Genomic DNA, 144179 nt, shown 5'->3' with positions numbered 1-144179 from the left:
ACATCCGGACGTCCGGTTATAGTGATATTTTTGTAGGTTTTATCACTACATCCGGACGTCCGGTTATAGTGATATTTTTGTAGGTTTTATCACTACATCCGGACGTCCGGTTATAGTGATATTTTTGTAGGTTTTATTACTACGTCCGGCCAATCGCTTGTAGTTGTAGTGATATCTTCAAAGCTTTTATTGCTACATGCGGCGGCACATTTGGTAAACTAGCCTCAAGGCAGTAACAAGGTGATTTTGGAACCACTATTGATTTCGTTTTGTGACGTTTCTTCTGTCGTCTTTGTCAGGCTTGCAAATGTCCTGTGTTAACCTACCCCCGTCCTGGCAGTTCAACAGCCGGTGTGTGTGTGTGTGTGCGTGCGTGCGTGCGTGTGTGTGTTTTAGAGAGAGAGAGAGAGAGAGAGAGAAGGGCCACTTAGAAATAAGGGTTAAATGAAAAATTGTCAGATTTTTTAGGAATGAAATGTAGTCTTTAATCAGTAACAAATGAAACCAATCCAACAGTGCACTGTCTACTTTCGGTTCCCCAGGGCATCTCTCGCACTTCCTCTTCGCACTCGTCTCACCACTATAAAACTTCTGCTTTAATTGTTCACCATTTTTCACAATAGCGCATACTGTTGACTGTGCAACCTTGTACTTCTTTGCAATTTCCGTCTGTGTACCTTGTTTTCTTTTAATGTCTCTCAAGAGATCAATTTTCCGCTTCAGGGTAAGCACAGTGCGTGGCTGGCTTTTGCTCGCCATTTTGGTAAAGGGAGATTACTCTCGAACATTATCACTACAGCCGGACTTTAGCTTCCCCGGGACTTGAAAATAGTATCACTACAAGCGGACTATCACTATATCCGGACTGAAAAATATCACTACAACCGGACTAAGTTAACAAAGAACATGAACAACTGGGACCGGGACCCAGAAATTCTATTACTACAGCCGGACTATCACTATATGGGTCTATCACTACAGCCGGACTTCACTGTAGTATCATTGATAACTATGCTATTTATTAAACAGTTTCTTATTTTGAAACTTCTTTTATCCTATTGATTGATTGGTCACATGGGAAAAGTACAGGGTAAAACAACACTAAAAACTCCAGATACTGAACGCACACGATTTGTCAGATGCTAAACTTTGTATTCCTCGTGCAGGTGTTCTAGTACTACAGAGTGAAATCCAAGCTGTCATAATCATTGTAGTCATTAAGGATGGGCAATTTGCCAGCTGAACACGGACAAGTTATTAAGAAATGAAGTATTTATATTAACATGAGATGTTTATAATTTGTTTCATTGCTGACAGCTGGGGACGGAAGATGAGTGCTCTGTCCTGAGGTTGAGAATGACCAAAGGCTCTGTGGCCAACAACAAACCGGTCCCGGTCAGAGTGTTTGACCTGTACAGGCCAGGTAAGGGTGTCATATTTGATTCTTCTTCACTGGAACTGGTTACCTTATAGATCTACTCTTATGCTAAAACATGCCTAACAACCCTTTGACTGCCACAATACGTATCAGGTTGGCACTTTGCTATGTAGAAAAAAACAATACTCTTACAAGGGAAACAACCGCTGTACATATACCCTTTGCATTTACAGCACAATGATTGCCTCCCCTGCCTACCAATTTCTCCGCTTTGGTATAACTGTCATACTTTGCATGTTATATATTTAGTTTTATTGGACTTTTCAACTAAATTCTTTCGGTAGTCAAGAAGTAATAAAAAAAAAACGTTCACGCTAGTAACTTTACCTTTGATATAAAAAACAAAAAAACAAAAATTGTTGCAAATTATATGGTATTAAACAAAGCACTTGTCTATCTTCAACAACTTATGACCTTCTGTGCCATATGCTTGCTTTGAGTAAATCAATTTCTCGTATAAAAAAACCCCAGCTAAGGAACACAAGGGGCTTACACCGTATCAGGCCATACATTTGTCTAAAATTGCTGTTAAATCATTTGCATAGTTCAAATGTATCGATGTTGTAAACGTGATGATTGTTATTATTCATGAATAACACATGCCTTTAAGAGTACCTTCTAGCTGCTTCATGACATATCTAGCTGGATGACAACACAATAATGTTCCTTTACCATCGGCTCACTTTCATGTATCCATGTAATTTAGAAAAGTCACTCTCGGGTCTAGTAGGGCTGGATGAGTAAAATCTGATTGTATACCATTACCTCGGAAATAAAGATTTGTCTTGTCATCTCTTGTCTTGTCTTGTCATCTCTCGTCTCGTCTCGTCTCGTCTCGTCTCGTCTCGTCTCGTCTCGTCTCGTCTCTTCTCTTCTCTTACCATTACCTCGGAAATAAATAGTTAGCTTTTCTCCTCTCCTCTCGTTTCTTCTATTGTGCTGTGCTTTGCAGTGCTCTTCTCTTCTCTTGTCTTGTCTTGTCTTGTCTTGTCTTGTCTTGTCTTGTCTTTTCTCTTGTCTTGTCTTGTCTTGTCTTGTCTTGTCTTGTCTCTTCTCTTCTCTTCTCTTCCCTTCTCTTCTCATATCCTATCACATCCTACCCTACCCTATCCTATCCTATCCTATCGTACCTATCTTATCTTATCTGATCTTATTTTATCTTATAACATCTTATCTTATCGTATCTTATATGTTGCAGATGACGAGTACACCACCATGTACAGCATCAAACAGTTCGGAGTGTGCGAAGTCGAGCCCAACTACATGGGCTGTCAGTAATCCCAGAATGCAACGGAAAGGAGATGAAAAACTTGGCGATTTGAACAAGATCGACGTACACAAAATATGGGTCCGACATTTCGTGAACCGCTGCCAAAAGTTGTTTTTGTGTCATAAAGCCAAGTATAAATAAAGAGCATTAACTATATGAATCATTATGTTGCTTCGAGTAAACGGCGAGTTTGCTTATTGTGTGATTGATAACACTCTTTCAACTCATCTACTTGTCTCGTCTAACACGCACAAATCCAAATCCAAACGCATGAAATAATATCATACTTCTGCGGACAGTCATGTTTCTACCACACATTATTTGCGCGTAATAACGTATGAATGTCTCACTTAATGCCACTTTGGGTGAGCTATAGATTTTTCTTAAAGAAAAGACACTGCTTATAGATCAATAACAATGTTTTCAGAAGCACAGATCCGGGCAAGCGGATGGTGGCATTTGGACTACAGTCGAACTCGCTTAAGACGAATCACTGGGGATCGGAAAAAAAGTTCGTCTTAACCAAAATTCGTATTAAGAAAATTGATCGATTTTTTATTTTTTTTATTTTTTTTAAGTCTTGTACATTTTATGGTGTTTCAATTTGTTTCTTTCGCAACTTTCATGCTGCTTCACGTTTAGACAATAAAGTGACATATTCAGGTACATGTTCATGTGTGTCTCATGTTGAGTGATGATTGTTGAGTTTGAGTGAGAGTGAGCACACAGATGTTTCATCCAGTTGTTACGTTTTTGGTCACACACACGCGCACACACTGACACTGTCCACATTCGCGGTGTTCCTATCATTTGTCCGGAATCACTTACCTTGGCGACGGGTAGCAAACCTTGGCCAATTTAGTTTTTGTTTTGTTTTGTTGCAACATGATGTTCAAATCCAAATCGAAAGCACTGACTGACTGATAAACTATCGCGAACCGGCGAACGCAAACGTTGAGAGTGTGGTTTCCCGTGTCCAAGGGAAACCACTCTGGCATCTATATTTTTTGGAAATGGCTTCCGTTCGATGTTTCGTTTTTGGTATTCGCGAAGGAAATAAACGTCAGTCAGTCATTCATGTTCAGTGTCTGAGCTATCAATCACTTTGATTCTAAATTTGAAATTGTTTTGTGAGTACAGTGTAATCAGTTTAACTTTATTCAGTGATCGGTTGAGCAATGGTTCAAGCAGTCGACGCAAGGGAAGACTTTGACACACGTGTATTCAAACTTCTCAAATTCCCATGATATGTCGATCTCGGGACGAGTTTAAAGATTTCGTCATAAGCGTGAGTAAATTACAGACATTATGCATGCTTGGGAATCCAAAAAGTGCTCGTTATAAGCGTAAATTCGTTATAAAGAATTCGTTTTAAGCATTTTTTTTAAGCATGAAGAAAGAGGTATTCAGTTGGGAACTTAAAACTAATTCGTTATAAGTCAAAATTCGTAACTAGCGTGTTCGTTTTAAGTGGGTTCGACTGTACCTTGTGGGAATGGCAAAATCACAGTTCTATGGCCACTAGTGTATATTCTTCATGTACAATTGCCAAGTACAATTGTTAATATGATTATTTCATTCAAAGCAACCAACCGAATGTGTTGTCGTAAACACACACATACACACACGCGGGCACTAACACATATGCAAACGTGCACGCACAGATAAGTACACATGCAAACAAGCGCACACACATACGCAGCACGCACGCACATACACAAGCACACACACAGACGCTCACACACATACAAACATATACACACATTACAGACTGAAGACACAGACATGCGTACTGGAGCCAGGTCTGCGTATAATGATCCGATTCTCTGAGGCTCTTAATTCAAATAAAAGGAAACCACTTCCCGTGCTTCTATCAATAGCCTGTTTCGCAATTTTCACACACAAACACACACACATACATTCACACACACACACACACACATACATATTTATATACACACACATTCCGCCCTCGTTAAATCATTCAGTCAAATAATATAAACAAAAATATTCTTCTGTTTTTCCGCCACTCAATAAAATAATTCACCCATGTAAAATTCCTTTTTTGGAAATCGTTCATCGACGCTGCCATTATGAGATAAATGAACATCAGATTCATTAAACGTCAGTATTTGATCATAGGAAGGTACAAGTTTTATTTTAGGGATGGGATCGTTACCTTATAAGCTGTTCAATGATCGAGTACCATGAAATGTTACTAATTCCGTCCAGAATTTTTCAACGCACCGAAATGAACCTCATTTGAAGTTCAGGGTTTATTAATTTCATGTGATAGATTATCTCAATGACTTTGCCAGTTGATAATGTGATTCTTCCAGTTTATTCTTTTACTTCCGATTTCACACCCACGCGCACCTGACAACACATTCTCTTCGTAGTCATTTTTCAAGCAAGCCGTGGGAAAGACTCCGCTGACGCATCTGCGCGCTGAGTAACTTTAATAAGCAACTGATTGTTCCTTTAAAAGCCAGAACCATCAGGGAATACCCAACAATCACGGTGCACGACCGTGACAAGAACTACTGCACAGTATTTTGTACTGTAAAACACGATTTCTCAAAGTGTAAATATTGCTGGGCAAGATAGGCTGCAGCTCGAACTCACGTTCTCACACTAGTAAATCAGTCGTTGACTGCGAAGTGGTCTGTTGACAAGCTGTGTCCGTTATCTGCCAAAGGATAGAGCGTGTAGCTGTTATTGTCTTTAATTGCGTGTGTAGCATAGGTGCGAGTAGGTATATCATTCTCCTTTAAAGTGTCATCTAGACATACATTCGAACACCTTTGACAAATATTCGCTAACTAATACAAGACCCGCCACATTAGAAAGAAAAAACGCAAATACAACAGCCAAAGAAAAGGCAAATTCTGTCGCTGTATTTTTTATTACGAATGACTTGTAGGTTAATACATACTGCATTGTCTGCAATGCCTGGTCCCAGTTCTAGGAAATAAGGTGCTCAGTCAGTCTGAGGAATAAGTTCATACTCATCTCACCTTGATATTCTGTCTTGCCTTTGTCTAACAGAATGCAATATTTACGTTCTTCTCGTTTCTGTAAATTGCCGTTGATGAACCAGCAGGGTTCGAACTCCACCTTATCTACTGTCAACAGCATGTTTCGAATTAAAGATAACGTCCTTCCCACATGAACGATCGTGGTTTCTGTCTCAGTCTACCAAGAGGGTCCCGGGACCCCCAATTTAAATTTGTAGGAGGTCAAATGACCCCTTCAGCAGAACTTTACAGGGCCCCAAGACCAGGACTTTGGGGAGTTCCGTGAGACCTTTACAAAGGCGTTGTGTGTCATATAATTTGCCTCAGTACAGATCTGCCAGAAACACGTCGGGTCGTCTTGGAACTCTGGCCACGTGTTCGTTCGTGTCCATTCTGTATGGGGATAAGCAGACGATTGCATTCTGAAATTCAGTACCGGTGGATACAAATCGGCATTCTGTTTCATACACTTATTTGTACATCTTTTTGTTTGTCCGCAGTTGCTTTCACGGAGCAGTTCTCAATGGATCTGGTGAAAGTGGGCCAGCAGGCGACGCTTAAAGGGCAGCTGTCGGGTTGTGGCTCTCAAAATCTGTTCCTTAGAATGAGTTATCATGTAACTGAAACTATACTTAAAAGTTACTTGGTGATTTTGACAGCTTGATAACACAAGTCCGAAGACTTTAGACATGCTACAATGTCTTTAATCGAAGAAAGTTTGCATTCTTGGCCGAGTCAATGCAGCCCGCTCGAAAATTACTTCCCTTGGACGCGTGACGTCAGCCGCGGAATCGGCCGGGTTGAACGGTGCTCTCTTTATGCCGTGTAATGGGCGCAATCGGGTTGTCTAGTCAAGCCCTCAAGCATACTTCACGGGTAGGTGAAGAGAAACTTAGGATGGGGTGACTTCTCCCAGGCCAAAATTTCGCAGTAATAACATGTCGTCCGTCCCCCTCCTGCTTTTGTTCCACTTGAACCCTGTTTTTGTTCAACTTATTGGCAGATATTGTCACGCGTCGAGGAACACAAACACACACACACAAACACACTCACACACAGACACACACAGACACACACAGACACACACACACACGTGTTATCACACATATATACACACACACACACACACATACATGTTATAACACACACACACACACACACACACACACACACGATAACCATCACAAACACAGTTTGACAAATTCATCTTTGATTTTTTGCGGCCGAACCCCCCTCCCCCATTTTCCACACTAGATCCACTGTTTCATCTTTGTCTCCGTCTCTCTTCCCTTTATCTTATCTCGTCTATCTACTTGAGTGAGTAACTGAAGATGTATTATCATCATCTCTTTCCTAGATTTTCCCACCGACAGAGTTGGCTTTTGTCTTGAATTCAGTACCTCACACGTACACGGTAATTGGTGTGACACCTCAAGCGGACCTTCTTCATAAGTGTGCAGTGTCTGCTGACAAGGGACACGAGGGTCAATCAATCAATCAATGAAGCTTATATCGCGCATATTCCGTGGGTACAGTTCTAGGCGCTCTGCAGTGATGCCGTGTGAGATGAAATTTTATACGGCCAGTAGATTGCAGCCATGTCGGCGCATATTTACCTTTCACGGCCTTATTCCAAGTCACACGGGTATGGTAGACAATTATTAACTGTGCCTAAGCAATTTTGCCAGGAAAGACCCTTTTGTCAATCGTGGGATCTTTAACGTGCACACCCAATGTAGTATACACGGGGGGTGGTTCGGACACCGAAGAGAGTCTGCACACAAAGTTGACTCTGTGAAATAAATTTCCGCCGAACCTGGGATCGAACTCGCGCTGACAGCGGCCAACTGAATACAAATCCAGCGCGCTACCAACTGAGCTATATCCCCGGCCGAGTAGCAACAGCATGTGAACCACTTTAGAAATGACTTGTAAAGGTTGCAGTCGGTCAGATCAAAGAAGAGAAAATGTGAACGTGGGTCTTGAGAAGATATTACCATCCTAATACTTTACTTTGTGCAAGAATCAATCACGCGTACAGCATTACAGATGTCCAGCTGTAGTCTACATTGTACTGTAAACTTCACAGCGGCCTTATCGGCTTCCTCGAGTGACGTCACAGCAAGGCTAACGCTGCGGCGTCTTTCTTGTGCTGACAGAGTTGTCGGTCGCGGATTTTGAGTCGTTTCGGCCTGCCAACTGCTTCGTTTTTTTGCGGATTGTGAGAACTAGCAGAAAGTTTCACGCATTTTAATGGTTTCAAACTAATGATGAAAGTGTCTTCTTCTGGACCAAATCAACAGTCTTTAGTTGAATCAACTCGGAAAACTCTTAAACGCGTTTTTGCACGCGACTCCGCGCATTTTTGAGACCAGGCAACCCGACAGCTGCCCTTTAAACTTGATCATTTTGTCACCAACATTCGGAGGCGGCTACAATCCACTGACGGGGATTTTCACCGCGCCAGTCTCGGGAGTCTACGCCTTCTTTCTCACCATCATGAGCGACAACACCAAATGGATCGAGGTGACTCTGAAAAATGACGGCTTTCACTTAGATATTGTTCACGCAGACGGAACTCCGGACCAGAGCATCCTGGATCAGGGAAGTCTACTCGTAACGGTCCACCTACACCAGGGAAGCAAGGTGTGGAACCAACAGCAGGGTGGGGCATCGAGTCTAGGTGCGAGGACCGTTGTTTCTGGTTTTCTGATCAGAGCTGATCGAGTCGAGTCTCAAACAGACATACATTTGTCAAAAGTAAGGATTTGGGGGTTAGAACAGGGAGTGTATGCAGTTTTCGCCCCTAAAAAGCACGAAACGACACTTCACTCCTCCTTTGGCTAAATAGCCTTATTTAAGGACTTGCAAACAATGTGGACAGCAATGACTTTTCATTGTTTGGTGTTCTCGGACATGTAAGTACAATGCAGACAGCAGACACATACCGGTATTGCAATGACATTTGAATTGGGTTGTTTCTACATTATTTTCTTCTTAATAATAATAATAATAATAATAAATGAGCATTTATATAGCGCAACATCATAACTTTACAATTATGCTCTTTGCGCTTGTTGTTGTTCTTTCTTTTTGACTATTGTCTTCAGTGATTAAATGTCCATTTTAAAGGCGCTTCTGTTGAGGTTCTAGAGAAATTTCGTTCTGTCAAACGTTGCACAAAACGCACTGACTTATATCTTCGCTGATCAATGCCAAGGTTTTGTGAAAAAGGGACACAAGGCTTAACGTTAACATTCTGCAATTCAAGTTGAATGTATACGAGCGGTTACACGGCGTTTTCTAAAGCTTTTAATCAGTTTTTTGTTTTGTTTTGTTGGTAGGGGGAGGGCTAGTGTTGTGTAATTTGTGTGGGCTTCTTGTCATTATTTCTTCGTTTTCGTTCGACGCCATATAGTTGCTGTGCAGTAATCAAGAAAATGCCTGCTAATGAGCTGATGAGTTGCAATTTGTATTGGTACGAGTATTAGTTATCGTTAGATTTGACCGTGATATCAACATTTATCAGGCTGAATGTCGAGAAAGCTGAAATCATATCAGATCGAGGCGGGAGCCGAGATCTGATATGATTCAGCCTTTCGAGACATTCAGACTGATAAATGTTGATATCACGGTCACATCTAACGATAACGATTTTATCGCATTCGACTTCGGAACAGTAGGAACCATTAACATGTGTCTCAAGAAGTCGGACAAACGCAAGGGAGGCTACTACCATGCTGGAAAGGTTGGATTTGTCTTTTTCCGCTTTCGCACTGAACTTCGTTACTCTTACTTTTATTTTTCAGTAACAGTTTCTTTTTCTCAGACAAAAATAACGCATTTAAAATACAAACAGAAAAAAATATACGGTCTAAACAGATCACAAGCAAAGGCTAACAAGTTCAGTGGAGTTGGAAGGAACAGCGAAGTACGAAAGTCCCAGTTACTTCATTGGGAGCATCTCGTTACTCCCCCGTATCGTTACTCCCCCGGCTCGTTACTCCCCCGGCGTGTTACTAACCCTAACCCTAACCCTAAGGGGGAGTAACGAGCCGGGGGAGTAACGAGCCGGGGGAGTAACGAGCTGATCCCACTTCATTAGTCCGGCGTAGACTTTTTGACTGTGCGAGCTGGCAATTCTGAACGATGGCAGGTACTGAAGTGAGCCAGACTGTATCAGTGAAGTCCTCTGGCTCATTTTTTTGTGTCCAAGACAGCTTCCAGGTATTTGTCGGTGTCGACGGACTGCATAATAATGTTGTCGAAGCTCAGTGCAGACGACACATCCAAAATGGCGTCCTCCGAAGGCGCTGTAACTGTGTGAAACTGAAAGATGCCTGGGGTTGATGTTGTATGGCTACGACTAAGAAGGGTGAAGAATGGTTCATGCAGGTGCGAACTGTTTAAATCGTCTGCTTATTTCCTGCCTGTTTGTGAGTGATGTGCGCTGAAACACTGAAAGAGATTTCACAGTTTTCTGAGTACTGGTACTTTCAAGGTCAGCCTTGTTTAAGGCTGTTCCAACCACCTCAGTCGGTAAGATTGTAACATTCTTTTCTACTGCTTCTCTGTTAAAGCTGGGTGGGAGAAGTTGTTTTTTCGTCATTGCACAGCTTAATCTTTCTGATGCAGTTACTTTCCTTTTATAAATTTGTGATTTATAAAGAAGGGAGACATTTGTTTCCTTCAGGTGAGATTTTTTTCTTCAAAACTAAACTTCATAAACTACTTCCTGCACGATATCAAATTCACTAGGCACTTCCTGCACGATATCAATTGATATACAGTTCCTAGTTGACCAATGGCAACAGCTGCTTTTGTCATGTGATCAGTAAAAATGCGATAATACCTAATTTATCCTTGCAATCGCTTGAAGGACGCACACGTTAATAGAGTACATATATTGGTTTTAACAAATAGCCGTATCTGATGTAGCAGCCAGTAGTTACACATTGCCTTCTGTTGACATGTAATTTGTTTTGCGTGTGTTTGTTTCATTGTCGCAATCAGTATCACATGCAGTATAAAATGTTATCGTGAGGACATAAAATGATGATCTTGATAAACTCTTGTTTTCATGATGAAGTGTGCAAAGAAGAATTGGAAGAAAACCCAAAACACACTACTATGAATCCTAACATCAAGTCACACACAACAACTATGATAAGCCTGAACGAGTAACACACACACACACACACACACACACACACACACACACACACACATATAACAACTATCTTCAGACATAAAATCAGAAGATAGCTTACCTGTGCCCAGGTAAATTAATAAGCATAAGAGTAGTTGAATATGATATAAGGGAGACAACCCCATCTACGTTGCAGGATCACAATTCTACATTCTTAACACTGCGGCTAACGTACAACGGGATAACTAACAACTCGAGAACGCGAGCATAGACAAAACCCACCTGTGTCATCCATTCAAACACACAGCCAACACAGAAAAAGTAACTTTGGAAGGTACATTACTTTCTGTTAAAAGCGCTTGAAGTGGAAAAGGGGCACATTTTGTAGAATAAGGAATGTCAAACATCCTCACTGTGCATGTGCGCTGCTCATGACAGAACATGGTATGTTTAACGTCTGCACTGTTCTCGTGCATGTGCATACACAATTGGTGGTTTGTACCGTACTGTGCTTACGACTGTGTATTTATCATAACTTTTCTCTCTTCTAACACGTGTTGACCTCTTCCACCAAGATATCCTATTGCCCTAGACTGCTTCTCTTTGTTGATCACACGGGCTTTGGCTTCTATGGCACTGCTATCGTTGCAAAAGAACAAAGTTACTTGTGCGAACACTTGGTTACTGGCCACACGCTGAGTAAATCAGTGTTGGCAACTCAAGACATCTACATCTATCCCATGACCTGTCTCTTTGTCTCTGTTAGCTAAGGGGGTTAATATGCTGCGTATTCCATGGTTACCAGAGCATATTCGATGGTTACCGGAGCAATTGTTTTGTTGATTTCCAAGTTCGGTCGCAAACATAATAATATATATATTCATCTGCAAACACGATTCGTCCCCTTTCTAAAACGCATTGATTATAAACACCGTACTTATTGTTCTTAATATAAGTGACGAAATGCCATTTAAACGATAAATGTGCACTTCCTCAACGAGGAAAACAATGTCACATTATGTGTTACCAAATAATTACAAAACAAAACTCAAACACATAATATTTTTGAAAAAAATAAAGAAAACCAATGAAGGGGGAAAACTCTGGTTGTCGAAACCCCTATATATCGTACGTTTACAGTCACGCATTCAGCTCATTTTAATTCCTTCTAAGACAATCTCGTTTGTTTAAAGGTCCACTTCGCTTACCGTAAACCATCAGTTTTTGGCCTATACGAAGGCCAGATGATGTATCTCTCAAGGCACGATTAGGTCACGATGCAGGTCAGGTCAGGGGAAAAGTACTTATTCTTTTCGTCACAATTATACCAGACAGAAAAATGGAGAGTGCAGTGCACCTAAGGTTAACAAACACTGTGTTGGTGCTTACACTGTGATGGAAACCGTCGCAGAGAGGAGTTAATATTCACTCCCTAAACTGGATAAGTGTTCCAAACAAAACAAGAAAACGTTTACGAAACAGCTTTCACAGTTTACAAATAGATAGATAGATAGATAAATAGATAGATAGATAGATAAATAAACAAATATATAAATCGATATATAGATTGATACGCTTGAGATTTACTGGCCGATGTGAATGCGTGATATATTGTGTAAAAAAAATTCCATCTCACACGGCATATTGTAAACGCCATGAGCCTCCCCTCTGGGAGGGTATGTGCGTAGAAATACTCACTATAATAATAATAATACATACACGCACACATAAAAACGTATAGAAATACACACACACACATACATAAGTAAATGTATAAATCAATATGAAATGAAATACCAGAGCGTCATTACCAACATCTATGTACGTATGAAATTGCATTATAGGGCCTCCACGACATTGACTTTGCGGCAGATGGATCAGTAATGTACGATTTCAATGAGGAAACGCGTCGTCACCCTGTCCCTTCGAATTAAGATGAAAAATTAACCGCATGCGTGGACAATAACCAAAACTTAACAATGACTTTGGTAATTATAGCATAATTATGATGAAATCAAATGCGGGAAGAAAATCATAGTTAATCAAAGTGCGCACAAGGGGAAAATATCTGTCACGTTGCCAAATCAGCTGAAATTAAAAGTTCAATGGTTTTTTTTGTGTGCATTATTACTGTAACGCTGGGCCAAAAAGAAATGCTATAAATGTATTTTATGCAGACGAAAAAAGCTTTCCTTGTGTTACTTATAATAGTAAACGTAATCACGCTGTATTCGGCACTAGTAATTTGAAAAACAATTACCTTCTTGCCTGATGCAATGCTTCTGGAACAAGTCAATATAGCCACTGAAATCAAGATATCATCACATTTTAAGCATGGGTTCAGCCAAAAGTACACCGTTCTGTTAAAAAAAAAAGCCCTGTGTACATGTTCAGCAGTAACAATGTTTGTTCCTTCCCATGAATTCTCCTCACATAAAACAAACCGGAGCAAAACAACAAAAAACAGTGGTTAGCGCATCGGGCTGCGGGCCGGGAGGTCGTGTGTTCGAATCCCATCAAGGTCATGTGGGTTTTTCGGGCTACGGTCGGATCCTACCCAGAGTGGAAGTGCTATGGTTCCTATGGGAAGGCTGGGATCACACAGCCGAGTGTCATTCATTTCTCGAATGCGACTTTGAGGATGGTCATGTTCTGTTTACCTGACCAACACCGCATGTGCAGCAGTTCTCGGGCCTGGTTGACGCCAGGATATACTATGACGGTAAGCGTAGAGTGCTGCCCTGTCACGTAGTCTCAAACCAATTGGAAATTCATAGCATCATCATTATAATCATCCTCATCTCATTAATCATAAAAAATTATAAATTGTCCTTGCTCTTGTGGCCTTCATGCCCGGAGCTCTCATCGTGACCTTGGTCTCATTGTTCCTATTCCATCCTTCCCTGAGTAGTATATTTCTGCTGTTAGTCTTCAACGTGTGACGTTCTGGGGGGTCGGCGGAGGGACGTAGTGGCGTTCTGCTCTCTGGAGGGGACGCTCACTCAGTCTGGCTCCGCGACTTAGCAGTCAATGTCGTTAGTATGGGGCATAGTAGGTAGTGGGCTGCGTCCGTTAGCTCGGGACAGACCTACTACTGAACACCGTCGAAGTGACTCAGCAGAAGTGCAGTGTCATCTTCCGAGGGTAGCCTACCTACCGCAACGACCCGACATCCCTCCCTGAAGCGTCTGTAAAATCGACAAGTCTGGCAGCGGAACGAAATTCAGATGTGGATGGTGCAGTGAGTACAGGGACGAGGCGGCTTGAGTGCACACCGAAACAAGGAACAGGTGTAAGGACAACAACAACAACAAAACAAGTCGCGTGAAGCGATATAAAAACATTTAGTCAAGATCAACACCACAAACCAATTATCACCGAGACTATATTCAGATAGTCTCGGCTAACCATACCAAAGACCGAGTCGGGTCACTCTCGCCGCCGCGAAGCACGCGTCCGTATCTATTTACTGAACCTATTTGTTTATTTGTTTGCTTAACGCCCAGCCGACCACGAAGGGCCATATCAGGGCGGTGCTGCTTTGACATATAACGTGCGCCACACACAAGACAGAAGTCGCAGCACAGGCTTCATGTCTCACCCAGTCACATTATTCTGACACCGGACCAACCAGTCCTAGCACTAACCCCATAATGCCAGACGCCAGGCGGTGCAGCCACTAGATTGCCAATTTTAAAGTCTTAGGTATGACCCGGCCGGGGTTCGAACCCACGACCTCCCGATCACGGGGCGGACGCCTTACCACTAGGCCAACCGTGCCGGTACTGAACCTATTCTCTTTCCGATTCTGAGCACATTTTTAGAGTAAACATGACACATCTACATATTTTTGAATTCAGGAGAACATAAGGAATACAATGCGATCAATCTTAAATCTGTTTGCGAAAAAATTGATTTTAATGACAACTTCAATTAGCAAACTCAGTAATTCGTTTTTAAGCTTCCAAGCTTAAATGCAATCCCATAGTCTGGCCTACGTCGAAGATTGCTTGACCAAACTTTCAATCATTTTGTTTAAAACATGGGAGCGTGACAATGCCGCCTTAACTTTCACAAAAATACGGATATGATGTCATCAAATACATTTATAAAAAAAAACAAAAAAAAAACGTCTGAGGATATTATACTCAGAAACTCATGTGTGAAGTTTCATGAAGATCGGTCCAGTAGTTTTCTCGGAATCACTTTATACATTCACATACACACCACTACCCTCATCTCAATTCCCCCTCTATGTTAAAACATTTAGTCAAACCTTGACTAAATGTAAAAAAAACACAGAAAAAACACATAATTAAAACAAAGTAAAATACGCCTCAACGTGTGCATATATATCTATTTAAATACACTGTGTTACACGACACTTGAGATTGACGAAGTTCTCAAATGTCGTATACATGTGGTTGTGTTCTTTTATTCTACGTGGCCCGTCCATATCAAAGTTCTGCAAGTACATCACCCACCTCATGATACGATTATTTACAAACTTTGCAGAGTTCAGGTAGGTGAGGGGTTTGTGATCAGTCTGAAGCACGAATTTCACCCCTTGGAGGTAGAGTTCAAATTTCTTGATTCCCCACACGATGGCTAAACACTCTTTCTCCATGGTCGAGTAGTTCTTCTCGGCTCCTGACAGCGTCTTGCTGGCATAGCTGACCGGAAACGGTTTACCTCCATGCTCTTGCATCAGCATGGCGCCGATCCCTTCGTCCGATGCGTCTGTTCGCAAGATGAACTCTTTGGCAGTATCAGGAAGGCGTAGCACCGGGTCTCGTGACATCAGGTCGCGCACGGTTTGGTATGCCTTCTCCTGAGCTGGTCCCCAGAGTTTTCGGTTGGGGCATCCTTTTCAGGTCATGTCCGACAAAGGCGCCGTTATGGCGGCGAAGTTTGGAATGAACTCTCTGTAGTACCCAGCCAATCCAAGGAAGGATCGCACCTGCTTCTTGGTTTCAGGACGTGGCGCATTGAGGATCTTGGTGACGTTTTCCAACAAAAGCCCCTTTTGACCTTCCTTCAGTGAATGACCTATGAAGTCAACGTTGTCGGTCCCCAAAATGCACTTGCTGGGTCTCACGGTCAGATTAGCTTTTGTCAGGCGGGAAAACAGTTCCCTCAAAGTCTCCAGATGCTCCGCAAAGGTCTCCGTGTGGACTAGCAGATCATCCCAGTAGTACACAACATTCTTCATTCCTTTGAGCATTTTTCGCATTCCCCTCTTCAGGGTAGCACCACTGTTCACCATGCCAAAAGGCATCCGCAGGCACTCATACGTTCCGTCTGGAGTTGCAAAGGCGGTCTTTGGTATGTCCTCTTCGCGCACAGGAATTTGCCAATATCCCTTGCTGAGATCGATCTTTGAGAAGATCTTACTGCCAGATAACTGTCGGAATAGATCAATTGCCGTCGGCATTGGTTCAGGGTCAAACACGGTGATCTTATTGACTTTCCTGAAGTCAATGCATACCCTGTTTGTGCCGTCTTTCTTCTTGACAACAACAACGGGAGATGAGTAAGGGGATGATGATTCACGGATGACCCCCATCTTCAACATGTTGTCGATGTCCTTCTTCAAGGATTCCCGAGCCTGAAACGGGATAGGGTATGGTTTTGAGCGAACAGGAACGTCAGATGTGAGGTGGACTTCATGTTCGACCAAGGACGTAGAGCCTGGAACATCACAGAACCTATGGGTGAAGTCGCCCATAAAATCATGCAGCTCCTTCTGCTGATCTTCTGTCAGGTCAGGTCCTAGCTTGACGTCATCCACTCCCTCTTTCTTGTGGAGGTCTCCCAACTCCAGTAGTTCCTCACCGTCGAACTCGTCTAGTTCGGCTGGTTCTTCCACAATTGCTGCGACCTGTACTGCTTCCGGAGGTCTCTCCACATACAGTTTCAGGAGGTTAGCGTGGTAGATCTTGGACTTCTTGCCGACATTCACCTTGTAGTCGTTGATCCCTACCACGGCCTCAACCTCGTATGGGCCTTTCCACTGCATCAGTAGTTTGTTGTGATCAGTGGAAAGCAGTATCAGCACTTTGTTACCTGGTGTAAACTTCCTGTTTACGGCTTTGCGGTCGTAGTAGTGCTTTCCACTATCCTGAGACTTTCTCAAGTTTTCTCTAGCAATCTCGAGAGTCTCCTCCAGTTTCTCTCGCAACTCAAACACGTACTGGTAACTGTTCTTCACTTCAGGTGTGTCCACATCTTTCGTCCACAATTCCTTTAGTATTTGCATCGGGCCTCTCACGGTCCGCCCGTACATCAGCTCGAACGGGGAGAATCCAGTGGACTCTTGTGGCACCTCCCTGTATGCAAATAGCAAGGCATTGATGTAGCGATGCCACTGCCTTGGCTGCTCACTGCATAGTTTCTTAAGCGTGGACTTCAGCGTCGCATTGAATTTTTCGACCAGCCCATTGCACATCGGGTGATAGGCTGTCGTAGTCAAGTGACGAATGCTCAGCAGCCTGTTGACCTCTTCCATGCATTCAGAGACAAACTGTGTCCCCAGGTCTGTGAGGATCTCTTCAGGAACCCCAATTCTGCTGAAAATGTCCACAAGTGCCTCGGCAACAGTCTCGGTGTCAATTTTCTTCAGAGGCACGGCTTCTGGGTACCTGGTTGCATAGTCTACCAGGGTCAGTACCCAACGATGACCCTCTTCACTTGGCGGTTTGATCTCGCCGATGAGGTCAATGGCCACCCTCTTGAAAGGTCGGTCGATCAAAGGCATCTTCTGCAACGGCACTTTCGGGACCCTTCCTCGAGGTATGGTTTTCTGGCAAATATCGCACGATCGGCAGAATCGAGTCACATCTGCATGCAGTCCTGGCCAGTAAAACGCAGCCTGGATTCTGTCCGATGTCTTCTTGACACCCAGTTGACCTCCCATAATAGAGTCGTGTGACACCTCCATCACCTGACGCCTAAGTGGTTGAGGCACCATAACTTGACGTAATGGCTTCCCACCATTGACTCTCGCGTGCTGGAACACTCTGTACAGGATCTTGGCCTTCGTTGCTGGGTTTTGAAACCTCAAAGTGCACAGTGCCTTTGCCCTTAGTCATCTCCTTGACAGGACGACTCCTGTACTTTGTTAAGGTCGAATCAGCTTCCTGTAGCTGAATCACCCGATCCCTGTCCACGACAGCAGTTGCAGTACTGTTGGTGACCCTAAGCGGCGTAGTCGTTTTGTTCTTCTTCGCCTGGGCTCTGGTCGTCACAGCGCTTACAACCTGCGGCTGGTCGCGGCGATGCACAGTTGCTCTGTCATCTCGTAACAGTTCGCTGATATCTTCATTCGCGAATGGCAGTGGATCTTCCTCCTCAGCAGCAGGCTGAGCTGAGCCCATTCTCCATTCGAAATCAGGGTCATCAGGACGTCTCGCACCCCCAATGTTCCCAATTAATAGATCGTACAAGGGCTTCTTCAGGCAGACGGCCTCAACTTCTCCGGTGAAGTATGGAGTATCGATATGGATCTTTGCCACTGGTGTCTTCACGCATTTGCTGTCAGCCATGAGCGTCCACTTGAAGTCACCAGTGAACTTCTCTGTTGGCACCAGATCCTCTTTGACGATGACCCCATTGCAGCCCGAATCTCTGAGAACAGTCACTTCCTGCTTCTCAACAAATCCCTTCGACACGGGCATGTTCGACACTGACACAGCTGCGCTGGCAACGACAGAGATTGACTTGCCATTGGCGAGTAGAAGCTGGCCATCAGATATACATCCTTCCACGTCAGATGGTGTAGCCACTTGCTCGGCAGCCCTTGTAGTTGGTTCGAGCCACTCGTTTGCCTCTTGTTGTCGTAATATCTCCGTCGATGTTCTTGCGCTTTGTCATTGTCATGTCCGTTATTTTTCTTTTGGGGACAGTTGGCAATTCGGTGGCCCTTGGCCTTGCAATGAAAACACGTTATGTTCTGCCCTTCATTGGATGATGGTGCGGACTCCGTTTGTCCCTTGACAGGTTGGTTTCCCTGGTTTCCGCTCTTCTGGAAAGGTTTCGATGACTTTGACGTCCCCAGGGTCCTTCCATGAGCAATGAGATAACGCTCAGCAGCATCAGTTATGTCCTTCAAACCCCGCAGTTTTTGCTCTTCCAAGCGGGTCGCCAGGTCCTTCGGGCAGGCATTAAGGAACTGCTCCTTCACGATCAAGTCCCGCAGACTCTCGTATGACTGCTCTTCACCTGATAACTCCACCCACTTCTGCAGGTATGACGACAGGCGCTCCACAAACTGGCTCGGTGTCTCTCCAGACAATGGCTGGCATTCGCGGAAGCGTTGACGGTAGCCCCTTTCAGTGAAGTTGTAGCAACGCAACAGAGCTTCCTTCAGTACATCATAGTCTCTGGCGTCATCGTTTGAGAGTCTAGTGTAGACCTCAAGTGCTGCCCCAGTCAAATGTGCGCTGAGTTGAATCGCCCAGTCGTCGCGCTGCCATCTAGCACTCTCAGCGAACCTCTCGAATCTTGCAAGGTAGCAGTCGATCTGGTCCTTCCCGTCAGCGAATGCTGGAAGTTTCGGTGCCCTGTGTAGCATTTGCTGCTGGTTATCTCTTTGGCGTGGTGCCTCGTGCTCATTTTGAACACGCACCATTTCTGTCTGAAGCTCTAAGCGCTTCATCTCCATTTCTATGTTGAGCTCTAAGCGTTTCAGCTCCATTTGCCTTTCTTCACGCTGTGCTTCTCTTTCTTCACGCTGCGCTTGTCTTTCTTCACGCTCACGCTGCGCTTGTCTTTCTTCACGCTCACGCTGCGCTTGTCTTTCTTCACGCTCACGCTGCGCTTGTCTTTCTTCACGCTGCGCTAGCAGTCGTGTCTGGGACTCGACGAACTCCGTCAGCTGCTTGCCTTTCAGTCCCAGTTCAACTCCTTTTGCCCAGAACTCAGCCATTCTGGTCTTTTTCCGGTGCGTTCGTCTGTATTTTTTCACAGCCCCGAACGTAGACGAATGTGCTCTTCTAAAATAACACAGTCTCTACTACACCTCCGGTGCTTCTCTCGTCGCTGGTCACCCTCGTAGACGCAGGCTGCCACCCTCCTCGTCTAACATGACGGCGCATTCCACTCACGATGCGTACACGACGTACCACAGTCGTAGTTCGTTGTATTAATGCTTCAGCTCCGCGACGAAGTCCTCGTCCAAACGGCAGCTAACCTCTGTAATCCCGATACACTCGGGCGTCGCTCACGACCGAGCTGCGGCGATTACCAAACTCTTCACACAGTCACACCGAATCCACGGTCCTGTAGTCCCAATACTGATCCCTCAGGATACACCCGATTGATGGCTACCTCCTGTGACTGTCTTGACACTGGTCTTTGTTGCTGGAAAACCCTTGGCGTTAAACGTAGATCTCGGCTTTGGCCCCCAATTGTTACACGACACTTGAGATTGACGAAGTTCTCAAATGTCGTATAGTTGTGTTCTTTTATTCTACGTGGCCCGTCTTCACAGCAGCAGACAAAAACTCGTCAAATTGAGTTCGAGGATTTATTTAGCATTCCATACATACAACTGCACATCGTAGCAGAACTCAAAGTAGAAGCCCTTTTTAACATACAAATCGCGCTGGCCTATATAGTAAATACTCAATCTCGAGAATATTCCAGACCGAACATGATACAACTAAAATTAGATGAACTGTCCATGGACTAGAATAGTGACATTCTCTGTGACGTACATCAAAAGTGCCGACGCACTTAATCCGAGCGAACGCCACGAACCCACGACTCAAAACAACGTGGTAAACAACTTGTTTTGACAGGACTAGAAAGTTCACCTGCATTCTCGTCCAAACATAAATATTGTGTTTACAAAATATAATATCGGTACTTTCCCACAAAGTACAAATAAGTCAACTACATGCAACACACAAAACTGAACCAAAGTTCAGCAACGGCAGCGTTTCCTAACACACTGTGTCTCTGAATAGCAAGCTGTAGCCGCCATTATAGCGTCAAAACAACCGTTATCATAGTGATCTTAATGTATGTATTTGTGCATCTAATGTTGAGCATCAGCTGTAACAGTTATTGGCTTTTTTATTTTTTCTCTCCCTTTTTTTTTGGGGGGGGGGGGAGGGGGGGAGCGTCAGACATTTCGACCTCTATTTGATCGACTGGTGCTTTCCGTTCAAATTTGGTGTGGTTCGCGAACACTTAGAACAGTGATTCGTTTCTTGGTCAAGTTCATAACCGCGTACACCTAGAGCTATGGATTGTACAGCTTTAACTGGTAATGACTACTATACTGCCACGAAGCAATATTCACTTTGGCTCACTATATCTTTTTAAGGTGTTATTTGTTGAACGTATCGTAGCGAATACTGAAATGGAAAATGACTACTTAAACTGTCAGAACAAAATTAATGACCGGTATCGTTCATAACTGACAGCTAGCCACTAAAGATTGTATTAATCGATTTTGTTATTAAAAAGGTCATCAGTGTTCTTCTCCTAAAGTAATGATCTATCTTGGAGTGCAGGTGATTCAGCAACATAACACTTAAAAACCTGATTTGTGTCACACTGGCAGATACCATAGGTATGATTTATTGTGGAGACAACTACATGAGGGTGGTAAATATGTTTAAATGAAGCAAGCAATGAACACGTGGACTTCTTATGTGGGAGGGTATGCAAGCGCACTCACACACACACACGCACACACACACACACACACACACACACACACACACACACACACACACACGCAATGTATCTTGTCTTTTCTGTTTGGAAATGTTCCAGCAATTGTTCTCCTCTTCGTCTGTTGGTATGAATAACTTATTCAAAAAAGGAAAAAAAATAATCGGTTGTTTTTGTTAATGTTTGAATAACATAGGTCGTGTAACACGAAAAATATTTTACACTGAAAATAGTGGACGTGACTATAAAAAGCAAAAAATGTACACATTGTAGGACAACAATTACAACAATGTTTTACATAACGTAATTTAAACAATAAACTTGTGTTGGTGGCAAATATGATTAAAATGGCAAAAAAATACTTTTGTGTTTAGTATGTAGGACAGAATATTGGTATTTATGTATTTCATGAATTGTTGATTGCACTCAAATCTGACTATTTCTTATTCCATTAAACGAATCATAACATAGTTCATGGAGTAGATAATACAGTCCGCACACATCATTGCGCACACACGAATGGAAATGTGAAAATACTCTCAACATTCAGTAAAAAAGTGTACTTTCCATTTGGGTCTTGGCAAAAACAAGAACAAGAACAACAACAACAACAGCAACAACAACAACAACAACAACAACAACAAAACACAAAAACAAGTCGCGTAAGGCGAAAATACAATATTTAGTCAAGTAGCTGTCGAACTCACAGAATGAAACTGAACGCAATGCCATTTTACTCGTAGCATCGTCAGGCCACCGCTCATGGCAAAGGCAGTGAAATTGACAAGAAGAGCGGGGTAGTAGTTGCGCTAAGAAGGATAGCACGCTTTTCTGTACCTCTCTTTGTTTTAACTTTCTGAGCGTGTTTTTAATCCAAACATATCATATCTATATGTTTTTGGAATCAGGAACCGACAAGGAATAAGATGAAAGTGTTTTTAAATTGATTTGGACAATTTAATTTTGATAATAATTTTTATATATTTAATTTTCAGAGCTTGTTTTTAATCCGAATATAACATATTTATATGTTTTTGGAATCAGCAAATGATGGAGAATAAGATAAACGTAAATTTGGATCGTTTTATAAATTTTTATTTTTTTTTACAATTTTCAGATTTTGAATGACCAAAGTCATTAATTAATTTTTAAGCCACCAAGCTGAAATGCAATACCGAAGTCCGGGCTTCGTCGAAGATTACTTGACCAAAATTTCAACCAATTTGGTTGAAAAATGAGGGCGTGACAGTGCCGCCTCAACTTTCACGAAAAGCCGGATATGACGTCATCAAAGACATTTATAAAAAAAATGACAAAAACGTTCGGGGATTTCATACCCAGGAACTCTCATGTCAAATTTCATAAAGATCGGTCCAGTAGTTTAGTCTGAATCGCTCTACACACACACACACACACACACACACACGCACACACGCACACACGCACACACGCACATACACCACGACCCTCGTTTCGATTCCCCCTCGATGTTAAAATATTTAGTCAAAACTTGACTAAATATAAAAACCAGGTTATCACATCCTCTACGCCTTGCACTCTCATGAAAATTACACTTTTGTGCAGACTGTAAGAGCATTTCTTCTTTTTACATTTAGTCAAGTTTTGACTAAATGTTTTAACATAGAGGGGGAATCGAAACGAGGGTCGTGGTGTATGTGTGTGTGTGTGTGTGTGTGTGTGTGTGTGTGTGTGTGTGTGTGTGTGTGCGTGTGTGTAGAGCGATTCAGACCAAACTACTGGACCGATCTTTATGAAATTTGACATGAGAGTTCCTGGGTATGATATCCCCGAACGTTTTTTTCATTTTTTTGATAAATGTCTTTGATGACGTCATATCCGGCTTTTCGTGAAAGTTGAGGCGGCACTGTCACGCCCTCATTTTTCAACCAAATTGGTTGAAATTTTGGTCAAGTAATCTTCGACGAAGCCCGGACTTCGGTATTGCATTTCAGCTTGGTGGCTTAAAAATTAATTAATGACTTTGGTCATTAAAAATCTGAAAATTGTAAAAAAAATAAAAAATTTATAAAACGATCCAAATTTACGTTCATCTTATTCTCCATCATTTGCTGATTCCAAAAACATATAAATATGTTATATTTGGATTAAAAACAAGCTCTGAAAATTAAATATATAAAAATTATTATCAAAATTAAATTTTCCAAATCAATTTAAAAACACTTTCATCTTATTCCTTGTCGGTTCCTGATTCCAAAAACATATAGATATGCTATGTTTGGATTAAAAACACGCTCAGAAAGTTAAAACGAAGAGAGGTACAGAAAAGCGTGCTATCCTTCTCAGCGCAAGTACTACCCCGCTCTTCTTGTCAATTTCACTGCCTTTGCCGTGCGCGGTGGACTGACGATGCTACGAGTATACGGTCTTGCTGCGTTGCATTGCGTTCAGTTTCATTCTGTGAGTTCGACAGCTACTTGACTAAATGTTGTATTTTCGCCTTACGCGACTTGTTTGTTTATTCACTTTGAGTCCTTAATGTATGTTAACACTGTCTTATTTACCCCGTTTACTATGTCATAAGTGCTATCTTGAAATATGGAATACACGCTTTCACAGCTGCTTTGTGCGAATCCATGTGGGCGTGTGTGTGTTGTCGTGCACGCGTGCGTGAGATATGTTTTCTTGTTATAGTCGACCGTACGACAGCACGCGCCTTCGTCAAAGCGTAGAGCTTCAAAAATATAATAACAAGAACAATAACTATAACAATAACAACTCATTGAATATATTAAAACGGAAAATTGCCTTCGACACGTCTAACCTGCCTGTCAACTATTATAAAATACACACCGAAATAAAATTACAAGAACAAGAACATTCAAAAGAGGTACATAAAACACATATGGTTATTGTATTAAGAATATTGCGCTATATTTTTACATAGTTATAATTATCATAATTATATTGTGTTTGTTCTCCTGAATAATTTGATCAAATATATTTGTTGTGGCTGATATTCGTACACGCAGAAAATATATATTTTGAAACGTGATGTGACAAAGAATCACTCATTGCAAGGCAGTTTTGATACGCCATCTGGCGTTAGAGCTCAGACTCGCGCGTCATAACTTGCTTTTTGGTCTTTTTTGCAATACATGCTCTTTAGAAAACTATTGCGTAGTGAAATATTTATCCTGGATATTCATGAGTTATAAATCATACTAGATGACAAACGAATGAAGTCAGAACAGGTGCAGCCTCCCTCAAAAAAAGTTGTTTGTTTCTCCATTTTACTGATACATCTGCTGTTGTCGTTTCTGTCTGAATCTGGTTGGTTTGGTAAGCATATAAATTGGAGTACACTACTGAAGCTACCTCACACATTGGCGTCGACACGAAAGGTGAGTTATTCTTGCAGAACGGATAAACATATGCCTGCCTTGTCCGGGTTTTTTATTTTACAATAAATCACAGCTCTGCTACGACTAACACGGTAACGGTAGCTTTAAGAGCCCATTTGAAATAAACATATTTGTCCAAATGTAGGTCTGTACTTAAAATATATCACAGTAGTCCTGTAACTTACATAGTTGCTAAGAGCTAATTTGGAAACTTCTCTCATTATTGACATTATATAACTAACCCGGCAACTGTAGCTAGGAGCTCATCTGGAAACGTCCTGGCTCGGTACTTTGAAATATATCACAGTAATTGTGATGTGAGTACAATTTGGTTACTGTAGATAAGACATTAGGCCTACTTGGAAACTTCTCTGACCGATCGTGACTCTGTACTTTAAAGTATATGACAACTTTGTTCTAACTAACCTGGTTAATGTAGGTAGAAGATCACTGGTGTACTTTCCTGTTCCGTTGTGACTTTAGAACTGTGAAATATATTATAGCTTTCCTTTACCTAACCTGCTTTGTGTTACATCATGTTGGTTCGTTTGTGCTCCATTGTAACTCTGAACTAAGATACTATAGTTTTGCTAAATCTAACTGATGCCTTTTTGAAACGTTCCTGCCTTGTCGTGACTTTGAAGTTACAATACATAACAAATTTCCTATAACGTATATGGCCACTGCAGTAAAGCGATGGTTTGGAAACGTCTCGTCGGGACTTTGGGCATCAACATATATCAGAGCTTTGCTGCGACTTTATCACCCAATGGCGGTAGCTTAGGGCTAATCAGGAAACGTATGTTCTCATGCTGCGATTGTATCACACATTGGCAAACGTATGTGTCTATTATATCACTCAATAAATGTAGTTTAGAGCCAATAAGAAACGCATGGGTTAATGCTGCGACTTTATCACTTAACAACTCTAGCTTAGCGCACAATGTGAAACGTATGTGTTCATGCTACGACTGTATCACCCAATGACTGTAGCTTTGAGCTTATAAAAAAAACATCTGTGTCCTATCGTGACAAAACATCACCAACATTTGCTGTTACCAACGTTCGTGTCATTGCAGGAAGAGGCCAGCTATCTTTAGTGATCAACATAAAAGAATCAGGTTCAGTAGTGGACCTTCATCACTGAGGAATGATGGCAGGCAACGTCTGGACATGGGTCCTGTCCTGCTTTCTTCTGGTCACTCTGACCCAGGGCGCATCGCCGTGAGTTTATCTTGATGATGACGATGACGATGATGATGACGATGACGATGACAATGATGATGATGATGATGATGATGATGATGATGATGATACTAAAGAGTATGGAAATAACATGCCGTCGCGACTTTAATGTTCTGGTAAAAACAGTGCCACAAAAATGACTTATTGCAGACCCAAACCAGCGCATGACATGACCTACTGGTTGTCATTCTCCGAATATTTACGACCTGGGCAAACTATGGAGATGAAGGTGTGGGTTTCCAATGCCACTGGGCCTGTCACCTTAAGCTTAGAGCTCATGGACTTCTATGGACGAAACATTCAGGATGGTCAAAACTTCACATTGCAGGCCAGCGGTAAGGAACGTTTTTGTTTGAAGTTTCGAGTTTTAGGTTTTATTGTCATGACTACCCAGCTCCGCCCGGCTCTCACTCTCACTAACCACATACGTACAGGGCTCCCCAAACTGTCCGTCCCTGCGTCCTATACGCACTAGAAGACAAAAAACACGTACTATATAGAAATTCATGGATGGGGTCTAACGACGCACTAAAAGTAAAAAGAGGGGGTCCCGAGACGCACTACGTATTCGTTATTATGAGTACCATCTGTACTGTTTTCAGCAAATGCTCTGCCAGATCTGTGCTATGGTAAACGTCGTACCCACATTCTTATTTGTATAAGTGGCTCAGAGTTTAACAAAAGTCGGTATTACTTTGACATGAGCGCTCCAGGGGTGGCGGGGGTTTGTGTTGACGAGGGGTGTGCCTTCCAAAATAAAGTATATGAAACTCTTTGTTTTTGGATCCCCCTTGAGGTTCATTAAAGTTGGGGGTCCAGGGACCCTCTAAGTTAAGCGTCAGTGGGGAGCACCCATTTACACAAAAAAGTAAAGGTAGTCAGAACAGATTTCCCGGTCGGATTCAACCAAATACAGTAATTACCCACTTACATTAAAAGTGTGAGACGCACACACAAACAACACTATTAAAAAAATAATAATAATAAAACCTCTCCGAGACCGAGCCTCCCGTTCAGATACAAACAGAAACCTACTTGGACATGAAGATCGTAAATCAAATACATCAGGCAAACATTGCTTGGACAGATAAATATAACAAAGTGGAGTATTTTAGTACTGAATTTAAGACATTCAAACATAAAATCAAATATACATCACCTAATGCATTCATGACGCCTTCACGGTCAACCCAATTTCATGTTTCCCATTACATATTATATTTGTGACAGCTACATCCCAATGTCATAATCATTCACACGCAGCAGTAATATGACAATCAAGAGAAAATATCAGACCCAAAGCGCGAGGAAAGTAGTTGATCGGAAGGATAAATACTAATCGAATGAACATGTCATGATTGCATTTGTTAGATTTACTCTGCCGAATGTTAACGTAACCACAATGAAAAACGGCACAATTTTCACCCATCTAATTATGCCCCAATTTTTTTTTTCAAACAAAAATTGCTTGTTTGCACGGCATTTGCTCTATGATTGACCTATTTCATACTCATTTGGAGTAAAACTTTGAAATTAGTGATTTAGAAGACAAAACATTACCGTCCCATATATGGGACAGTGGGCACGAGAGGGTAGGGGTTTTCTTTCTTTCTCACATTACATAGAAAAGCAAAAATTACAGATGATCTGAACTTTTATTGAAATAAAATCATTCAAGATAACATAAACAAGTCACACAACTGAATTTTGAGCAATTGTTGCCTTTGATAAATGGGAAATAAACTGTTCATTCTAACATTTTGTACAGAATGAAACAAACTGTGAACACAATTCGACATTTTGTTTCTGACTCTGGAAACAGTCGGTGGCTTTTGTCATTTTGACTTCAATTCAACTGAAGAATAGAGTGTTACAGTCGTGGTTCACATACGTTGAAGAATCATTGGTCATGAACCCCGACCTTGCATTTTGAGCAACGGTGCTTGGTCTTCTTGCCGCAAGCTCCGCATCTCAGTTGTGTTGGCCATAATTCCACCAGATGGTCCAGTCGGTCAAACCTGATCTCTTCCAAGACCCGCTTGTCCACAGAAACGTGGCCTCTTGGACGGCCAGGTGCTGCATGGTGTGAAGCGCGGCCAAGGTAGACCCTGACAACTCGCCTGCGGATGGCGAGAAGATCCAGCGGGTTGTTCTTTGCAGCCTCAGTTGCTCGGTACAGATGCCTCACCTGTTGGATACAGACGTCTAGGCAGTAGGCAAAGATGGCCCACCACCACTTCTTTGAGCGTATGGCAACCCTGTACTTGCCAACGTTCTGATCAGTGCGATCAACACCTCCCATGGTTTGGTTGTAGTGGCGAATCAGGAAGGGCTGTGGGAGTTGAACTTGCCTGGACTCTGACCTTGACCACCTCTTTGCCACCCGAAGTGGATGTACCCCAACCTTGTTTGAGACGACGTTCACAATGAGACCTGACTTTGTGTCTGTGGCATAGTCGCAGGTTCCTCTTGGCGTCTTCTGCATGTCTTTTACATCTCTCAGTGGGCAGTCTTTGCGACGATTTGCTCGGATTGTGCCTGTGCACGCGATGTTCTTTTCCGACAGCCGATCCACCAGTTTCAAACTCGTGAAAAGATTGTCAAACGTCAGGTGGAACGAGCATCCCTCCACTTCCTGCAGCTCGGCTATGAGATCAAGAACCACCTCCCCTCCCATGCCAATGCCCGGGTACGCTGTCGGTCGTCCTGTGGCTCCTTGGTAGGGCTCGCACTGAACGATGTATCCCAGAGGAGTGGTCAGACCCCACATTTTGAACCCAAACCTGATTGGTTTACCATGAATGAATTGTTTAGCGCCATGCCTGCCGTAATACGGCACCATTGACTCGTCGATGCTGAGATTCTGCGTCTGAGTGGCCTTTACACAAGCTTATGTCCAATCTTACTCTTTTTTCATCTGAAGACCTGTCATTCTTGGGTTCATAAAGTGGCTGGCGTTGACCATTCCTGACAACTGTGGCAGAAGCAGGCGCCCGCAGCTGACGGCCATTGAGGTTGGAGACTGTCCCTTCCCCGTCTTCTTCTCCGCTGTCTTCATCAGTGTCCTCAGTCACAGGAGGTGGCTCAATGAAGACAGAGGCTTCCTGGATACTGCTGTCATCTTAGCTTCCAGCATTGATAAAACTTCGTTGACATTATAGAGTCTGGAAGACAAGAGAAGCAAATCCTTCTTTGTATGTGTTAAAAACCCCACCCCTCTCGTGCCCACGGTCCCATATATGGGACGGCACTTCAAACACTCACAGATGCAAGCAAAACTTTTTTTTTAAACAATCCGCGAAATCCATATTCAGATAACATCAGTATCTCTATTATTTATTCTTTGTTTGATATATAAAAGTCCTTGGTAAAGAAAATAACAACTTACCTTTTACTGCTTGCCATTCTGCTCATCAATTCAGACCAAAAAATGCAAATGGCTGCACCTGTGTGAAACGGCAAGGGAGATACATCCCGTTCAACACGAAAACTGGACACACGTAACCTCCCTTGATATGTCTGGGGAATGATAACCACTTTATTGGGTTCAGTTAATTTATAATCTCCACTAAAATATAGCGTCCCATATTTGGGACGGTGGGCACTGATTCGCAGAACAACGTCTCTCAGTTGAAGTAGCAAGAGCTTACAGTTATTGCAGCTACTGAAACAAGCGGGGGGAGGGGGGTGCTTCTTGACTCAAAAACCTAAGGCTTTCATTAGCAGCAGAGTTGAACCGATGTCATGGCCGCCATCATATCGAGTTTGAAGATTAATCATTGCTTACTACAGTTTATCGTTATAATACAACAATCGAGAGAGAGAGAGAGAGAGAGAGAGAGAGAGAGAGAGAGAGAGAGAGAGAGAGAGAGAGAGAGAGAGAGAGAGAGAGAGAGAGAGAGAGAGAGAGAGAGAGAGAGAGAGAGAGAGACTCGATGATCGGGCCTCATTGTCGTTGGGCTGTTGGGCCTCATTTGTTGTTCAGGACAGACTGTCGATATCATCCCCAGATTATAATCAAGGTATACTCCTGAATGTACGTCATCTGCACGAATAACCCTGGATGTTCACGAACAATCATTCGTTCTACAGAATCATCTGAAAACAGTGTACATATAACAAATGAATAGATAAAATGTAATATACCATTTTACCCATAAGACAATTTGTATCAAACATGTATGGTTAATTTTGTCATTTCTGCATGTTTCAGATGATGTCCAGACAGTACAGTTCAAGGTAAGTGGAAACGTGTTATCTAGCAGCATAAACACCACGGACTAGGAAAAACCCCACAGAGATAGAGAACCAAAACAAAGTGATTGTCTGATAGAAGAAAGGCAGATAGATCGGTGAACGGGAAGAAAGAAACGAAGACTGAAAAAGAGAAGAGAGAGAGAGAGAGAGAGAGAGAGAGAGAGAGAGAGAGAGAGAGAGAGAGAGAGATAGAGAGAGAGAGAGAGAGAGAGAGAGAGAGAGAGAGAGAGAGAGAGAGAGAGAGAATAAAAAATATATATTATGAAAGTTAAGTGTTGAAGTTATCACTTGTTCGCCATGTTTTGTTATCGGAATGTGTATTGATTATCATTTTTAGAACGTGTCCATAAGCAGTCTGCTTGTTAACGTTCTTAATGTTGTTATTGTTTGAAACGTGTATCAAAGAAAAATGAATAAAACACGCTTAAACCGAGAGAGAGAGAGAGAGAGAGAGAGAGAGAGAGAGAGAGAGAGAGAGAGAGAGAGACAGACAGACAGACAGACAGACAGACAGAGACAGAGAGAAAGACAGATAGACAGAGAGAGAGAGCGAGAGAGAGATCAAATCAAATCAAATTTTATTTTACGAGGGTTGTGGCATAAGCAATATAAACGAGCTTCTTTTCAACCAGCCCTCGCCCGGAGAGGGACTATTCTAATCTTATATACATATATATACAAACGTAAAACAATTACAAAGGATACACATAAAAGTAAAAAAAATAAAAAATAAAAAAATAGAAAAACTATTCACAGGACTATGTCACGTTTCATAGATCAAAGAAGATGATTATGAACGGTCAATTACTGCTAACTGACTAACCATACCACGATCCACTCTCGCAGTCACACAAAAAGATAGAATCAACAACAAATATGAATTTCAGACGCCTGTTTATATACGATCTCGCCACCTCCCTCAATACTTCACTTCAAAAGTTGTCCAAGACGTAAAAAAGGGTAACTGACAAAAGTGCCAGTTAAAGTTTATTAAATAATAACAACACGCTGATCTCGTGTAAAGACAGGGAAACTAACTGTTCTGCACAAAAGCACTTGTTTTAGCAGGTGTCACACCCCCACGTTGTCACCACTCAAATATGTGACCCTCCACCACGGAATGAGTCGCATGTCACCTTTGCATGATTTTTATATTTTTACATTTTCATAACGAGATTGTTATGCTCTATTCAGTGGTGAAAACCGTTTAAAAAAAGAGCAAAAACTGTTTGAGTTATAAGCCTGTGACTAAGGTGACCCACACACTGTTACCAGACACTCCTCGGACTTATATTAAGCCTAGCGCAGAACCGCGCGAGGTGACATGCGACTCATTTCGTGGTGGAGGGTCACATATAATCATCGATAGGCAAGATGACTTAGTGGTGAAAGGCGCAATGTGATACGTGGAAATGTGATATTATTTATTTGCATGTATGATACAGGTACAAATGTGATAATTGTAGGCTTATACTAGTGATTACTGTGTGTGATACATGAAATGTGATATGAATGCCGTTTTTATATGTTATACTCTTACTTTCTCCCAAGCGCAAGACAAATTCTTCTATGAAAATTGAAGCCAATAAAATTTGAGTTGAGTTGAGTTGAGTTGACATGGTGCACTTAGCTTTCTGCCACGAAGTGGCCGACCCGTAAATAGTTTATCCCCACAACTGCTCCGCTGACTGTAGTGCCGGTTGGCGTGGAGCGAAGCAGCGAACCGTGGGGAAATCAGGCGCCTCGACACTCAGCTATGGTCAGCCGCTGAAGGTAACGGGTGGTCCTGTAGGTGACGTCACTGCCTGCTGGTAGATCCCTGCAGACGGTAACAGCCTCTCCGGTTACCCCAGCACTCCCCAAGAATTACCATAAATGGTAAGATGAAATAGGGAGAAACAGAAAGCTGCAACAGAAAGCATCGGTGCACTAAACATGCCACGCAACCCTTCACACTCCACCTTTAAACATGTCACCTTTACATATTTAATAGAGTACGTGGACCTGCACAAACGAACTTTTAAAACAACAAATCAGCTATTTTCCCTCCTCTCCATATCTGCAAAAACCATATACAGATTATACTTTTAGCGTCACTAAGAGCATATTATGCGCTATCGTGGAGAGAACAACAGAGAGTATTCCATCCCACAAACATTGACTCGTCAACAACGTTTAATAATGATTTATTACCTGAACAGCCTATGAATGTGTAGCTCTCCTTATGCGAAACCGCTTCAGTGTATGGCTTATCGTCCGTCGGCGAATTTGTAGCCAAACCCCTCGACCAAGCCTTTTTCGTACTGCACTGATGAAAGAAGCGCGTCCACCTAATCAGTCTTCCAACGCGTTGAAATCCTTCAAATCTCAGTCGAGTAAAACTTGACGACATCGTCGTCAAAAATCTTGTGCTGAAAAGGCAGTCATTTCTCCGTTGTTTTAAGAGCCCTCCTGTACACGGCAGAGCAGGCACGTTGACATAAAATATCACTACGTGTTGAAAACCATCAACTCCTAGACGAGAACCCACGACCTTGTCGCGTCAAAGTATATGCCTGATGGGCAGTCACAACGTGTCTCCCCTAGCTGGTAAAAAACATCACTTGACTCCAGCAACCAATCAGCTATCGTCAAAAGTATAGCGCAATTTACCTTGACTTGCCAAGCCAGCAGAATTTATCAGGTGAAAACCCTGTACACAATATTACACCTCACACCCAGCCCAGGCGTGGAGTTAAAACGAGATTCTCGTGCTTTCCTAGTCAGCACAAAAACATTTAACAGTTGCGATAAGCACAGGCGCTTTGCATCGCAATTTCGGAAAGGCACCCTACAGAGAGTTTTTCCTCACAAAACCGTAACAGACTATATACACGTTGCAGGCTATACACAAATTCTTACGTTATGATCAAAATTGGGAATTACCAGAACATGTTTAATGAAACAATGATGCTATATGGACAGATATGATCAATATGAAAATAATCAGAACGAAGTCTTCCATCACTGTGACTTTTCGTAATTTGACATTAAATGTAATGAGAGGTGTTTTTTTGAAAGTATTGAGACTCGTTGGGACTCGAACTGATTCCGGGAGAGAATTCCACAAAACGCTGCCAGAATAAGCTAAACTTGATTTTAAGATTCCGTGGAATGCTGACATTGAATTTTCGGTTTGTTTGGCTTTAAATTTTGTAATGAAAGCACGTGGTGCATGGCCGGAAAGGATTTTGTGAAGGAGCACGCCTTTATTTGATTTAAATCTTTCTTTTAAGGGCAAAATCTTAAGTTTCTTATAATCGTCGAAAACGAGACTGGATTGTTTTAATAGAATTGATTTCAGTGCTCGTCTGTGTAGACTATACAGTGGTTTTAAAATATTTGCACTGGCAGAGTCCCAGATGGTCGAACAATAATCCGTGATGGTTTGTATGTATGCATTAAAAAATAATAACCTTGAGTGTGGATCAAGAAAGTGTTTTATTCTGTTCAAAAGATATATTTTCCTCGACATGGTTTTACACAACGACCTAACATAAATTGTTATCGATATCAATTACTCCCAAAACTTTGTGATCTCCTACTTCCGCTATTGCGTCGTTGCCAATTAATATGGAATGAGGATTATTCTTGATGTTTTGTCTTTTTTGCCTTGTTGAAACGAACATGTATTTGGTCTTTTGGGGGTGAAGACTCATGTGGTTATACTCTGTCCAATTGATGAGATCATCTACACTGTTCTGCAATGATGAATAAACTTTGTCTAATTTTTTGTATCAGAAGTGTGTATGGTCGTATCATCAGCAAAGAGTTCACAATCATCATTGATACTAAAAGGAAGATCGTTAATATACAGGGAGAAGAGAAGTGGCCCAAGGACAGAACCCTGGGGGACTCCATATAACACAGGTATTTTACTTGACATAGTCGAATTCACGCAGACGGACTGCTCTCGCACGGCTAAGAAAGAGGAGAGGAGGCATAGGGTTTGGGGTGACAATCTATACTCAGCTAATTTTCTTAAAAGTAACTCATGATTAATGACGTCGAAGAGAGAGAGCGAGAGAGAGAGAGAGAGAGAGAGAGAGAGAGAGGGGTGTTTTTTTCGTCTGTCATTTTCCGACCTCTATCGTGTGCATCCGTCCAACTTGTACCACTGAACGGTATTGTTTATTTTCAGGTTAGTGAAACTTTCACGAGGATATATACCTACTCCTCGTATATTCGTGCTCGAGGCTTCGGAGGAAAAGTGTTTGACGGCTTTGAGACGGTCTACATAGGAACCTATCATCGCTGGACAGTCTTCATTCAAACGGACAAGTCGGTATATACACCTGGACAGAAAGGTGAGTTCAAAATTCAATTACAAGTGTGATGGAATTAAGAAAAAAAGATGTGTGTCCGTTATTTGTTTTTATTGTTTCCCCCATATGCCATGTGTACTTCACATGCGTGTGGGTATATCTATCTATAATTTCTCTTTTCTTTCTCCCTTTAGACTTTTTTTATTTTTTTAAATTTTTTTAATGTTTTTGACCTCAGTTGCATGGCATATTTTTGCCTGTGTGGCAGATTAGATGAAGACCGGGGGCTGCCCTGGGGGAGTGTGCAGAATGTTTCTCTGTCTCTTTGATCTTATTAGTGGCCTCGCGTTGTGTTTTGTATGTATGTGAGAATATTTTTCTGTTTCCCCCTCTTATCCCCGATGAAATCAGTGTCTTTCGTTCAAATAATATAGCCCACACCGTAGTTGAACATTTTGTCACATCCTTTTTATTACATTACTTCATCGTGGAACAATATCGCCGTCGCTCTCTCACGCTAGCTCTCTCTCTTTCTCTCTCTGTTACTTTTCGTCCATGTTTTAGTCTGTCTCCGTACCGTCGCTAATTAATTCTTACTGGGGTTTTCCCATGCTCCCGTTTAATCAAGGAGTGATTATCACTGAAGATCTAAGAAAATCCTTACGATTGAAAAGAAAGGCTGGCTCCCGTTTATTCAAGGAGTGGTTATTATCAGATTCCCGTTTAATCAAGGAATTTATTCAGAGTTTATAACAAATTTCCCGATTGACAAGGAACTATTTAGAGTTTAAAACAAGGTTCCCGATTAGCAAGGAACTGATTTAAAATTAATGACTCCCGATTGACAAGGAATCTTGAGCCCGCGAATTCCGAAACGTTGTAATTATAGACCTCAAATCTTTGGACTATTTCGCATACTCATGCGCTACGGTGAACTCTGGGTGGCCGAGTGGTAACGCACTTGCGCTCGGAAGCGAGAGGTTGCGAGTTCGACCCTGGGTCAGGGCTTTAGCAATTTTCTCCCCCCTTTCCTAACCTAGGTGGTGGGTTCAAGGGCTAGTCTTTCGGATGAGACGAAAAACCGAGGTCCCTTCGAGTATACTACATTGGGGTGTGCACGTTAAAGATCCCACGATTGACAAAAGGGTCTTTCCTGGCAAAATTGTATAGGCATAGATAAAAATGTCCACCAAAATACCCGTGTGACTTGGAATAATAGGCCGTGAAAAGTAGGATATGCGCCGAAATGGCTGCGATCTGCTGGCCGATGTGAATGCGTGATGTATTGTGTAAAAAAAAATTCCATCTCACACGGCATAAATAAATCCCTGCGCCTTGAATATGTGCGCGATATAAATTGCATAAAAATTAAAATAAAAAAATTAAAATAAAAAAACAAAATCCCTGCGCTTAGAACTGTACCCACGGAATACGCGCGATATAAGCCTCATATTGATTGATTGATTGAACTCTGACCCTGAATCACTAACTTCCGGCAAATAATCCGATTCTTTCTTGAATTACATAACCCTATTTTCCGCTAACCGTCGTTAAACAACTAAGTCCGTAAGTGACTATTGACATGAAGAGACTTATCATTTTATCAAACAACTCCCGCGCATCGATATTAACAAGTTAGCGACTGGTCGTCTGCGATCAAGTCACGTCTGCTCGAAGCGTCGGTTCTACGCCGTCCTACAGACTAGTATCGTGCGTCGTAAACTACGTCACATCAAAATTCGTGTCAAGCTACGAAAGTGCACGCGTACCAATGATCGGTAGCGAAGTCACTCCAGCACACGCATGCATTCAAAACATTGTTACGTGGTCTGTAAGGCTATTCCCTCACAATCCCCACCACTCAAATTCAATGTCATTTTTTTAACAACAATTAATTGAATAACATTTCAAGAGATCATCTCGAACACATACTAAATACTCTTTGCTAATGCCCTCAAAATGTCCTCGGGCAAACTTATTCCACGTAATGTACGTGCCACATTGCGATCATTATTGTCTCTTTGGCATCACGCGACTAACGCGATGTCGTTACACGGAATAACTTTGGTTAAACCGATTTCGTCCACAGGCTAGCTAACCTGACCAGCGCTAAAGATAAATGCCTTATTGTCCGTGCTGGCCGGTTAAGAGTATCGAAACTCATAAATGTTATAGCTTCGCGGAAGCGTAGATCGCCGAATGCATGGCGACGTCGATGACCCACAGAAGGTTAGAGGTGAGTGATGAGGGCAGCACTGCAGACCCACAGAAGGTTAGAGGTGAGTGATGAGAGTAGCATCGCAGACCCACAGAAGGTTAGAGGTGAGTGATGAGAGTAGCATCGCAGACCCACAGAAGGTTAGAGGTGTGTGATGACGGCGGCATTGCTGACCCACAGAAGGTTAGAGGTGAGTGATGAGAGTAGCATCGCAGACCCACAGAAGGTTAGAGGTGTGTGATGACGGCGGCATTGCTGACCCACAGAAGGTTAGAGGTGAGTGATGAAGGCAGCATTGATGACCCACAGAAGGTTAGAGGTGTGTGATGACGGCGGCATTGATGACCCACAGAAGGTTAGAGGTGAGTGATGATGGTAGCATTGCAGACCCACAGAAGGTTAGAGGTGAGTGATGATGGTAGCACTGCAGACCCACAGAAGGTTAGAGGTGTGTGGTGATGGTAGCACTGCAGACCCACAGAAGGTTAGAGGTGAGTGATGAGAGCAGCGTCGCAGACCCACAGAAGGTTAGAGGTGTGTGATGATGGTAGCACTGCAGACCCACAGAAGGTTAGAGGTGTGTGGTGATGGTAGCACTGCAGACCCACAGAAGGTTAGAGGTGAGTGATGAGAGCAGCGTCGCAGACCCACAGAAGGTTAGAGGTGTGTGATGATGGTAGCACTGCAGACCCACAGACGGTTAGAGGTGAGTGATGATGGTGGCTTTGCTGACCCACAGAAGGTTACGGACTTGCTGTGACACCGGTGTTGCAGGGGAGGGTGTCGCATTACCCATCCACCGGGAGCCAATGACGTTATGCGACAATGTTCTTTTGGAGTTAAACAGCGGGGTGGTTAGCAGGCATCTTCTTCTTCTTTCAACCAGTTGGCAAGGTATCAGGTTACCGGGTTAGCAGGTCACATGAAATCCGCCCCCTTACCCTTTTCTTTACTGAGCTTTAGGCCTTCTCTACCCCTTTATATTGTTTAAGGTCATCTTTGTGCACCCACACAGTAGGACACCCCTCTTTATACTGCAAGAGCACGGAACTGTAGCCCTTTAATGCCATAACCTGGTAGGGACCCGTCCACCCGGTGCCTAATGTTTGATTGGCCTTGGGGAGGCACCACCTCCACACCAGGGACCCTACGTCGTAGCTTCTTCGCTTACAGTTCCTGTCATAGGACTTTTTCTGCCTACTGGCGCTACTTTTGACGTTCTCCCGAACGAACTCGAAAGCCCGCTCCAACCCATCCCGTAACCACTCTACATATTGGCTAGGGCAATCCCTCTTCATTTCCCCCGGGGCCGGACCCACGACCATCCCGATAAGAAGAGTGACCTCACGCCCAAACATTAGCAGGTTAGAGGAACACTTAGTGGACTGTTGCTGGGAAGCTCTATACGCCATAAGGACGAAAGGTATGTGATCGTCCCAGTCACTCCGTTGCTCGTTAACCAAGATGGCTAACAGCTGGTGTAACGTCTGGTTAAACCTTTCTACGAGTCCGTCGCTTTGCGGTTGGTAAGGCGTAGTCCTTGTCTTGTTAATGTCCAGTAAGTCACACATACATCCAAACAGCACACTCTCAAATTCCCTCCCCTGGTCTGTATGGATAGAGTTAGGAACGCCGAACCGGCTTATGAACTCTGTGACCAGCTTATCGGCCACCGTCTGGGCCGTGTGATTCTCTAGGGGGTAGGCCTCCACCCACTTAGTAAAATAGTCTGTCACTACCATGATATACTCGTTACCGTGATTGCTCATCGGCAAAGGGCCTACAATATCAATGGCTATTTTGTCCATAGGGGACCCCACGTTCACGTGTTGTAATGGTTCTTTCCCCCTCCCAGGACCAGGTTTCTTTCTCGCGCAAGGAATGCATTCCGCACACCATCTCGCCACGTCACTGTTCAACCCTGGCCAATAGGCCACTTGTTTGACTCGAGACAACGTTTTGTCACGTCCAAAATGACTAGACGATCTAACGTCATGCGTCATTTTCATGCTGCGGTAACGCACTGCTGAAGGTGCCACAAGTACCGTGCGAGGTTCACCAGTACCCACGGCCGCAATCCGTCGGTAAAGTATCCCCTCTATCACCCTCAAGCCATCCCACAAGTTCAACAACGACTTGACCGCCTGACTATACTGAGATGCTTCGTTCCCGCGTGGCCTCTCAACTCCGCTATTGATCAACTCGATGATCACCCGCGTCACCGGGTCCTCTATTTGCCACTGTCTTATCTCCTCCGTCGTCCAGCTATCCGACCAATCGCTCCGCAGCCCCTCTAAACATTCCAAATGTTCGGACTCACTTCTCTCGGCTGCCCCGTCCGCCGCAGCGGAGTAGGCGCCCTCCCCGGACTCAATCTCTCTTACGAGATCATGTGTGCCAGGTACCTCACTATGGGCGCGGGACCCCTCAGGTTGTCCGATCGCACCCGTAGCTACCCCCGTTCCTGCTTCCCCTTCCGAGTGAGCAGAAACGTCCCCCTGTGGACAAGAACCTTCCCCTAGACCCTCTTCAGAGATTCCCTTGTGCCCACAAAGTACCCAGGTGGAAGGCAAAACTCGCTAGGTGCCAAAACAAACTCATCCTCGTTGAACCACGAAGCAGATTTACTCTGAGAGCTTCCCTGACCATCCCGCTTATCTTTTCCTTCCCCCGTTCTATGCTGAGAGCGAGTAACCATTTGGTGTCCAACGGGAGGCGATTCCTCACGTCCCTTTTCTGCGACGGATACCCCAGTTACGTCCCTTGCTTCATGCTGGGCAGATTCACTCTGAGTAACCTGATTTCCGTCTATGCCTGTTGTCTCTAGGTGTTGCGTTCCTGTTTCGGTGCTAACCTGTGATTCCGCCTGCGCTATTCCTTGATCAACCTCGGCAGGGGTTGCGGTCTTTGACCCGCCTTCTCCCTCCTTTGTATCTTGGTTCACTACGTGCACATGCGTGCTCTCGCCTACGCACTCTGAACAGTTGTCTCGCTTGCATGCACGATAAGGCTTGCGTGACATTGCGTCTGAATTGCCACGTAGCGTGCCTTTGCGATATTCCATGTCAAAATTATATGAGTCTAGCGTAGCTATCCATCTGGCGACCATACCCTCTGGGTTCTTAAAATTCCTAAGCCACCGTAATGAACTGTGGTCAGTTCGTACGAGGAATTTCCTCCCTACCAAGTAATGGCGAAAGTGTTTCACGAACTTTGACCACTGCGTATAGCTCGCGTTACGTGACGCAGTACCTACGCCTGCTGGGACATAGAGTTTTGCTCGCATAGGCAATCACCTTCTCTTCCCCGTCCTGTACCTGGCTAAGCACTGCTCCCACTGACCATCCCGATGCGTCGGTGTCTAACACGAACGTTCCCTCTCTACGAAGATAAGCCAACACTGGGGCCATGATCAACGCTTCCTTAAGCTGCTCGAATGCCCTCTGGCAGTCGTCACCCCATACAAAGATAGCTCCCTTTTTGGTCAAACTCGTGAGAGGCACTGCCTTGTCGGCAAAGTCTCTAATGAACTTCCTGTAATATGAGGCTAGCCCCAAGAAACTTCTAACCTCCGTCACCGTGGTGGGAGTAGGCCAATCTCTGACTGCCTCTATCTTTACTTCATCACACTTTATTCCTTCTTCAGAGATCACGTGCCCGAGAAAGGACACTTCCTTCTGATACAACTGACACTTAGCAGCCTTCAACCTCAAGTTCGCCCCCTGGAACCTCTGAAATACCCTCCTCAGATTTTCCAGGTGGTCTTCCTTGCTCTTTTCCATAACCACTATGTCATCCACGTACACCAACACCCTGTCGAAACCCACTCCTTGGAGCGTCAACTCCACGAGTCTCTGGAAGGTCGAACAGCTGTTGCACAAGCCAAAAGGCAACACCTTGAATTGGTAATTCCTCCGAAAACGGCGTATGGCTGCCTAAATGGCGGGGTAAAAAACGGTCATACACGTAAAATTCCATTCGTGCAAAAAACACGAGTGTACGTGGGAGTTTCAGCCCACGAACGCAGAAGAAGAAGAAGAAGAATTGGTAATGACCCACATGCGTACTGAAAGCTGTCTTTTCCTTGTCGCTATCCTTCATTTCAACTTGGAAATAGCCCTGTGCCATATCTAAGGTAGAAAACCATTTGCTACCCGCCAAGAGATCGAGTGACTCGTCTATTCTAGGCAGAGGATAAGCGTCCTTCTTTGTCAACGCATTGAGCTTTCTGAAATCAACACAGAAACGTACGCTACCGTCTTTCTTCTTCACTAAAACCACGGGGGCAGCCCAAGGGCTGTCACTTGGCTATATCACATCCGCTTCACGCATTTTCCTCACCTCTTCCTCGATCACCTCTCTCTGCGCTATGGGGGGTCTACGCGGGGGGGATTTTGACTGGTCTGTTTCCTTCCACGTTGATTTCGTGCTTGGTCCTTCCGGACCGTCCTAACTGCCCTGTGGTCTCGTAAAAGACTTCTCGAAACTCACTCACTAAACCCAGTAACTTCTCTTTGGGTGGGGCGCTCACTCCCCTGTCTGCCTTTTCCATCATGTCTGTCAATGGTGCTGGTAGCCCCACGCCATTTTTCTCTCCCCGACTATCGTGACCCTTTTCGGTCGTTTCCTCAATTTTCCCGTTTTCCACCTGCTCTACTGTTTTAATAGAAGCTATCATCATTCCCCCTTCTTGACGTATCTCATGTTCAGAAAAGTTCGAAACCGGAACGTAAATTCCCTCGCTCCCGACAGATACCATCGCTCTAGGCACCTCCATACCCGGGTGTTTGTTAGCCTGACGTAGGGGTTCTATGAGTCCCTCCCGTTTTCCTTTCCAATCTCCCGTTACCATAGCCCTGACCAACCTTTCACTATTGGGGGGTATGTGCACCGATTCCGTGACCTTAACCCTAGCGCACGTCTGACTCGCCTCACTGATCATCTGCACCGCCCGGCCGTGAATATGCAAAATACCCTTACTAAAATCAAGAGAGGTAGCATTCTTTTTCAGAAAATCCATCCCCAGTATGCCCTGAGCCCCTTTGATCTCTCCCACTACCATCTGGGTTCTGAACTTTTGCCCATTGATGCTCATAGAGAATCGGCCTTTTCCCTGAACTTCCAAAGGATCGCCGTTTGCTATGCTCAAACGATTGCTAACTGGGTTAAGCTTGGGTTTCCTATCTCCCATTGCTTCGAAAACTTCCGCCGAGAGAATAGTCATGCCTGCCCCCGTATCGACCAACATCTCTATCTTGTGCATGCCCACTTCGACCGGTATTAGCCAACAGGCGCCTGCAGCTATGCTTATTCTCACGGTTGGTTGTTCCTTCCTACCTTGATTGGCCTTTGCATTTCCACGGTGGGCTGTGTTCTTGGCCTCGAACGCAACCCCATCTAGTTTAACGGCGCTGACTTAGCGTTCCCCCTTGGTTGTACCCATCCCCCTTGTCTTTCCTTCTTTCTAGGACACTGACGAGCGAAATGTTGGGGATCACCGCAAATGAAACAGCTACCCGCCTCGGACTTCCCTGTCCTGCCTCTCGACAACTCCTCTATCTTCTTTTTTAGCATGTCCACTTTTCTACTCATGTCTTCTTTGTTTGCGTTTCTCTCTTTCTTTCCATCCCCTTCTCCCACGTACCGGATCGCTGACCCAGTGTCCTCGGGCTTTTTCAACGTCTTTTCGGGAAACCCGTTATTCTTGAAAGCTACGTATTCCCCGGCTAGCGACACTGCTTCGTCTAGGGTATTGGGGTGTCCGAACTGCACCCTCTCTCTGAGAGCCTCTTCCGATAACCCACCAATAAACTGTTCTATCAGTATGAGTTCCCTTGCCCCAGTTTCCATGTCCCTATAAGCCCTGGTAGCCAAGCGACAGAGTGCAAACCCATACTCCTCAACTGTTTCCTGCTTTCTACGTTTTCTGTTGCGAAAATCGCATCTGTACGACATCACTCTCTCTTTAGGACTGAACCTCTTTGCCAGCGCGGTGGTCAACGCAACGAAATCTCTATTTTCTTCCTGTTGCAAATACCCCCAACACCTGCTGAGCAGCCCCTCTAAGACTCAACGACAATTGAATCCCCTTTTCTTCTCCTGTCCACTCATTCCACGTCGACACCCCATCGAAATGTTCTAGGTAATCATTCAAATCAAGTGAAGTACCATCGTACTTATCGGCCTGAATCGATTTCCTGCTGGTATGTTGGTAGGGTTTTTCCCTCCCTATAAATGGACCTGGGCGACGTGCTCCCTCATCTACCCTATGATTGGCTGACCCTTGACCCCGATCTGCATAAGCGCGCACGTGACCGTTCTCGGCATCAACTGCCTGGTCGCGCTCAACTTCGTACCCTGAGTCAAAAGACATGTGCGTTTCGCCTTTCTGTTCATTCTCTGAATATTGTGATGGATACTTATATCTGCGTGGCGTTTCCAACCACCTAGTCTGCTCTTCCATTTCTATTTCTCTTTCTTCTCTCCTGGCTATCGAACCCTAAGCCGTAAGAAAGCTTGGTGAGAGAGCGCTCACGACTTGTCCTAGTCTTGACAAAATACCCATCTTTCTTTCGTCCAAAACAATTCAATCTTTGCGAAACCTTCGCCGAACTTCCACTAGATCTAACATGAACTATACTAACTTCAAAGAGACTACGGTGAACTCTGACCCTGAATCACTAACTTCCGGCAAATAATCCGATTATTTCTTGAATTACATAACCCTAACATAATTCCGCTAACCGTCGTTAAACAACTAAGTCCGTAAGTGACTATTGACATGAAGAGACTTATCATTTTATCAAACAACTCCCGATATTAACAAGTTAGCGACTGGTCGTCTGCGATCAAGTCACGTCTGCTCGAAGGGTCGGTTCTAAGCCGTCCAACAGACTAGTATCGTGCCTCGTAAACTACGTCACATCAAAATTGGTGTCAAGCTACGAAAGTGCATGCGTACCAATGATCGGTAGCGAAGTCACTCCAAGAGTCCAACACACGCATGCACTCTAAACATTGTTACGTGGTATGTAAGGCTATTCCCTCACACCTGATTTCTTTTTTTTCTTCTTTTTTTATAATGTAGGCGGGGAGCATATCCTTCTTCCTTGGTCTTTTTCTTTATAACATAATCAACTTTATATTATACAAAACATAAACTTCTTTCTAATATTTAACTCTAATTCCAATAAAATACCCAAATCTAACTTCTTTCCATGAAATTTTCCAATGGTCATTTTTGCTATCAAAATACACTAATTTATCAAATAAGTTTGATCATTTTTAAAATTTTCATTCCAATAACCAAATAATATATATATCTGTTCCACTCAAAATTGTATCATGATAAATTTGCTTATAGGCCTAAACAAAATCTTTACATGGTTTCCAAACATTCCTCACCTCTTAGACTTAATTTCATGCACATTCCTTTTTACCTGTGCGCATAGTTTCTCGTGCTATGAGGGAAGCGCTATATGAATGTATATCAACATACAGGGCTCCCCAAACGGTGCGTGCCTGCGTCCTATACGCGCTTGAATCAGAGACTCTGCTTGAATCCGACTGAGTTTTGGCAAACAATATTCCTTTCACTAGTCTTGTGTCGGTGAATTTGTTTTTCTCCCGCTTTCAGTCAAATTCCGTCCTCTCGCCATATATAGTGTGATCTTACGGTGTCAGTCTGAAACAGTTTTTTGGTGCAGCTACATTCCTTTAACTAGTGTTGGTGAATCTACATTTTCTGTTTTTAGTCAAATTCCGTGCTCTTGTCATGATGCCTGATCTTACCGTGTCAAACAAACTTGTGGACATTTCCATTTACGTAAGTATAATCATGGCCTTGATAGCTAGCTCCTTCTGTGTTCATTATAATAATTGTTTCTCCTGTATAATGTTTTTTAATGAATATTCCAGGCTACGAACAAAGGCTGAAGAGGCTTACTTGAGAAAAAAGAAAGTTTTTTTTTCTAATGCACTAATTTTGGAGGAAAAGTGTATGTATTTTATTCCTTGTATAAATGTAGTCGAGTGTAATAATATCACTAGAATATTTATGGAATTGTGCATGTATGTTCCATCCAAATGTTGTCTCTATCGTTTGTGTTCATGTTCAGCTAGTACAGACTAGCACATGAAGCTAATGTATTTAATGTATTATACATGTTTTTGTAAAGATTGCAACTTGTACATTCTTCTTCTTCCACTTTGTCCTTTCTTTTTTGATTTCTCCTCGTCATCCATAATGTCCATCTTCTCTCTTTTGCTTCCTTTTTCTCTTCCTCGTCTTCCTCCCTCTCACATTAGGTCAATATTTTACTGAATGCATTCCGGTAAACTGGGATTGAACAGGGGCCAAGGGTATTTTTATTTTGTCGTTTTCGTTGTTGTTCTGGTATCACACAGCAAGCTTTGTGGTATTCTTAATTTCTCCATCGCTGGTAATTTGAAGAAAATGGTGTGTAAAGATCAGTGCCAGTGTCTTCTTCTATGGGTTTACAGGACCCAAGCAACACCAAGGTTGCCGAGTGGCATAACTTGACCAGTGGGGATGACTCTGGGGTTGTGCACGGAGAAATGATGACGTCCAACGATCCTCCCCTGGGATTATGGGCGATTCGGGCCACTGTTGACGTAAGATTGTACATCTCTCTCCCTATCTCTGTGTGACTGTGTGTCTGTCTGTCTCTCTTTCTCTCTGTCTCTTTCTTTGTCCTTTGCTGATGTTGCTAAAATGTATTGTAGTGGCAATTCGTTATGTGCGGGATTTATCAGTCACATGTTTTCGTTATTCCCATCATGATATCACCATTATACATGTAATGGAGGGGCGCTGGTTCTGTGCGACGTTTATTTCTTGAGATAGTTGTGACCACATGACTTCATTTCAGCAATCGTCATCCTAGATCTGTTCGTATTCCAATCAGTGTAATTTCCCAGTTCTGTTGTTCTGCGTTCGTTCTGACTTGACAAGTTGATAAAAAGCAATGACATTTTATTTCTGCGAAGCAACTGAATATAAAAAGAAAAAAAAGCGTGAACAACGAATTCTCCCCTGGGAGAAAATGAAGATGTTTGCTTTTCGTCTCCTTTGTAGGTAGGGAGATTGTACAGCACACAAGTCGTACTGGACAAGCATGTTGTTATCCTTTTTTTTCGAAGTACCGTAAATTTGTGCGTGGCCATATTTTCGAGCTGTGCATTGTTAGTTTATAGGAAAAATACATTAGAAGCTCGCAAAGAAATTTGGATCGTTTGCTCCGGAACTGCTACGTCAATATGCCAAAACAAAAACATTCTGGCTCAAAATAAAGAAACAGGCTGTTTATAATTTACATAGCATTCCAGTCTTGTTCTTCTTTTCGTCACACCCCCCCCCCCCCCCCCCCCCTGTTAACCGTTATTTCTGCCGACGCAGCAGTATTGGTTGTTTTTGTGTCTGTCTATCTGTTTGTGTTATGTACATTTAATATGTAATAACTATGAAATTGAAGTATATAATCATATTTTGTACTTTAGATGTAGTAAGAACAGGTTGTAAGACAAGTTAACCTTTGTATTAATTATCAATCAATCGCGGATCAATCCATCCATCCATCAATCCATTCATCAGTCCATCCATCCATCAATCAATCTCTCTCTATCTCTCTCTCTCTCTCTTTATCTTGCTCTCTTTCTCTTTGTTCATAAATATTCCATTTGCTTAAAATATCTGCTTAAATTATTTTGGAGTAAATCTGACATCAATTCTGGAGCAATGTTTTTGTCTTTTTTTTGTTAAAACTCTTTTTTCATATTTACAGGGTGTGACAGAAACTAAGAAGTTCAACATTTTAGAAGTTAGTGAGTATTTTTTTTACATTTTTATATTTAATTCAAAGTTAACATTTTTTTTATTAACCTAACATACATCGTACAAGAAAAATACATCATCATTTCTACGTAATAACAAATGCCTTCTTCCAAGTATGTGGAACAAGGTATCAGGCACAAGAATAGTACGAAGGCGGAGGTTGAAAGTAAGGACAAAAAGAGAGCAGAAGAGAGAGCGAGAGAACTCGAACTCGAACTCGAACTCGAACTCGAACTCAAAAACTTTATTACCGAGGGATGATAGCATTAGGTCCATATGGTCCTTTCTTACAGCTAGTCCCTACTATAATACACACATGAAACGAAGAACAAGTATGAAGAATAAAAAAAGAAATCAAATAAAACACAATCATGTAGGGAAAAGTATAACAAACATTAGTGTGCCTGTGGAAGCATATTATACATTTTCTCTTTTACGCACCCTCACACACACTCGCACAAATTGTACACCGACTTAGTCGTTAGAGAGGTGCTTTCGGAGCTGTCTTTTAAAAGAAGATAATGACAGACATGACCTAATATTTACAGGTAGAGAGAGAGAGAGAGAGAGAGAGAGAGAGAGAGAGAGAGAGAGAGAGAGAGAGAGAGAGAGAGAAGGTGGAGAAAAAGAGTGAGAGAGAGTGAGAGAGAGAAAAATGGTTATAGAAAGGGGTGAAGAAAGAAGGGAAAAAGAGAGAAGTGGGGAAGAGAGAGCGGAGGTACCAAATAAAACATATTATGTCAAACAGGAGAAGGGAGCATCGAGATATGCATCTTTGGGAATATAACAGTCCTTGGGCCTAACACTTGAAAAATAAAATTGTTAGACCGTCCCCTGGCATGTTACATTTCAAACATGTGTTTATGTGTGAGTTTAGAGGGAGCGGTCAGCGACCATAAACTCTATTTAAACGAGACAGATATGCAGCAAAACAAGGGGGGGGGAGGAGGTGTTGAGGTAATGCAGGAGGAAGTGATAGCAGAGTCCCGTGGGAACGAGTGCGGGGAATGGAAGAGGGTTGGAGGGCAGGGGGGAGGTGATGAGTGAAGGAGAGCATCTGGAATGAAACAATGGTAACAGATAAGGGAGTCCGAGAGAGAGAGAGAGAGAGCGAGGACCGAAGTCATTAGTAGCAGCACAGCGGCCAGCAAGCAAGTTCAGCGATTTTTCAGTTCTGCAAAAATGGAGTTCAATTTTACTTCATGGGCAAAGAATCTGCCCCAACCTGTGGTTCAGGTTCTGGAAAAAGAGGAGTTCACAACCCTCAGTGCTTTGAAATATGCAAGAGAAAAGGACCTGGAAAGCCTCAAGTTAAAAAGAGGCCACATAGTGGAATTAAATGCAGCAGTGGCAGACCTGCAAAAGAAGTACGGGGGAGGGCCGTTGCGTGCTGCCGACCAAGTGGCACCGCTCCAGGGCCTTCTTGGCAACATGGCCATACAGTCTACCGCTTCACTAGGTGAGACATTTTTAAGAATTGTTGACTTCGTACCGGCTTCTATGGCGGTGGAGGAAGAGGTGACACTCGCGGGAGGTGTCACGCTCAAGCTGGCCAACAAACCAAAGTTGGACAAAGTATCCCCCTGCCACTGGATCGTCACAAATGCAAGAATAATGGCAAAACTAATGAATGCACCGGACTTCGACCACGAAGCCTACCTCGGTTATACGGAGATGGTGGGCGAGCTCGGCGCAAGATTCTCCTGGCAGTCGGTGCTCCTGTACGACGACGAGTACAGGAAGCGCCAGGCTACCAGCGGGTTTGCTTGGGGGACCCCCAACCCCCACCTGTCCTCAGTGATTCTCCGTGATCTTACCCAACAATTAAGAGAGAGAGAGAGAGAGAGAGAAATGGTTACAAAAAAAGGGGTGAGGAGAGAAGGGAAGAAGACAGAAGTGAGGAAGATCAGAGAGAGCGGAGGTAGCAAATAAAACACATAATGTTAAAAAGGAGAAGGGAGCATCGAGATATGTATCTTTGGGAATGAAACAGTCCTTATAATGTTGATGATGAAATATCAAATAGTTTAACAATAGTCAGTGATGGTATATATATATTTGAAGGGGATCTCTTGGATATCCATCTTGGAAATCTTTACTTATATTGAGATACAATGATCAATTATTGAATAATTTTATCTATGGGCGGGCAGATTAGGCAGTGTCCTGTGATAATGTTATAACTAAATGAATACTTATGTTGTCATCAAATTTGATAACATTTATTTTTTATTGGTTGATCAAGTACAACTGAAATGTCTTTGTTTAAAATATATCTAAACAATATTACACAGATGAGCCACAGTTCGACGTTCGGGTCAAGTTCGACAAAGGATACGCTCTAGTGTCAGAAGACAAATTGACTGCGACAGTGGTCGCAAAGTAAGTCGTATATTCTTTTATCACTTGAAACTTGAGGTCTGGAGACCCAATGATCTTCACGCATTCTCTCTCTCAATGCCTCTGTCCCTCTCTGTCTGTCTGACGCTTCGCAGGTGCTAACCTGAATTCCTCACCTTTCGGATCACCTTTCGGTTTATTTGTGTGTGTGTGTGCATGTGTTGATTCTGCTTCTTGATAGAATGGGACAGCGTTCTGCTTTGAAATACACAAATATGTTTAACGCTTTGTATAACAGATATCTGCATGGCACTCCCGTCCAGGGATCTGGCTTCATGAATGTTACTCTCAGCTCTGACGAACCTACTCTCGCTCCGGTGGTCCGTCAGTTTCAGGTGAGTTCATCTTAATGTGTCTATTTCTAAATATTGGAATATAGAGTTACCTTTTTCAATCGCCATACCTACCTCGAGTTTAGTGAATAACGCCCCCAAAAAACACCACTGTTTAAATTGGTAATACATGCTCTTTTTCTGCAATAAATGATGTTGTAAACAATGCTGTTAACCCGTGATTTGTAAACATGTAAAAACATTTTACAAATCACGTCGAACCTAAAACCGCGATTTGTAAAAATATAAAAATGTAAAAATATCGCATTCCACAAAGTAATGCATGCCTTTTATTATTATACATTTTTCTTGTTTAGAGCCTCTACGCTGAGTGGTGGGGGTGGTTTCAGACCCACATCCCATTTTGGTGCAATCCCATTTTGCCGCCGTCCCATTTTTTGCCCCATCCCATTTTCGCGACATTTCACAAGCCAAGCGTCATTTTACTAACATGTCATAACAATAGCGCGACATCCCATTTTGACACCATATCCCATTTGGCCGCCATGCCGTTTCACCGCCATTCCATTTTGCCCCCATCCCATTGTCGCGACATTTCACAAGCCAAGCGTCATTTTACTACCGTGTCATAACAATAGCGCGACATCCCATTTTGACACCATCCCATTGGCCGCCATCCCATTTTTGATTTATTCTTCTTGCCAAGCCTCACTATACTACTATACTGCGTTATTCAACTAGGAAGACATTCCGTTTACGCGAAATCCCATTTTTGCCACAATCCAAAATGTCGCGAAATAGGGATGGCGGCGAAATGGGATGACGGCAAAACGGCATGGAGACAAAATGGAATGTGGCGCTAGTGGTATGACAAGGTGGTAAAATGGCCTGTGAAATGTCGCAAAAATGGGATGAGGGCGAAATGGGCTAACGGCGAAACGGGATTGCGCCAAAATGGGATGTGGAGCTAATGGTACATGACATGGTGGTAAAATGACACTAGGCTTGTGAAATGTGGCAAAAATGGGATGGGGGCGAAATGGGCTAACGGCGAAACGGGATTGTGCCAAAATGGGATGTGGAGCTAATGGTACATGATATGGTGGTAAAATTACACTTGGCCTGTGAAATGTTGCAAAATGGGATGGGGGCGAAATGGGATAACGGCAAAACGGGACTTTGACTTTGGGGTAGTGCGACTCTGTCACTGCTAGCTTTCCACTGGGAGGAAGCGACCGGAATTTCCCAATCATGATGGGACATCCTAGTAATTAAGAACAAAAAAAATGAAAAAAAATCTTAAAATTAACAGAGTCGCGCTACCCCAAAAGGCAAGGGATTTCGTGTTTGTTCCTTGACTTTGGAGATGACAAGAAAATATCGGGCGCAAAAACGTGATTTGTAAAAAATGTTCGCGCCCCGCGATTTGTAAATTTTTTTTACAATTTTACAAATCACGGGTTAACAAATGCTATTATACCTTAGAATAAGAAGAGGTGCCTTTGCAGAATAACACTTGAAAAAGTCCCAGATAAATTAGTTCCTTTGGATACCACTATAAATATTACAAATAAATATACAAAATGAGCACCTGGGAATCATTGTGCTTGTGTTCCTCATAAGGGAAAACAAAAACTGTGTCTTATGCTAACATTTGAAAATCTGAGATCATTTCACGCCCAACCAAAGTCATTCTAGACGTTGGGAAATCTCACTCTAGGGGTATTCAGTTTGACTTCAAAGGCCCCCATCCGCCTCCGGTAAACCATTTTTTTTCTTATCACAGACACTGGTAGGCCTTTACATTACAGTACAAACATTCTTTTGTTTGAAAACTTACCGCTAGAGAGCACTATCAGTGCAGCTCTCCATAGAGATCTAGCATTTCTTAAAGAATGTATTTTGCGTAGACATATAGGAAGCAACTGAAAGCCTCGTTATGGTGCTAAACCGAACTTTTAAAATCTAAAAAATAAATTGACAGCCTGTAAAACAAACATTGTCAAAAAACGAAGTCAACACAATACGAAGTTTTACAAGTTTGAAAGTACAGAGTCCAGAGTATGTCAAGCGAGGTGGGTGTGTGAGTAACTGGTGATTGTAAGATGCAGCTCTTTTCACTTGATGACGGAGAAATCATGCAACTTGGTGGTCTGAGATTTCCGTGCATTTGTTACTTTTTGTTGCGGTGCCTGTGTAGATTGAGTATTGTGCTTCAAAACGTACTGCCGCGGCAAGACTACCATCATATCACATGAGATGAATCGTACCATTACCTAAGCAGACGAAGTTTCTGCAAATCGTTACAGTTTCTTTGAAGCCAAACGCAACCCTGTTTTGTGTCACTGGCAATCATTCGTTGTATTTCAGATTCAGAGGTACACAATAACATGTTATTGCAGAAAGATTTAGTTTCGCTTCGAAGCCGCACACGATTCCAGGCCGTGTGGGATTAAAGCATAGTCGGGGTTGAATAAAGCATGCACACTGTTGTGGGGTTCACATGTGCTAAGAAGCAACTGAAGTGACCCGTATGTGTCATTTAAACGTGATGAATGCTACTGGAAATGTGTCTCGTTAGGTTACGACTGCTGTTTTCGTGAAAAGGTTCCATCGTTTTGTAAACCTCCTGTGAGTCAGAAAGCATTACAGTTTAGAATTTAGTCTTTTTTCCTTTGAAGCTTGAAACACTCGAATGATGTTGTTTGCACACAAAATTGCTCTTAGTTTACACTATGTTATTGTCTGTTAACAGCTGAACGACAAAGGACAGGGAGAGGTTGAGTTCACCAAAGAAGAACTTGCAGATATGGCCTTCAATGCAACCTACCAATGGTGGGCTGAACTCTACCCAAGAACCTACACCCCAACGTACTTAGCGTCACGCAGAAAAACGTTCACCATGAATTACAAAACTCTCAACTTCAGAGCTGTGGTGACTGACCGTGTTACGGAGGACATGTCTGCGAGAGAGAAGACGCTGTGGTTCTATATTAATCCGTTGGTATTGGGCTTCATATCGCCAACTCCTCCATCCTTCAAACCAGGCTGGCCGATTAATGTTTACGTAAGTATAGGGACATCTAACAGGGCTTCCTGTTGGGTTTGTTTAGTTAGTGGAAAGGAATGTTCCCTTGTGTGTGAGGTGGGGCGGGGGGGGGGGGGGGGGGGGTTCGAGGAGAGAGAGAGGGAGAGACAAGACAGGACAGGTAAGGTAAGATAAGATAAGACATCTTTATTTAACGTCGAGAGTTTTTTCACAAATGTTTTGATATAAAAAAATAAATACAACTGAAATAGATTTACAGTTAGATGGATCAAAATTGATTGCCACTTTTGAATATGTGGAGGATTTTTGAGAGAGAGAGAGAGAGAGAGAGAGAGAGAGAGAGAGAGAGAGAGAGAGAGAGAGAGAGAGAGAGAGAGAGAGAGAGAGAGAGAAAAAAAAAAGAGAGAGAGAAAGAGAGAGAGAAAGAGAGAGAGTATATATGTGTGTGCGTGTGTGTGTGTGTGGAGGGGTGCTTATGCATGTATGTCAGCCAATACTTAGTTTACAATGGAAATCGTCTGGTATTATTTTCTTGCTTCTAATAACTTCAATTTCCTGACTTTTTTTTATTTAGGTTGAAGCAATGACGCCAGACTACAAAGACCGCGTGGAGAACCCCACCAAGTACTCTGTACTCTATACTTTGTACTACTACAAACCGTGGTCGACAGCTCTGAACGGTTCCTACAGCACTCGTAACAGCTGGCAGCGACAACCCTCGCAAAAACAGGTGCTGAAGTCACAGCGTGTACCTCTCAACAGCGAGGGTGTGGCAGTCTGGGAGATCGACTGTCTCTCTTTCCCAACAGATGCTACATATATCATTATCCACGCCAAGGTGAGTCAGAAGAGCCTAGTGCTAATGTGCTAAGTCAGAAGAGCGTTTTACCAGGGGCGGATCTTTGGGGGGGGGGGGGGGGGGGGGCAGATTCCAGGGGTTCCGGACCCCCCTCCAAAAAACAAAAAAATATATATACAAAAACAGGGAATAGATTTACACCAGTGGTTAACCTTGTTATCTTCCAGGAGAGGCCTACAATGCACATCATACATTTACACTATCTTGAGTGTCTAGGGGGCAAAGCCCCCCAGACCCCCTGGCCAGGGCTTCGCCCCTCACCCTTATCGAGGCCTGGGCGGCCCCTGGACCCCGGTCACAATTTGGAAGCCCCACCTCCATTACCCCTTGATCCGCCCCTGAAGACGTATGAGCTACAGGGACAGGTTTCACAAAACTTATATGTACATGTGTCCATTGTTTGAAGTAATTCTTAGCTTGCAAATAGCGGGGTTTTTTATGTCTCGTAGAGGGCGTACTGAACAGAATCGTATTAGTTGAGGAAGTGGTAGTCAGATTCCCCCATCGGAAAACACCTAAGTATACATTTACAAGAAAACGTTTTCATGATAGGTCCTCAATATGTACCTCATTTTATAACTATCAGGTCGCCTGGTAAACGTCCAGGTGTGCCAATCAGCTACATTCATATGCGTAGAGTAAAATTCAATGTTGCACTCCGTCAATACTTCAGACATTCTTTCAGCAACAAAGACAGTTTGTGCAGATCTTGTTTTCACAGTAATTACTTTTTCCTGAATTCGAGATGGCTAAAACATGTAGTAAGCTATTATGATTTGGTTTGTTTTGGTTTGCACTTTTGCAACTTCAAAACAAACGGATAGACGGGAAGCATAGACATTTGCTCTAAGTGTGTGAGATGGAATTTGAACTTTTTCGATTGTGTTTGCGAGCATGGGCAAAGCAAATTATTATGAGCTCAACATAAACATAAGAATAGAGATTTAACTTCCAAACCCTTTTTTAGTTCAGTTATTTGTTTACTGCGAAAAAACCAACATTATTTTCTCTTCTTCTGGTTGCAGAGCGGAGGTGGGCAAACGACCAGGTCCATTCCCAAGTACACTTCACCATCAAAAACGTACCTGCAACTCAGAATGAAATCGCCAGTCGCAAAGGTAAGCGGACTGCTTACCATTATATAATCTTCTGGTTTGTGTACAAGTATCAGCCAGAATGTTGCGAACAATCCTGTTTGTCCATATATGAATGTGATTGATCAACATACAAGCATTAAACGTTAAAGTTTAATGTACAGTTTATATTTTCTTTGTCTCGGAAAACACCTTTAAAAAATATGTTGGCTCAAAGTGTGTCTGTTGGTATAGTCCGGGCAGATATAGTACAGCCAAAATGAGCTTCAGTACAAAAAGGAAAAGGCCTGTAAGCAAGTTCTGAACAAGCGAATATCGAATTGGTTCATCGAATGATTCTGGGTAAAAATAAACACAATAGCTATTGGGGGCGGGGATATAGCTCAGTTGGTAGCGCGCTGGATTTGTATTCAGTTGGCCGCTGTCAGCGTGAGTTCGATCCCAGGTTCGGCGGAAATTTATTTCACAGAGTCAACTTTGTGTGCAGACTCTCTTCGGTGTCCGAACCTCCCCCCGTGTACACTACAATGGGTGTGCACGTTAAAGATCCCACGATTGACAAAAGGGTCTTTCCTGGCAAAATTGCTTAGGCACAGTTAATAATTGTCTACCTATACCCGTGTGACTTGGAATAATAGGCCGTGAAAGGTAAATATGCGCCGAAATGGCTGCAATCTACTGGCCGTATAAAATTTCATCTCACACGGCATCACTGCAGAGCGCCTAGAACTGTACCCACGGAATATGCGCGATATAAGACTCATTGATTGATTGATTGATTGATTTAATGTTTAATCTCCATAATTGTCTGATTTCACATTTTGTGACATTTGTTTTTCTGTTCATTTTGTTCAGCGAGTTAGGGGTTATGTTAAACAATTCTTCTCAACCATTATATATTGTTCGTAGTTATTCAGGAACAAAGTGGACAAAGCGTGGGATCATTCAAGTAGAAAAAGAAAAACTGGAAAACATCGTACTTCAAACGCTTGCACTCGATGTTCTTTACTTATGCGTCACAAAGATAGCCATGGCTGTTTCATGTGATCTGTGATAAATGTTACTTAAGTAAACTATTACCTTTTCAGGTTGGAAAGTCAGTGACACTCGTGGCCACTTCGAACAAGGATTTCGGAAGCTTCACCTATCAGGTACGGTGTCTTTTGCAAGCAGCATAAAATAATGCGCGCACACACACACACACACACACACACACACACACACACACACACACACACACACACACACACACATACACTGCTTAATTAAACCTTAATTGGTGACTTGATCCGATGACTTTTAGGTTTGTTTTTTTTGGTGGGAGTTTATATGGCTAAATTGTTTAACCAAAAAGAGTGTCCTTACTCTACCCTTGCCTTGCTGGCGAAATGGGGTGAAAACATACAATACATCCGACCTGGAGCAAAATTGTGACCTTACCCTTTTCTTGTGCAATTCCTTTTTCATATTACCGTGCCACTGGTGTATCAACAGAGATAAATTTAGAGAAAACGATTATAGCTCCAGTTGGGTGATATCGATGGGTACTCAGGTGCCTGTAGGGCTCAACAACTGCAACCGACCAAATAGACCCACTCTGTACAGAGACATCATGCCCAGACACCTCGGCTGAGGTGCACCAACGGAAAGCGGGTGGCACTCAAACGTGAAAGAACAAACTGCGGGTTCTGATTCGTTGAAATCACAACAAATCTCAGTTTCAACCAATCCAACACTGCGGCTGACTCCCGTTTGGGCGGTAACTTTCTCGTGCACTTGGTGTATGTATCTCTGTTGAAACGATACTTACTATAGCCGGTTTCTTCTTGTCTTTTCTTCTTGTCGTTCGCTGTTAGATCGTCAGTCCGGACTGCAGGGCGAAACGTGCTGTCCTCTCCAAGTCCTCTCTGGGGCCGTTTAGCTTCTTTTGTAGCGCTGTCTCCTCTGGCCAGATGGTGTCCCTTAGAGCACTGTGGTATGGACAAGCCTGCAGGATGTGCTCTGCTGTCTGATTCTTGTCACACGGACATAAAGGGGAGGGAACCAGCTTCAGCTTTGTGGCCCGTTTAAAAGCTAACATACTGTCATGTTCTGCCTCTTGTTGTTGCAGGTTTTGGCAAAGGGCAAGGTGGTACAATCCAAAAAGGTGTCCAAGTCTTCCAAGAGCAAGAAACAAGAGTTTTCAGTGGACGTCACCCAAGACATGTACCCTGCTTCTTATGTGATGGTGTTCTTTGAGGCTGAGGGCGGTGAGGTGGTGGCCGAGCAACTGGATCTACTGGTCGACGGAGAGTTTGCAAATGAGGTTTGATGAAGTGGATCTCTAGAAAACAAGCCATTTTACTATGTTAAAACCCTTTGAATAAATTATTTACTTGAATTACAGTAAACCGATTTCTTCATAATGGCTACACATTCCCCGTTGCACATAAGTACTGTTAAACTCAGGAAGTGAAACTTGTAATCTAGCAAACGCGTGCACATGTTGTGCTTTATGGGGCTAAAACGCATAGCACAGCGTTACCAAACACACTGTCCACTGGAGACTATAAACTATCTGAAAAGACCACCCAACACAGTATTTAGATTTGAATAATAGAATGCTACAAAATTGTTTGTGTGTGTTGTCATCTATCCCCCCCCCCCCAAACCAAACTCTGTTGCTCATTTGGTCGATTTAAAACCTGCACCTCTTGCAAAAGCGAGTGAAACACAGCGTCTTCTCACGTGCAAAAGCTAGAACAAAAATCAACAGTGGCGGAGAAAGTACGGTGTGGAGAAAATACAGTCTGAAAACATGACAAAAACATGACACAACAACCCCCCAATCCAACCTTTTAGCTCTAAGGCCGATCAGATATAATTTTACCTTAGGTTTACCTCCTTAACATTCTTCTTACAGTCTGGTATAAGCTGTCATGGTGGTTTAAAGGTTCCCTTTACAAGAAAATGGATTCTCAACCTGCAATAAATGTTCTTGAAGCAAAAGTGTTTACAGTTGAAAAGAATAAGATTTTACCTGAGAACATAATACTTATTAAACAGAACGCCAGCATTACCATACTTGCACAAAAGAAATAAAAAAACATTAAAGGCACGAAATAGACACTTGACTTAATACCCCCATTCCACACATCCGTTCTAGCTTCTGTTCCCAGCTGCCACTACGGTCAGACGCTGCGCAAACGGCCGTTTTTAGCATCTTTGCGTAGCGTCTGACCGTAGTTGCAGCCGTCCTCAGGACGGTTGGGAACGGAAGCAAGAACGGATGTGTGGAATGGAGGTATGACAACGCAGTGTGTGAGATGCTTACGTTGCGTTACCATTGCGTTAAGTTCCATTAACGATCCATGAGTTCCATCACCGATGTGTTAAGGTTCCATTACCGTTCATTTGGAACGGGCGGGGAATGGCTAACATTTTGAACATGCAGCCCGAACTCACCCGTCCCAACCGTTCCTCTCGTTCAAAGGATTTCCTTTAACGTCCATTGGCGTTCCATTTAGGTCCCCTCTCGATCCCTCTCATTCCCGTGCCGTTCCTTGGTCGATACGGGAACGGGACCTAGAACGGATGTGTGGAATGGGGGTATAACATTGCGAAACCAAACATACAAGATTATTTCGGTAAAGGTATCATAGTACAAACTCATAAGCCATCATACAAAAATGTATCATAATGTTTAAAAAGTCTGAGTTAAAATATGGTGCACTCTGTCCGTCTTTAGAGTTAACGGCTTCAACCGTTCAATGCAAAACATGTCTTTTTCTTCAACAGCTGTCGTTGAAGTTTAAGAAGTCAGAAGCAAAACCTGGGAAAAAGGCCAGCCTGCAAGTCAAAGGCAGTTCTGGAAGCACCGTGTTCCTACTGGGGGTAGACAAGGCTGTCAAGATGCTGGGCAAAAGAAATGACATCACAAAAGATGACGTGAGTATTCTGCCAAGCCAATCATGTTGAGTTAATTTTCTGGTAGCAGAAAGATAATTAATATTCCTAGACAATCTCATGACACTGCAAACAAGAAAAAAGTCTCACAATTTTGAAAGTGACTCGTAAGCATGTATCAAAATCAACCATTTGTTTTTATGTGAGTTTGCTTTCATGTGAAGTTTACACACTTGGGTTCCAGATGCCAATTCCTTTCCTTTGTCCTTTGAGGCCAAGCAAATTACGGTTCTAGTGACCAATAAAACTGATAGCATTTTGCTACTTTAAGGGATGCCTCTGAGAAATGTGTGTTTACTGCGAAGCTCGTTGCACTAGATGTCCTTGATATGAATACATTTTGGGTGCAGACACAACCAACAACAGTTTGAACATTTTGAACAACCAGCAGCAAAGAATGTATGTGTTAAACTTGTAATATGTGTCTAATATTATCTGTAGCTGCTGAATCAGCTGGCATCAATGGGCGGCACTGCCGTGTTCTGGCACAATGGACAAATCATGTACCACTATCATGCCAGGGATACATATGATGTATTTTACGTACGTGTTTGTTTTTATCTAAAGTTAAATATAATCTGTCTGTTTATTGACCGGCATTGTGTTTGTCTGGCAAATGTTGGCAGAGGGTACATAATGTTTGTTTTTATCTAAAGTTAAATATATTATCTGTCCGTTTATTGACCGGCCTTGTGTTTGTCTGGCAAATGTTGGCAGAGGGTACATAACTATTTTGTTATTGCGCAGTCCTTTATGTGTTGTTTGTTGTCATAGGCTTTGATGAATTACAACTATTGTCTGATAGTTTTAGTGTGTGTGTGTGTGTGTGTGTGTGTGTGTGTGTGTGTGTGTGTGTGTGTGTGTGTGTGTGTGTGTGTGTGTGTGTGTGTTTTTGTGTGTGTCTGTGTTTTTTTGTGTGTCTGTGTGCATGTGTGTGTCTGTGTGCATGTGTGTGTCTGTGACTTTCTTGTGTCTTGGCACTTCATGTTTTGTTTGATTCAATTGCATTAGAGCTTTGTATTTGTAAGCGTGCTTATTGCAGCTGCACAAGACGTGTGTAAAATTGTGATCATGAATGAGTTTAACTCAGTCCAACAGGCACGCTGTATCATTACAGCTGAAGTAAAACCCATCTCTCGATTTGTACAGAGTGCAAAGGTTGGTTTCATCACTGATGGAGTTGTTCCAGGGACGTACTATCTGGATCACATCCCATACCGTAAGGAGTTTTCTATCCTTGGCGGATTATAACATTATTCAGTTATTCTGCAGAAAAACCAAAATGCTGGAGAAAAACTGTCTTTTCTGCAGCATTTCTGCATAATGTCATCTTTCGCCGAATCAGCGTTTTTTTCTGCAGCAAAACATTTTACTGCAGTAAAATTGAAATCAAGAATGCTGCAGTAAAACGGTGCTGTTGTTTTACTGCGGAAAACCTGTTTTTATTTTTTCTGCAGCATTTTGTACTGGCTCTTGGCGGATTATGACATTATTCAGTTATTCTGGAGAAAAACCGAAATGCTGGAGAAAAACTGTCTTTTCTGCAGCATTTCTGCATAATGTCATCTTTCGCCGAAGCAGCGTTTTTTTCTGCAGCAAAACATTTTACTGCAGTAAAATTGAAATCAAGAATGCTGCAGTAAAACGGTGCTGTTGTTTTACTGCAGAAAACCTGTTTTTATTTTTTCTGCAGCATTTTGTACTGGCTCTTGGCGGATTATGACATTATTCAGTTATTCTGGAGAAAAACCGAAATGCTGGAGAAAAACTGTCTTTTCTGCAGCATTTCTGCGTAATGTCATCTTTCGCGAGAGCAACGGTTTTTTTCTGCAGTAAAACAGTTTTACTGCAACAGTTTTACTGCAGTAAAATTGAAATCAAGAATGCTGCAGTAAAACGGAGATGTTGTTTTACTGCAGAAAAACTGTTTACACTTTTTCTTCAGCATTTTGGCATTATTCAGTTATTCTGCAAAAAACAGAAATGCTTGAGAAAAACTGTCTTTTCTGCAGCATTTCTGCATAATGTCATCTTTCACCGAAGCAACGGGTTTTTCTGGAGCAAAACATTTGTAACCCTCCACCACGGAATGAGTCGCATGTCACCTTTGCATGATTTTCATATTTTTACATTTTCCTAAAGAGTTTTTTATGCTCTATCCAGTGGTAAAAACCGTTTTAGAAAAGAGCGGAAATTGTTTGAGTTATAAGCCTGTGACTAAGGTGACCCTCACACTGTTACCAGACACTCCCCGGACTTATATTAAGCCTAGCGCAGAACCGCGCGAGGTGACATGCGACTCATTTCGTGGTGGAGGGTCACATTTTACTGCAGTAAAATTGAAATCAAGAATGCTGCAGTAAAACGGTGCTGTTGTTTTACTGCAGAAAACCTGTTTACACTTTTTCTGCAGAATTTTGTACTGGCTCATTATAATGTTGGAGCACGCGAGCCCCCCTCTGTCGAGAGATGGACTCATTCAGAATTATTACCAATACATGTAGTTACAAACTATTATACTATCCCAGGGGGCGACGAATACAAACACTACTTTACAAGGTCGTTCGTTTTTCTCCAGAAAAACTGTGACAGACTATTCTGCAGTAAAACAACATCACCGTTTTACTGCAGCATTCTTGATTTCAATTTTACTGCAGAAAAAAACCGTTGCTCTCGCGAAAGATGACATTATGCAGAAATGCTGCAGAAAAGACAGTTTTTCTCCAGCATTTCGGTTTTTCTCTAGAATAACTGAATAATGTCATAATCCGCCAAGAGCCAGTACAAAATGCTGCAGAAAAAGTGTAAACAGGTTTTCTGCAGTAAAACAACAGCACCGTTTTACTGCAGCATTCTTGATTTCAATTTTACTGCAGTAAAATGTTTTGCTCCAGAAAAACCCGTTGCTTCGGCGAAAGATGACATTATGCAGAAATGCTGCAGAAAAGACAGTTTTTCTCCAGCATTTCTGTTTTTCTGCAGAATAACTGAATATTGCCTGAAAATGCTAAAGAAAAAGTGTAAACAGTTTTTCTCCAGTAAAACAACATCTCCGTTTTACTGCAGCATTCTTGATTTCAATTTTACTGCAGTAAAACTGTTTTACTGCAGAAAAAAAACGTTGCTCTCGCGAAAGATGACATTATGCAGAAATGCTGCAGAAAAGAACGGTTTTTCTCCAGCATTTCTGTTTTTCTGCAGAATAACTGAATAACGTCATCATCCGCCAAGGATATTCTTCTTCTTGTTTTAGTGATGCGTTTCAATGGGGTTCTACTCTAAGATTACACAACTCACGCAAAAGCAACAGGAGTTATTGGGGAGTCTTCACTCGGAGACGTCCGACTCGCCCTCTCCCTTCTCGCCCCTCCCCATCTCGCCCCCTCCCACCCCCAATTATCCCACGGTTTTCCATAAGTGGTATTTCGCCCCCACTCATCAGAATCCGTCTCTGTCACAGGCACACACAATTACTCATTGCTGGGACGTTTCAATCAGAACTCAGAACTTTATTACATAAGGATAAAGGTTTTAGGCTTAGCCTAATCTTCCAACCTGTCCTTCTAACATAATGTGATCTAAAACAAAAGCAAACAAAAAACAAAACATAGCAGCAATGCATCGTTAAACGGTGCCATAAACAGGCTGTTTAATTTCAAGAATAAGAGAGAGAGAGAGAGAGAGAGAGAGAGAGAGAGAGAGAGAGAGAGAGAGAGAGAGAGAGAGAGAGAGAGAGAGAGAGAGAGAGAGAGAGAGAGAGAGAGAGAGAGAGAGTCTTCACGTGTAAAACCATGTTAAAACAAGAGTTCTTAGTAGGAAAGAAAATGATCGGAAGTAATTGATTAATTTGTTCTGTTCACCTGGATAAGTTTATTTGCAAAAGTCGTGTTGTAGAACCTCTGTAGACACATTTCCATTCTGTTTTGTCTCTATTTGTTTTACAAATCCTAAATTGGAAGGCGTTTTATAGGGCCTAATTCAGGTAGAAATGTGATTTTTATTTTACTTGTCCTGATCGACAATGGTCACAATTTCAACATGACTACATCGAATGGTATTCGAGGGCGAGTTGCCACTGCGCGCCGCGGTGAGTTGAAACCCCTGACAGGTTTAGAGCAAGCAGAGTGTAAAGTCGGCTACTACAAAGCGGGGGCGAGATGGGAGGGAAGATTGTTTATATGTATTTATAGGCATCTTTTGACAAGGTATAGAGGTAAAGGTAGATATGTCACATTGGTTACTTGCGTAGCTTTCTATTCAATCAATCAATCAATATGAAGCTTTTATCGCGCGTAGTCCGTGGGTGCAGTTCTAAGCGCAGGGATTTATTTATTTAAATTTTTATTTTATGCAATTTATATCGCGCAATTCAACGCTCAGGGATTTATTTATGCCGTGTGAGATGGAATTTTTTTACACAATACATCACGCATTCACATCGGCCAGCAGATCGCAGCTATTTCGGCGCATATCCTACTTTTCACGGCCTATTATTCCAAGTCACACGGGTATTTTGGTGGACATTTTTATCTATGCCTATACAATTTTGCCAGGAAAGACCCTTTTGTCAATCGTGGGATCTTTAACGTGCACACCCCAATGTAGTGTACACGAAGGGACCTCGGTTTTTCGTTTCATCCGAAAGAGCGGGGGAATTTCATACAGTCTAAAACAGGAACGATATATGTTCATAAGAATGGACGAAGTACTCGTTTAGATGAAGAACTGATGGGCAAACCCAGATGATTACAGGTCAGCTAGCTTTGGCTGTCAATTTGGTTTTCATCTCCAACCTTTTTCTGAGCAGGTTACAGAAATCTCTTCACCACAACGACGACCAGAAAACCTACAACGCCAAGGTCGACTACAACGACAAGACCGACTACAACAACTACAAGAACGACTACAACGCGTACGACAACCACCCGGCCTCCAACCACTCGCAGACCCACCACTACACGACGACCCACCACGTCTGCACCACCAGCCACCACTGAAATACCTGAACCGGATCCCCGTGAGTTAAATGTGAAAATTCAACTTTTCATATCACGATGTAAACGGTAGGAAACAATTTTGTTCATACTTGGTGTACAAAGGCATCAGGATCTTCTAATCCAATAATGTAACCGTTTCTTTTCTCACAAGTTGTACAGGAATGGACGTTACCATTAGAAAATCTATGAAATGAAAGACTAAAATAGTTTTCTGAAAGATTTCCTGAAATTCCAGTACAATCAATATTGAAAATGTTTTTCAAAAGAATAAACGTATAAAGTCGAACCCCAAGCCTTGATTTTGTTTGGTTTTGTTTTATTTCGAAAAGTCAGCTTATTTACTCGATATAATCATTACAATGTTTCAAAGTCCAAATGAAGGTGAAGATACAGCCTATAGCATTGAAAAAGCAGGTATGAAAGAATGTTTTTCTGATCTGTACTTTTTTGATTTGCAGCGTGGCCATTTGAACCTGTAGATCAGCTGATGCAGATACTTCCTGAGACGTGGCTTTGGGACAGTGTGGTTTTGAAGTAAGCAGACATTTTACCAGGATGAATTAATTTCATTCTACCCTCCTATTAGATTCGTGTATGTGAATTCTATAGAACTTAGTAATTTACTTTACAGAAAATGCTTGCGATTATTTGGTGTTACTTTTTCATATTTTAATCATGCATCAACCAAGTTATATTATTTAAAGCCTATAATATTGGTTAAACGTTCAAACTGATTTTTACTGTACTATTTCGGCAGAGTGCTATCATTCAGGAAGCAATTGAAGCTGTTCGATTTGTGTACACCGCATTCGATAGGAAATCATTCTTCAATTTGTCAATTTGTTGCTGGATACGGTGATTTATATGAAAGTACTTTTCTTGTATAAAACAAAACCCACTTTTTTTATTTATCAAATGGGTTGTAAATAGCATTTTAAGTAAGTTATATAGACATATGGGGGTGTAAAAAACAATAACATTTAACCAACTTACACACTCTCTGTAAGACAGTTTAAAGCCAGTGTTTCCAATTGTAATAGGGACAAATCACAAAACGTCAAACTGGATGTGCCAGAGGTCCCAAGTATCTATGTCATCAGTGCCTTCTCCGTTCACCCTGAAGACGGGCTGTCCGTGGCGCCAGAGTCTGTGGAGGTCATTGTTTTTGAATTTATTAATGTATCTCTGTATGTTTTAGTTGTTAAAGATGCTGCTCTGGCCAAAGCACTGTTGAACAAAAAATGGTTGCAGAAAAGAATATTAACACTCAACAGCTTTAAACAACAACCCCACAGATGACTACACATGCTTTAGTGTTACCAGTTCTTATCCACTGCCGAAATGTGATTAATATTTCCCGTAATAACGTTCTGCTGCAAATGGATTGGACCAAAATAACAATTTCCTCATGTAATCAAAAACAATGTCTTGACGTAAACTACCCAAGATAGAAATAAATCTCTCTTTCGCAAATAGACTAGTAGTAAGCTTCCATTTAGGTTTTTGAGATAATTAGTTCACGTGCGGAACCTGATGTGAGCCTTATCCAGGCCAACGCTGTCTGGCCCGGAAAATAATGAAAATGATTTCGTAAAAAATATTGCAGTTTTCGACTCGAGTTAAGGTGGCAGTACCACCTGTACGTGGGTCAAAAATCACTTTTTCATGACATTACATGATGTAAGACTTTTTATATGTAAATATGATTGAAATTTCATAATCTGTAAGTGTTGTTATTCAAAATGTAGTAGTTTTCGAGAAATTTGAGCTCAAGTGGGCGTGCACAGCCCGGAAATTCCGACAATTTCCACGTTGAAAACGACCTCACATTTCTCGAAAACTACTACGTTTTGAATAAAAACACTTACAGATTATGAAATTTCAATCTAATATTTACATATAAAAAGTCTTACATCATGTAATGTCATGAAAAAGTGATTTTTGACCCAGCAGACCAGACAGGAAGGGGACCCTTACCAGCCAGAGGGGGTACTTGTATCTGGATTTTGACATAGCATGTTCTGGATATCTGTCCTAGAAATTGATTAAGAATTTTTTTCAACTTTTTTTTATTACCTAATTTTAGGTACATTTTTACACGGCCATCACACATCAACCGTTACAGATATAAGAAATCCCCTAGCACATAATCCAGATAATCTACTGCTTACATAATTTACAAAACATGAAGACAATCTGTGCATAAACTTATGAGTTATGAGTTCAAAAATAAATGATTTTTTTTTACGTTGGCCACAGCTCATCCTACAAAAACTTTTTTTTCACCAAGAAATATGTTTGTTAGGCCAAAATCAACACTTTTTATGAAAAATATGTGGTATAATGAGTAATCATGCAAAATTTCAATTGAAAAATCCTAACAGTTTACAAACAGTAAAAATCACAATTTGGGTACCCACGTACAGGTGGTACTGCCCCCTTAAGAACAATGAAAATTGGTACAATTTCAAATGGATAGATGCCTTAGGCACGACTGAAAGCCCTGGGGGCTCTGTGCACCTGTGCGTGACAAGCACAGTAACTTTAATGTCTTATTTACTTATGGTATTACATTATTGAATTATTATTGAATTATGGTTTTACTTTTGATAGTATGTTCATTTTTGATTGACTTATTGCGTTTTTTTTATTATTAATCTATTCTTTTTTCAATGTACAGTTTAATCATGTATGTCTCATATTGTTTACTGTCACTGTGTTCTTTCTTCATTTCTCAGTTTAATCATATATGTCACTGTAGTGTTGAAATGGTGTCTGGTTTGTGTGTTTATATATATCGTGTGTGTGTGTGTGTGTGTGTGTGGCTGGGTGTGTGTGTGGCTGGGTGTGTGTAAAACTAAAACAATGCTTCTTTTTCTTTGATGCACTTTGATCAAAACAAAACAACGAAGCTGTTCAGACAACTCCGCATCTTTGTGATAGATTTTTGACTTTTGACAGTTGTTGGCAATCAAGAGGCTGTTCTTTTCTCTGGAAGTACCTCCTAGAGTCGTACGTGGTGAAGATGTGTGCATGACTGCAGTCACTCTCTACACCGACAAGGACCCAGTGGAGGTAAGACACGTTGGAGTCTAGCAACAATGAGAATGTTACTGAGTGCACGAAGCATAGCAATCATCTTTGGAGGGTTGACGCCAAATGTAACCGAGCGCGCCACCCTGTCACAAAAAGAGCTTATAAAGTTTAAGAACCAAATACATTTGTCGTGCTCTCTGCGCTTTAACATTTTACAAAGAACCATAGATGTGGCGTTAACAGGTGTTGTCTGTCAGAAGAATGTAATTAAACTTCAATGGGAAAACACATAACACACAAGGTATAACAATTAGACCACAACTTGGAAAATGGTCTCCACGGTGAGCAATTATCTTTCTCAGTGTTCAGGATGAAAGTTGCTTGTTCATTTCAGTGCTTGTTATTCTTTCAGGTGCCAGGAGAATGGTTCCGAATAACTCTCACCTACTCTATTAAAGATGTCATATGCATTTAGAGCGCTTACTTCCCTTTGTTTAGCAGACATCTTTCTGTAATACAAAAGGCAATATGCAGTTTGTGTTTCCTTTGTCAGACCATCGGTTTGTTTATGATAACAATTGCCAAAGTGGGTACCTAATACTATTATGACAGTGAATGGGTTGTTAATGATATGAATGCTTATGTTAAGGAAGTTAATCAACCTATTTATAAATAAATAACTAAATAAATTAAAGACTTTATTGATTAACTTCCTTGACATAAGCATGACGTTAAACTTAAATGAATTGAACAATCAATATCAACAATGAGAAAAACTGGCTTCATTTACAGGCTTCTCTCACATTGGATAAGAACAGCACAGCATTTGACAACGTGATGATCAGACGCAAGGCCGGTGGAAAGTTTAAGCTGACTCGCAAATCTGTCCCAGTCGTCGTTAACCTTGGAACGGTGAGTTTTTGGCGAGAAATGACATTATATTACTGACTGATTTAGTGCAGGTCATCTTCAATCCCCCGCGGGTTAGGGGGAAGAATTTACCCGATGCTCCCCAGCATGTCGTAAGAGGCGACTAACGGATTCTGTTTCTCCTTTTACCCTTGTTAAGTGTTTCTTGTATAGAATATAGTCCATTTTTGTAAAGATTTTAGTCAAGCAGTATGTAAGAAATGTTAAGTCCTTTGTACTGGAAACTTGCATTCTCCCAGTAAGGTAATAAATATATTGTACTACGTTGCAAGCCCCTGGAGCAAATTTTTGATTAGTGCTTTTGTGAACAAGAAACAATTGACAAGTGGCTCTATCACATCTCCCCCCTTTCCCCGTCGCGATATAACCTTCGTGGTTGAAAACGACGTTAAACACCAAATAAAGAAGAAAAGGTCATCTTCACATAATCGAGCCCCATTTATAGTGCAGGAGAAGACTATTCTCCCTGTCCTTGGAATAGTATTTGATGTTATCACTTTAAAGTGTATGTGTGCGTGCCTGAGTTCGTTTTTGACCAGTAGTATTTACCGTTGTAGGTCGGAAAACTCAGGTGGTGTAACGTAACAGTTATGAAATCTGTTTTCAGTTGAAGAAAGCCTGATATTATTTGTAATGCATTCCATCTGATTTTTGTTTTGTTTTCTTTTCAGCTGCAAACAAACGACAGAAAAACATCCGTGTTCTGTGTAAACCCAAAGATCATTGGTAACATATTCGTCCAGGCTTCCCTGAAGAAGGGGAAAAAGTTTGAAGACCGTCAAATGCAGGAGATGAAGTCTCTGGTAAATGATTTACAGCTTATTTTTTATCGTTTGCTGACTGGTCTAATTGTCAGTCTGTTTTGCATGACAGCATGTGCTCTCCTCTACCGTTGAGGGACAAACAGCTTTTTTGTGTGCAGTGGGGTATGCTTACTCCAGTCATGAAGTGTATGCGATTACAATAGTTATTTAGAATTAGCAAATCATCTTCACATTCAATTTGTTATGCAAGTATAGACACCTGCTCAATAAGCTTTAAAGTTTAACAGAATAAGCTACAGTGCCACCCAGTACAGTACAATCTTATACAACAGAATACAAATCAGTGTATGGAGTACAATCCCACTTTGTTATCTCCATACCTAGAGAGTTTGTGCTTGTGGTATACATGTACTTTGACACAAATAAGAACATGACAGTTTAAATTAAGTTTTGTAGCCTGATGTTTTTAAGATGTTGTGTTGAACAAGGTAATGTTCCAACTTGTTCTGGGGCAGTAATGTATACATCAACATAATCTCAAAATCCGTTGATGGTTTTCTGTCCCAAAAAAGTTGAGCTAAACACAAAGTAATGTTTTGTTGTCTGACCTGTTGCAGCCTCTTGGTGTGAAGAGGACTCATGGCTACCCTATTCTCATGGAAATTGAAAACGGGAACACGTTCACCTCAACAGTAAACCTTGACGTGCCCACTGGATTTGAAGAGGACTCTCTCATGGTCGCTTTCCAGGTTTCTGGTACGTGTGGTTCCTTTCCAGAAAGCTTTGATATCTTCATTAGACATACAAAGTAAATACATAGAATGTGTTTTGGTCGATACACTTCAAGAACATGTACCGGTACTCTTTAATTGTGGAAGAAAAGATATTGAAAAAGTAGCACCATCCCTCGTGATGCCATTACTTTGTCAATAACTTTTCTTCCACAATCATTAAGGACATAGAATGGAGGAGCAGAAATGTTTGATAAGTGCATCATTTATAATAGCGTGAGCATGACATAAACAACCAGCAAAGGGGTACACCATGAATACACTGGTTTTTTTTATGTTGTCTAATTATTGACAAAATATATAATTTACATGGTCTTGCAGGAAACTTGCTGGGCATTACCGCAGAGAATTTGAGGAACATCGTGAGACTACCGTCTGCTACTGGTGACCAGAACGTTGTCAACTTTGCCCCTGCTGTCTACGTCTACAAGTTCCTTAAAAATACGAATGGACTGAACAATCGCATGGACAGAAGGACCAAGATGTTCCTGTTGACCGGTGTGTAGCCAAAAAAGATTTGAAATTAGCTCAAAGATTATTTTTCTTGGAAACAATATGGTTGTGCATGAAAGTAATACCGTAAACGACCTTGTATGCGCCCACTCCCCTATGCGCCAATTGTGCCCAAAAGTTGGAGGTGGGCGTTTACTAGGTACTGCACCCTGTGCGTGATAAGTTTCTCGTTAGAAATAGAAATATGTGTTTGCTTGTTGTACAATTGGCAATGGGGCTTGTTACTGTAGAAGAAAAAAAATCCACTCTATGTGTCTCTTTCAGTTTGACACACACGAGTTAGTGAACGAAACCTAGAAGCAAATCATGAAAGAAATCCAAGTGCTTTATGGTTTGGTAACAAATGCTGTGACATAACTCAAGTGAAAACTGAAAAAGTTCTGCTTCGTAGAACTGTCATTAGTCAACGCCGAACAACATCACAAACAAGCACACACGGCAGTCAGTTCATTTGCACTGATTCAAGCCATTAGATTCTGTTCAACTTCAGAAGAGCTTTGAGAATCTCAATTCTCTTTTATTACTCAGTTGCACTGCGATAAGAGTATTAATAAACGGTATGCCTTTATAACAGCATCTTGTCATTATACGCTCGGGTAAATTACCTGTATACCGCATGCAGAAGTTTACAAACACTAAAAACAAATGTTCCAAAAATAATTGTCGTGACATTGTGAAGTGGGTGGTGGGCGTTTACTGGGTAGTATGCCCAATGCACAGCTATCGACCCAAAGTAGGGGGTGGGCGTTTACTCGATACTTTGCGTATACAAGGTAGTTTAGGGTACATGAGTGAAGACATTAAACAAGACATTAAACATGACACTTTACTTTGCATCTGACATTTTTTGTTAGTTTTGAAAGAGCAGTTCTTTCGTTATTAGTTGTTGTTTTGTTCTTTGTAAAGGGATTAAAGGGTCAGCCAAATACTGACTGAATAGTCTTTCCTATAGTCGACTATTACTGTTGTGCTCATTCATATTCAACAATTGCTTGCTGTCACTGTCAGCAAATTTTGCTTCAAAGGTCGATTAATCTATTGAATGTTTCAATTTGTCAGTTTAAGCAGTCTGTATAATGTGTGTGTGTGTGTGTGTGTTTTTCTGTCTGTCTGTCTGTTTCTAGCCCTCCAATCTCAACTGAAGTCCACACGCTCTGACGGTTCATTCAGTGCCTTTGGTAAAAAGGACAAAGCAGGCAGTGTTAGGTGCGTACCTGTAATTTAGTTTTGAACTTTTAGTTAGGTTATCGATTAATTAATGTTTTATATCCTGAAGTTACCTTTTGGTATTAAAGTAAGCGTGTGTGTCTCCTGAACAAGTACAGCCTGTTCACAATGAATGAATAAATAAATCAAATTAAAAGGAAAAATTCACTTAAAACTACGAAACAATAAATACATCTGTTTTAGTTGTAAGCACAGAGGTATACACAGCTCGGTGGTTTAAGCAAATTGTCAAATTTTCTGCCATCAGGTCGAGAACTTGCTTTAAACCTGTTTCTCTTTAGAGAGGGGAAAAATGTGCGCAATACGTTCATCTTTGAGCATAATTGCAAAAGCATTAGATATGTTGAGTTAATGAATTGTGAAGTCCCTGTCTTCATTCCTTTCATTCAGCATTAATTCAATCAATCAATCAATCAATGAGTCTTATATCGCGCATATTCCGTGGGTACAGTTCTAGGCGCTCTGCAGTGATGCCGTGTGAGATGAAATTTTATACGGCCAGTAGATTGCAGCCATTTCGGCGCATATTTACCTTTCACGGCCTATGATTCCAAGTCACACGGGTATAGGTAGACAATTATTAACTGTGCCTAAGCAATTTTGCCAGGAAAGACCCTTTTGTCAATCGTGGGATCTTTAACGTGCACACCCAATGTAGTGTACACGGGGGGAGGTTCGGACACCGAAGAGAGTCTGCACACAAAGTTGACTCTGTGAAATAAATTTCCGCCGAACCTGGGATCGAACTCACGCTGACAGCGGCCAACTGAATACAAATCCAGCGCGCTACCAACTGAGCTATATCCCCGCTATAATTGGTCACACCTGCTTTAATTTTGTGCTTGATAAAATCGTCTCTCTATCACTTTCTCTCTCGTTATCTCATTCTGTTTCTCACTCTCTCTCGCTCCTTTTCTCTCTTCCTTTCTAATTTTCCGTTGAACCCTACTTCCAGGGTAACGGCAGCATTCGTGAAGAGTTTGGTTCAGGCAGCAGCACTAGGCGACAATGTCGTCACCGTCGACAATTATTTGGTCAGCAGGGCAGTGTACTGGCTAGAACGCCAGCAGAATGTTGACGGAAGCTTCAAAGAACCAGGAAGAGACGCTCACAACAAACTGAAGGTATATTACCGTCACGCTCATAAGAAAATCCCTATCTCAGTGTTAGGCATTGTTCAGAAACCAAAGAAATTTTTTTGCGTTTTTCTCAAAATAGCAAAACATGGCATAGGCAATTATCTTATGAGCGTGACGTTACTCTCTTCCTCTGTGTTCGGTCTAATTCGATCTCTGTTAGAAAGCATAATGCAGAAAGTTTGTTTATTCCCGATTTTCCAGGCATGTCGGTCCCGTAAAGCTACTGAATAGGTTGAAGAGACGTTACAGACGGTATTGTTTGTCTATGGCTTTTGTGTTCTCTCAACTTAAATCTATGTCAGAAAACAGAATACAGAATATTTGATTGCCCAGATTTTCTGGCAGTTTGGGTCCGCATAGCCTAATAGATTTAAGAGATTTTAAAACTATGCCCATTATCCTCTTTCTTCATAAAACATATCTCTCTTAGGACACATAATACATACTATATCTAATTATTGCCCAGATTACCGAAGCATTTTGGTCCTACATAGCCCTATATGTTAAAGGGACGTTACAACCCAACAACTTAGGCATTTGTCTTAATGGTGTAGTTCAAAGGCATGCGCGTATGTACGCCGAGACATACTCATCGTTAATCAAAAATCAACTAAACACGTATTCCCCGAGAGAACAAATTCGCTGCTGTCAAGGGTGTTGTGTATAACTCTGTTCTGGACATCAAACAATTCATATTTTCAGTAAAATTGAACATTCAGGTAATGTTATTAAAATGCCCATTTGCTAACGTAACTTTCTATGTGTTTCAATTTCCATTTCAGAGCGGGTCAATCGAGCTGACTTCCTTTGTCGCAATAGCTCTGCAGGAAGTGAAAATTTCTTTCTATGATCGCATGTCCTCCTTCTACCAAGGCAGGGTAAGTATAAAACCACCCCCCCCCCCTCCCCTACCCCCAGGAATTCAGCAAAAAGCATGCTTCAAACAGTTTTTGTTCTTTTAAAACAAATTAATAACGGCACAAAGCAAGCATATATATAGATACATAGGATCATAACTACAGTTGCTGTGTGTAATGTAGCAACTTTGATCACCTGAAATATCGGAGTTAAAATGTGTTCACGTGTTGGTTTGTTTGCTTGTTGTCTGGTAGTTTAACAATAATAAAATCATGTTTTTGAATGACCATAGCGAACGACATGTAGGTTAAAAATGTCAACCAAAATGACTTGAATGTGGATGTATATAGAAAATAAACGGCACTGGACACAACATCAATCTAATAATGTTCAGGTGTGCAACATCGTTGGAACGTTACTGTGAAAAGAATTTAGTTCAAATTAGTTTTACGTCATGCGATTTTGAGTGTCTGGGGTGTCTGTGTTGTCTGTTCCACTGTAGAGACACCCCATCATGTAAAATCAATCTGTTTGCTGAATAAATGGGAAATAAATTGCCTTTCTGGTCATATAGCCGGTTTTATCATACAAGGCCACGTCACAAAAACCTGCGCACAAACTGCCCATTTATTTGTATGACTGGAGGTATTGTTTAATGTATTTTGTATGCACGTGTACTCTTCTTAGAGTTACGAATATATTTGTTCTACTTCAGCTGAACAGCGCACTACAGCAAGCAGTGAAATACGTGGAAAAGAACCTGGAAGGCTGTGGAAACGATCCTTATGCTGCCAGCATCGTGGCCTATGCCCTGGGGTTGACAGGAAGTTCTAAAGCCGGTGATGCTCTTAAGACAGTGGAGAGCCTGGCAACAACTCAAGGTAGGGTGGAGGGGGATAAGGTTTTTGATTTGTAACGTCCCTTCGCCCTATTTAGGTATGCTCCGGACCTAGAGTGGAGGGAGATTAGTTTTTGATTTTTAACAACCCTTCGTCTTATTTGGCAATGCTGGGTCGAGGGTGGAGTGAGAACCTTTGAAGATACTTGACAACTAAAAGTACTGCTGCAGACCAGCAAAGAATTCTCTTTTTCGTTTTTCGATTCCTTTAAAATATCACTGCTGGAAAATTCGGATCACTTCCTCCTCTGAAGGAACTACACAACCAATAGTACTGTTTCAGACAAGTAAGAGGTTATCATTTTCTGTATTATTTCATTGCTGGGATTCGGATCGATTCCTCCAAGTGGAAAGCTAACAGCAACAAGAATCAAGCTGTCAAGGTGTGTTAGCGAAGGTTAAATCAGCCACTTGCACTCCTGGCAGAATTATTTTGTTGTTGTTCTTGTATAACAGCTCATCTCAAGGGCTAAAGGTCTTACTTTTGTTTTTCTTGATTTCGCTTTACTAAATGCTTGTGTTGGTGTAAAAGAAATCTGCACTCGTTTTCTTTGGGGGAATCAGCTTTTTTTTTCAATGAGATATTAGGGCTTACAAACGGAGATGCTTTATTTAACGATCTTATAATATCAATAACAGCTCATTATATATTATATAAAGTATGCATTATATATCTATGTTATACAAAATATAAAACAGTCAATCCGTTTCTTAAATAAATCCCCCCCTGCACTCGTTTGTTATTGCTTTTGTTTGGAATTCCCAAATGCGGTTAAGAATGCCTTAAACGAGAATAAAATCAATTGATGTTAATATAAACGTAACCTTTTGAGAAATATATGCGTGTACCTGTGATTCCTTCATACGTCAACATTGTGTATTTAAAATGTTATTCCTGGAAAAATATAACGAGAAGAAAATCAACTTTTGTTTTCCAATAAAACATTTCCTTGTGAAAGAGTTTAGCTTGTACCAAAAACAAAATCACATTTGGAAACTGTGCACGTTTTATTCTGTTTCATGAAATTAATGAGGAGTTCTCGTTAATACCCTTGTGTGGTCAAATCCAATGATTCTTTCGTATCGAAACAGTGTGTACGTCTACAATTCTGTTTCAGGACAAATGAAGTTCTGGTCTATACCCCGTGTGGTCAAACAAACGAACTATGAATGGTACCGGGACACCAACCCTCTGAGTATCGAAGCAACATCGTACGCAGTGCTCGCTATGCTCTTGAAGGGATCGGTGACTGACGCCCTCCCCGTCTTCAGATGGCTCAACGAACAGAGGCAGCCCTATGGAGGATTCATCACCCTACACGTGGGCATTTATTTATTTATTTATTTGTTTATTTGTTTATCTATTTATTGTTTATTGATGAATTTAGTAATTAATTAATAAATTAATGATACAGTTATTCATTTATTTATTTGTCTTTTATTTATCTTTTGATGATTTATCTATTTATTTGGTTGCTACTGTTGTAGCCAGTTTAATTATCTAAAGCAGAACATTGATGAGAAGCATGTTTCATTTTTGAGTCACTTGAGAAAAAGTGACTATGTAATCGGTCAGTGTTAGTCTGTCCGGCCGGCCGTCCGGCCGGCCGTCCGTCCGTAGACACCACCTTAACGTTGGACTTTTCTCGGAAACTATCAAAGCGATCGGGCTCATATTTTGTTTAGTCGTGACCTCCAATGACCTCTACACTTTAACGATGGTTTCGTTGACCTTTGACCTTTTTCAAGGTCACAGGTCAGCGTCAAAGGAAAAATTAGACATTTTATATCTTTGACAAAGTTCATCGGATGTGATTGAAACTTTGTAGGATTATTCTTTACATCAAAGTATTTACATCTGTAGCCTTTTACGAACGTTATCAGAAAAACAAGGGAGATAACTAGCCTTTTCTGTTCGGCAACACACAACTTAACGTTGGGCTTTTCTCGGAAACTATAAAAGTGACCGGGCTCAAATTTTATGTGAACGTGACTCATTGTGTTGTGAATAGCAATTTCTTCCTGTCCATCTGATGCCTCATATAATATTCAGAACTGCGAAAGTGACTCGATCGAGCGTTTGCTCTTCTTGTTCAATTGTTGTCTTTGTCTTTAAAGCCTAAAAAGAAGCTTTTCTAAATGTCAAATGAATCTAGAGCCGATGTAGACAGTTCCATCTAATAACTTGTCATAGTATTACAAATAACTTGTTACATTGTTTCTTATGCTTATGTCACAAGAGGCCTGATGAATAAGAGGTTTGTTCTTCTTATGAAAAACAAGTCGCGTAAGGCGAAAATACAATATTTAGTCAAGTAGCTGTCGAACTCACAGAATGAAACTGAACGCAATGCCATTTTTCAGCAAGACCGTATACTCGTAGCATCGTCAGTCCACCGCTCATGGCAAAGGCAGTGAAATTGACAAGAAGAGCGGGGTATTAGTTGCGCTAAGAAGGATAGCACGCTTTTCTGTACCTCTCTTTGTTTTAACTTTCTGAGCGTGTTTTTAATCCAAACATATCATATCTATGTTTTTGGAATCAGGAACCGACAAGGAATAAGATGAAAGTGTTTTTAAATTAATTTCGACAATTTAATTTTGATAATAATTTTTATATATTTAATTTTCAGAGCTTGTTTTTAATCCAAATATAACATATTTATATGTTTTTGGAATCAGAAAATGATGAAGAATAAGATGAACGTAAATTTGGATCGTTTTATAAATTTTTATTTTTTTTTTACAATTTTCAGATTTTTAATGACCAAAGTCATTAATCAATTTTTAAGCCACCAAGCTGAAAAAATGCAATACCGCAGTCCGGGCTTTGTCGAAGATTATTTGACCAAAATTTCAACCAATTTGGTTGAAAAATGAGGGCGTGACAGTGCCGCCTCAACTTTCACGAAAAGCCGGATATGACGTCATCAAAGACATTTATCAAAAAAATGAAAAAAACGTATGGGGATTTCATACCCAGGAACTCTCATGTCAAATTTCATAAAGATCGGTCCAGTAGTTTAGTCTGAATCGCTCTACACACACACACAGACAGACACACGCACATACACCACGACCCTCGTTTCGATTCCCCCTCGATGTTAAAATATTTAGTCAAAACTTGACTAAATATAAAAAGGCGGCTCTAAGAATGTGGTTTCAAGGGTTTCTTACTTTGAAACTTTTCCTGCTCTAGCATGTTAACAATCATGATATGATGAAAATAACACTGTTACGATATCATCATGAACGCTCGTTTACTGAGAAAAAAACCCAGAGTGCCTGAGGAAGAAAATACGACACATCATTAGAATCATTACTAGATGTGTAATTGCCGTCACCATTGGCATTTTCTTTCTTTTCCTTTTCTTACAGGACACGCTTGTAGGCTTCGAAGCTTTGTCGAAGTTTACATCTGTGAACTTTGATGGCGCTTCACCCGTCGAGATTGAAGTCTCGTGGAGTTGTGGTTCTACTGGAACTGTCAGAACGACAACAATGACCATTAAAAAGAGCTCTGTGGGAGATCTTCAAGAAGTGATACTGCCTATTGAGGTAACTTCAAAGACAAAGAGCCGAACAGGAGAAGTGTAGTTTGAATCAATAGTTTCATAACTAACAAACAAAGGGATGGAAGCGCTGGGAATGTAAACAACAACAGTAAAAATAACTGTCCTTGTCTATATTTAGAGTGTTTATGTCCTTTTGCATCTTGCCATTAGCTGACTCTCTCATTGAGTTCTGAATCTAAGTAAATTCTGGTTGTGAAATAATTTCACAACTTATGGTTTGATTTTGAATTTTGTTCACATTCATCATTGAAATGATATGTCAGTCTTGAATATTGACTTTAATCTTACTAATTGTTAAACTCAAGCGAGGCCTTGGTACATACCCCATTAACAATTGTTTGTTGTTGAAAAAGATAGTCTTGAACGACTCTGAGTTTACACCCACGTCAAAACACTGTGATTGATCTAATACACATGTAGATAGATGTACAATTATGATGTCAGTTGTTTCATGCAATATCTCGGGAGACTAATTTACTTGGACTTTCAGAATGCAAAATGTCAGTATTATTCAGAAAGATGGACAATGTTAAAGACAGCAACACAAACTAATTTGAATACTTGCTTACCTACTTACTCATGATTTGTTTATGTTTCCCACAGGATGGCGAATACCCCCACTCAGTCACCGTCAAAGCGAAATCTTCAAGCAAAACCCGGGTGTTTGTGTTTGGACAGGTATGTACCCACCACACTGTTTTTAAAGTGATGTTCACCAGTATTGGTCACATATTTTGAAAACATTTATTGAAAACAGGCTGTGATCGCAGGCATCTACACAAAGAAATATAGCAGACTGGACTTTTTGTTGCCTTCGTTTTGCGCAGTGCAATTGAGATAGATTGTTTCTTGCATCAAAGGGTGTTTACTTTCGGGAAAACAATATCATTAGATGTTTTGAAACAACAATTTGAAGTTTCCAAAGCAAATGGGTGTTAGGCGAACAGAACATTTTCTTCTTCTCTTCTTCTTGTCATATACTGTCAGACCGGACAGCGAGACAAATGATGCTGTCTTCTCCAGGTCCTCCTTTCCTCCATACAGCTGGCAGCGTAGGGGAACTGATGTGAACAGCAAATGAACGCATACACGATTTGTCATATGCTAACCTTTGTGTTTCACGTGCAGGTGTTCTTGTACTACAACCTGGCCAGAGACACAGTAAAACAGTCGTTCAGTGCAGTATCAACTGTCACCAAGAACACGGCCAAGGCCTTCGTGGTGACCACCTGTGTGCGACGCACAACGACCACTGTGTCATCGTCCCCCGTCATCTCTAAGATCGCCTTCCCCAGCGGCTATGACATCGACAGGCAAGGTTCAGACTTTGGAGCCGCTGGCCACGTTGAATTCCTTGAGAGAAAAGCAATTCTCTACTACGCCTCGGTACGTCTGTCTTGTACAATGTTCCTGTGAAATGAATTACAATGTCTTCGTGTTACTGAAAGTAGGGTGGAGAAATTTCAGAAGTTTTGATGGTATATAACTATGCAAGTACTTCCACAAAGTTTATATAAACAACCAACAAGTCGCGTAAGGCGAAAATACAATATTTAGTCAAGTAGCTGTCGAACTCACAGAATGAAACTGAACGCAATGCAATTTTTCAGCAAGACCGTATACTCATAGCATCGTCAGTCCACCGTTCAGGCAGTGAAATTGACAAGAAGAGCGGTTTAGTAGTTGCGCTGAGAAGGATAGCACGCTTTTCTATACCTCTCTTCGTTTTAACTTTCTGAGCGTGTTTTTAATCCAAACATATCATATCTATATGTTTTTGGAATCAGGAACCGACAAGGAATAAGATGAAAGTGTTTTAAAAATTGATTTGGAAAATTTAATTTTGATAATAATGTTTATATTTTTAATTTTCAGAGCTTGTTTTTAATTCAAATATAACATATTTATATGTTTTTTGAATCAGAAAATAATGGAGAATAAGATAAACGTAAATTTGGATCGTTTTATAATTTTTTTTTAATTTTTTTACAATTTTCAGATTTTTAATGACCAAAGTCATTAATTAATTTTTAAGCCATCACGCTGAAATGCAATACCGAAGTCCGGGCTTTGTCGAAGACTACTTGACCAAAATTTCAACCAATTTGGTTGAAAAATGAGAGCGTGACAGTGCCGCCTCAACTTTCACGAAAAGCCGGATATGACGTCATCAAAGACATTTATCGAAAAAAGGAGAAAAACGTTCGGGGATATCAATCCCAGGAACTCTCATGTAAAATTTCATAAAGATCGGCCCAGTAGTTTGGTCTGAATCGCTCTACACGCACGCACGCACGCACACACACACACACATACACACACACACACACACACACACATACACCACGACCCTCGTTTCGATTCCCCCTCGATGTTAAAATATTTAGTCAAAACTTGACTAAATATAAAAAGAGAAAATCAATTCCTTACTGTGCCTCGGTACAGCTGTCTTGTAAACTTTTATGTACCTGTGAAATGAAGAGAATGTCTTCTCTGGCTTCCAATGCTTGTTACTAAAAGTAGGTTGGGAAAAACGTCAGAAGTGTTGATGGTATACTTCTCAAAGTGTATAATTATACACAACCAGGCTTTTGTCCGCACTTTGCAAACACTCGCAAAATATGCATATATGTACAGTGAAGTCCGGATGTAGTGATAGCCCTCGGGATCAAAATTTGTTATCACTACATCCGGACTATCATTACACCAGGACGTCCGGTTATAGTGATATTTTTGTAGGTTTTATCACTACATCTGGACGTCCGGTTATAGTGATATTTTTGTAGGTTTTATCACTACATCCGGACGTCCGGTTATAGTGATATTTTTGTAGGTTTTATTACTACGTCCGGCCAATCGCTTGTAGTTGTAGTGATATCTTCAAAGGTTTTATTGCTACATGCGGCGGCACATTTGGTAAACTAGCCTCAAGGCAGTAACAAGGTGATTTTGGAACCACTATTGATTTCGTTTTGTGACGTTTCTTCTGTCGTCTTTGTCAGGCTTGCAAATGTCCTGTGTTAACCTACCCCCTTCCTGGCAGTTCAACAGCCGGTGTGTGTGTGCGTGTGTGCGTGCGTGTGTGCGTGCGTGTGTGTGTGTTTTAGAAAGAGAAAGAGAGAGAGAAGGGCCACTTAGAAATAAGGGTTAAATGAAAAATTGTCAGATTTTTTAGGAATGAAATGTAGTCTTTAATCAGTAACAAATGAAACCAATCCAACAGTGCACTGTCTACTTTCGGTTCCCCAGGGCATCTCTCGCGCTTCCTCTTCGCACTCGTCTCACCACTATAAAACTTCTGCTTTAATTGTTCACCATTTTTCACAATAGCGCATACTGTTGACTGTGCAACCTTGTACTTCTTTGCAATTTCCGTCTGTGTACCTTGTTTTCTTTTAATGTCTCTCAAGAGATCAATTTTCCGCTTCAGGGTAAGCACAGTGCGTGGCTGGCTTTTGCTCGCCATTTTGGTAAAGGGAGATTACTCTCGAACATTATCACTACAGCCGGACTTTAGCTTCCCCGGGACTTGAAAATAGTATCACTACAAGCGGACTATCACTATATCCGGACTGAAAAATATCACTACAACCGGACTAAGTTAACAAAGAACATGAACAACTGGGACCGGGACCCAGAAATTCTATTACTACAGCCGGACTATCACTATATGGGTCTATCACTACAGCCGGACTTCACTGTAGTATCATTGATAACTATGCTATTTATTAAACAGTTTCTTATTTTGAAACTTCTTTTATCCTATTGATTGATTGGTCACATGGGAAAAGTACAGGGTAAAACAACACTAAAAACTCCAGATACTGAACGCACACGATTTGTCAGATGCTAAACTTTGTATTCCTCGTGCAGGTGTTCTAGTACTACAGAGTGAAATCCAAGCTGTCATAATCATTGTAGTCATTAAGGATGGGCAATTTGCCAGCTGAACACGGACAAGTTATTAAGAAATGAAGTATTTATATTAACATGACATTTTTATAATTTGTTTCATTGCTGACAGCTGGGCACTGAAGATGAGTGCTCTGTCCTGAGGATGAGAATGACCAAAGGCTCTGTGGCCAACAACAAACCGGTCCCGGTCAGAGTGTTTGACCTGTACAGGCCAGGTAAGGGTGTCATTTTATTTCTGATCTACTGGAACTGGTTACCTTATAGATCTACTCTTATGCTAAAACATGCCTAACAACCCTTTGACTGCCACAATACGTATCGGGTTGGCACTTTGCTATGTAGAAAAAACAATACTCTTACACGGGAAACAACCGCTGTACATATACCCTTTGCATTTACAGCACAATGATTGCCTTACCTGCCTACCAATTTCTCCGCTTTGGTATAACTGTCATACTTTGCATGTTATATATTTAGTTTTATTGGACTTTTCAACTAAATTCTTTCGGTAGTCAAGAAGTAATAAAAAAAAAACGTTCACGCTAGTAACTTTACCTTTGATATAAAAAACAAAAAAACAAAAATTGTTGCAAATTATATGGTATTAAACAAAGCACTTGTCTATCTTCAACAACTTATGACCTTCTGTGCCATATGCTTGCTTTGAGTAAATCAATTTCTCGTATAAAAAAAAACCCAGCTAAGGAACACAAGGGGCTTACACCGTATCAGGCCATACATTTGTCTAAAATTGCTGTTGAACCATTTGCATAGTTCAAATGTATCGATGTTGTAAACGTGATGATTGTTATTATTCATGAATAACACATGCCTTTAAGAGTACCTTCTAGCTGCTTCATGACATATCTAGCTGGATGACAACACAATAATGTTCCTTTACCATCGGCTCACTTTCATGTATCCATGTAATTTAGAAAAGTCACTCTCGGGTCTAGTAGGGCTGGATGAGTAAAATCTGATTGTATACCATTACCTCGGAAATAAAGATTTGTCTTGTCATCTCTTGTCTTGTCTTGTCTTGTCTTGTCATCTCTCGTCTTGTCTCGTCTCGTCTCGTCTCGTCTCGTCTCGTCTCTTCTCTTCTCTTACCATTACCTCGGAAATAAATAGTTAGCTTTTCTCCTCTCCTCTCGTTTCTTCTATTGTGCTGTGCTTTGCAGTGCTCTTCTCTTCTCTTTTCTCTTGTCTTGTCTTGTCTTGTCTTGTCTCTTGTCTTGTCTTGTCTTCTCTTCTCATATCCTATCACATCCTACCCTACCCTATCCTATCCTATCCTATCGTACCTATCTTATCTTATCTGATCTTATTTTATCTTATAACATCTTATCTTATCGTATCTTATATGTTGCAGATGACGAGTACACCACCATGTACAGCATCAAACAGTTCGGAGTGTGCGAAGTCGAGCCCAACTACATGGGCTGTCAGTAATCCCAGAATGTAACGGAAAGGAGATGACAAACTTGGCGATTTGAACAAGATCGACGTACAAAAAATATGGGTCCGACATTTCGAGAACCGCTGCCAAAAGTTGTTTTTTTGTCATAAAGCCAAGTATAAATAAAGAATAAAGAGCATTAACTATATGAATCATTATGTTGCTTCGAGTAAACAGCGAGTTTGCTTATTGTGTGATAGATAACACTCTTTCAACTCATCTACTTGTCTCGTCTAACACGCACAAATCCAAACGCATGAAACATTAACAAGATCATACTTCTGCAGACAGTCATGTTTCTACCACACATTATGTGCGCGTAATAACGTATGAATGTCTCACAAAATGCCACTTTGGGTGAGCTATAGATTTTTCTTAAAGAAAAGACACTGCTTATAGATCAATAACAATGTTTTCAGAAGCACAGATCCGGGCAAGCGGATGGTGGCATTTGGACTACCTTGTGGGAATGGCAAAATCACATTTCTATGGCCACTAGTGTATATTCTTCGAGTACAATTGCCAAGTAAAATTGCTAATATGATTATTTCATTCAAAGCAACCAACCGAATGTGTTGTTGTAAACACACACATACACACACGCGGGCATTAACACATATGCAAACGCGCACGCACAGATAAGTACACATGCGAACAAGCGCGCACACATACGCAGCACATACACACACACACACACACACACACACACACACACACACACACACACACACACACACACACACACACATCTACGGACGAAGAGCACCATAGGTACCGTTCATACGCAGACCGATCTGTGTGATTTCTGTACGTACGAAATCCACATTAGGTACCGTTTGGCTATACACAGTGTGTAACCCGTACGGACGAAGGCGTTAAGTACCTGTTTCCTATACACACTGATGGCTGTGTATAGTGTCAGTAAAGTGTGATTTGGTGAGGATGGAACTTTAGATCTCTTTCATTTTAATATACAACAAACATAAACATTTTGGTTTAGCGTCCTTTTCTACCACGAAGGCAATATCGGGGCGGTGTCTGTGTAGACAGGTTAATGTGGTGCCACACTGAGGTAAACTGAGCCGCAGACACCCGGCTTGAATCCTCACCCAGTCACAGTATACTGACACCGGGCCAACCAGTCCTAGCACTGTTCCCTATAATGACAGGCGCCTGACAGAGCAGCTGCTAGATTACCAAATTGAAAGTCTTAGGTATGACCCAGCTTGTAAGTCAGGGGGCAATAAGCCTAAATGGGGAAACTCTTACACAGTTCGTAATTTAAGTAAAAACACTAAAACAAAGTCAAACGGTTGCCTAACTTTAAATTTAAAAAAAAGACCGAACAATGTTTTTATCCACATTCAGAATATTTTGTTTCAATATCATTGTGTCTAAGATGGTGTATATGTGTTGGTGTTGGGGGGGGGGGGGGGGGGGGGCAGGTGGAGCGAGGGATGGAGGGCCATCTGACTTGGGGTGTTGTCAATGTTGAAGAGGGAGAGACAGTGATTGTCATTACTGAAGATAGAGAGTGAATGAGAGGGAGGGGGGAGAGAGAGGGTAGGGGAGCAGAGAGAGAAAGTGTGTGTGTGTGTGTAAGATACACTAGAGAGAGGGCCAAGGGAGGATGAGTTTCAATTGTAGGCTATGAAGGGTGTCATTATTGAAGTGAGAGTGAGAGAAAAAGAGAGAAAGTTGTCTGCACTCAGTACCGTATAGGCTTATCTGTACTAAGTACCGTGCATGGGCTTATCTGCACTAGGTACCGTGTATAGGCTTATATGCACTATGTACCACCGATGTTATAAAACATGAACATATTATTTTTCTGTGGTTTAGGCTGTGTATGTGTACGCATGTTAGTACTATATTTCTTCATTTTTGTAGATAAGGCTCATCTGCGTATGTGCATAATAAAAGATTCTGATTCTGATTAATTTTATAAAGTAACAAGTCGCGTAAGGCGAAAATACAACATTTAGTCAAGTAGCTGTCGAACTCACAGAATGAAACTGAACGCAATGCAACGCAGCAAGACCGTATACTCGTAGCATCGTCAGTCCACCGCTCACGGCAAAGACAGTGAAATTGACAAGAAGAGCGGGGTAGCAGTTGCGCTGAGAAGGATAGCACGCTTTTCTGTACCTCTCTTTGTTTTAACTTTCTGAGCGTGTTTTTAATCCAAACATATCATATCTATATGTTTTTGGAATCAGGAACCGACAAGGAATAAGATGAAAGTATTTTTAAATTGATTTTGACAATTTAATTTTGATAATAATTTTTATATATTTAATTTTCAGAGCTTGTTTTTAATCCAAATATAACATATTTATATGTTTTTGGAATCAGCAAATGATGGAGAATAAGATGAACGTAAACTTGAATCGTTTTTAAAAAATATATTTTTTTTTTTACAATTTTCAGATTTTTAATGACCAAAGTCATTAATTAATTTTTAGGCCACCAAGCTGAAATGCAATACCGAAGTCCGGGCTTCGTCGAAGATTACTTGACCAAAATGTCAACCAATTTGGTTGAAAAATGAGGGCGTGACAGTGCCGCCTCAACTTTCACGAAAAGCCGGATATGACGTCATCAAAGACATTTATCAAACAAATGAAAAAAACGTTCGGGGATATCATACCCAGGAACTCTCATGTCAAATTTCATAAAGATCGGTCCAGTAGTTTGGTCTGAATCGCTCTACACACACACACACACGCACAGACACACACACACACATACACCACGACCCTCGTCTCGATTCCCCCCTCTACGTTAAAAAATTTAGTCAAAACTTGACTACCGACATCGACAAACAGTAACACAAACTCAATCACTCCGTCACACATACACACACACAGTAAGCATAGGTGACACGGTGCAAGAGTGCGAGACACTAGATCTAGATCTGTCTGTCTGTAGCCTACTTACGGGACCACGACTGCCAGATGGACAGATCGACACTGCGCTTTCGACAGCGCTTCCTCGCGCAGACACTGGAAACACGCTGTGCAGATTAACCTGTAGGAAATCTCCTTTGGTATCTTCCTTATCTATTTTTCTGGAGCTACGAAACCGAACAATGTGAAATCGTCTTCTCCGAATCGGCGAACTGCAGCTCGGTGATAACAGTATCTACACCACAATCCTTTACGCGATCTGACCTAACCTTGACCCCTGACCTGGTCTACATACCACACACGACACAAACCAGTCATCTGTTTTACCCCCCCCCCCCCCACAAAAAAACCACCACCCGTTTTCTTTGGATACACACTTTAACTACATGCGTGCCGACGAAATGTTGATCATTGCTTCAATACTTTGAAGCTGTTGCTTGAATAATAACCAGGTAAAATTAGTATTTCGGTGTTCAGTCAAATGTTAAAGTTTCTACCACAGACATACATACATACATACGCACGCACGCACGCACGCACGCACAGACAGACTAAAGTTAGCATCGCATAGGCTACACTTACGTGAGCCAAAATATACTGTTCAAAAAAAGAAACGCATAGTTGCTACTTGCCAAATTTGTTTTATTTTTCGAAAAAATTAACAGAAAATCCAATATTTAGATTATTTGTTTGAAATTTGGTATGGACACAGTTGAATGCACACACAGTTCATTTGCATCTTCAAATCAATCAGTCAATCAATACGATTGGGTGCCGAGGCTGTCAAGTCAGTAGGGGGTGCGAGTGCCTTGAGCAGCAACAACTGCCCGGCACCTTCTGGGCATGGACTGGATCAGATGCCGGATATCTTGCTGTGGGATGGTGTCCCACTCCTCCTGAAGTGCCTGCAATAGATCGCGGTGATTTGCCGGCGCTTCTTCTCGCCTGCGCACACGTCTGTCCAATTCATCCCAGAGGTGTTCTATCGGGTTCATGTCTGGCGACATGGATGGCCAGGGAAGCACCTGGACATGGTGGTCGGTGAGGAACTGGGTGGTGAGTCGTGCTGTGTGCGGGCGAGCGTTGTCCTGCTGGAATATGGCATCCTGGTCAGCCAGAAGAGGAAGGGCGTGTGGGCGCAGAATTTCCTCCACGTATCGCTGGGCAGTTATGCGCCCTTGGACGTGCACCAGGGTGCTCCTTCCAGCGGTATTGATCGCCCCCCACACCATGACGCCTCCACCACCATGAACGGGTGCCTCATCCACACAGTTGGGCGCGTAACGTTCGTTTACTCTCCGGTAGACCCTCCTCCGACCATCATGTCGCTGGAGCAGGAAGTAGGACTCGTCGCTGAACCACACGTGTCTCCAGTGATTTCGGACGGTCCAGCGAAGGTGCTGGTTGCCCCACTGCACTCGGTTCTGGCGATGGCGGCGGGTGAGGACAGCTCCTCTGTGAGGTCTGCGAGCTCTCAAACCAGCTTCATGCAGGCGGTTCCGCACGGTCTGGTCCGATAATCGGCGTGGCCCGGGGAGAGCCTGGACAGAAGATGAGGCCGACAGGAAACGATTCCGGAGGTGGCGGAGCCGTATGAAGCGGTCGTGAGCATCAGTTGTCGCCCTTGGTCTTCCCGCTCGTGGCAAGTCAGCAACGGAGCCAGTGGCTTGAAACCTGACCCACAGTCTACTGATGGTGCTCTGGGACACGTGGAAGTGCCTGGCGATTGCACTTTGACTTTGGCCTGCTTGTAAACGACCCAATGCAATTTGGCGGTCTTCTCTGCTCAATCGGGCCATCTTTCGTCGCTGAATTGTCGTCTGATTTCTTTGTGGCGAACAATCCGCTTTTATGGGTTTTGGAAGACATGGTGAGAGCTCAATATTCCCCGAGTTTCACGAGATTACACTGAAGCATGACGAGTGGTCATGCCAAATGAGCAATTTTGACATTGTAGCCACTGATAACGCATGCGTCACGTGCAGAGCTCACTTGTGGCAATGGACGAAAGGTCGACGACCAGATAAACATTTTCTGCAGTTTGGTGGATATCCTTGTAGCCATATAACTAAATTAACCAAATATTACAAGCTATGCGTTTCTTTTTTTGAACAGTATAATAACAATTGCTTTCTTGTGTATCAAGCATCATCGACAGCAATTAGGTAACTGAGTAAAAATAGTGAATAGTCGGCTTAGTGAATAGTCGGCTGCACGTACCTTGTTTGGGAGTTTGGGGCGAAGGTCACTGGTCGGACGGAAGCGGGGTGAGGGGTGTTGCCATTATTTAAGATAGGGAAATAGACAGGGGGAGAGGGGGGGGGGAGAGAGAGGGTGTATGTGTTTGTAAGGTGGTAAGAGAGAAGGGAGAGAAACAGGGAAAGAGTGGAGAGACACAGATGGAGAGAGAGAGCAAGGGAGAGAGAGAGAGAGAAAGAGAGAGAGAGAGAAAGAGGGGAGGGGGTAGCAAGAGAGAGTGCGTGTACGAGAGAGAGAGAGAGAGAGAGAGAGAGAGAGAGAGAGAGAGAGAGAGAGAGAGGGCGAGAGAGAGAGATGCATGGGGTCGGCGGTGGGGGTGGGGGGCCGTGGAGAGGATGCGTATCACACCGACCATTGACAGGTACACCAGCTAGTCGTATCTATAGGCTATATATATGTTACAGTGAATATCAAATCAATGGATATGTATCATCATACGTATTCCCTGTTTCACTCAGTGAATATATTCCCTAAAATATCCAGATAATATACATATTCCCTGAAATTTGGAGGCCATTTTTAGACGTATTCCCTGACTTATATTTAGCATTCAAAAGGAGAAACTTTGATGCAATAAAAAATCTCCCCCCCCCCCCCCCTGACAATGTTCTTATGTCCATATATGTTCTTAATAAAGGTGTGTGACTATTCAGCCCTGCTACGCGTTTTATTATTATCATATTAATGTGTGGAGAGACTCAGACTCAGCCATTTTATTACAACGGATTAGAAGTTTTAGGTGGCCCTAGTTTTCCAACCATAACCTGTCCCTTGGGACAGCACATACATAGAACGTAAACATTGATCATAACATAAGAGAGCAATACTAATGATGTAAGGCAATATTAATCAAGTGTAGAAAAAGGGACTATGGTGGTGCATGCGGTGGTGGGTTCGAGACACCCCCCTTCCCCCCTGCTCCTCATAATAACCATAACAAGTCGCGTAAGGTGAAAATACAACATTTAGTCAAGTAGCTGTCGAACTCACAGAATGAAACTGAACGCAATGCAATTTTTTCCAGCAAGACCGTATAGGCCTATATACTCGTAGCATCGTCAGTCCACCGCTCATGCTCATGGCAAAGGCAGTGAAATTGACAAGAAGAGCGGTTTAGGAGTTACACGCTTTTCTATACCTCTCTTCGTTTGAACTTTCTGAGCGTGTTTTTAATCCAAACATATCATATCTTTGTGTTTTTGGAATCAGGAACCGACAAGGAATAAGATGAAAGTGTTTTTAAATTGATTTCGAACATTTAATTTTGATAATAATTTTTATATTTTTAATTTTCAGAGCTTGTTTTTAATCCAAATATACCATATTTATATGTTTTTTGGAATAAGAAAATGATGGAGAATAAGATAAACGTAAATTTGGATCGTTTTATAATTTGTTATTTTTTTTTACAATTTTCCGATTTTTAATGACCAAAGTCATTAATTAATTTTTAAGCCACCACGCTGAAATGCAATACCGAAGTCCGGGCTTCGTCGAAGATTACTTGACCAAAATGTCAACCAATTTGGTTGAAAAATGAGAGCGTGACAGTGCTGCCTCAACTTTCACGAAAAGCCGGATATGACGTCATCAAAGACATTTATCGAAAAAAAAAAAAAACGTTCGGGGATATCAATCCCAGGAACTCTCATGTAAAATTTCATAAAGATCGGCCCAGTAGTTTGGTCTGAATCGCTCTACACGCACACGCGCACACACACACACACACACACACACACACACACACACACACACACACACACACACACACACACACACATACACCACGACCCTCGTTTCGATTCCCCCTCTATGTTAAAACATTTAGTCAAACTTGACTAAATGTAAAAAGCAGAAAAAATAAAAACGAACAAATCATGTTTACAATACATCCGAGGAAAAGCGAACACTTACAAGGTTAAACGTTAGTAAGCTTTTCTTTCTTTATTTGGTGTTTAACGTCGTTTTCAACCACGAAGGGTTATATCGCGACGGGTTAGTAAGCTCGTTACATAAGGTAGTAGAGACAGCCACAAATGCAAGTGCACTATCTATTGATAGTTCATACATTGAACTTTTAATTGATTATGTGCACTATTCAATTGCCAACACTGTTAATACATGTACGTGAACATAGTAAATATTGTATGCACGGACTTAACATCCAAACTCGGACCTAAAAGAATTTGAAGATGATGTCCCAGAACGGTCACTGCTGCCAGTTACATAAACATACCCAGCATGCATTGGGTGGTGTTTGACATTAACAATTCTTAACCCCACCCCTCACCCCCAAAAAACACACAAACCCCCCAAAAAGCAAACAACTAAACAACATCCAAACTAAACATAACAACGTCGTATAATGCAGAAGCGCGCATTTGGATTCTGCAGGCACTAAAAATAAACACACACACGAGTCGAGCGAGTTGGTTGTGTGCATGCTAGATCTTCGGTGGCGCAGTGGTGGGTCGCGCAGGCCTCAGCTATGTATACAGAGGAAAGGGAGGTATCACCGAGCCATTCAAAGTCTCATAGCAGCAATCTGCAAGCTTTTACAATAAACTTCTTTTTTTTTTTTTTAAACATTTACAGTTCTTTTATTCTCAGCATAATCTTTTTTTTTTAAATTTCCTTTACATGACATAACACAAAACAACAACAACAACAATAAATAAACAAAGAGAAAACATAAGAAAGTATCACAAGTTATAGTACAGTACAGCACAATCTCTCTCTTTCTCCCCCTCTCCCTCTCTCTCTCTCTCTCTCTCTCTCTCTCTCTCTCTCTCTCTCTCTCTCTCTCTCTCTCTCTCTCTCTCTCTCTCTCTCTCTCTCTTCATTAACTGTAAAACTTCGTCAAACGAGTTTGTCAGGAGTGGTGTCCCTCAAGGGTCTGTATTAGGACCTATCTTGTTCTGTATTTATATAAATGCTTTACCCCTTCATGTGTCCGATGAAAAAGTTAGATGTGAGTTCTTCGCGGATGACTCTTCTGTTCACACCAGTCAAAAATCTTTGGAATCCGTCAACTCTTCTCTTCAAACAAGTGTGGATGAAATCACGGAGTGGTGCGTTTCTAATGCAATGATCATTCATCCGATTAAAGCAAAGAGTATGGTGATAACCACGAGACAAAAACACCAATTAAGTCCTTTACAATTACAACTGTCAGTTGGTTCAACTCAAGTGCAGCAAGTTAGGGAACATAGATTATTGGGTGTTACCATTGATCAAGAGTTGAAATGGCAAACTCATTTGAGTAATATTTGCAAATTAGTATCAACAAATTTGTACCTGTTATCAAAATTAAGGCATTACGCAGATTCTGCAGCACTCAAAATGTTATATTACGACCACATAATGCCTCATATAAACTTTGCATCGACACTTTGGGATAACTGCAGTGATATTCATTTTGTACTAGTGTTAACGGATGTGTAGCTGATCGGAGCAACTTTATTCCCAAATGAAAGGTATAACTAGTCTATGTCAATGTAATTTTGTAATTTTTGAGTTCTCCTTATGTAATTCCTTAAATGCACATTGTGTTGCATTCCATACAATGTATTTCTGTATTTTATATGATTGAATTTATATTTTTTATGTGCGTCTGTCTTCATGTGTTGTATAAAGGACAGGTTGGAAGAATAGGCTTTGCCTAAAGCCTTTATCCTTTTGTAATAAAGTTCTGAGTTCTGAGCTCTCTCTCTCTTTCTCTCTTTCTCTCTTTCTCTCTCTCTCTCTCTCTCTCTCTCTCTCTCTCTCTCTCTCTCTCTCTCTCTCTCTCTCTCTCTCTCTCTCTCTCTCTCTCAGGTGGAATTGTAATCCTTGTTAAAAACTCATTTTCTAAATTCGTTGAAAGGATTGATTGTCCGTATGATCAGATGATTGTTCTAAAACTATCAAAGTGTATGTTTAATACAAGCCATGACGTGGTGTTAATGGGCGTCTACGTTCCCCCACAAGGTAGCCCATATTATAGGTCAACAGAATGTGACTGCTTAATTGAAATGATTGACAACTGTATATTAGACCTCATAGAAAAACTGGACGATTTCCATGTCATTTTGTGCGGGGATTTTAATGCCAGAACATTCCAAAACCAAGTAGCGGCAAGCGATATGGACTCTGATATCCCTTTTACAGACCCCCTCAGCCAAAATTCATTCATGTGTCAAAGCAGGACTTCACAAGACAAGACTGTCAACAGCTTTGGCAAACTGCTCTTAGATTTGTGTTTGTGTTTTGACTTGCACATCCATAATGGACAGTGCAACGGGGATGAGGGCGGCAAGTACACGTACGTATCTAAGCATGGGAACAGTGTTGTTGATTACTGCATTACATCCGTTGATTTTGTCAAATACATTAAAGGGAAGCTGTCGGGTTGGCTGGTCTCAAAAATGCGCACAGTCGCGTGCAAAAACGCGTTTAAGAGTTTTCCGAGTTGATTCAACTAAAGACTGTTGATTTGGTCCAGAAGAAGACACTTTCATCATTAGTTTGAAACCATTAAAATGCGTAAAACTTTCTGCTAGTTCTCACAATCCGCAAAAAAACGAAGCAGTTGGCAGGCCGAAACGACTCAAAATCCGCGACCGACAACTCTGTCAGCACAAGAAAGACGCCGCAGCGTTAGCCTTGCTGTGACGTCACTCGAGGAAGCCGATAAGGCCGCTGTGAAGTTTACAGTACAATGTAGACTACAGCTGGACATATGTAATGCTGTACGCGTGATTGATTCTTGCACAAAGTAAAGTATTAAGATGGTAATATCTTCTCAAGACCCACGTTCACATTTTCTCTTCTTTGATCTGACCGACTGCAACCTTTACAAGTCATTTCTAAAGTGGTTCACATGCTGTTGCTACTCCTCCAGTCCACCCGGTTAAACCATAAAGTTGCTCAACCACAGACCCTCGTGTCCCTTGTCAGCAGACACTGTACACTTATGAAGAAGGTCCGCTTGAGGTGTCACACCAATTACCGTGTACGTGTGAGGTACTGAATTCAAGACAAAAGCCAACTCTGTCCGGTGGGAAAATCTAGGAAAGAGATGATGATAATACATCTTCAGTTACTCACTCAAGTAGATAGACGAGATAAGATAAAGGGAAGAGAGACGGAGACAAAGATGAAACAGTGGATCTAGTGTGGAAAATGGGGGAGGGGGGTTCGGCCGCAAAAAATCAAAGATGAATTTGTCTAACTGTGTTTGTGATGGTTATCGTGTGTGTGTGCGTGTGTGTGTGTGTGTGTGTGTGTGTGTGTGTGTGTGTGTGTGTGTGATAACACGTATGTGTGTGTGTGTGTGTGTGTATATGTGTGATAACACGTGTGTGTGTGTGTCTGTGTGTCTGTGTGTGAGTGTGTTTGTGTGTGTGTGTTTGTGTTCCTCGACGCGTGACAATATCTGCCAATAAGTTGAACAAAAACAGGGTTCAAGTGGAACAAAAGCAGGAGGGGGACAGAAGACATGTTATGAACTCCGTTTTTTACTGCGAAATTTTGGCCTGGGAGAAGTCACCCCATCCTAAGTTTCTCTTCACCTACCCGTGAAGTATGCTTGAGGGCTTGACTGCGCCCATTACACGGCATGATAAAGAGAGCACCGTTCAACCCGGCCGATTCCGCGGCTGACGTCACGCGTCCAAGGGAAGTAATTTTCGAGCGGGCTGCATTGACTCGGCCAAGAATGCAAACTTTCTTCGATTAAAGACATTGTAGCATGTCTAAAGTCTTCGGACTTGTGTTATCAAGCTGTCAAAATCACCAAGTAACTTTTAAGTATAGTTTCAGTTACATGATAACTTATTCTAAGGAACAAATTTTGAGAGCCACAACTGACCCTTTAACAGGCTTTTCATCGAGCACAGAATAGAATCCGACCATATGCCGTTAGAAATATCGGTCAGAGCAAGTGAAGAAAATGTTCCGAAACAAAAGGAGCCAGTAGTATTGGATAAATTCGTTTGGCAAAGGGAAAAGACAGAAGAGTTCTTACAGAACCTTGAATCAAGTGACACGTTAGTCATGTTAAGAACAGCCACAGACTGGGTGGCCGAGTGGTAACGCACTTGCGCTCGGAAGCGAGAGGTTGCGTGTTCAGGCCTGGGTCAGGTCGCAATTGTCTCCCCCCCTTTCCTAACCTAGGTGGTGGGTTCAAGTGCTAGTCTTTCGGATGAGACGAAAAACCGAGGTCCCTTCGTGTACACTACATTGGGGTGTGCACGTTAAAGATCCCACGATTGACAAAAGGGTCTTTCCTGGCAAAATTGAATAGGCATAGATAACAATGTCAATCAAATACCCGTGTGACTTGGAATAAAGTGTAAAAAAAAATTCCATCTCACACCGCATTAAGTCTCAGGGCTTGGAAACATGAATACAAGCATGCAGGAAAATTGTTTAAAAAAATGGGTAGCGCCGTATACTGTATGGCAGCTCGCTTTCCCCAGGGAGAAAGCAGCCCGAATTTCTGTGAGGTTACCCTCATGGACTATACATAAAATCTTATCTTATCTTAATCTTATCTTATCTTATCTTAGATATGATTGACACTGATATTGATGCTGCGCTTGACATTTTTGTTAAAAGTATTCTTGAGTCTGGTGCATGCATGCACAAGAGTATACAGGTTATGACAAATCCAAGCAGTAAGTGGTTTGACGGTGAGTGTTTAGCCGAAAAGAGAGCTGTAAGAAGAGCACTAAAATAATATCACATAAAACTCAAAGTGACAATGACAAGCAGACCTACTTGGCACAGAGAAAGGAATATAAAAATATGTTGCAGACAAAACAAACACAACACAAAGAACAGAAAACAGAGCGCTTACAAAGCGTTATGAATGATTCACGTGAATTTTGGAGCGAGATCAGATGTAGGCAGAAACACACTGTCAGTGGCGATATCTCTGAGCAAACTTGGTTGGATCATTTTTCAAAACTTTTCAATAACAGTGCAAATGACAACCAGACCTTGGACTTTAACATACCCCATACACAAGAAGATTATGAATCATATGATGATTTACTTGATGGCGTTATTAGCGAAGCAGAAGTAAAAAACGCGATAAGGAAACTTAAGAGCGGAAAAGCTGCAGGCACTGACAAAATTATAAGCGACTTTTTAAAGGCAGGAGAACATAAACTATATACTGTGCAAAAAGAAGAACACTACATTTCCCTCTCCACAACCTGTTTCTGTTCAAATAGGCAATACCGACATTCTTTTCTCACCATCAGCTAGAAACCTTGGATTCACCCTTTCATCTGACATGACCCTTAACAAACATATATCTTTAGTCTGTAGAGCAGCTTATTTTGAGCTTCGTAAGATCAGCACCATTCGCCACACACTCTCCTCTCAAACAACTAACACTCTTGTCTGTGCCTTTGTTCTTTCTAAACTTGACTACTGCAACTCTCTTCTCTCTGGCTGTCCTCTGTACCTCCTGCATAAACTACAAAAAGTCCAAAACTCAGCAGCACGCCTCATTCTCAAAGCACGAAAACGAGATCACTCAACACCACTTCTTCACACACTGCACTGGTTACCTATTCAAGCCCGCATTGACTACAAACTGTCCACCCTCTGCTTTAACTTATTTTCTGGCTCGTCTCCTGCTTACTTCTCTGAACTCCTCGCCGTCTATTCTCCAGCAAGACAACTCCGTGCCTCTTCTGACTGTCGCATCCTTACCATTCCACACACCAAAACCAAAACATACGGACAACGCACTTTTACTTTCTGCGCACCCACACAATGGAATTCTCTCCCCTTTCACATCCGCCACTCTCAGTCACCCCAAGCATTCAAACGAGCACTTAAAACGCACCTCTTCAAGAAATACAACCCCTGATTTTGTTTTCTCAATCCATCAGTAGGCTACATGTAGTGTATTTGTTGTTTTAGTGATAATGTATATAAACATCTGGGACTGTTTTCAGCATTGTTGATAACATGTTCTGTTTGATTAAGGGTATTCAGCTGGTATTTCCTTGTTTTTTACTACCTATTTTATTCATGTTTTTTTTATTACTTAGTTAGTGGAAGAATCTTTTGTAATGTATGTGTGATGGTGTATGCTTTTAATTAAGCGTTGTTGACTATGAATGTAGATGTAAATGCTTGTATAGCTGTGTTTTAATTTTAAATGTGTCAAGCGCAAAGAGCATAATTGTAAAGTTATGATGTTGCGCTATATAAATGCTCATTTATTATTATTATTATTATTATTATTATTATTATACTACCATTCTTGGTAAAACTAACAAACAGTATTTTCAACAAGGGTGTCTTTCCAAAGGAGTGGACAAAAGCAGTCATAGTTCCATTATATAAAAAAGGAGACCCTGACATGCCAGATAACTATAGAGGCATCTCATTATTGAGTTGTGTTAGCAAAGTGTTTCTTTCCATTTTAAACACAAGACTGACAAAGTGGGCTGAAGAACATGGCGTCATTTCTGACGCACAGGCAGGTTTCCGTAAGTCCTACTCTACGGTAGACCATATTTTTACATTGTACGCGATGATCGAGAAACAGTTTTCCCGCAACTCAAAGCTTTATGTGGCCTTTGTGGACTTTTATAAGTGTTTTGACATGATTAACCATGCTGCGCTGTGGTTTGTCCTTGCAAAAACTGGTGTGAGAGGGAAAATGGTGACTATGCTCCAGGCGATGTATGCCAATATCAGAGCATGCGTTCGTTCAACTAGCAGCGGCGGGCTCACGGACTTTTTCCAGTGCCTTCAGGACCTGAAACAGGGATGTATGTGTAGTCCGATTCTGTTCACCTTCTTTATCAATGAACTCGCAAATGACATAATCGGGAAGGGGAGACAGGGCATTCAGTTGCTACCTAACCAGGTAGAAATATTTCTCATGTTGTTTGCGGATGATCTCGCTCTCATGTCATCTACTGTAATAGGACTGCAAACTCAGCTAACCACACTATACGAATCGTCAAAAAGACTCGGACTGAAAGTTAATGCGGAAAAAACAAAAGTTGTGGTATTCCGTAAAGGTGGTTATCTATCCGAGAAAGAAAAGTGGTACTTAGGCACTGAGATACTCGAAGTTGTTGGTGGGTATAAATACCTTGGCTTCACCTTTTCTACAATGATGAGTTTAAACATAGGCACGGAGGAATTTGTGTCGAGAGGCAAAAAGGGAACAATAGAAATCCTTAGAACGCTAAAAAGGTGTGGTATTTCCTCATGCGAAGTGTTTTTCAAACTGTTTGATGCTCAAATTGTTCCTTCACTGCTCTATGCTTCTGAACTTTGGGGTCACAGCGAAAACAAACAGATCGAAAGGGTGCACCTCTACGCGTGCAAGCTTTTTATGAGTGTACCAACCATGACACCTAACGACATGATTTACAGTGAACTTGGTCGTTATCCACTTCACATCGAGTCCGCTGCAAAATGTATTCAATATTGGTTCCGTTTACTTAAAGGCATATGTACTCGATGACTATACACGCTAATTGCTTTACCAACAGCTGGAGACATGCTAAATTAAGTTCCCTGCAAAATATTGTGGTCTAGGACCCCTTCAATGTTGAGATATGTTAATTTTCATTTTGATCTGGATCGTCCTATTTATAGATTTGGCAACACATGTAACGTTGATGCAAGGGAGCTAACACCGCGGCTTTGTTGACATCGTCACTTTTTCAGAGGCTAGAACAAGCTGTAATGCATGTATTATGGTCCGCGCATGGTGACATATCGTCATTATATGGTCTTATGGTGCGTTTGACATCGATTATGGGCAAACTACACTTTGTAAACACGGGAGCGCGTACATATGCCTTTAAGCAGCCGGACGTTAGATTTTCTAAGATGGCATACTTGTCCCTATTGAATATGCATGAAAGGGGCCATGACAACTGGGTCACACGTGTTAAGTCTTTGTTGTGTGAGCTTGGTTTTGGCCTTGTGTGGCAGTTCGGAAGCGTGGCAGATGAGAGACTATTCCTGCGCACCTTCAAAGAACGATTAAGTGAAAACTTTTGTCTGAAATGGCTCAATCATACGTCACAAAGTCCTCGTTTTGAACTTTACCACAGTTACAAAAGTCTGATCGGACGAGAACATTATTTAGACTTTATAAAAGTGAATATCTACAGGACAGCTCTCAGCAGGTCCAGACTTGGCGTCTCTCCATTCAGTGCACACAGGCAACGTTTTTCGCATTCGGAATCAAGCCGGCTATGCCCTTTTTGTATAAATAAAACTGAGGATGAAATACATGTTGTCTTTGTGTGCCCAGTGTATCAGGCTATTAGAACCCGATATATTGGCATACCTGTTGACTCTCCAGCCGAACTCCAACTGTGTGAACTGTTGAAAGGTAGCGACGAAACAAAAGTCGTAAGTTTTGCTAAATATCTATTCCTGGCATGGAAAGCGAGGCAGAAGAGACTTGATGTTTGATTCATGACATGAAAAATGTACCCCTCGGTATTACCGTTACCAGAAAGTTTTCCTGGTTGATACACTGCTTGCTACGATGTATATATTTATATGGTGAGGTGACTTTATTAGCAAGCATCTGTCAAAAATATTTAATATCATGTATATACTTTTGATTCGATTACGTGAAATGCTGATTTTGTACATTTTCTTTTTTTTACCATTGTAAAAACCAAATCACTGGTTATACAATTAAACAATCCAATCCAATCCAATCTCTCTCTCTCTCTCTCTCTCTCTCTCTCTCTCTCTCTCTCTCTCTCTCTCTCTCTCTCTCTCTCTCTCTCTCTCTCTTATGCTAACAAATATAACAACAATTGCATAACAATAGAATTTACAACACAAAATTTCACTGTTTGCACCAATGAAGTGAGAAAAAATGACTTTTGTATTGGCAAAATCAACAAGCCGTAATAACTCTAGTTGGCGGGATATAGTGATCCTTACATCGTTCGAAAAAAGACCAATAAAGCTACCCTTTCAAACCTTTTGTTTTCTTTAACATTTCCAGTTCTTTTATTATCAGCACAATCTTTTTATTTCTTTTTTTAAATTTCCTTTACATGACATAACACAAAACAAGTAAATACAAAATTTCCAGAGAATTAGCAATATATCTAACATTGACTGACTGTGTGACGATATCTATTGGTCTGTTTCGACAGTGATACCAAAATCTCGACCTCCGGTCTCGATTTTGATATCACTGTCTCAACAGACTATAGCAGAAGATATCATCACACAGTCCGTCAATATTAAGTACTGTTGAGATGCTTGACTTGGAAAAGGGGCACATGTTGTAGAATATACTAAATTATCCCGGCTTCGCCGATTTGTATCCACCAGTTTGTGCCCGGGGTCCACCTGAATATGCCCACCAAATTTGATGCAGAATATTTACGATATCACAAACAGAACTCTACAATCCACAGGTGTTGCTTTGCGAGCTATAAAGAGCTATAAATATCTCACAACTTCTAAGGCGCACAACTCTGCAGAGTCTGCTGTGAAGGGCGGCGGTAGTCTCCCTGTCACACCCGCCCCCCGTTTGAATGAACCGAACCATAGATCCTCCAAGCTTAGGTCCCTCCCAGATTCGTGGAATGGGAACAGCACGAAAATGATTCAGTGACCATTCATGATCATATCATGTCGAGTCCCATTCATGTTGACGACGCCGAATGTGATCGAGTGCCGAATCACCATAATCACCTTTGGAGGCGAAATCCACTCACACAGGAATGAGACATTTAGAGCTTATCTCTAACCCCTTAGAGCTTATCTCTAAGCCCTTTTTTAGTCTGTTATGGCTTATCAGAGGAAGGTCAGAACATACAGACTCAGAAAAGCAGCCATACCAAATCACAAACAGAACTCTACAGTCCACAGGTGTTTTCTACAGACACACACAAACACACACACACACACACACACACACACACACACACACACACACACACACACACACACACACACACACACATACACACACACAAGCCGTATATATATAGAGAGGTAGATGACAGTGTATTTTTCGCGTGGCTATAAATTGATTCGACCTTTGCACTTTTACAGTGAGAACAACTTACGGGTCCAAGGAAAGCGTTCTGGACACTGCGGTGACCTTCTAAAAATAGTAACAGAACGCCGGGAATATCCGAAGATGCCCCTTATTCCGTACTGCACCATACGAAGGAAGGGAGGTAAACGCTGAAAACACGGAGAAGATAAGGAAGAGTTATGGTACTTGATCCCGAAAAAAACACCAAAATCAATTCGCGCTGCGCGCTGAGAGCACGTATTGAAATATCTCATCGAACAAATTTTGTGCAGGGTGTATCTGAATATGGACACCAAATTTGAAGCAGATCCATCGAGAACTTTGGCCGTGCATGGCGATCAAACACACACACACACACACACACACACACACACACACAGACAGACACAAGTCGTATATATATATATATATAGAAGATATATATATATATATATATATATATATATATATATATATATATATATATATATATATATATATATATATATATATATATATCCCATGACCTCCCTTCTTTGTCTCTGTTACTTCAGTATGGGTATATATGTTGTATTTTTATAGCTCAATAAATACATCATGGACTCCAAAAAATATATGATAGTGCAGATTCCGATTTGGGCAAAGAACTACTTTCCTCCCGACCTTTGACCTCGCGCCGAACAATGTGACACATTTGTATGAAGTACCAAAATCGTATTGCACGGCTCAGAAAACCATATCAGTTGCACGCAAAAATGAATCTCAGAACTGATCTGATGTATGGGATGCAATAAACAAACGTTTCCTTCATTATGAAAGCAATGCAGATCGAAAAAAACGAACATTCAACTTACAAGATACCAGATGCCAGCGAACCAAAACAAAAACACGAGTACCCTCCCTTGCATCGTTAGCAGACGACTTTTGAGAGTCAGTAATGTGTTTGGTGTGCGTCGGTGTGGGTGTGGGAACTGACAGAAGCTAGGGAGCACAGATAATAGAAGCCCTGTCACATAGACTAATCACACAATCAATACACATTTGGCTCATGTTTTAAATGACAGTTTCGAGTTTGTTAGTCAAACTCAAAGCAACAACACTGTCACTGGTGACATGCGTAGCGAGACTGAGAAGCGTCCTTACCTGGCACGGTTTGGCTTCGCTATCATGTCAAACATCGGCTGTTTCACGTGTTTTGCGAGCAAGTCTACTCTTTTGCCTGGCTCTGCAGTAAGTCCACATTGGCGATGAAGGTATCCAAGAACTTAACATGTGTGTATTTTTCCGTAATCCAGTCATATTCCTTCAAAATGCAATCAATCGGCGGTGACAGACGTGTCAGCAATTCGCGACTTCACCAAGTCGGTCCCGTTTTCCTCACACCCATACCAGTTTAGGTTCATTCATGCAAACACACTCGCAAAACAGTTTATCACGTAGATACATTTCAAATAGGGAGCAAATGGTTAAATCTAAACCTACATATTTGTTCCCTAAAATTTGCTTCTCTGTCAATAAGCCTAATTGTATAATAACACGTTCGAGAAAAACAACGTGGAATCGATTCTGAATCGAGTAAGCCAAATGGGTCCCAAACCCGTTTCGCCCGTTCTGCCGACCTGAAACGCAAAACAAAAGAATTGTGCGCTTCAACTAAATTAATTTCTATACGACTTCATTACTTTCTTGCAACTTATGAACCTTTACTTAAAGCTTTTAAATGGTCTGAAAGTAGTGTTACCGCCTACTTATCGATGCACTCATTCGTTTTATTTTTTCAGCGACGGTCACTTAGTTTAAGGTTGCAAAAGGGCTAAGTCTCGCTGGCACCACTGTTTTACAGTCCACAGATCGCAACAGTGCCGCAAGTAGTCTACACTTTGTGTTTGATGGTAGAATGGGATATACAGATTACAACACTCGTGGTTTTTTATATGGCTTGTATTTCAGTCAAGACCCAGCGGGAATATCAATCGAGAGCCACTCGCCAGAGGCTCGTGTCTCCCGATGATATTCATCCGCTGGGTCTTGACTGAAATACAAGCCATATAAAAAACCACTCGTGTTGTAACCTATACATATATTTTGGTATCAGGTAATGCCCTAGTTTTTACAAATTGTGTAGCAAAGTCGATTAACTTTACTATGTACGACGTTTGCTTGCAAATTACAACACAAACGCGAAAAACTTAACTATTTGTAGAGTTCTAAGGCATTGCAGACAAAGCAACTGCAAGAAAGTCAGGTTTTAGCAGTGTGAAAATCCGCTGAAAACGGTCTTATATCCCTTCCGTTAACATGGCTTCGTCCGGCCATACATGTAGGCTCTTATGACACTGACCCTGAGCTGACCCTGAGGCACTGAAAAGGTTTTCACGGAAAAAGTCTCTCGAAGAACCAAATGGGTTCGGTGCATTTGTCAGTCTGTCACATGTTGAAGGGCCCCATACGGGTTGAAAGAGATAAGGTACGTACTGTCGTGTTTTTCCCAAACCTAGTGCACTACCGTTCTCACGAGATAAGTTACTTCTGTTTTGTTCCGGTTTTTCTCTCCAATTGACACCATGTATGAGAGATGAAACAGAAAAGCCTGTTGTGAAAATGCAAAAATTTGGAGGTCGAAACAAAACAAAAGTAACTGTTCTCATGACAACGGCAAACAACGACACCGCCCTCAGCTAATTCAAGAAATCACCCCCCTCCTGCTAGGTACACGAGCACTCAAGTTAACCTCTGCTTTGACCTGTGTGCCAAGAGTGAGATGAGAGAGAGCAGAGACACACACACTCCAGCGCCGTAGACCAGATTAATAGGTGCTTGATTTTGGTATTTTGATTTTACATAACATTAAACCTTTCTTCTTATTATTATTATGGTGAGCTTATATAGCGCGAACCACAATTAACTGTGCTCTCCGCGCTTTACATATTAATTTCTGCCGTGTGAAATGGAATTTTTATATAGACAGACAGACAAACAAAATTTTTTTACACACAATATATAACGCATTCACATCGACCAGCAAACCTCAAGCCTGTTAGGCGAGCATTCACCTTTCGCGGCCTTTATTCCAAGTCACACGGGTATTTAATGGACATTTTTATCTATGCCTATACAACTTTGCCAGGAAAGACCCTTTTGTCAATCGTGGGATCTTTAACGTGCACACCCCAATATAGTGTACACGAAGGGACCTCGGTTTTTCGTCTCATCCGAAAGACTAGCACTTGAACCCACCACCTAGGTTAGGAAAGGGGGGAGAAAATAGCGGCCTGACCCAGGGTCGAACACGCAACCTCTCGATTCCGAGCGCAAGTGCGTTACCACTCGGCCACCCAGTCCCATGGGGTTCATGGTCATGGCAACAGCCTTAATAATATTATATCATGCATAATATTACATTTCAGCATATGTGAATTACATGTCATCATACCAAACTGTCATACATTTTTATTCCCACATCATTCTGATTGATCACAACCAAACCTACTATCAGTGGACACATCCAAATACAAGCGCCTGTTCTTGACAACTTGCGACTGATCTAAAATTAAAACCAGTGCAATTTCCTCGGTCTGGCTTTGCCACGACACTCACGGTTTGGCCTGTAGGTAAAATGTACAATGTATTTTCTGATTTGTGCACAAAAGCTTTTTTCTTTTTTCTTGTTTTTAACATAACAATGTTTAATGTCATTGTTTGTTTAAAAGACCATGGTCACATTTGTAAAACAAATGTTAAATTAGAAAATAAATAACATGTTGGTTCATGATTTTTCCTACACCTGTGCTGAGAAAAAAGAAATAAAAATGTCGGTATATAAGTCACTCAAATACAGCAATGCATGAATGGCTCGGTTTGAGTTTGTTGCGGTTGACCCTGCACAAATCGACCTATGATGTTTTTGTTCAACAATTTTGCCGTCACCCCTCCCATAGGGTGACGTATTCCACAACTTCCTGTGTTCCTGTGTTGCTCAGTGATTTTGTTAGAATTCAAATTCTTGTGACACACTTCTTCTTGTTCATTTCCTGTGCCTGTGATTTGTTTGAGCACATTGTGACGTATTTCACCACAGACTACAAACGGCGACTTCCTGTCACGTGTTCGCCCATGAACAAAAATTTCTCCTCCTGCACGCTACTTACCCGTCGCCAAAGACGAGCCGCTGGTGCGGCTGCGGCTCGTCAATCAGTCCAAACAAATGAATTTGCCTGTTGGCTCGGTTTAACAGTAAGCACACATCTAGAAAAGTGTTAAACAATTGGAAAACATTAAAGTGTCATATACCAAGGCCAAATGATGTATCACTCAAAGGCATAATTAAGTCACGATGCAGGTCAGGTCAGGGGAAAAGTAGTTATTCTTTTCGTCACAATTATATCAGACACGAAAAAGGAGAGAAGACTGCCAGTTACATCTACCAAGGTAGAGCACCTAAGGTAAACAAACACTGTTTTGGTGCTTACAGTGTGATGAAAACCGTCGCAGAGAGGAGTTTATAACCACTCCCTAAACTGGACAAGTGTTCCAAACAACACCTGTGAGAAAACGTTTACGAAACAGCTTCCACAGTGTACAAATAGATAGATTCTTTCTTTCTTTATTTGGTGTTTAACGTCGTTTTCAACCATTCAAGGTTATATCGCGACGGAAATAGATAGATGGATAGATAGATAGATAGATAGATAGATAGATAGATAGACAGATTAAGAGATAGGTAGATAGATATATATAGATACATAGATAGATTGATATGGAGATAGATAGATAGATAGATTGATATATATATACATATATATATATAGATAGATTGATGGATAGATAGATAGATAGATAGATATATATCGATAGATATATCGATAGATAGATTGATATATCGATCGATAGATAGATAGATAGATAGATTGATATATCGATCGATAGATAGATAGATAGATAGATAGATAGATAAATTAATACCTACATACACGCATAACAATAAACACGTATACAAATACACACACACATTATATATACTGTTCAAAAAAAGAAACGCATAGCTTGTAATATTTGGTTAATTTAGTTATATGGCTACAAGGATATCCACCAAACTGCAGAAAATGTTTATCTGGTCGTCGACCTTTCGTCCATTGCCACAAGTGAGCTCTGCACGTGACGCATGCGTTATCAGTGGCTACAATGTCAAAATTGCTCATTTGGCATGACCACTCGTCATGCTTCAGTGTAATCTCGTGAAACTCGGGGAATATTGAGCTCTCACCATGTCTTCCAAAACCCATAAAAGCGTATTGTTCGCCACAAAGAAATCAGACGACAATTCAGCGACGAAAGATGGCCCGATTGAGCAGAGAAGACCGCCAAATTGCATTGGGTCGTTTACAAGCAGGCCAAAGTCAAAGTGCAATCGCCAGGCACTTCCACGTGTCCCAGAGCACCATCAGTAGACTGTGGGTCAGGTTTCAAGCCACTGGCTCCGTTGCTGACTTGCCACGAGCGGGAAGACCAAGGGCGACAACTGCTGCTCACGACCGCTTCATACGGCTCCGCCACCCCCGGAATCGTTTCCTGTCGGCCTCATCTTCTGTCCAGGCTCTCCCCGGGCCACACCGATTATCGGACCAGACCGTGCGGAACCGCCTGCATGAAGCTGGTTTGAGAGCTCGCAGACCTCACAGAGGAGCTGTCCTCACCCGCCGCCATCGCCAGAACCGAGTGCAGTGGGGCAACCAGCACCTTCGCTGGACCGTCCGGAATCACTGGAGACACGTGTGGTTCAGCGACGAGTCCTACTTCCTGCTCCAGCGACATGATGGTCGGAGGAGGGTCTACCGGAGAGTAAACGAACGTTACGCGCCCAACTGTGTGGATGAGGCACCCGTTCATGGTGGTGGAGGCGTCATGGTGTGGGGGGCGATCAATACCGCTGGAAGGAGCACCCTGGTGCACGTCCAAGGGCGCATAACTGCCCAGCGATACGTGGAGGAAATTCTGCGCCCACACGCCCTTCCTCTTCTGGCTGACCAGGATGCCATATTCCAGCAGGACAACGCTCGCCCGCACACAGCACGACTCACCACCCAGTTCCTCACCGACCACCATGTCCAGGTGCTTCCCTGGCCATCCATGTCGCCAGACATGAACCCGATAGAACACCTCTGGGATGAATTGGACAGACGTGTGCGCAGGCGAGAAGAAGCGCCGGCAAATCACCGCGATCTATTGCAGGCACTTCAGGAGGAGTGGGACACCATTCCACAGCAAGATATCCGGCATCTGATCCAGTCCATGCCCAGAAGGTGCCGGGCAGTTGTTGCTGCTCAAGGCAGTCACACCCCCTACTGACTTGACAGCCTCGGCACCCAATCGTATTGATTGACTGATTGATTTGAAGATGCAAATGAACTGTGTGTGCATTCAACTGTGTCCATACCAAATTTCAAACAAATAATCTAAATATTGGATTTTCTGTTAATTTTTTCGAAAAATAAAACAAATTTGGCAAGTAGCAAATATGCGTTTCTTTTTTTGAACAGTATATATTAAGTAAATGTATAATTCAATATGAAATGAAATACCAGAGCGTCATTTCCAGCTTCTATGTACGCATGGAATTGTATTATAGGGCCCCCACGAAATTGACTTTGAAGCAGATGGATCGGTAATATACAAATTCAATGAGTCGTCACCCAGCCATTTTCTCGCCATGACCTGAGACTAACACGAGCATAAACCTGTCACTGAACCCTTCGAATAAAGATGAAAAATTAACCGCATGCGTGGAAAATAACCAAAACTTAACAATGACTTTGGTAATTATAGCATACGATGAAATTAAATGCGGGAAGAAAATCGTCGTTAATCAAAGTGCGCACAAGGGGAAAATATCTGTCACGTTGCCAACTCAGCTGAAATTAAAAGTTCACTGTTTTCTTTTTTGCATTATTAGTGTAACACTAGGCCGAAAAGAAATGCTATCATTGTATTTTCTGCAGACGAAAAAAGCTATTCCCTGTGTTATTTATAATAGTAAACGTAATCACGCTGTATTCGGCACTAGTAATGTGAAAAACAATAACCTTCATGCCTGATGCAATGCTTCTGGAACAAGTCAATATGGCCACTGAATCAAGATATCAGCACATTTTAAGCATGGGTTTGCCCAAAATTGCACTATTTTGTTAAAATAGCTCTGTGTTCATGTTCAGCAGTAACAACCTGTGTTCCTTCCCATGAATTCCGATCCTCCTCCTCACAGAAAACAAACCGGAGCAAATCAACAAGAAACAATTAAAACAAAGTAAAATACGCCTCAACGTGTGCATGTATATCTATCTAAATACACTGTGTCTCTGAATAGCAAGCTGTAGCCGCCATTATAGCGCCAAAACCACCGTTATCATAGTGATCTTAATGTATGTATTTGTGCATATAATGCTGCGCATCAGCTGTAACAGTTATTGGCTTTTTTCCTTTTTATATTTAGTCAAGTTTTGACTAAATATTTTAACATCGAGGGGGAATCGAAACGAGGGTCGTGGTGTATGTGCGTATGTGTGTGCGTGCGTGCGTGTGTGTGTGTGTGTGTGTAGAGCGATTCAGACTAAACTACTGGACCGATCTTTATGAAATTTGACATGAGAGTTCCTGGGTATGAAATCCCCGAACGTTTTTTTCATTTTTTTGATAAATGTCTTTGATGACGTCATATCCGGCTTTTCGTGAAAGTTGAGGCGGCACTGTCACGCCCTCATTTTTCAACCAAATTGGTTGAAATTTTGGTCAAGTACTCTTCAACGAAGCCCGGGGTTCGGTATTGCATTTCAGCTTGGTGGCTTAAAAATTAATTAATGACTTTGGTCATTAAAAATCTGAAAATTGTAAAAACAAAAAAAAAATTATAAAACGATCCAAATTTACGTTTATCTTATTCTCCATCATTTGCTGATTCCAAAAACATATAAATATGTTATATTCGGATTAAAAACAAGCTCTGAAAATTAAATATATAAAAATTATTATCAAATTTTTTTTTTCGAAATCAATTTAAAAACACTTTCATCTTATTCCATGTCGGTTCCTGATTCCAAAAATATATAGATATGATATGTTTGGATTAAAAACACGCTCAGAAAGTTAAAACAAAGAGAGGTACACAAAAGCGTGCTATCCTTCTCAGCGCAACGAATACCCCGCTCTTCTTGTCAATTCCACGTGCACTGCCTTTGCCACGGGCGGTGGAGTGACGATGCTACGAGTATACGGTCTTGCTGCGTTGCGTTGCGTTCAGTTTCATTCTGTGAGTTCGACAGCTACTTGACTAAATATTGTATTTTCGCCTTACGCGACTTGTTTCTTCTTTTTTTTTTTGGGGGGGGGGGGTGAGGGGGGGGGGGGGGGGGGGGTGGGGTGGGGCGTCATACATTTCGACCTCTATTTGATCGACTGGTGCATTCAGTTCAAATTTGGCGTGGTTCGCGAACACTTAGAACAGTGATTCGTTTCTTGGTCATGCTCATAAACACGTACACCTAGAGCTATAGATTATACAGCTTTAATTCTAGGGACCGGTAATGACTACTATACTGCCACCAAGCAATTCACTTTGGCTCACTATATCTTTTTAAGGTGTTATTTGTTGAACGTAGCGTATACTGAAATGGAAAATGACTACTTAAACTGTCAGAACAAAATTAATGACCGGTATCGTTCATAACTGACAGCTAGCCACTAAAGATTGTATTAATCGATTTTGTTATTAAAAAGGTCATCAGTGTTCTTCTCCTAAAGTAATGATCTATCTTGGAGTGCAGGTGATTCAGCAACATAACACTTAAAAACCCTGATTTGTGTCACACTGGCAGATACCATAGGTATGATTTATTGTAGAGGGTGGTAAATATGTTTAAATGATGCAAGCAATGAACACGTGGACTGCTTATGTGGGAGGGTATGCAAGCGCACATACACACACACACACACACACACACACACACACACACACACACACACACACACACACACACACACGCAAAGTATCTTGTCTTTTCTGTTTAGAAATATTCCAGCAATTGTTCTCCTCTTCGTCTGTTGGTATGAATAACTCATTCAAGAAAGGAAAAAAATAATCGGAGTTTTGTTGTTTTTGTTAATGTTTGAATAACATAGGTCGTGTAACACGATCGTTTTGTTACACTGAAAATAGTGGACGTGACTATAAAAAGCAAAAAAATGTACACATTGTAGGACAACAATTACAACAATGTTTTACATAACGTAATGTCACACGCGTTCCTTCTTTGCCACTACTAAAGCAAACGTGTGCAAGATGTAGAGGTTACATGCCGAGTCTCAGTGATTATTAAAAATAATGGTCGAAGTTGGCGGATCATGAAAAATGCGAGCTTCAGCGAGCTTTTTCATGACCGCGAACTGAGACCATTATTTTTAATAATCACTGAGACGAGGTGTGTAACCTCTTTATTCCTCCTTTCTTCAGTTATTCAAAGAAAACAGGAGTTTTTGTGCGAAAGTTTGATCGAATCCGAATCACTCAACCAGTCAACCTGCGCAGGCGATCGATTAATGCGCGGTTGTATAGTTCCGTGCAAATCATTCCATTCTGTTAACACTTCTTGTCAGTTTCCCTGTTTTAGACTAAAATCAAGTACACAGATATGCTGTTATTCTGCTGTGGCGGTAAAGGCAGATATTGTGTGTTCTGTTTATGTTTTAGTATCGTTCAGGATAATGTTCTTTCGTCAAATGGGACTAGCAGACGAACTTTTGCACCCGTGTTCCAACGTTAATTACTGTATGAAGTTCAGTTTTCTGGGGAAAATAGTGTATGAAACCGCTTTATGTTCTTTAAATTGATGAGATGTGTGCATTTGGTTGCGTGTGATCTGTTTATAAAATGAAATATTGTTGAAAACTGACCGTCGGATTGCAGTCAGTGTTGTCGAAGAAACTGCGTTAAAAGAAGGGGAACTACTCTTGTCGGCAAGAGTATGAGTTACTTGCCTTGGGAATTTGCTTGTGATGAACGGTGTGTGCACGGCAGATCTAGATTCAGAAAACAACCTAACTCATGGATTTTATATGGAGATTCATGTGTTCAGGCCTGTAGTTGTTAATTTAAATGCGGTATGCTTGTATTGTTTGCTCCAGAGATGTATATTTCGTACGTATAGAGCGTTCGGAACTTTTCAGTCGCAAAAGTAGTACCAAAACAGAACAGCTTCTCAACCCATTGCACTATCGAGGATTCAGGCTGTTGCTGGCTCGTTATTTGTTTGGTTGCTGGGTCATTATCGAAAAATAACTAGCTCTACAAGTTTACAGAGGTAAAGAAGCAGAGGGGGGAATAATGTATGTTACACGCTTTGGAGCATGTGCAAGAACGGATTCAAACTCGAAATCGTCCCCCCAAAAACCCCAAAATGCACACACGACTTTTATTTCTCCTGCTGTTATCGTTTCTTCTCTTTACAAATTCTTCAACGCTCAGAATACTGAAAACGGCATCCCAGACGACAGTACTGTTTCCATACGCGAATTTAGCTGCCCTTGGAAAGTGGCTCGCTCAGGAGGCCTGTTAGTCTGACACTATAAGGACAGAGTTCTGAACATAGATGACAAAGATCCCGGAAAGAACAAACATTTCGCGGATGCAGACACAGAAAGACGTCATGAAGATTGCTATGCTTCAAAAGATACAGACTGTGACGATGACTGTGACGTCATTCACATATACCGAGACGTCATTTATAGTTGTTCGGTCACTTTCGTCAAAAAGTAGATCTCTCCACAATGGCTGCTCCTGTGTTTAGGTTTATCAAGCGTGAGTACGCAAAACGTGTTTGTTCTCTCCTCTGTTGAAGCTGTGAGACATAATCGCCATTACGAGCTAGTCGTGTGACAGAGAGTTTTCTTGCACACTCGACTGCTGCTGTTTCACTCCGGCTAAAGCCGTCGTGAAACATCTACAGTCTCGTGTGCAAGAAAACTCTCTGTCACACGACTAGCTCGTAAGGCCTAAAAAAAAAATAGGTGTGGTTACGGTAACCCGACCTACCCTATTTTTAGGGGCCGACCCTATAACTTTTTATTCCATTTGTCAAAACAAAAAAAACAAACAAACAAAAAAAACCAGTGCAGAAAACGCAATGAAAGCAAAATCGCCCGAGTCGCACACTTATTTCCCTGTCAAGTAGGTTTAATTTGTACACATTAGAAAAAAAGTTTAAAAAAAAAGTGATTGCCTACCTTCCTACCCTATTTTTTTTGGCTATGTTACCGTAACCACACCTATTTTTTTTTGGCCTAATAGCGGGTAATGTAAACAATAAACTTGTGTTGGTGGCAAATATGATTAAAATGGCAAAAAACTACTTTTGTGTTTAGTATGTAGGGCAGAATATTCGTATTTATTTATTTCATGAATTGTTGATTGCACTCAAATCTGACTATTTCTTATTCTATTAAAGAAATCATGACATAGTTCACGGAGTAGGTAATAGAGTCCGCACACATCATTGCGCAAACACGAATGGTAATGTGAAAATACTCTCAACATTCAGTAAAAAAGTGTACTTTCCATTTGGGTCTTGGCAAAAACAACAACAACAACAACAACAACAAAACAGACACTAACACAAATAATAACAATAAAAAAAAACAGGTTATCACATCCTCTAAGCCTTGCACTCTCATGCTTTGTGCGAATCCATGTGGGCGTGTGTGTGTTGTCGTGCACGCGTGCGTGAGATATGTTTTCTTGTTATAGTCGACCGTACGACAGCACGCGCCTTCGTCAAAGCGTAGAGCTTCAAAAAATATAATAACAAGAACAATAAATATAACAATAACAACTCATTATTGAATATATTAAAACGGAAAATTGCCTTCGACACGTCTAACCTGCCTGTCAACTATTATAAATTACACACCGAAATAGAATTACAAGAACACGAACATTCAAACGAGGTACATAAAGCACGTATGGTTATTGTATTAAGAATATTGCGCAATATTGTTACATAGTTATAATTATTATAATTATATTGTGTTTGTTCTCCTGAATAATTTGATCAAATATATTTTTTTGTGGCTGATATTCGTACACGCAGAAAATATATATTTTGAAACGTGATGTGACAAAGAATCACTCATTGCAAGGCAGTTTTGATACGCCATCTGGCGTTGGAGCTCAGACTCGCGCGTCATAACTTGCGTTTTGGTCTTTCTTGCAATACATGCTCTTTAGAAAACTATTGCGCAGTGAAATATTTATCCTGGATATTAATGGGTTATAAATCATACAAGATGACAAACTAATGAAGTCAGAACAGGTGCAGCCTCCCTCAAAAAAGTTGTTTATTTCTCCATTTTACTGATACATCTGCTGTTCTTGTTTCTGTCTAAATCTGGCAGGTTTGGTAAGCATATAAATTGGAGTACACTACTGAAGCTACCTCACACATTGGCGTCGACACGAAAGGTGAGTCAATTTTTGCAGAACGCTCTATGAGAAACATATGCCTGCCTTGTCCGGGATCTGTACTTTACAATAAATCACAGCTCTGCTAAGACTAACACAGTAACGGTAGCTATAAGCGTCAATTTGAAAAAAAACCACGTATTTGTCCAATAGTGGCTCTGTACTTGAAAATATATCACAGTATTCCTGTAACTTACATAGCTGAAAAGAGCTAATTTGGAAACTTCTCTGCCCTCTTAAATCCTCATATTTGTTAAGAAACTCAAGCAGGTGATATAGCTTAATAATGACTGGGACACGTCCCTGTCCTCGGAGCACGCTGAACGTTACAAGGTATTGCAGCTTTGCTGCAACTAACCAGGTTACTGCAGCTAACATTTCACGAGGGAACTTCCCTGCCCCACAATGACTAAGTTACAATGTATCTTAATTTTGTTATAACTAATCGCACTACTGTTAGTAGAGAGCTGGTTTGTACAGAAAGGACATCTTACAGGCCCAGACTTTCTTCCATTCATGTCATTGCAGGAAGAGGCTAGCTATCTTTATTGCTCGACATACAAGAATCACGTTCGGAAGTGAGCCTTCATCACTGAGGAATGATGGCAGGCAACGTCTGGACATGGGTCCTGTCCTGCTTTCTTCTGGTCACTCTGACCCAGGGCGCATCGCCGTGAGTTTATCTTGATGATGACGATGACGATGACGATGATGATGATGATGATAATCATGATGTGGACGACGACGATGACGTACGACGACGACGATGATGATGATGATGATGATGATGATGATGACGTACGACGACGACGACGACGATGATGATGATGATGATGATGATGATGATGATGATGATGATACTAAAGAGTATGGAAATAATGCCGTCGCGACTTTAATGTTCTAGTAAAAACAGTGCCAAAAAAATGACTTATTGCAGACCCAAACCAGCGCATGACATGACCTACTGGTTGTCATTCTCCAAATATTTCCGACCTGGTCAAACTGTGGAGATGAAGGTGTGGGTTTGCAGTGCCACTGGGCCTGTCACCTTAAGCTTAGACCTCATGGACTACTATGGACGAAACATTCAGGATGGTCAAAACTTCACGTTGCAGGCCACCGGTAAGGAACGTTTTTGTTTGAAGTTTCGAGTTTTAGGTTTTATTGTCATTACTACCCAGCTCCGCCCGGTTCTCACTCTCACTAACCACAGACGTCGCGGGGGTTTTGTGTTGACGATGGACGTGCCTTCCAAAAGAAAGTATATGAAACTCTTTGTTTTTGGATCCCCCTTGAGGTTCATTAAAGTTGGGGGTCCAGGGACCCTCTAGGTTGAGCGTCCACGGGGAGCGGGGAGCCCTCACGTATCCGCACCCATTTACACACAAAAGTAAAGGTGGTCAGAACAGATTTCCCAGTCGGATTTAACCAAATTCAGTACTTACCCACTTACATAAAAAGTGTGAGATGCACACACAAACAACACTATTCAAAATAAATAAAAATAAAAACTCTCCCGTTCAGATACAAGAAACCTACTTGGACAAGATGATCGTAAATCAAATTACATCAGGCAAACATTGATTGGGCAGATAAATAAAACAATGTGGAGTATTGTAGTACTGAATTGAAGACATTCAAACATAGAATCAAATATAAATCACCTATGCGTTCATGACGCCTTCACGGTCTACCCAATTTTATTTTCCCCATTACGTGTTATATAAATTTGTGACAGCTACATCCCAATGTCTTAATCATTCACACGCAGCAGTAAGATCACATTATTATCCTGCTCGTATAACCATTGTTTCAAAATATCATAACCAAAGCACGAAGAAAGTAAATGACTAAACAAAACTAAATGATTTCATTAGCAGCAGAGTTGAACAGATTTTATGGCCGCCATCCTAACGAATTTGAAGATTAATCATTGCTTACAACAATCGAGAGAGAGAGAGAGAGAGAGAGAGAGAGAGAGAGAGAGAGAGAGAGAGAGAGAGAGAGAGAGAGAAAGAGAGAGAGAGAGAGAGAGAGAGAGAGAGAGAGAGAGAGAGAGAGAGAGAGAGAGAGAGAGAGAGAGAGAGAGACTCGATGATCGGGTCTTATTGTTGTTGGACTGTTGGGCCTCATTTGTTGTTCAGTACAGACTGTCGATAGGTATACTCCTGAATGTACGTCATCTGCACGAATAACCCTGGATGTTCACGAACAATCATTCGTTCTACAGAATCATTTTAAAACAGTGTACATATAACACATGAATAGATAAAATGTAATATACCATTTTATCCATACGATCTTTCTTTATTTGGTGTTTAACGTCGTTTTCAACCACGAAGGGTTATATCGCGACGGGGAAAGGGGGAAGATGGGATAGAGCCACTTGTCAATTGTTTCTTGTTCACAAAAGCACTAATCAATTATTTGCTCCAGGGGCTTCCAACGTAGTACAATATGTAGAGGTTACATGCCGAGTCTCAGTGATTATCAAAAATAATGGTCGAAGTTAGCGGATCATGAAAAATGCGAGCTTTAGCGAGCTTTTTCATGACCGCGAACTGAGACCATTATTTTTTATAATCACTGAGACGAGGTGTGTAACCTCTTTATTCCTCCTTTCTTCAGTTATTCAAAGAAAAGAGGAGTTTTTTTGCGAAAGTTTGATCGAATCCTATTCTCTCAACCAGTCAACCTGCGCAGGCGATCGATTAATGCGCGGTTGTATAGTTCCGTGCAAATCATTCCATTCTGTTAACACTTCTTGTCAGTTTTCCTATTTTGGGCTAAAATCAAGTACACAGATATGCTGTTATTCTGCTGTGGCGGCAAAGGCAGATATTGTGTGTTCTGTATATGTTTTGGTATCGCTTAGGATAATGTTTTTTCGTCAAATGGGACTAGCAGACGAACTTTTGCACCCGTGTTCCAACGTTAAAAACTGTATGAAGTTCAGTTTTCTGGGGAAAATAGTGTATGAAACCCCTTTATGTTGTTTAAATTGATGAGATGTGTGCATTTGGTTGCGTGTGATCTGTTTATTAAATGAAATATTGTTGAAAACTGACCGTCGGATTGCAGTCTGTTGTCGAAGGAACTGAGTGAAAAGAAGGGGAACTACTCTTGTCGCTAGACAAAGTATGAGTTACTTGCCTTGGGAAATTGCTTGTGATGAACGGCTTAAACACGGCAGATGAGATTCAGAAAACAACCGAACTCATAGATTTTATATGGAGATTCATGTGTTCAGGCCTGTAGTTGTTAATTTAAATGCGGTATGTTTGTATTGTTTGCTCCAGAGATGTATACTTCGTACATTAGAGCGTTCGGAACTTTTCAGTCGCAAAAAGTAGTACCGAAACAGAACAACCTCTCAACCCATTGCACTATCGAGGATTCAGGCTGTTGCTGGGTCGTTATTTGTTTGGTTGCTGGGTGATTATCGAAAAATAACTACCCCTACAAGTTTACAGAGGTAAAGAAGCAGAGGGGGGAATAAATGACCTTACTGGGAGAATGCAAGTTTCCAGTACAAAGGACTTAACATTTCTTACATACTGCTTGACTAAAACTTTACAAACATTGACTATATTCTATGCAAGAAACACTTAACAAAGGTAAAAGGAGAAGCAGAATCCGTTAGTCGCCTCTTACGACATGCTGGGGAGCATCGGGTAAATTCTTTCTCGTCCCAACCAATATGGGACTCCCCCTAACCCGCGGGGGGCATCCATAAGATAATTTGTATCAAACATGTATGGTTAATTTTGTCATTTCTGCATGTTTCAGATGACGTTCAGACAGTACAGTTCAAGGTAAGTGGAAACTTGTTATCCAGCAGCATAAACAACACGGACCAGGGGGAAAAACAGAGATAGAGAAACAAAACAAAGTGATAGGTTGTCTGATAGAAGAAAGGGAAGAAAGAGACGAAGACTGAAAAAAGAAAAAGAAAGAGAGAGAGAGAGAGAGAGAGAGAGAGAGAGAGAGAGAGAGAGAGAGAGAGAGAGATAGAGAGAGAGAGAGAGAAAGAGAGAGAAAAAAAAAAGAGAGAGAGAGAAATATAAAATAATAATGAAATATTATGAGAGTTAAGTGTTGAAGTTATCACTTGTTCGCCATATTTTGTTATCGGGATGTGTATTGATTATCATGTTTAGAATGTGTCCATAAGCAGTCTGCTTGTTAACGTTCTTAATGTTGTTATTGTGTGAAACGTGTATCAAAGAAAAAGGAATAAAACACGCTTAAACCGAGAGAGAGAGAGAGAGAGAGAGAGAGAGAGAGAGAGAGAGAGAGAGAGAGAGAGAGAGAGAGAGAGAGAGAGAGATGATGATGATGATGATGATGATGATGATGATGATGTTGATGATGGAACTTTATTTTTCAAGGATAGAGGTTTAAGGCGACGCCTTTTCTTACAACCGGTCCTTACTTCTAATACAAATGTCTAATAAATGATAAACAAGTAAAGCAACATGACAAATAAACAAAGTAAACGAACGAACCAGCAAACAATCGACAAGTAAGCAAACAAGCAAATAAACATAAACAACAACATGACAAAGTAAGCAACATACAAATCGAAAGCGAACCATGCAACATGTTAATTGAGGTTACACATGTAAAGTGATCGACGGTAAAATTCACACGATACCAACGTTTACACTAATGCTTATAATGATTATATGGTGTAAATGATAATGATGATGATGATGATGATGATAATGACAATGATGATGATGATGATGATGATGATGATGATGTTGATGATGATGGAAAATCGCTACATAAATTCCACATAATACATATAATAAAGAACATATATGTGTAATTCATGAAGCTTTGTCAATTGTTGACAGCTACTTGCACATGTTAAGACTAGTTAGACATCTAGGTAGACATAAAATGTGACCCTCCACCACGAAATGAGTCGCATGTCACCTTTGCATGATTTTCATATTTTTACATTTTCCTAGAGAATTTTTTATGCTCTATCCAGTGGTGAAAACCGTTTTAGAAAAGAACGAACACTGTTTGAGTTATAAGCCTGTGACTAAGGTGACCCTCACACTGTTACCAGGCACTCCGCTGACTCATATTAAGCCTAGCGCAGAACCGCGCGAGGTGACATGCGACTCATTTCGTGGTGGAGGGTCACAAATGATTATGCAGAGCTTGTTTAAAACTCTTTAGTGAGGTTAATGATCTTATTACAGACGGAATGGAGTTCCACACCATAGCGCCAGAGAAGGCTTGACTAGTTTTGAACAAATCAATCCTGGGTATTGGTGGTAGAAAATTGATAGACCCGTACCTTTCGCTGACTCTGTGAAATAGGTCCTGAATATAGATGGGCACTTCACCATGATATACTTTACATATCATTACAGTCTTATTAAACTGCAACTGTTTAACTAGCGGCAGGTAGTTTAGATTCTTTAACTTCAAATCAGCTGATAATTGTGGACCATTTAACATGATTTTAGCTGCCCGACGATGTAGAGAGTTTAACTTTTTCATGTGAGTATCAGAGACGCCATCCCAAATAGTTGATGCGTAATTAATTTGGGATACGATGTGGGCATGATAAAATAGTTTTAGTGTTGCGATATCGACATATTGCATTAACTTTGATAGCAGAAACAAATTCTTGAATACTTTTTGACAAATATAATGTACATGAGATTGCCATTTTAATTCTTGATCGACTATCACACCCAAAACACGATGTTCCGTTACCTGCTGAACAGGTTGTGATTCCAGAGAAAGATTTAACTTAAGAGGTCGTGACTGGTGTTTTTGTCTTGTTGTAATAATCATGCTTTTTGTCTTTCCTGGGTGAACTATCATGAAATTCTGGTTACACCAACTGTTGACTTCATTCAGACTAGACTGTAAGGAAACTTCAATTTTTAGAACAGTTCTACAGCTTGTGTGAAGCGTCGAATTATCTGCAAAAAAATCCGTTTTTACTTTGGAATTATATATATGAAGGGCGAGGTCATTAATGAATACACAAAACAAAATAGGCTCTAAAACTGACCCCTGGGGGACTCCACTCTTTAAACATCCTTTGGGAGATGTTTTACCGTTTATAGAAACATACTGTGTTCTGTTGACAAGATATGATTTAAAGAATGAACACGTTGCGGGATTGTTCACGTACAATGCGAGTTTATGTAAAAGTAATGTGTGATCTACAAGATCAAAAGCTTTCTTAAAATCAAGAAATACTGCCCCAGATATGTCCGAACGATTAATTGCCGACAGCCAGTTATCACATAGTGATGAAAGAGCTGTACTAAAGGAATGTTTTGGACGAAACCCAGATTGAAAGTTGTGAAACAATTTGCACCTTTCCATGTAGTTCAGAAGATTCTTCTGGATGTGCTTCTCTAAAGGCTTTGATAAAATAGGAAGCAATGAAATTGGCCTGAAGTTATTAGGGTCAGACACATTTATTTTTAGGAAGTGGAACGACCTTTGCCGTTTTAAATGCAGCAGGAAAAATAATTTTTTCAATGCAAATATTATACACATACATTAGGGATTCCACTATGTACGGTAGGGCTAATTTAAGCAACGACGGGGGGGATTTTGTCAGGTCCCATGGATTTATTATTCTGAAGGTTTTCTATAAACTGTCCAACTTCATGTACGGCAATAGTTGCGATAGAGAGAGAGAGAGAGAGAGAGAGAGAGAGAGAGAGAGAGAGAGAGAGAGAGAGAGAGAGAGAGAGAGAGAGAGAGAGAGAGAGAGAGAGAGAGAGAGAGAGAGAGAGAGAGAGAGAGAGAGAGAGAGAGAAATATAAAATTATAATGAAATATTATGAAAGTTAAGTGTTGAAGAGAGAGAGAGGGGGGTGTTTTTTTCGTCTGTCATTTTCCGACCTCTATCGTGTGCATCCGTCCAACTTGTACCACTGAACGGTATTGTTTTATTTCAGGTTAGTGAAACTTTCACGAGCAGATATACCTACTCCTCGTATATTCGTGCTCGAGGCTTCGGAGGAAAAGTGTTTGACGGCTTTGAGAGGGTCTACATACGAACCTATGATCGCTTGACAGTCTTCATTCAAACGGACAAGTCGGTATATACACCTGGACAGAAAGGTGAGTTCAACATTCAATTACAAGTGTGACGGAATTAAGAAAAAAAAGATATGTGTCCGTTATTTGTGTGTACTGTTTTCCCCATGTGTACTTTATATGCGTGTGGGTATATCTATCTATAATAGACCTTTTCTTTCTCCATTTAGACTTTTTTTATTTTTTTTATTTTTTTTAATGTTTTTGCCTAATTTTTTTTTTTATAATTTAGGCGGGGAGCATCCTTCTTCCTTGGTCTTTTTCTTTATAACATAATAAACTTCATATTATACAAAACATAAATAGAGAATACTACATGGCTTGCTGTGTCGTACCAGATTTACACGAGTTGTTTTTTAAAATATTGAACTGCGAGCGAAAGCGAGCTGTTCACTATTTGAAAAAGCAACGAGTGTAAATTTGGTACGACACAGCAAGCCATGTAGTAATCTGTTTATCCTACATACTTTACTGACGTGTATTTTACTGAAAATGTCTTGCAGTCGAGGCAGCTAAATTGAAGACGCTTGTTTTGGAACCTCGATCTCTTCTAAAGCCTCGTGCAATCTATTACGTCAAAGCAAAGAAACGTCACTCTGAACGTGTGGCGTGACGTGTTAGTTCTAAAGATTCATCGAGGGTCATTAGCGAGCGCAATTTTTGTTTCTATAATGACGTTTGTCTCGGTGACTTTAGCATCATAAGCTGTGGAAACACAGGTCCCTGCCAGACTTGCTTGACATGACCTCATTTACATGATATAGACACGTGTGATTTGAACGATTATTATCTCACGGGTGTCTCTCTCACGTATGTAGGATAAACTTATTTCTAATATCTAACTCTAATTCTAATAAAATACGCAAATCTAACTTCTTTTCATACTTAAATTTTTCAATGGTCATTTTTGTTATCAAAATACAATCATTTATAAAATAAATTTGATCATTTTTTTAATTTTCATTCCAATAACCAAATAATATATGTTTCACTCAAAATTATATCATAATAAATTTGCTTATAAACAAAATAAACGGAAACGGATCAAGTTTATGTGCAGACTCATAGACGGTATCCATGTCCACCGCCGTGTCACGACAGTGGCACCTAAAAGACCTCGGTCATTCTGCCATAAGTGCAGGTGGCTGATTACACCTGAACACGCACACACCTGGGTAGCGCGACTCTTGTTGCTGCTGGATTTCCACTGGGAGGAAGCGACCCGAATTTCCCAGCCTTGGCATAATACAGTAAAGAAAAGTAAAGGAAATCAAATCAAATCCGAAATCAGACAGTCTTGTGTCGGTGATTTTTTTTTTCTCCCCGCTTTTAGTCAAATTCCGTCCTCTCGCCATATATAGTCTGATCTTACGGTGTCAGTGTGAAGCAGTTTTTGTTGCAGCTACATTCCATTAACTAGTGTTGGTGAATCTACATTTTCTGTTTTTAGTCAAATTCCGTGCTCTTGCCATGATGTCTGATCTTACCGTGTCAAACAAACTTGTGGACATTTCCATTCGCGTAAGTATAATCATGGCCTTGATAGCTAGCTCCTAGCGTTCATTATAATAATTGTTTCTCCTCAATAACGTTTTCTAATGAATATGTCAGGCTACGAACAAAGGCTGAAGTGGCTTACTGGAGAAAATAATAGTGTTTAAAAAAAAATTCAATACACTAATGTTGGAGAAAAGTGTATACTGAGCAACAAAAGAAACGCGAAACAATTCTGCAATGTTTGATTGACAAAATCTCGAACAATTATAGAGTTAGAATTATCAAACCACAACATTTTGATGAAGGCATGTTTGACCTAGCTGTTGTGAGATTATTTTGATGCTGCGACTGTTTCAACACACGGGACAAGCAGGTTTAACGTTAACGAAGTTTTGGAGGTCTCGCTGAGTCAGTCTTCATCGCGCTCTCTGGCCACTGATCGGACACTGGTGGCTTCCAATGATGTTCCTGGTAGTGTCAGTGGCTGTATTGAATCGATCCCGAAGACGTTGTGACAGGAAATTGCGATCTTGTCTTATTGGGGTAATGCGAAAAATCCACCGCGTTGCATAACTGCAGTGCTTCCAATGTCAACAGAACATTGCTGAAGGTGATAGACTGTTGACATATATGCACGTTTAAAGCACATGTCAGCGCTTATGGATCACCCCCAGATTTAAATCGACCTGGCATTTTGGTGGTGTCAATCTTGGCATCCTGGCTGTTTCAAAAGTGAGACTGGCAGCAAACGTGCCATGGTCTCTTTTGGTTGCTAATGCATCAGTGAACACATCTCACACATGAGATTTCTCCTGCTCCACTTGCTCGTGCTGCGAGCGCGCAATATGTGTTTAACGTTAAACCTGCTTGTCCCGTGTGTTAAAACAGTCGCAGCATCAAAATAATCACACAAAAGCAAGGTCAAACATGCCTTCATCAAACTTTTGTGGTTTAATAATTCTAACTCTATAATTGTTGGAGATTTTGTCAATCAATCAATGACGAATATTTTCGCGTTTCTTTTGTTGCTCGGTATATTTTATTCCTTGTATAAATGTAGTCGAGTGTAACAGTAACACTAGATTATTTATGAAAAAGTGCATGTATGTTCCATCATAATGGTGTCTCTATCGTTTGTGTTCATGTTCAGCTAGTACAGACAAGCACATGAAGCTAATATAACACATCCATTTAATCCATTTTACATGTTTTTGTGAAGATTGCAACTTGTACATTCTTCACCTTCTACTTTGTCCTCTTTCTTCATTGATTTCTCCTCGTCATTCACAATGTCCATCTTCTCTCTTTTGCTTCCTTTTTCTCTTCCTCGTCTTCCTCCCTCTTACATTAGGTCAATACTTTACTGAATGCATTCCGGTAGACTGGGATTGAACAGGGGCCAAGGGTGTTTTTATTGTGTCGTGTTCGTTGTTGTTTTCAGCTTGTAAAAACCTGGTATCACACAGCAATCTTTGTAGTATTCTTAATTTCTCCATCGCTGGTAATTTGAAGAAAATGGTGTGTAAAGATCAGTGCCAGTGTCTTCTTCTATGGGTTTACAGGACCCAAGCAACACCAACGTTGCCGAGTGGCATAACTTGACCAGTGGGGATGACTCTGGGGTTGTGCACGGAGAAATGATGACGTCCAACGATCCTCCCCTGGGAACATGGTGGATTCGGGCCATTGTTGACGTAAGATTGTACATCTCTCTCCCTTTCCCTGTGTGTCTGTCTGTCTATCTATCTCTCTTTTTCTCCTTCTCTCTTTCGTTGTCCTTTGCTGATGTTGCTAAAATGTATTGTAGTTGCTATTCGTTATGTGCGTGATTTATCAGTCACATGTTCTCGGTATTCCCATCATGATATCATCATTATACTGGTAATGGAGGGGCGCTGGTTCTGTGCGACGCTTATTTCTTGAGATAGGTGTGACCACATGACTTCATTTCAGCAATCGTCATCCTAGATCTTTTCGCATTCCAATTGATCAGTGTAATTTCCCAGTTATGTTGTTCTGCGTTCTTTCTGACTTGACAAGTTGAGAAAAAGCAATGACCGTCGCGATATAACCTTGAATGGTTGAAAACGACGTTAAACACCAAATAAAGAAAGAAAGAAAAAGCAATGACATTTTATTTCTGCGAAGCAACTGAATATAAAACGAAAAAAAAGCGTGAACAACGAATTCTCCCCTGGGAGAAAATGAAGATGTTTGCTTTTCGTCTCCTTTGTAGGTAGGGAGATTGTACAGCACACAAGTCGTATTGGACAAGCATATTGTTATTCTTCTTTTTTCGAAGTACCGTAAATTTGTTCGTGGCCATATTTTCTAGCTGTGCATTGTTAGATTATTGGAAAAATACATAAGAAGCTCGCAAAGAAATTTGGATCGTTTGCTCCGGAACTGCATGGTCAATATTTTGCCAAAAACAAAAAAATTCTGGCTCAAAACGCAGAAACAGGCTGGTAGTGTCACATTTTGTATGTGGGTTCGGAATAACTGTTCATCATTTACATAGCACTGCGGTCCTGTTCTTCTTTTTGTCACCCCCCCTGTTGACCGTTATTTCTGGCGACGCAGCAGTATTGGTTGTGTTTGTGTTTGTCTATCTGTTTGTGTTATGTAGATTTAATATGTAATAACGATGAAATTGAAGTATATAATCATATTTTGTACTTTAGATGTAGTAAGAACAGGTTGTGAGACAAGTTAACTTGTGTATTAATTATCAATCAATCAATCCATCCATCCATCCATCCATCCATCAATCAATCAATCTCTCTTTCTCTCTCTCTATCTCTCTCTCTCTCTCTCTCTCTCTCTCTCTCTCTCTCTCTCTCTCTCTCTCTCTTTATCTTGCTCTTTTTCTCTTTGTTCATAAATATTCCATTTGCTTAAAATATCTGCTTAAATTATTTTGGAGTAAATCAATTCTGGAGCAGAGCAATGTTTTTGTCTTTTTTTGTTAAAACTCTGTTTTCATATTTACAGGGTGTGACGGAAACTAAGAAGTTCAAAATTGCAGAAGTTGGTGAGTATTTTTTTAAATTTTCATTTTTAATGAAATTATTTTTTTAACCTTACATACATCGTACAAGAAATAAACATCATCATTTCTACTTAATAACAATGCTTCCTTCCAAGTATTTGGAACAAGGCATCAGGCACAAGAAAAGTACGAGGCGGAGGTTGAAAGTAAGGACGAAAAGAGAGCAGAAGAGAGAGAGAGAGAGAGAGAGAGAGAGAGAGAGAGAGAGAGAGAGAGAGAGAGAGAGAGAGAGAGAGAGAGAGGGAGAGAGAGAGAAATGGTTACAAAAAAAGGGGTGAGGAGAGAAGGGAAGAAGACAGAAGTGAGGAAGATCAGAGAGAGCGGAGGTAGCAAATAAAACACATAATGTTAAAAAGGAGAAGGGAGCATCGAGATATGTATCTTTGGGAATAAAACAGTCCTTATGCCTTACACTTGAAAACAAAATTGTTAGACCCTCCCCTGGCATGTTACATTTCAAAAATATGTTTATATCTTGTCCAACTTGTAATGAACTTGACACAATTCATATTTATTTTGGCTATATATTCCTCAGTTTTATATTTTAATTCCAAATAAACTTTAAATCTACAAAACGTTGATAACATCTTTTCCATTTTGCATTTATAAATGAAAAACGTAGCCAAAAGTAAAATCAAATCAAAATTGCATCTGATTTTAAAATTCAAATCATTACCAAAAAGACAAAGTGTTTCTGTCAATACTACTGCTGCTTTGGTACATTTGTTTATAGCTTCTTGAAACACAAGCCAAAAAGGTTTAATGCATGTGCAGTTCCAGAAAATATGCTGAATACTGTCCTTTTCGTTTTTACAAAAAGTACACGATATGTCATTTTCAACACCCATATTAAACAAAATAACGTGTGAATCTATTATCCGGTGTACCAATCGTATCTGGAACCATCTCAACTTTATCTCTGAAATACCTTGACTTTTTTTAAAGGTTAAACTCCAGTTAACAATTGTGCCTAATTTTGCTTCCCATGCATCACAACACTTTGGTTTAAATTCTCTGGACATTAACACATTATAATACACTTTAGCTGGTGAGTATAATATTCGTCTCGTGTGTAAAACATGATTGTTATTGCAAATTGAGTGATACGTATTCGTGTACGATCAGCCTTTTAGCAAAGTCATGTTTAAAGAGTATGTTTGGAATCGAGAAATCTGGTCAAGAAAGTCTTTGAATGTTTAGCGTGTTAAGCTTCGAGGAACCTTCTACATAGTTACATATGAGCTAGGTTAATTATAAGAAAACCCTTCGTGGTTGAAAACGACGTTAAACACCAAATAAAGAAAGAACATTATGATAAGGTGAAAAAAGGTTAGATAACGTAAGATCAAATAAAAGTAGATCAGATATAATGATGTAAAAAAATATATGACAGATTGATATTGGATACCATGACACACTTGTCTATATCCAGTCCAGAGAAATACAACGCTATATACACACGTCATTGGTTTAATCGGTTTTACATAAACTTTTATAAATTTCAATAGAACAAAAGCACAGCAATCTGTAGATATTTGCCAATGACCCATTTTCAGGTGGTAGAATAATATCAACAGATGGTTGTGAACCATAATTATTAATATGATGATAGTGTGTCTACCAATTTTGGTAGTTCTTGAACAAATTCTTTGACGTTTTTATTCAAAACATATGCATGTGCACAAAACGTGGCGTATAATGTGGTTGATATGTGTTCTATTTTAATAAAGTTGGGGGTTAGACACAGAATCTCTGATCGCCTAGACGCATGATTGATCACTGGTCATCAGTTATTGTTGAACGCCACCCATTGGTAGCATGTTAACAAGGCGCATTGGTACTAGTTTAACTAGTCTCTGCCAGCCAAATGTGTAGCACAAGGAAACACTCTTGCAAAAAGAAACAGACAACTGCTCCACGTTAAACAGATGATGTCGATAAGGAGGTGAATTGATATAGGAATCTGATCAAACTGCGTAAATATAAATCAAATGTTTGTAAAATATGGTTCAGAAAACGCCAGTTTAATGCAAACATAATAACAATGTCTGTTGGTCATCAGAAATGTATGTTCGCCTAAGTTAACAGAAGTGTAGAAGTATGAATAAATAAAAAAAAGTGTTAAAAAAACCAACAACAAAAAACCACTGCACTATCTGAATATTGTAAACTTGAATTAAAACGGTCTATTGTCTGAATTCAATTGTCCCTACCAGCCGCCATGGTTTAATTACCGGAATGTTCTATGTTCAAAAACTGTGATGCAAAACTTCAGGGAAGCTGTACACAAATGTGGTCTTAATAATCATGAGTCTTTTTCTGAGAGGTGGCATTGTTGAATGATCTTCATAATCAAGCAGGTTTGCTGGAGACAAATAATGTTGATGATGAAATATCAAATAGTTTAACAATAGTCAGTGATGGTATATATGTTACAGTTAATCTGTGAAACCAGGGAATACGTGTATTAACTAAACTATTTCAGGTAATACATGAATTAAACGGTTTTTTTCCGTCAGTTAATTCATGTATTACCTAGTTAATACACGTATTCCCTGGTTTCACAGATTAACTGTAACATATATATATATTTGAAGGGATCTCTTGGATATCCATCTTGGAAATCTTTACTTATATTGAGATACAATTATCAATTATTGAATAATCTTTTCTATGGGCGGGCAGATTAGGCAGTGTCCTGTAATAATGTTATAACTAAATGAATACTTATGTTGCCATCAAATTTGATAACATTTATTTTTTATTGGTTGATCAAGTACAACTGAAATGTCTTTGTTTAAAATATATCTAAACAATATTACACAGATGAGCCACAGTTCGACGTTCGGGTCAAGTTCGACAAAGGATACGCCCTAGTGTCAGAAGACAAATTGACTGCGACAGTGGTCGCAAAGTAAGTCGTATATTCTTTTATCACTTGAAACTTGAGGTCTGGAGACCCAATGTTCTTCACGCATTCTCTCTCTCAATGCCTCTGTCCCTCTCTGTCTGTCTGACGCTTCGCAGGTGCTAACCTGAATTCCTCACCTTTCGGTTTATTTGTGTGTGTGCATGTGTTGATTCTGCTTCTTGATAGAATGGGACAGCGTTCTGCTTTGAAATACACAAATATGTTTAATGCTTTGTATAACAGATATCTGCATGGCACTCCCGTCCAGGGATCTGGCTTCATGAATGTTACTCTCAGCTATTACAGACCTGGTCGCGCTTCGGTGGTCCGTCAGTTTCAGGTAAGGTCATCTTAATGTGTCTATTTCTAAATATTGGAATATAGAGTTACCTTTTTCAATCACCATACCTACCTCGAGTTTAGTGAATAACGCCCCAAAAAACACCACTGTTTAAATTGGTAATACATGCTCTTTTTCTGCAATAAATGATGTTGTAAACAATCCTATTATACCTTAGAATAAGAAGAGGTGCCTTTGCATCTGACGTGTACAGAATAACACTTGAAAAAGTCCCAGATAAATTAGTTCCTTTGGATACCACTATAAATATTACAAATAAATATACAAAATGAGCACCTGGGAATCATTGTGCTTGTGTTCCTCATAAGGGAAAACAAAAACTGTGTCTTATGCTCACATTTGAAAATCTGAGATCATTTGACGCCCAACCAAAGCCATTCTAGACGTTGGGAAATCTCACTCTGGGGGTATTCCGTTTGACTTCAAAGGCCCCATCCGCCTCCGGTAAACCATTTTTTTTTCTTATCACAGACCTTTAGGCCTTTACATTACAGTACAAACATTCTTTCGTTCGATAACTTACCGCTAGAGAGCACTATCAGTGAAACCCTCCATAGAGATCTAGCATTTTTTAAAGAATGTATTTTGCGTAGACATATATAGGAAGCAACTGAAAGCCTCGTTATGGTGCTAAACCGAACTTTTAAAATCTAAAAAAATAAATTGACAGCCTGTAAAACAAACATTGTCAAAAAATGAAGTCAACACAATACGAAGTTTTACAAGTTTGAAAGTACAGAGTCCAGAGTATGTCAAGCGAGGTGGGTGTGTGAGTAACTGGTGATTGTAAGATGCAGCTCTTTTCAATGACGGAGAAATCATGCAACTTGGTGATGCTAGTGGACTGAGATTTCCGTGCATTTGATACTTTTTGTTGCGGTGCCTGTGTATATTGAGTATTGTGCTTCAAAACGTACTGCCGCGACAAGACTACCATCATATCACATGAGATGAATCGTACCATTACCCAAGCAGGCGAAGTTTCTGCAAATCGTTACAGTTTCTTTGAGGCCAAATGCCACCCTGTTTTGTGTCACTGGCAATCATTCGTTGTATTTCAGATTCAGAGGTACACAATAACATGTTATTGCAGAAAGATTTAGTTTCGCTTCGAAGCCGCACACGATTCCAGGCCGTGTGGGATTAAAGCATAGTCGGGGTTGAATAAAGCATGCACACTGTTGTGGGGTTCACATGTGCTAAGGAGCAACTGAAGTGACCCGTATGTGTCATTTAAACGTGATGAATGCTACTGGAAATGTGTCTCGTTAGGTTACGACTGCTGTTTTCGTGAAAAGGTTCCATCGTTTTGTAAACCTCCTGTGAGTCGGAAAGCATTACAGTTTAGAATGTAGTCTTTTTCTTTTAAGCTTGAAACACTCCAATGAAGGTTTTTGCACACAAAAGTGCTCTTAGTTTACACTATGTTATCGTCTGTTAACAGCTGAACGACAAAGGACAGGCAGAGGTCGAGTTCACCAAAGAAGAACTTACAGATATGGCCTTCAATGCAACCTACCAATGGCTTGCTGAACGCTACCCAAGAACCTACACCACAACTTACTTAGCGTCACGCAGAAAAACGTTCACCATGAATTACAGAACTCTCAACTTCAGAGCTGTGGTGACTGACCGTGTTACGGAGGACATGTCAGCGAGAGAGAAGACGCTGCGGTTCTATACCAATCCGATGGTATTGCGTTTCATCGCGCCCACTCCCCCATCCTTCAAACCAGACTTGCCGATTAATGTTTACGTAAGTATAGGGACATCTGGCAGTGCTTCCTGTTGGGTTTGTTTACTTAGTAGAAAGGAATTTTCCCTTGTGTGTGAGGTGGGGGGAAAGACAAGACAAGATAAAGACAAGTAAGATAAGATAAGATAAGATAAGATAAGATACATCTTCATTGGAACGTTTCGATACGAGGAGAGAGAGAGAGAGAGAGAGAGAGAGAGAGAGAGAGAGAGAGAGAGAGTGTGTGTGTGTGTGAGGGTGTGTGTGGAGGGAGGGGTGCTTATGCATGTATGGTAGCTAATACTTTGTTTACACTGAAAATTGTCTGGTATTATTTTTGCATTCTTCTAATTACTACAACATTTTCTGACGTTTTTTTTTTATTTAGGTTGAAGCAATGACGCCAGACTACAAAGACCGCGTGGAGAACCCCAACAAGTACTCTGTACTCTATACTATGTACTACTACAGACCGTGGTCGACAGCTCTAGACGGTTCCTACAGCACTCGTTACAGCTGGCAGCGACCACCCTCGCAAAAACAGGTGCTGAGGTCAAAGGTTGTACCTCTCAACAGCGAGGGTGTGGCAGTCTGGGAGATCGACTGTCTCTCTTTCCCAACAGATGCTACATATATCGTTATCCACGCCAAGGTAGGTTAGAAGAGCCTAGTGCTAATGTGCTAAGTCAGAAGAGCGTAAAACCAGTGCCGGATCTTAGGGGGGGGTTCCGGACCCCCCCCCAAAAACAAAACAAAAAACAAACAAAACCCACAACAACAAAAAAAAAACACACAAACAAACATGGAATTTTACACCGGGATTAACCTTGTTATCTTCCAGGAGAGGCCTACAATGCACATCATACATTTACACTATCTTGAGTGTTTGGGGGGCTTTCCCCTGACCAGTACTTCGCCTCTCGACCTTATCGAGGCCTGGGCGGCCTTCGACCCCGGTCACAATTTGGAAGCCCCACCTCCATTACCCCTTGATCCGCCCCTGAAGACTCATGAGCTACAGGGACAAGTTTCCCAAAACTTATATTTACATGTGTCCATTGTTAGAGGTAATTCTTAGGTTGCAAATAGCGGTTTTTATGTCTCGTAGAGGGCGTACTGAACAGAATCGTATTAGTTGAGGAAGTGGTAGTCAGATTCCCCCATCGGGAAACACAAAAGTCTACATTTAGAAGAAAACGTTTTCATGATAGGTCCTCAATATGTACCTCATTTTATAACTATCAGGTCGCCTGGTAAACGTCCAGTTGTGCCAATCAGCTACATTCAAATGCGTAGAGTAAAATTCAACGTTGCACTCCGTCAATCCTTCAAACATTCTTTCAACAACAAAGACAGTTTGTGCAGATCTTGTTTTCACAGTAATGACTTTTTCCTGAATTCATGATGGCTAAAACATGTAGTAAGCTATTATTTTTTGTTTTGTTTTTGTTTGTGTTTTTGCAACTTCAAAACAAACGGATAGACGGGAAGCATAGACATATTCTCTAAGTGTGTGAGATGGAATTTGAAATTTTTCGATTGTGTTGCGAGCATGGGCAAAGCAAATTATTATGAGCTCATCATAAACATAAGAATAGAGATTTAACTTCCAAAACCTTTTTTGTTCAGTTTTTTGTTTACTGCGAAAAAAAACCCACATAAGTCATTATTTACTCTTCTTCTGGTTGCAGAGCGGAAATGTGCAAACGACCAAGTATGTGTACAAGTACACTTCACCATCAAAAACGTACCTGCAACTGAGAATGAAATCGCCAGTCGCAAAGGTAAGCGGACTGCTTACCATTATATATTCTTCTGGTTTGTGTACAAGTATCAGCCAGAATGATGCGAACAATCCTGTTTGTCCATATATGAATGTGATTGATCAACATACAAGAATTAAACGTTAAAGTGTAATGTACAATTTATATTTTCTTTGTCTCGGAAAACACCTTTAAAAAATATTTTGACTCAAAGTGTGTCTGTTGCACGGTGTGTCAACTGATTCCGTTCATCCACCGGATGTTTCCGTTCATCCGCAGGATGTGTCCGTTCATACAGCCTTATTTTCGTCACTTGCTTCGGGAAAAACGTTGTGGTAAGTCGTGTGGGCAGCGCGCTTGTGTGATATTGAAAGAATAAGGTAGCGAAATGGTTGGGCTATGTGTACGATAAGTACCAAGGTGCTAGTGAATCCTAATAATAACACACGCGGGCCGAACGTGGCAAAATTGCCTGATTTTTGACTCACATGCGAAGCAAAAGTGAGTCTATGTACTCACCCGAGTCGTCCGTCTGTCCGTCCGTCCGGAAAACTTTAACGTTGGATATTTCTTGGACACTATTCAGTCTATCAGTACCAAATTTGACAAGATGGTGTATGATGACAAGGCCCCAAAAAACATACATAGCATCTTGACCTTGCTTCAAGGTCAAGGTCGCAGGGGCCATAAATGTTGTCTTAAAAACAGCTATTTTTCACATTTTTCCCATTTTCTCTGAAGTTTTTGAGATTGAATACCTCACCTATATATGATATATAGGGCAAAGTAAGCCCCATCTTTTGATACCAGTTTGGTTTACCTTGCTTCAAGGTCAAGGTCACAAGAGCTCTTCAAAGTTGGATTGTATACATATTTTGAAGTGACCTTGACCCTGAACTATGGAAGATAACTGTTTCAAACTTAAAAATTATGTGGGGCACATGTTATGCTTTCATCATGAGACACATTTGGTCACATATGATCAAGGTCAAGGTCACTTTGACCCTTATGCAATGTGACCAAAATAAGGTAGTGAACCACTAAAAGTGACCATATCTCATGGTAGAAAGAGCCAATAAGCACCATTGTACTTCCTATGTCTTGAATTAACAGTTTTGTGTTGCATGACCTTGGATGACCTTCCCAAGGTCACATGTATTTTGGTAGGAAAAATGTGTAAAGCAGTTCTTACTCTTAGTGTATGATGTCATTGCTAGGTTTAGTTATTTGACCTTGACCCTGAAGGTCAAGGTCATGTAAAGGTCAAGGTCAAGCATGTGAGTCGTATGGGCTTTGCCCTTCTTGTTTAACATTTTCTTGTTTTTCTCGCTCTGTTATCGAATCTGACCCCTGATTTGCACATGATCACCAAAACCATTGCCTGATACGACATTTTGCTTAAACAGAAGTTTATAGAAACCCATGGCTTTTGTACAATCACTTGTCTTTTGAAAACAAACAGATTCCGTTCATACCCCATGTTTCCGTTCGTACAAAAGTGCATGTTTCCCTTCGTACGAAACGCGTTTCCGTTCATACACATTCGTTAGATCAGAGTGAAACGGGCCCCCACTACAAGTTCTGTGTATTCCAATCGTCTTCAAATAGCACAAAGTACGAATGCGTGTGATATTGGACCTATGTGAACCATAAGATGAATTGTATGAACGAATGTGTATGAACGGAAATAGCGTTTCGTACGAAGGGAAACATGCACTTTTGTACGAACGGAAACATGGGGTATGAACGGAATCTGTTTGTTTTCAAAAGACAGGTGATTGTACAAAAGGCATGGGTTTCTATAAACTTCTGTTCAAGCAAAATGTCGTAACAGGCAATGGTTTTGGTGATCATGTGCAAATCAGGGGTCAGATTCGATAACAGAGCGAGAAAAACAAGAAAATGTTAAAAAAAATGAGGCAATTTTGCCACGTTCGGCCCGCGTGTGTTATTATTAGGAATCAGTAGCACCTTGGTACTTATCGTACACATAGCCCAACCATTTCGCTACCTTATTCTTTCAATATCACACAAGCGCGCTGTCCACACGACTTATCACAACGTTTTTCCCGAAGCAAGTGACGAAAATGAGGCTGTATGAACGGACACATCCTGCGGATGAACGGAAACATCCGGTGGATGAACGGAATCAGTTGACACACCGTGTGTTGGTATAGTCCGGGCAGATATAGTACAGCCAAAATGAGCTTCAGTACAAAAAGGAAAAGCCCTGTAAGCAAGTTCTGAACAAGCGAATATCGAATTGATTCATCGAGTGATTCTGGGTAAAAATAAACACAATAGCTATTTAATGTTTAATCTCCATAATTGTCTGATTTCACATTTTGTGACATTTGTTTTTCTGTTCATTTTGTTCAGCGAGTTAGGGGTTATGTTAAACACTTCTTCTCAACCATTTACACATTGTAATTCAATCAAGTTGGCGTTTTAATGAAACAGATCCTGTGATTGGTCAGAATGCCCCAACTCATCAAAAATTACCAGTCATTAATTACATGCTTCCATTTGAAACTTCGAGGTCTTCATCGGGGATTGACGCCCGACAAAAGCTAATTGAAGCCCGACGGAGCGAAGCGACGGAGGGCTTCAATTAGACTTTGGGAGGGCGTCAATCCACGATGAAGACCGAGAAGTTTCAAATGGAAGCATGCTAATGTTATTGTATATCAATCTGACGACGATCTCTTTCCTGCTTTCATGCGGTTGTAAACAGACAGAATTGGTTCTGTTCTGTTCACACACTACTTTCAGTCCACCTACCTGCAAGGGTCAAGTCCCAAGAAATATGTCTCTGTATTCCTATCGTATCACTCTGCTCCTGTTTTGTTTTCTTTCACACACATTTTCCCTTCTTTTTTGACGGGTTTCTGGACAGCAAACTCCAAAACAAATTCTTTCATCACAAAAGCGATCTTTGGAATTGACTGACGTAGTCCGGAAGAATTCATGCATCAACTTACGTCACGTATTCGACGTCATCACTTCGCATACCTTATGGTCTCGGTATCTCGTTGGCCTTCATATTTCCTACAGTTTGTAAAATGACCCTCAAAGCTAACCGAGACTAGTTGAGGCTGTATCAATGCGCCTCGCCAGCAGGTTGTTAATGGATTTTTTTGCGAGTGGTTATCGACAATTAATGACCGGTAATTTTTAATGAGTTGGGGCATTCTGACCAATCACAGGATCTGTTTCATTAAAACGCAAACTTGATTGAATTACAATTGTTTGAAAGTTCTCTCTTTGAGTCCGCTTCTATGCACGCGGGGTTTTCGCTACTAAGAAAAGCTCACGGTAAAAGGGAAAGCGCTAGACAGGCCTGGGCGGATTTTTGTTTCTAAACGAAAAGCTTCAGGCTGGCTGTTGTCTATTTTAGCTTTGGCTCGATACCCTCGCTTTCACAGGGCTCTTTCATAGATCTGTTCGGCGACCTTTTGGTCTCACAGACGGGTCTTTGCAATCTTGGTTCCCAGACCTCTTAAGGCTGGCAAGAAGGCATCTTTGCTTTCTTACATTCGAATTACACGGATGTCTACTGTAGGGGTATCCTTGAGATACTCAGGGGCTTCCGCCTCGACTCTGGATTTGGTTCAGAGTCTCTATAGGGTTTTTGTGTTTTGTTCACTTGCCACTTAGACTGGCGTGGTTCAAAGTGCTTTTTTCTTACGGAAAGAACTCCTCTTCTTTCTGTTTATTGCAGGTGGCTATCCACCTTTCTTTTTGGGTTTCCGTTTTGTCTTCCATGTCTTATTTAAGACTTTATGAGATTTCGGTCACGTTGTTACGGCTTGGTGCAGCTTGGCTTTACCCTTGTTTCAAGGCTAGCCTGGCTATTTATCACGGAAAACGGCCAAGCTTACTCTAGTAGCTTCTGTGAGAAGTGGGAGTAAGCGTGCTTTCTGGCTATTTTGAATAAAGACAGCTCTTTTAAGAAAGACTGATCTATGACTTGTGGGTTTTTCTTTGAAATTTTCTGGCATTTGAGCGGAAAATGGGGAAAACCAGCTTCGAATTGCATTTTCAATTCATGAAGCAAGAGTTTGGCTCCTTTAGAGTCACGTTTAGCCAGTTAAACTTTTCGAGTTTCGAAGATTTTTCTGACTCGCCCGGATCTTGTTAGATCAGTGTATCAAAGGTTACTTGCCTTATCTTTCATCTCGGTCGTGATTTAACCTCGGCATTTAAGCGGTAATGGGGGCAACCAGCTTCCGATTGCACTTTCAATTCTTGAAGCATGATTTTGGTTCCTTTACAGTCACGTTTAGCCAGTTTAACATTTCGAGTTTCGAGGATTTTTCTGTCTTTCACGGATCTTGTTAGATCATTGAATCAAAGGGCATTTGCCTTATCTTCTTCTCCGTCGTGATTTAACCTTGAACGGTTGAAAACGACGTTAAACACTGAATTAAGGAGGGAAGAAGGTCTATCTACTCTGGTAGAGGTATGACGTTTTGTAGTCAACCTTACCTAGATGGACTGCTACACTGGTTTCTTGCTCCTGGGGAGCTTGATGGGGTTATAACCGTTATTTGTCCCGTGAGGACGCTCAGAAGGTACCTGTCACGGACTCGGCAATTGGTCGGAAAGTCAGAAGCTTTTATGATATCACTTAACACAGCAGGTGTAAGGATATTGCGAAAGGGACTTTACCAAGTGAGTCTCCATGTTGATCAGACAGGTGTTTACCTGTTGACTAACACATTCTGGAGGTGTTAGGGCAGTTTTGCCTTTCTCTATAGCTAGAACGTTTGAGGCAAGGGCATGGGCCTCCTCCTTGGCAGTCCTCCGGTCGGGCCGTTTTGGCTGAAGTACTGGAGTCGGCTTACTGGCGGTCTGAGGAGGTTTTTATTAACTTCTACCTCAGAGACGTCTTGAGACAGGACGGCAGTTTCGCGTTACCTGTTATGGTAGTCGCAGGACAGGTCCTAATATCATATAGTAGCAATCTGCTATTTGTGAGTTGGGTAAAGTTATGTAATTCAAATCCAAAATTTTAATAATAAATTTTCATTTAATTAATATACTTACCCAACTCACAACGTTTATTCCCTCCCGCCTCCCCGCTGTGGTGGTACTGGGGTCTAAAAAAGAGTGAGTTGGGCTTCGTTTGGAATGACGAGTTGGCGGCATATGCGCACGCATACGGAAGTCAGACTAGCAATAGTCGGACATTATGGGATGGATCACTTTCTTTTTTAGAGTGGTCTCCCTTGTTGACAAGGGGACGCGTACAGCGATACCAGCACTGAACTAGAGTTAATTGATGCATGAATTCTTCCGGACTACGTCAGTCAATTCCAAAGATCGCTTTGTAATGAAAAGAATTTGTTTTAGAGTTTGCTGTCCAGAAACCCGTCAAAAAAGAAGGGAAAATGTATGGGAAAGAAAACAAAACAGGAACAGAGTGATACGATAGGAATACAGAGACATATTTCTTGGGACTGACCCTTGCGGTGGACTGAAAGTAGTGTGTGAACAGAACAGAACCAATTCTGTCTGTTTACCATCGCATGAAAGCAGGAAAGGGATCGTCGCCAGATTGAATTACAATAACATTAACATGCTTCCTTGAAACTTCTCGGTCTTCATCGTGGATTGACGCCCTCCCAAAGTCTAATTGGTTTTAGAGCATTGATTGCTAAATCTGGTTCAACAGAACAAGGCTGTCCCATCTGTCGTCTGCTGCAGATCTGTCGTCTGCTATAGAAGTACAAGCTAAGCTTACTGATCAAGTTGACCAGCAACATGGAAATTGCCACTTACAAAGTTGGAGATACGGTTAAAATAATAGGTGGCGAAGAAGGTCGGATCTTGCGTGTATTATTTTTCAATTTCAAAGTAAACAACGGTGTCTAGGTTCAGGTCATGCAGGCAGATAGATTTACAAGTTTTGACCTACATTGAATAGACCAGCAGAATAAAACTAAGCTTACTGCAGTACAGTACAGATAACTTACTGGCCTAAGACTGAAAGCCAGACATCAAAGTAAGGCTCACCTAAATGACGATTGAAGAAGTAAGTAATCCAAATTTGAACACTGAAGCACAACAGCTCGAATAAGCACAAATTCAGCAATCATCCTCGACATCCTCATTGCTTGTAAAATCGCACACTCGCGGTCTTTTTGGCGAATGCCTCTGACAACCGACTTGGGTCACCGACTGAAACTGGCCGGTAACTGCACAGTTTCAAATGCATTGAACTGCGCAATCTCTGTAATTCGTTATTTTAAGCAGTATTGATGACTAAATCCAAAAGCAGACGTTCTATGGCGCGTTTACCAAAAAGACAAAAGGGGACTCGTTTCTCGTTTCGCACATGAATTTGATGACACAATTTGCGGTCGCTGAAGGTTTGGCCAGCAGAAAACAGGCACTCGCAGAGTTTGTGTCAAAAAGTGGTGTTTTGTTAATGAAAACGTCGGAGTAATGGGATAAACAACTTACACACCTCGTCCTAAATATCGTGCATATTTTCCCTTGGGTCGATTTTCAGGTATTACAACAGAGGCTCGGTAATACCTAAAAATCGACCCTGGGGAAAATATGCACGATATTTAGAACTCGGAGTGTGTAACCTATATTTAATTACCGGTAATTTGTAATGAGTTGGGGCATTCTGACCAATCACAGGATCTTTTTCATTAAAACGCCAACTTGATTGAATATATATCTATATACGGCTTGTGTGTGACTGTCTGTCTGTCTGTCTGTCTGTTCGCGATTCACGGCCAAAGTTCTCGATGGATCTGCTTCAAATTTGGTGGGCATATTCAGGTAGACCCCGGACACAATCGTGGAAAATTTTGAACACGTGCGTGCTCTCAGCGCGCAGCGCTGAACCGATTTTGGTTTTTCTGTACATCCATTCCCAGTAACTCTTCCTTATCTTCTCCAGTGTTTTGCGCGTTTATCTCCCTTCCTTACTTCTTCTCGGTGAAGCCGTACCCGGCGAAGCGGGTATTCATCTAGTTACAATATATATTGTTCGTAGTTATTCAGGAACAAAGTGGACAAAGCGTGGGATCATTCAGGTAGAAAAAGAAAAACTGGAAAAAATCGTACTTCAAACGCTTGCACTCGATTTTCTTTACTTATGCGTCACAAAGATAGTCATGGCTGTTTCATGTTATATGTGATCTGTGATAAATGTTACCTTTTCAGGTTGGAAAATCAGTGAAAATCGTGGCCACTTCGAACAAGGATTTCGGAAGCTTCACCTATCAGGTACGGTGTCTTTTGCAAGCAGCATAAAATAATGCGCACACGCACACACACACACTCACACACACACACACACACACACACACACACACACACACACACACACACACACACACACACACACACACACATACACTGCTTAATTAAACCTTAATTGGTGACTTCCGATGACTTTAAGGTGTTTGTTTTTTTGGTGGGAGTTTATATGGCTAAATTGTTTAACCAAATAGAGTGTCCTTACTCTACCCTTGCCTTGCTGGCGAAATGGGGGGGGGGGGGGGGGGGGGACATACAATGCATCCGACCTGGAGCAAAATTGTGACCTTACCCTTGTACAATTCCTTCTTCATACTACAGTGCCAGTGGTGTATCAACAGAGATAAATTTAAAGAAAACGATCATAGCTCCAGTTGGGTGATATCGATGGGTACTCAGGTGCCTGTAGGGCTCAACAACTGCAACCGACCAAATAGACCCACTCTGTACAGAGACATCATGCCCAGACACCTCGGCTGAGGTGCACCAACGGAAATCGGGTGGCACTCAAACGTGAGAGAACAAACTGCGGGTTCTGATTCGTTTAAATCACAACAAATCTCAATTTAAACCAATCCAACACTGCGGCTGACTACCGTTTGGGCGGTAACTTTCTCGTGCACTCTTGGTGTATGTATCTCTGTTGAAACGATACTTACTATAGCCGGTTTCTTCTTGTCTTTTCTTCTTGTCGTTCACTGTTTGATCGTCAGTCCGGACTGCAGGGCGAAACGTGCTGTCCTCTCCAAGTCCTCTCTGGGGCCGTATAGCTTCTTATGTAGCGCTGTCTCCTCTGGCCAGATGGTGTCCCTCAGGGCACTGTGGTATGGACAAGCCTGCAGGATGTGCTCTGCTGTCTGATTCTTGCCACACGGACATAAGGGGGAGGGAACTAGCTTCAGCTTTGTGGTCGGTTTAAAAGCTAACATGTTCTGCCTCTTGTGGTTGCAGGTTTTGGCAAAGAACAATGTGGTACAATTCAAGAAGGTGTCCAAGTCTTCCAAGAGCAAGAAACAAGAGTTTTCAGTGGACGTCACCCAAGACATGTACCCTGCGGCTGACGTGATGGTGTTCTTTGAGGCTGAGGGCGGTGAGGTGGTGGCCGAGCAACTGGATCTACTGGTCGACGGAGAGTTTGCAAATGAGGTTTGATGAAGTGGATCTCTAGAAAACAAGCCAATTTTACTATGTTAAAACCCTTTGAATAAATTATTTACTTGAATGACAGTAAACCGATTTCTTCATAATGGCTACACATTCCTCGTAGCACATAAGTACTGTTAAACTCCGGAAGTAAAACTTGTAATCTAGCAAACGCGTGCACATGTTGTGCTTTATGGGGCTAAAGCGCATAGCACAGCGTTACCGAACACACTGTCCACTGGAGACTATAAATAGTCTGAAAAGACCACCCAACACAGTATTTAGATTTGAATAATAGAATGCTACAAAATTGATAATAAGGCATTGTTTGTGTTGTCATCTATTACCCCCCCCCCCCCCCCCCAAACCAAACTCTGTTGCTCATTTGGTCGATTTAAAATCTGCACCTCTTGCAAAAGCGAGTGAAACACAGTGTCTCCTCACGTGCAAAAGCTAGAACAAAAATCAACAGTGGCGGAGAAAGTACGGTGTGGAGAAAATTCAGTCTGAAAACATGACAAAAACATGACACAACAACCCCCCCAATCCAACCTTTTAGCTCTAATAGCTAAAATATAATTTTACCTTAGGTTTACCTCCTTAACATTCTTCTTACAGTCTGGTATAAGCTGTCATGGTGGTTTAAAGATTCCCTTTACTAGAAAATGGATTCTCAACCTGCAATAAATGTTCTTGAAGCAAAAGTGTTTACAGTTGAAAAGAATAAGATTTTACCTGAGAACATAATACTTATTAAACAGAACGCCAGCATTACCATACTTGCACAAAAGAAATAAAAAAACATTAAAGGCACGAAATAGACACTTGACTTAATACCCCCATTCCACACATCCGTTCTAGCTTCCGTACCCAGCCGTCCTGAGGACAGCTGACACTACGATCAGACGCTGCGCAAACGGCCGTTTTTGGCATCTTTGCGCAGCGTCTGACCGTAGTGGCAGCCGTCCTCAGGACGGCTGGGAACAGAAGCTAGAACGGATGTGTGGAATGGAGGTATGACAACGCAGTGTGTGAGAGCGCTTACGTTGCGTTACCATTGCGTTAAGTTCCATTAACGATCCATGAGTTCCATCACCGATGTGTTAAGGTTCCATTACCGTTCATTTGGAACGGGCGGGGAATGGCTAACATTTTGAACATGCAGCCCGAACTCACCCGTCCCAACCGTTCCTCTCGTTCAAAGGATTTCCTTTAACGTCCATTGGCGTTCCATTTAGGTCCCCTCCCGATCCCTCCCATTCCCGTGCCGTTGCTTGGTCGATACGGGAACGGGATGTGTGGAATGGGGGTATAACATTGCGAAACCAAACATACAAGATTATTTCGGTAAAGGTATCATAGTACAAACTCATAAGCCATCATACAAAAATGTATCATAATGTTTAAAAAGTCTGAGTTAAAATATGGTGCACTCTGTCCGTCTTTAGTTTGGTTTGTTTGTTTGCTTAACGCCCAGCCGACCACGAAGGGCCATATAAGGGCGGTGCTGCTTTGACATTTAACGTGCGCCACACACAAGACAGAAGAATGGCGCTAGATTACAGAGCTGCTTTTGATACGATTTCTAAAGAATATATGCTCTGGGCGTTCCAAAAGTTCGGATTTGGTAAATATTTTATTAGGTGGGTCGATACTTTAACAAAAAATACAGAGAGTAGTATTAATTACATGGGATGGATCTCGAGTCCATTCCCATGTGATGCTGGAATAAGACAAGGATGTCCATTTTCGCCATTAGCCTTTGTTCTGGCCCTCGAAGTGTTAGCAATCAAAATCCGTGCAGATCAAGATGTTAACACTTTCGCGACGGGACACTGATAAATCAGTACCAGCGCTGACACGCCCATGGACGGGACGCGCATTTTTCAGTACCAGCCATAGAGGGTACACGACTCGTGATTGCTTCCCGGTTTTTGAAGCTTGCAAATAAATTGAGTTGTTTCCCTTGATACACTTGGCGTCCCCTTCTGCCATTTGCAAATCCGCCTGATTTGTGTGCGTTTTTGAGGAAAAAAAATGAATCAAAGGCGAGCCTTGTCTCGGGAGGAGATTCTCCGGATGTTGGACCTAGAGGATCCCGTAGAGCATGATTCGGACGTATCGTTTTCGCCTCACGAAAGCGATACAAGCAGTGAAAGTGAGGAAGAAACAGTCCCGTTGTTGCTAGTACGAGTCGGCAAACTACACGTGGTTGGCGCTGATACTGCTAGACGAACATGTATCTCGGAATCGTGCAGGAGCTATGGGGGCGTGGCAGCACTGATAACAATGGATGGCTGGAGCCTTCAAATCCTTTTGGAATTGTTCATAGGTGTACAGTTGGTACTTTGTTGTGAAAATGTGACTTATATTCAATATGGATTACCTAGACATCATTTGGTGAGTGTTAGATCTACAGTTTTGTTTCATTTGAGTCAGGATGCTGTGAGTGAATGCGTGATTTGCTTGTTTTTTTCTTTGTACTGTCTCCTTATTTCTGTGTACAATGTTAACAATATTTCAGCTAATTCATAGGTTTTACACCTTGTTTGGTTATAACATTATTTATAATACTTTCTGTTAAAAAATAACTTTTAAAAAAAGCAGTAGAAAATAAAACACACACAAAAAAACGTTAAAAAACACAAATTATCCCCCTTTCACCCCCCTTTGCTAAAACAAATCGCGTGACAAACTTATAAATAGCACGACTGAACTGGGCATCCATTTTTGAATTAGTACACAAAATTTGGTGGTGATTGGACTTAATTCAAGCTTGCTAGACAGATTTCTTTACAGTTACTGATTTTTGGGAAGTTTCTTGGTGGCAAGCTTGGGCAGGCAGGACGTAAACGCCGTGGCAGTGATTAAAATGCCAAGGAATTCTGATAGACATTGTGAAATTCTCAAACTATTTATGTATGCTGACGACATTAGTTTCTTCCTGCAAGATGAGAAAGACCTAAGAAACGTATTACATCTTATAACTCAGTTTTCAAAATTTTCAGGGTTAGCAATGAATGATCAAAAGACAGAAGCAATGTGGCTTGGTATAAATAAATTTTCTGCTGACCGACCATGTAATATTATTTGGAAAAAACAAATCAAAATCTTAGGAATTCATTTCAACAACTCTGTCTCAGCCTCCAACCTAGAAGAAAACTGGGAACCTAAACTACATAAAGTAAATGCATTAATAGCAACATGGTCGAAAAGAAACCTAAGTATAATGGGGAAAATATGTATAGTCAAAACATTAATGTTGTCACAGTTTACTTACGTACTGCAATCTCTATGTGCCACAGAAAACTTCCTCAATAAGCTAAATTCATCTCTATTCCGATTTATCTGGAAGAAAAAATATTCAAACAAAAGAGCGTATGAAAAAGTTAATAGAAAAGTAATGTGCCAAGAGACAAATCATGGAGGTCTGAAAATGATTAATGTCAAAGATGTACAAACATCATTTCTAATTTCATGGATTATGAGGCTGCTGGACGGAAGTAACGCAAAGTGGCAACAGATTCCATTAGCATCCTTTTTAAATCTGGGCGAACGCCTATGCTGTTTGCGCTCAAATGTGAGTGCAGAACATTTTAAAGGACGGGGTTCCATAAAGCAATATTTCTGGAAACAAGCTTTTATCACCTGGCTAAACAATAAACACAAGATCAAAGAAATAAGCAGTAATGAACAGCAGATAAGTGTACGCAATCAAACCTTATGGAATAATACAAATATAAGGTACAGGAAGCAAACGCTATACATGAATGACTGGATAAAGGCTAAAATATGCGTTGTTAAAGATGTCTTTAACGATAACGACATGTGCTCTTTTGAGGAAATATGTGAACGAACTGGATATAAACAGTCTCGCCTATTTGAATATAATGCAATACAGACTGCCATTAAAGCTCTATTATTGCGTGATACGGGTCAGGCCCGGTCTGATCATATGCCATTTATACAATTATCTCCACGCCAAATTCGCCTAAAGATGTTAAATTATGAGATAAAGGAGCCAAGCTCAGCTGGATTTTGGTCGAACAAATTAAATATTACATTAGAAGATAAACACTGGAAATTAGCTAACGAATGCTCGACAGAAACCCGTCTTCGTCTATTGCATTGGAAAATTTTACACAATATATATCCCACCAACATTTTGCTACATAAGATGGGAATTCGTCAAACAAATCTCTGTCAGTATTGTAACGAAACCGACTTCATCGAGCACTTTTTCTGGCAGTGTAGAGCAGTGCAACCCATATGGCAGGAATGTCAAGGGTACATATTTAAATGTACAGGCAAAAATATAAAGTTAAGCTGCGAAGAGGCTCTTTTTTGGGTATTTCACACGTGATATCCCCAGAGAGAAAACCTTCATAATTAATCACCTTATATTGATATCGAAAATGTGCATAAGCCAGTTTAAGTACGGAAATCCAAAAACTAACATGAAGGTCTTATTTCAGAACCAAGCTCGACTTCGAAATCTCTAGTAAAATTGAACTGTGTATAAGAATATAGATAAATAGTAGTATAGTGCTGTTAATGTAAAGTTATTCATATTATGCGCCTATGATGCTGTGCTGAAAACTAGTACTGTAATTGGTAATTTGTAAATTCTCGCCTTTGTCCATCGAGCGTTGGATTAAGTAACTTGTTATGTATTGTCCCGCTGAAAATGATATTACTTAACAGAAATATGGGAACAACAACAACAACAACACACACAAACACACACACACACACACACACACACATACACACCTACACACATACACACACACACACACACACACGCACATACACGCAAACAAACGCACAAACTACTAGACATAGCAAAGGTGAATGAAATAGCTGTAACGTTAGAGTAACTGTAGTGAAGAGTGTCCATTATATGAATACATGTCCAGGCTAGGTATTAAGGATAAGCGGAAAGAAGTAGAAACAAAAAAAAAAAAAAAAAATGACAGAAGTCGCAGCACAGGCTTTATGTCTCACCCAGTCACATTATTCTGACACCGGACCAACCAGTCCTAGCACTAACCCCATAATGCCAGACGCCAGGCGGAGCAGCC

The 144179-nt window shown here is 41.2% G+C and overlaps 3 protein-coding genes across 3 annotated transcripts in view; all 3 read left to right on the top strand.

Moving 5' to 3' along the window:
- LOC138968602 (CD109 antigen-like) overlaps positions 1-2864 on the top strand; it is a 56559-nt gene extending 53695 nt beyond the window's left edge. The window contains exons 34-35 of the mRNA XM_070341195.1: positions 1318-1423; positions 2637-2864. Coding sequence (XP_070197296.1) covers positions 1318-1423; positions 2637-2716 — 186 coding nt within the window. The 3' untranslated portion in view covers positions 2717-2864. The remainder of the gene's footprint in view (positions 1-1317; positions 1424-2636) is intronic.
- Positions 2865-26023: 23159 nt separating this feature from the next.
- Positions 26024-82707, top strand: LOC138969691 (CD109 antigen-like). Its single transcript, XM_070342549.1, has 36 exons — positions 26024-26164; positions 26336-26520; positions 30399-30424; positions 34623-34788; positions 44719-44789; positions 45467-45598; positions 46768-46807; positions 49112-49199; positions 49456-49552; positions 52266-52577; positions 53134-53397; positions 53586-53783; positions 54444-54536; positions 55601-55663; positions 56623-56817; positions 58290-58439; positions 58899-59000; positions 59607-59676; positions 63265-63474; positions 63913-63988; positions 64495-64609; positions 66416-66529; positions 67283-67402; positions 68092-68223; positions 68802-68940; positions 69297-69473; positions 70613-70694; positions 71671-71839; positions 72637-72732; positions 73428-73593; positions 74729-74931; positions 76989-77168; positions 77789-77863; positions 78314-78571; positions 81210-81315; positions 82473-82707. Exons 1-36 carry the CDS (start codon positions 26091-26093, stop codon positions 82550-82552), a joined length of 4824 nt encoding a protein of 1607 aa, XP_070198650.1. The 5' UTR covers positions 26024-26090; the 3' UTR covers positions 82553-82707.
- A 29402-nt stretch (positions 82708-112109) lies between these two features.
- LOC138969690 (CD109 antigen-like) overlaps positions 112110-144179 on the top strand; it is a 33448-nt gene continuing 1378 nt past the window's right edge. The window contains exons 1-15 of the mRNA XM_070342548.1: positions 112110-112260; positions 112789-112933; positions 113198-113382; positions 116050-116075; positions 119211-119376; positions 120803-120873; positions 122412-122543; positions 123844-123883; positions 126728-126815; positions 127056-127152; positions 128618-128929; positions 129297-129560; positions 130600-130692; positions 137857-137919; positions 138904-139098. Of these exons, the coding sequence (XP_070198649.1) occupies positions 112860-112933; positions 113198-113382; positions 116050-116075; positions 119211-119376; positions 120803-120873; positions 122412-122543; positions 123844-123883; positions 126728-126815; positions 127056-127152; positions 128618-128929; positions 129297-129560; positions 130600-130692; positions 137857-137919; positions 138904-139098 (1806 nt within the window). The 5' untranslated portion in view covers positions 112110-112260; positions 112789-112859. The remainder of the gene's footprint in view (positions 112261-112788; positions 112934-113197; positions 113383-116049; positions 116076-119210; positions 119377-120802; positions 120874-122411; positions 122544-123843; positions 123884-126727; positions 126816-127055; positions 127153-128617; positions 128930-129296; positions 129561-130599; positions 130693-137856; positions 137920-138903; positions 139099-144179) is intronic.

Source organism: Littorina saxatilis, linkage group LG6 (assembly GCF_037325665.1).
Source record: "Littorina saxatilis isolate snail1 linkage group LG6, US_GU_Lsax_2.0, whole genome shotgun sequence".
NCBI lineage: Eukaryota > Metazoa > Mollusca > Gastropoda > Littorinimorpha > Littorinidae > Littorina > Littorina saxatilis.
This window is presented reverse-complemented; position numbering and strand designations above follow the sequence as displayed.

Coding starts and splice junctions, on each gene's coding strand:
- LOC138969691 (XM_070342549.1), top strand. CDS start 26,091: ATGATGGCAGGCAACGTCTGGACATGGGTCCTGTCCTGCTTTCTTCTG. Junction 54,537..55,600: donor TGAAATCGCCAGTCGCAAAG/GTAAGCGGACTG, acceptor TTACCTTTTCAG/GTTGGAAAGTCAGTGACACT. Junction 66,530..67,282: donor CCGACAAGGACCCAGTGGAG/GTAAGACACGTT, acceptor CTTCATTTACAG/GCTTCTCTCACATTGGATAA.